Here is a 107770-nt window from a genome sequence, read left to right as displayed (position 1 = left end):
TCAGATTAGCGGGTGCGCGGGGCGCGTTTTGACCAAACGCTTTCGGATCGGATCTGGCAACCTGAATCTTCGTGCATCTCTACATTCCAGCTCAAGGCGTGTGCGTCGCCTTTACAGTACTTGACTCTATGGAGGTAAATGTGGCGGACAATTCAAAAGTACTTTGAGCGTTGGCATAGCATGACAGCGAATTACTGATCTCACATTTTTATATTTCCAGTGTTTTTCATAGTTGAATGTTTTAGCTATGTTCCTGTTTCCCCAGCGCCTGATTCAATCCAGAAATAGCATAAGCTAATGTTGGAGTCACGTTTTCTCAATTGTGCATATGTGCCTTTAGACTAAGTTCTGGCAATTATGGAGAAAAAAAAATATAAGAGAATTGTGCCACAAAATGGTATTTTCTGCTTTCATGTTTCCTCTTTTTTTTTTTGTAATGGGCGTCATGGGCCTCAGTCCAGTGCAGTGGTAGGACTAACAAAGTCAGATATTACACAACAGACCAAGACTGAGTGATGCCTTTTTCATCTGGACATCCCATCGAAGGTTACATTTCAGTTTTTTTCAAAATAAATATACAGCCCAAATATATATTACTCAATTACAGCATCATAGTCTGAGTTCAGGTTTCATCACGGTCTATTAAAATGTACAAACAAAGAAACAAATGCTGAATGCATGCTCTTGTTCAGTAAATCTCCATTTGGAGCAAAGAGGACATAAAGTAAGCGCATTTAAAAAAAAGTGTCTTTTAACAAAACATGAATCTCACTTGCAACACAACATATAAAAGCAGACTATAAAATGAAGCATTGTTCCGCTGTGGTGAAGCTCAGATGCTGGGAGTCTGCGTGGATTCTCCTTGTAAAGCCGTCTCTTGCCTGGGGAGCTCTGGGCCCGAGGCCCAGGCAGCTTCCGGTCACCCGCCCGACTCTCAGTGCGTTGTAATAGTCCCATGGCTGTGGAGCAGTGTTGTCCTCCCAGGTAACTTCCGCCGGCTGCTGCTGTCCCGATCTCCTGCGGAAGCATCTCTCGAGCTCCGTTGACTGAGGTCCCTGTCTCTCAACGAGAAGGGACGGAGTAGTTAAGCAGAGCGTTCTGTTCTTTAGGCAGCGTTCAGGAGTTTGGCGAGAGCGTAGGCCAAGGGCTATGGACCGTTCAGGGTGGGCGTGAAGTAGCCCTCTTTGCTGTAGCTCCTGCGGGGTTTGCAGGAGCTCTTTCTGGGGTCGGACAAGCCTTTCTGGAGTGGAGATCTGGCACAGCAGGTCTGGGAAGAGGCTGGATAGCTGGCTCAGGACCGATCTTTATAGGGCGTGTGCCGTCCGGCGGTCCACCGGACTTGGCCCTTCGGCGATCTGAAGTGTTGCGTTTCGGGTGGAGGAGGCGATCAAAGGGCCGCTGCGCCTGGGGCCCATCTACGGAGGGCTTTGCGACCTGCTTCGTATCCTGGTGAACTTTCCTCCCAAATCCACCTCTTTCCTCAGGGTTTTGAAGAGCTTGGCAATGCAGCTCTCCAGACTCAGACTTCTTGACCTTGCGGTGGGGTTGTTTTTGCTGCTGTCAGGGGGCGGCGAGGGCCGGGCGGTTGTTCAGGAGGGCTGGAGTGCGGGCGCTGGAATACAGTCTGTGCTGCATTCCCTCGCCGGATCTCGGTTGGTGCTGCTTGGGCTGGGATGGGGTGTGATGCTCTGATGTAGCTGGACTTGGGCGGATGATGAGGGCATGGCCAGCAAGGCCCTCACTTCGAATTATTTTGTGGCCGGGTGAGGAGGGTAGCTGTCATTTGGGCGTCTGAAATAGATGAAGGCATTATGTCAGGCCACTAAAAAAATCGGATCTTAACAGTTAACGTCATGCAATACTTAAACAGGCAGCACTTGATATGATCAAGCATAAAGACAAACATTTCATACAACAACATCTATACAAGCAGTCAAGGTATGCACACACCTACCATGTTTTATTCAATCATTTAAATGAATAAACTGCCTACAAGTGAAAACTGACCACAAAGTGCAGGAGTGCAAGTGCTAAGTTCCTGTAATGTATGTCCCTACCAGCCTTTTGCCTAAATTAAAGCTGTGGTTAAAGACCTGAAACCAGGCAGCTGTGGTCACCACTTGCAGGAATGACAGAAATCTGTACTGTAAGCGTGCCATTTTACATCATATCATTTATGAAGCATCAATGATGGATAAGTAGCTCAAAAAGCCTTGCTTCACCAGCAACACAGATACTTTGTGTTTATTATATGTAATATGGGGTAACTTTTCCAAAATACAAGGGTAACCTAGGAGTGGACTAAAGCACCACTAAGAAAGACACTGCTGTACACTGGCTCATTCCCAGATGGAGAGAAATCTATTCAAATCACATACTTTATAGTGCAAATATATATCCAGAATTCTGTGAGCCTCTGGAGAGAAACCACAATAATCAACAACGGTTGACAAAAGCAGATTCTTCTCTATAGAGCCTAGTCTACATCCGTTGAGAGTTAGTCTCCATATCTCACTGAGATGATATCTCACAGTGCTTTGATGCAACCTGTGTTGTTAGCGCTATATAAATAATAATGATTGATTGATTGATTGATTGATGATGGGCATTTTGTCAATTCCTTTTTGATGTACTTTTGGCTGACCAAGGCAGTAAAGAGAGAAGCTCATAATCAAGTTAAAATGCATGGAAGCCACCTCGAGCACATATAGTGTATCATAGGTCTAGAACACAGATCAGAGGAGTCTTTATTCAGTTACAAGTTTTTTTTTCACCTGTGAGAATTATTAGGCAACAACAAATCATTGTACATCTGTGCATACTTTACTCCTAAACCTAATGATAAGCCAATAGGATGCAGTCATGCAAGAACCTTGTCTTTTAGTGGTTTGGGGACCAAGTTTATGATGATGGCTATGTCTAACTATTTAGACATTCACAATATATCCTTTTTAACAAAGCTTTTAGAACTGATTTCTAACGGTTCTATTTCTTCCAAATATAGAGAAAATACAGAAATACAGAATGACAGAAAGTGTCCTGTCACAGTGAAGAACACTGGGCAGCAGACAGAAGAGCTGCAACCTCACCGACTTCGCCTCCAGACTCTCTCAGAAGTGCAAAGACTGTCAGGACTTCATGAACTCCTGCCCGGTCATCAAGTTAAGAGGACACAGCTGTACTGTGTTGAGACTGATAGACTTAAACTGGTCGTATCCTATGAGGATGTGCAGTGCTTTGAGAAACACTGCTTTAGAGAGTACTATGCCAAGAAAGATATGTCAAGACAAATGGACAATGGAGCAAAATTAGGGAAAGAATAAGATGGGTGGTAAAATGAAATGAGCCTACTAAAATTGAAATGCCTGCAGGGTGCCAAACAAAAACAGTGTGGGCAAATGGCAAACTCCAGTAGATGTGACTCTTGATTACTCCTAAACTGCTGTTCCATGAGCAGAGTATGCAACTACAGTAATTGTTCTCATCCACTTTATGGTTCATGGTATTTACCTGAATAAACAGTACAGGAACTATCAGTTGACTTCTAATGTCAAATCTAAAGTGAATTCAATAAAACTTTAGCATAAGGACCACCTCTCACTATTAACTGTTTGCTTATATAGCCTGTCTATTATATTAACATACTGGCTATTTGTTAGTGCTTATGAAGCACAAATTCTGCATGACAATTTCCACATCCCTAATCTTATTAAAAACCTAAAATGAACAACTACCTTTCTAATTATTAATTAGGAGACAACTTTTGGAGTTTTCTTTGAGATAATAGTTGTAGTTCATCGCTTTGCTAACAGTGAGAACTGGACCTCAAATAAAGTGTGACCAAGAACTTCTCTCCTCCACTTTATTTAAAGCTGCAGTCTGTAACTTTTTGTGTGTTTTTATATAACAAGTGTCACTGTCACTGTCAATCCATTTTCCAATCCTTTGTTGGCTTGTCCTGAATCACTAGAGTATATAGTATATTCAGACTATTTAGACTAGTTCTGCTAGGTACCGCTGCGGAGGAGTCCAGTACCTGTGTGATTCATCATAGACATCAACAGACAGAAGTAGATGCACAAGACACACAGCTCTGTTTATTAACAACTAAGAGCGACAAAAGTTACACACTGCAGCTTTATAGGTTTTATTTTTTTAAATATACACCACAGATTTTTATGGCCTTTTTCCTTATATTCATCAGGGCTAATATTTGTAGAGGCACTGTTTGTCGTTACTACAACATTTTTTCAAGTTTTGTTTTTTGTGACAATACAAAATGACATTACTTGCTTATGGGTGAATCTAACAAAACTTGTCAAATGGGTAAATAACCAAAGATACTTTTTTTGCCATCTATTGTGTGTGTGTGTGACCGAGTCAAGTTCTTGTAACATTCACCCATCTGTGCTATCGGGTGAGATGAGAGCATTGCAGTGACCACATCAGCAGCACAAACCCACTGAGCATGCGCGTCAGAGAGGCAGCGGGCAGGGATTGACCGGGTGAGATGAGAGCGGTGTGAGCGTGTGCGCGTAAGCAGGGCTTATAACGCGTGACTGGGTGACGGGTGAAGGGTTGGCACACAGAACGCCCTTTACAAACCGTGGCTTGGTTTTGACCCATTAGGTAGAAGCAGGGCTCGCCCAGCTTATCATTCCTCAGACAGGCAGCGAGATGGGGGCCCATCATAGCTGAGGAGCCCGCCAGAGAACGAGAGATCGGGAAGAGAAAGAAACAGAGATAAATAAAGAGAAAGGAAACATGCAGCACTCAGACAGTCACAACAGTTTTACTGGCTGAAGACTGTTCAGAAGAACTGAAGATCTCTCTCTCTCTCTAGATGAGCTAATCACCGGGAAGAAACAAGTTTATGGTAGAGAACAAGAAGAAAAGACAGTTTAAGGATAGACAACACGAGACATAAAGCAAACGTGTGTTACCCACCATACTCTGGGACGGATCCATCTCTCTCTTCAGCACCAGTCGAGCCTCGCCTGCCTCCGGTCTTGATCAGCTCGATGGCGCGAATGCTTCATATTTTTGTACTTTCACCATTGATCTCCAGTATTTCATCACCAACCTGTAAACGAGGCAGGAGGGTTTCTGAAGACCGCTACAACAAACACTAGTCAGATTTTTTGAATGTCGAGCAGAGAGCTCGTCGCTACCGACGAAAGAGAGAACCAATCAGCTGTGTCAAGCCAGACTCGTGATCGTGAGCGCCATCTAGAGTTTGAACATGTCTGTACCTGTATTTGGTAAAAGTGGAAAACCAAAAACGCTTAACATTACACTTATGTTACTGGTTTACGAATCAAAAATCAACCTGGCAGGAAAACACTGGCTTTTTGGAGGAGAACATTATCTGAACTTCTGAGAAAAGCTCAATGAAACGCAACGAGAACAGAACGAGCAGCTGATGTGCAAGGTTCTCCGAACTTTAAGGCTCAAGCTGAATAAATGAATAATAGAAGCAAGTAAATACTTCACTTAAACCTGTAGTATTTCTACAATGATTCTTTTTCAAAAGTCGCTCTCAGTAAGTATTCTTTAATTTCTAGCCAACTGCGGACAGAGAGGAAGACATAGAGAGTATAAAGAGGACTACACGCGGACATCGCCCTTACAGAAAAGACGGACGGATGGTGACCCGATCATATCTGAGATTATTTTCTCATGCTGATGAAACGCTCTTTTTTTTTTTTTTTTTTTTTTTTTTTTTTTTTTTTTTTTTTTTCTTACCTCATCTTGCCGTTTTTGGGACAGCGGCTCCATCCTCGGCGTAATCTCAGCACGTACAGATCCATGTTGTACTTTCTTTTTGCCTCCTGAGACTGAATTCAAACCTTTACTTCTCCTCTCCCAGATCAACAGAGTAATACTCTGCCTCCTAAACACACAAACACAGCAAAATCACTAAACAAACCTGGCAACAGACTACTGGGTAACACGAGCTAGCCACACGGTCAGGTTCAGTACCTACTCATTATCTATTAAGAAACACATGTGTACAGACTGAACACACGTGTTGAGAGAGTGTAAAAAAAAATTATACATTTTTAATTATATATCTGTGTGATGTCTCTCTTAGACATTGTTCGCCTGATATTTGACTCCAAATGATGTGCTCTCAATAATGTTAAATTATTGATATTACAATCTAGACGCTTCAGCTTATCTTGGAGAAGTAAAATTATGATATTTGTGATATTAGTGATATTATGATATTAGTGGACAAATTCTCACATTTACACATTTACATAAAAAGAGAACATTGTTATACTTTTAAACACTTAAAATAGGAAATAAAAGAAAGATTAGACATGTTTTTCAGTGTGTAAGGTTTGGATTAAAGTTACACATCTGTTATTTCAGTGTACTTTTCTTAATAAATCAGCAAATCTGTTTTGAGGGTATTATGAGTGAAGACTGGATGTGATGAAAGAAATATTTCCAGCCATTTTAGAATTTACATTGATTCATGCGTGCACGTCATGGATTACATTTTTTTAAATAAAAAAAAATTGAAATCTACAAATCATTGAAAGTTACACAAGAGAGTGCTCATTCTGTTTTTCATTTGAAGTATATTACAGTTTTTATTTATGCACCGCAGCGCAGTAATGTCACACCTTTTTGATTTGTTGGCATTTTAACACAAGGCTCTGGCCTTAATAACAGATACAGATAGTACAAACAGAAGTGAAAAGAATTATAATAATAAACAGTTAAAGTCTAAGAAAGACTTCCTCCAGGTACTGTGTAAGGATCATCTCACCTGACTGTAGACTGTTAGTTGGGTCAGAGCTTGCTTGGGTTTGTTGTTCCTGCTGGATGAACAGAAAGAAGACTCATGTGTAATAATAGCTTTTGTATTCTTCTTCTCCCAATTATTAGAGATGTGTCACGCTCCACCTGGGCTCTGTGCTGCTCTGAGGTGTGTGTGTGTGGTGGTGATAGTGGCTGCATCTTCTCATGCGTTGGTCAGCAGCGAAGCGCTTGACGCCTCTGTTCGGGCAGAGAACACCATGGGGTCAGGAGACTACAGAAGATCAAATCTGGCGGGTCTTCAAGGTTTTGAAGATACACATTGACTATTCTAATTAGCTGTGTCTGGACCAGTGTTTCTCAACCCAGAGAGAGCGTGTCCGATCCGGGCTAGATGATTCAGATTCTACGCCACAAGCCATCTGAAATACGAGCACTTAATTCATCACAGCACCACCTTGTGGCTGGTTCTCATTGTTCAATGAGATGGTAGCAAGAATAACATCTACATATCTGCATGTGCATACCGCCGCCTAAACTCTGACCTCCCTACCATCTCTATCTCCATTTGCTCCATGAACTGCACGTGTTCATGTGTGAGAGTGTCCTCCAAACAGCATTCACACAAACACTCAGTACGATGATCCTACTTCTCTGACCATCACAGCGCATACATTCAATTTTACTAAACTATAAAACTATAGTTTAACATCACTGCTGAGTCTGTCAGAACAAACATTACAGGTTCAAGAGCGGAACAAAATCATATGATTATAAACTAATTACATAAATGGGGGCTAGAATAAAGAATAATTGCAATCTTTTTTTAAACAATCATGTCATTTGCACATAAAATACTATAAAGGGGCATAAAATTTGAATTTACAGTATTATATTATACAAACTTTACAGTTGCTTTCAATTTCTGAACATTCTGGCATTTTGAACTGTCAAAAAAACCAATGAATCTCTAAAATAGGACAATTATTTTTGAGACATTTCTTTAGTTCCTTGCAGAGCTCCACGTCAGACGATGATGAGTCCAGCTCAGTCCACTGCAGCACTAATGAGAGGAACTCACCGTCTCCGGGTATGATGCGCCAGCGAGACGAGCGTTGCCGGCCTCTTTGATGAGGTTGACGATGTCCGAGTGTGATTTGTTGGTGATGGAGCAGCCGTTGACCGCTAGGGGATCCGGTCACCCACCTTCAGCTTTCCGCGGCGGTCAGCCGGACTGCACTCGATGATCCGACCTATTTTATGAGGCATGGCCGTGTTCCCTGCTGCTGTGTGTGTGTGTGTGTGTGTGTGTCACGGTTCAGAGGCAGGAGGAAAAGAAGAGGAAAAAAATAAGTGACTTCAAACTGACACCAAAAACTCAACTCCATTGAATGATCGCATCCATTGTTCTCTCAGACTCGTTGCTCTGGGTAGGGATGAGCATATCGGTCCTGAAGTATCCATATATCAATTCTGATACGATTCTGATACTATATAAAATATGGATACTAAGGTGCGTTTTATTTACCAGTCATTTTGCTTGTTTAACAAAAGAAAGGCATGCATTATGAATTAATGAGCTATGTCAGAAATAATTGTGCAGGACAGAACTATTTTCCTGCTCATCTGAACGCATGAGAATCAATCGATCACAGAGATGCGTTCGGTCACTCTCCTAAAGCTATCCTGAAGCATTACTGATTCTGAGAACGGTAGCCCAGGGCAAATGTTTTTTGCAACAAACAAATATAAATTGTAGCCTGGACTTTATTATTAAAATGGAGCATTTAAAGTTCTTTTTGATCATGTTCTATTCTGTAATGTTAATATAAACCATACACTGTCAGAACAAAGAAGTTGCATTTTATGAATTCAAGCCTATCAGCCTGCAGTTTTATTAAAGTGACCACAGCTGCAGATTTTTAGATTTACGATGTGTAAATGAAAATATAGCTTAAGTTGCAATTAAGGCCTACGGAATGCAGAAATGTTTTTCAAATATAACGTAAAGTGTGTATTATTACCCATTTTACTAAACGGAATCAGTTAATAGTTCAGTTTAGTGGTATTGGTATCAGTATGGGTATGAACCCAGAGTGCGTGTACGAAGCTGGAGCTGGCGTCAGGCCTGACACGGACGACACACAATGACGGCCCGCCCTGCGTTCTCAGCGCCGCTGGATCTCCACGTCAAATCACGGCTGCAGGGCGGCAGGCGTCATGTTGACCACGGTGCTGCCCGAGCCTCCTCCGCCGCCGCTGCCGATACCGCTGGTGCTGCCGAGCCCGAGCTGACCGTGTTCAGAGAGTTCTGACTGCCCTGAGGAGTCGCGCTCCTCCGTCAGAGATGGAGCCTGTGTGCTGCTGTGATGAGAGGAGGCCGGGACGGAGGAACATCCGGCTCGCCAGCCTTATATGCTGCACACACACACACACACACACGCCAGACATCTGCATGATCTGTGATCCTACACACACTCTAATGCACTGTGCTCTGTCTCTCACGAGGGCAACATTAAAGGGGTCATATGATGTGATTTCAAGATTTCTTTCTCTTTGGAGTAATAAAGCTGTTAGCGCACAGATAAGACCCTAAAGTGGCAAAGACTAAAGTCTCAAAACCAAAGAGATATTGTTTATAAAAGTTATGACTTGTTCACACCCCTCTAAAACGGCTCGTTTAAACACGCCCCATCAGAGAGTGGGTTAATTTTCATAGCTCCGCCAAAATGTTTACTGAAAAGGAAAGAAGGCGGAGCTATTATTGTGTCTGTAGTGTTGCAAGCAGGCGCCATGTTCTGGAGAAGCTGAGTTTTCTTGTAAAAGTGAAACTACTTTCTTTGTTCTTCATAAAGAGGACACGAGAGGACACTAAAAATCAGTGTTAAGTTTACAACACTGTTCCAGAAGTTCAACACAAATATTGAACTATATTTATAGATTTAGTTTAAACGTAAATATAGAAAAATGCCAAAATGTTTATAAAAATCTTCTGAAGTATTATTTTGTGTTAACTATTGTCAATACAGAGACTATAATTTCATATAATATCTTTGCATGATGTGAGCTTCTTTCCCAGCATCTCAGTAATAAAAGTATTCATATTTAAAATACATAACAATTACAGTGCAGTGCTTGGCAGTGGAAGAACATTTTAGAACTCCTGTAAAGATCTCTTTGATCTCTCTGAACTCTATAGAGATTACTGACACAACCTTGTTTTTTCAATTTTAATGTTAATTTACATTACAAGGTTTACAAATACTATTGCATACTTGCATCATATTTCATATTTCGACACAGATAGTAATACTCTCATGCATTTTGTGAAAGCTATCATATGGTTTTGCTTTTTTGCTTTTTGAGCAAATGGGAAAGTTTTGTATTTTCAGCGTGTTACGCTGTAGTGTTCTGTAGTGTTACAAGTGATGAAAAACGAGCTACAGTGAGAATCAAACTAGATACCTCCGTAAGCGGTTTTGCGCCGGACGGTGAGGTTGACGTGGCCCTGTTTAGCCGCCTCTGCTGCATGAGCTGCACCACCAGCTGGTGAGACTTGCTCACCACGGCCGTGCCGTCCACACAGATCAGCTCGCCCTCGAGCGCAGGCGGCCGTCCTCGTCCGCAGAGCCGCGACTTCACTATGTGCCCTATGTAGATCTGGGCACAAGAACGACACTGGTAAGCAAGACAGCTCTAACAGGAAGCCGATTCAGGTAAATCAGTGCCTCGCTGTGTTCCTCCGGTGCTGTTCTTCACCCTTAACGCACTGGAGGTGAAGCTAGCACACAGTTCAAGCAGTGTAAGAAAGCAGCAGCGATTGGGACAGACTACGCAACGCTTTTCTGACTCACCGGTTCTCGGGTTCATTTCCCCCAGGATCCGGGAAGCCAAAGCCTGTGTCTTTCCTCCAGAGGAAAATGTCCTGTTCTTGAGAGTCTGGCACTGAAAAAAAAAAAAAATCAATAAATCTGTTTATTTGCTAGCATGTCTCTACATTACAAAGGAGATACACCGATTGCAGTGCAAATATATTACAGACGCTCTAAAAGTCTAAGACTTGTGTTGTCAAAGAGCACAAAAACTTTTAGAGAAAGCTCCGATTTGCAAATGACAAATTCTTAATACAAAACGAACACCTGTTTTATAGATAGCACTAGGTTTTCGCTGCTATTGTTAGTACTTTATTTGCATATAAGACTGCAGATGGGTGAGGTGTCTAACGCTGTTCCCACGCTGACTGTCTGACGGGCCTCGCCAAACAGAACGCTCACCTCGCCACATAGGGAACAACATAATGTTAACCACAGACGCTTAGCATGGAGCATTTAATTGGCCCTTTCACACAGTTCGCTTCCAGAGGTCTGGATCTGCCAAGCTCGCCCGTGTGGAGCATTTAACAGGCCTGACTGGGAATTGGCACTACAGTATGAGCGGGGAGCCATCAGAGTCGCCCAACGACCTGGCACCAAACCGCCTTGAGCACATGGACATCTACTCAGGTACATCCTGAAATCATACTGCCACAACCTTCAGCACTAAAGGCATACGCATTCGATGCGAAAAATGCATTGGTATGTGTTACAGCCATAACGGGTTATTTGACATTTTATCTTTGTTGTTGTTATTTCATTCAAAGGGCTGTTTTGTTCTCAATCAAATTATAATCTCTGTGTGTCCCTTTGTCAGAACTGAGCTCGTAAAACCTCTTAAATTACACTGCAATTTCAATAATACATTGTATGGGTAAAAATTATACATTTTTTCAAAAATCATTAGGATATTAAACAAAGATCACGTTCCATGTAGATTTTGTGAATTTCCTACCGTCGATTTTCTCAAAATGTATATTCACTTTTCTTCTGCATCAACCACCTGTCTACTAAACATGCCTCTGCTAAGCTTACTCTGGATAAAAGCATCTACTAAACAAATACATATTCAAATAGGAATGCACTGAGACGACTCTATGTTCTGTGTGAGATTTCTTTTTTGATCCTAAGATAAATGGAACTGAACTGAAGTGTGTAGCTGTAACACATTGACGCGAGAGAAGAGTGTGCTAATCTGCCGCTTCACATTAGCTGAGGCTGGTTACTCACCACGGCTCTCATACATGCTCCTGGACTGCGCCCAGATCTTGAAGGGATCCGTTTCTTCTGGAGCGTCCCATTGGCTGCAGAGGTGTCAAAGGCGGCAGGACGGGCAGCGGCTGGGTGGGGCGCGGCGGCACTGGCGGAGGGGCCCCAGGGCGTCGGGGCCATGACGGCTCCGGGCGGCCGGGCGAGTCGGTGTGTGTGCTGCGGTGACTGCATATGCTGTGCTGAGAGCTGCCCTGACTGTCCTTTCTTTCCAACTGCTGAGAGACACACACATTCACAGGTTTCCACTGAACGTTGGAAAATAAATACGATCTCACAATCATGTTTGATTCTGGAATTTCTATCCGTCACAAAGAAATTCTGTCGGGTTTTTTACATTTGTAGCAAGCACGTTGAGAGGTGCTTTTAATTCAGAGCCACTGTACAAACATACGCCCCAATCCAGAAGAGCGAATATCAATTTCAAGTTCAGAAATGAATACGTGGCTCTAGTATGGCCAGCAGAGCTTCAGTCTGAGACACGGTGGAATATACAGAGCACCGCACCACCAGGACAAGCATACAACGCTTTAACTTGAATCATGTCCCACAGCCTTTTGTTTTAAAGCTGTAGGTAATTCACTCATACATTTGCTATTCTGTTGACAAACATGTATATAGCACATTCTCTTCGACATGTTTATTGCTGGCGAAGCAAAAATAGACAGCGCAGCCTTCACGAGCAATTTGTGTGCAATGTATCTGGTTTCCATGGCAACCTCACGGGCTTGCTGCTGCTCTGTGCAATCATATCCAAACTATTGTACATTTACTACAGAATCTGTGCATTTACATTTAAAGTTGCATTTAAAGTTTCAATGACCAGATCAAGATTCATGGGGACTCAAGAACGTTCACTATCCTTTGACAAAGTGATTGATGGCAGACACGCTCTATATTAATGAGGCACCTGACGACAAATCTCTGCCTGATCGATATATCGCTCTGATTGTGGATGAGTGATTGAGAGATAATGGATTTGACCTGGAAAGAAAAGAGAAAGACAAGGAAAGAAAACGGAATTTGGTGCAAGTGAGGGGATGGAATGAGAAACGAACAAAAAAAGAGGCCAGGTCTAAAAATAGACGGTTCATGGAGAGAGATAGAGATAGAATGGATAGAGAGTCGATACATGGAGTGTGTAACATTGATCACTGATCGCCTTGCTTATTAGATACTTAGAATCTCATTCAGCTGACACGATGACGGTTATTAACTGCTAATAACGGCTAGATTATTAGACTGTCAGATAAACTGTGGAGTGTAGTGGGCTGTGTGTGGTGTAGGTGAGATGTATACAGGGAGTAATTACAGGCAAAGTGAAGAGCTGAGCAAGCAGAAACAACTACCCAAGCATGGCCATTATTTGACGTGCTATATGTAGCATCCTAAGGTTCCAGACAGGATCAGTTAAATATCACAGCCAATCAGAAGCGCCTGGGGGGGCGGAGCTTCTCTGGAATAAACCGCAAGTTCGTCTGATTCTAGAACCTTTTCAACAGAACTAAAAGAACTGAGTGACTGATGACATCTTAATGAATTCACTTGTTGGTTTACAGCTTTAAAGGAATAGTTGTCACGTGTCCTCTGAAGTAGATCGATGGGTTTTTGTGACAAAAATATCTCTAGTTTTTAAATGATTTTGACGCACGTTATTTTCCACGAGAACGGCAAGTTCCAGCTTTTTGGCTGAGCTCTGACTCGATGTATGACGCAACTTACTTCCCACATTGTGCGATGAGTCAGAAGTCAGCCCTCAGTCAGTCAGTTATTCGGGATTTAATTTAGAAATATTTTTGTTACAAAAACCCATGGAGTTCAGAGGTCCTTCAGAGGTCCTCAGCGGTGCCCTGGGCATGGACTGATGAAAGGCCCCCCTCAGTTGAAATTGAGACCAATCAAAAAAAAATTAATAAATAATAATACATTTTACTTGGGCAGTAGGGTTATGTAATCGACGTGTGACAATACCGGTAATACCTGTGGAGGGGCTCGTTTGAGTTCCCCTCGCTTTCCTTCAGATTTAAATAGCCTGTAAGCTTCGTGTGTGTTTTAGCTACTTTTGCTTTTAAATTTGAGGCAATTCTGCAACAAGCAGTTGTTCGCTTTTAGTTTGTTTGGGTTTTTGTCCTTTTAAATAGCCTAGTTTTAAAAAAGAACTGTGAACACTTTCAGTTTTAAAGCAATTCATCATCAATTCCTTAAAATTCAATCCAATCAACAACAAAATACAAAGCAGAGCATAGAAAAAACGAATAAAAATTGGGCAGATGTGGGTGTCGTGTCAAAACACCTTTAAGGTACTAATTAGAACGCTTTTATTGTAGAAAGAGGAGCAAAACAGAAAGAGAGCAAAATAGCATTCGCATTATCAAAGAATAATATAATTGTCTTTAGTCTAGCACTCTCAAAAAATCCCTGAAGTTGCTTGTGTAGTGGAGTTAATATCTTAGATCGCACGCACACTTTGAAGAAGAGAAAGTGTAATGGCCGCTATCCAGCAGCATTATTGCGCTCGAAAGAGCCAGGATACATTTTTAAAAACTCAGGTCGTGTTCTTCTGAAAGTAGAAAGTCATATACAGCTTCGGGGGTTTGTACAAAATTGAGTCGTTTTCATTTTTGTGTGAACTACTCCTTTAATGTACATGTTTGCTTTATTTTCAAGATCTAAGGCAAACTACTATTCTTCCAGTATGGCTACAAAGGTCACGTAAAATTATATTTAAACTCGCAGTAGCCACTTTTAAACTACGTCTAGAACGTAATCAATACCTGAGATTATTACCGTCATGCTTCGTATGTTGTAGTTCCAGCTGCGACATCACAGAAGTACAGTAGAAACTGTTTCTAGAAACTGTGCGTGTTCCTTGTTCGTCGTCGTTACGAGAGACAGCTTGAACTGAACTCAGACGGGTCTTCTTTCATACTGACGTTACCAGCACCCACCAATACCACAACCTACATCTCTGCATTGCTTGAAAGGACTGCGTTCTACATTTGCAAGGTTTGCTACTTCAAGTGCACAGACCTAGAATGTCCATTTACACGTATCAGCTCAAGAGACGGGCTCAGGCGAGACACAAAGACGAAAATCAAAGCGCAACAGTGTGATTCTAGCAGACTTTGTCTAAATCGATGCGCTGAGGTGAGAAATGAAAGGGAAGCTGTCTTACCAGCACTTTGGGGCTTCTCTTGGGCTGCAGGACTCCTGTGAGACAGCGGCAGAGAGAAACAGAAATCATCACCCTCATATCACACACTCACACACACGCGGCTCCTCGGAGCAGAGCAGAGTGTGTGTGTTCATGCATCAGCTGCTGCTGAGGAACCTGCTCCACCCACCCAGAGTGAGTGTGTGTGTGTGTGTGTGTGTGTGTGTGTCTGATTCACACATCATTATCACAAACCTACAATATCCATTTACACTGATAATCCAGTGAGACTCACGTCACGCACATCTTCCACATGCTGTGAATGAATACAAATGGAGTAAAATCATGTAATATTTACACATAAGAAGCACTGTCTCCGTTTAATCAGCATCCATGAAATTGAATGAAATGTATTTGAATTAGCGGTGCTTTTCTACCCAGAGAGTTTAAAGCAAGCATGTCACAGAATTTGTGTTTCGTCTCACAGCATTCCTTTCGTGTGACTCACGATTACTGTCATTTGATCACAGTCGACCGAGATCCTCTATAATATGGGCAGGTGTATGATTTCAGCAGAATGTTTTGTGTCGTGACACTGTTATTACTTCAGTATTTGATTTGAGGTAATGAAGTCTGAGGGTCTGCAGCAGTATAAATCTCACAATCACTGTTTAAAGACCTCCACCTGAAACCGGCTGATCTGAATGATTCTTCTTCTACATGAGGCTGAAACGACAGACACTGACTGACGTGTCGAGAGAATCATAAACCCTTGCTTCATAAGCTTGAAGCTCATGGATCCGTCGGATTCTTGGATCCATTGTAATTATTATTATTGTTGATAAGAAGAGATTTTGTATATTCAATTGTGAGCCAAAACAAGCTCTCACTAATGGACTTCTACTTCATGTCAAGAACGCACGGATGCATGAATTATGACGGATCGCTCATAATCATAACCAAAGCATAGAAACTCCAGCTGATTTCTGATACTCTCTATAGCAGCTTTCTGCTTGTTTTCCATCTCACTGGAAATAATCTGAGTATCGTCATGGAAACAAACGAAGACAAGATACTGATATTCATGTGTGTGTGTGTGTGTGTGTGTGTAATGGCTTTTCTGCTGCTCAATGAATAAATGTAAGAGTGTTTGGTCTCAGACTAATAAGACTGAGTGTTTTTTTATTTCAATACTCTGTTATATTATAATTTATTTTTCCATCATATCTGTATATTCAAAATGTTATTTTTAAAACATTCATCATACTGATGCAGTCGTAATTTCTACCAATTCAGATGATTGTTTATTAGTTAGTCAGTTTATTTGATTGCTAACAGCTCTGTATGGTGCTTTATTAAATAAATTGTATTTATTAAGACATAAAATTATTATTTAAAAAAATTGGGCACTTTTGGGTAATTTTGGTTTGATCGTGGTCTTGTCTTTATCTTTTTACATCCTCAAATCACTTCTGTTTGAATTCAGAAAGTTTAATCTGAATATGGACAGAAAGATAACAAAAGGCATACTACACTGTTTATAAACTCTGATAAACATAATCAAGTGTGTGCTATCAGTGAAATCAATCATTTAGTGCTGAAGAGTTATTTGTGCCTGACCTTATTGAATATGCATTTGTAGGCATTTCCCTTTTAGACACAAAATAATGAATAATTAAAATGAATACTTCAGCAACTGCTCGTCAAGTGGCTGATATTTGTGCCTTTATTTAACAGTCAAACAAAGTGGCTGCAGTTGTTGCTGCTTGGAGGCAGAAAGTGTGCGGAAGACGGGAAACTTCCAGAAGAACACATTATCTGAATCTGAACATATAGTTACGCTAATTTGGGCTAAACCTGATACACTGCGATGGTAATTGTGTAAAGAAGATTTCTAGCTCTCAGATGAAGTATAAAGCAGGTTCTCACCTCTCTGCACCAGCAGGGTCACTTCGCTCCCTCGCGGACACTTGCTGAGGAGGTCCACGATCTGGTTGTGGCTCATGCCCTGCACGCTCCTCTTGTTGACCTCCAGCAGGATGTCGCCCTCCTTCAGCCCTCGGCAGCGTGGGTAATCCACCACCTGCTTCACCCTCTGTCCGCCGCCGGCCAGACTGTCCGCGATGGTGAAGCCCAGGCCCTTGTCGCCCTTCTCGATGTGGACCGTGATCAGCTCGGGCTGCGTGGCGATGGACGAGGCCAGCGTGACCACGTCACTGCTGTAAGCCGGTCCCATCAGAGCGCTGTCCACGGCGGGGCCGAACGACACGGGCTCAGGGGCCCCGGGGCCGCCGCCACCGCCGCCGCCGGGGCCCAGGACGGGCATGGCCTCGAAGCCCTCCTGACTGTTCACTATGATGGGCTCCTTGTCCAAGATGGCCACTGAGGTCACCAGGCTGGTGTTGGGGTCGTCGGGGTCAAAGGGCAGAGGGTAGCCGCGACACAGCTCCAGCTGGACCATCGAGCCGATGGGGATGGACTGGAATATCTTCACCACCTGAGCGTGAGTGTATCCCAACACGATCGTGTCGTTTACGCTGACGATGACGTCACCTGAGACACACACACACACGTTAAATACAACGCTATCGTCAAGATTTATTTTATTTCACAAAATATATATATAGACAACCAAACTTTGTGTGAATTTTGTAGTTTGATATTCAGTGGTTTTGGATGTATACTATGCCAGAGGGGCAGGGCTAAAGGAGCGTGTGTCGTGTCCGATTAGGAACATGGAATCGAAAGAGAAGCTCCGGACCTGTTTCCATCTTCCCGTCCACCGCGGCCGGTCCGTCCAGCACCAGACTCTTGATCTGCAGGAACTCATCCGGTTCATCTCCTCCGACCACAGTGAAGCCGAAGCCCCGCCGGCTCTTCAGCAGCTTCGTGCTTATGAAGGAGCCTTTGAGTTCGGCTGGATTACGAGTAAAGAACGGCTTTCCCCCTGCTCACACACACACACACACACACACACGAGTTATTCACTATTCAGTTGTGTCTCTATAGATGCTCATTGAGTGAGAGTGAGTGAAGTCTCACGCCTGGGGCCCGGGGCCTGAGGGGCCGAGGGAATGCTCTGAGGGTCTCTGTATGTCTCCAGATGACTGGGCACGTAAGAGCCGATCGCTGCGCCGGCGGACGAGTGCTCCTCGATCCATTCTGACACAAACAACACGTATGACATATATTGGCATTTCTCAAATAATGTGATGGCCATTTTTTGGGGCTAAATTGACATTTTCATTCAGTGAGGACATTGTACAAATTGTAATATTTCAGAATAATGTAACAACAAATTAAATGTGACTCAGCGAGCATAAGAACCATAATTCAAAAGAATAAAAAAACAGATATTGCCTTTAATCAGTCATTACAGTGTTAGTGTCTGTCTGCTTCGTATCTGCTCACACTAGCACTATCCTCACAGTCTTATGAGACTTATTGGACATGTAGACATGCAAACATCTAGATGCAACTTTTATTGGAAAAAACCTGGAATCTGAGGGTCTGAGGATCTGAGAAAATATCTTTTAAAGTTGTCCAAATTAAATTTGTCCAAATCAGAAATGATATATTTACCTTAGGACATTTACAAAATATCTCAGTGGAACATTATCTTTATTTAATATCCTAATGATTTTTGGCATAAAAGCTGATCATTTTGCACGGTACGGTGTATTGTTGTCTATTGCTACAAATGCTGCAGAAGACAACGCTCACAGTGCTATGACATTAAATACTACAGTGGTGTTTCACAGCCAGTTCAGGTGTGTTCTAGTGGACTTAGTAGTGATGCACACCTCTGATGTAGCGTCCGTCCTCCGGAGACTGCTGAGCGTCCAGCTGCTTCTGCCTCCGGGCCTCCAGAACCGGGTTCTCGTACTGCGTCTTACGGTTGATGTGACTGAGACAGAGACAGAGCGGTCAGCATCTTCACGTCATCCTCTACACTAAACCACAGACACAGGGATCTTACACTTACTCAACATAATAGACTCCGTACACCGGGTCGTCGATCTTCTCCCAGCCAGGAGGAAGTTCTGACACAAACACAGACAAATCAAGAGCCGCTGAGCAAACAGAGGTCAGTGAGCGTCCAGAAACATCATTCAGCACTTACATTCACAGTATCTCGGTCCTACAGACATGATCAGTGATGTACGTCTCACGCGCACACACACACACACACACACACACACACACACAGACAGACAGACACACACACACACACACACACACACACACACACACACAAAGATACAGACACACACTCCCACTCACACAGACTCTCATACACACACACATACACACTCTCACTCGCTCACTTACACACACACAATTTGTGTTTTATGGGGACTCTTCATAGGTGTAGTGTTTCTATACTGTACAGACTGTGTGTGTTATTGTTCTACACCTAAACCTACTCCTTACAGGAAATTACACACAGTTTTAGATTCTCAAAAAATTCAACCCTGTATGATTTATAAGTTTGTTTCCTGATGGGGACCTAAAAAATGTCCCACAATGTCATGTATTTACTGGTATTCCTATCCTTGTGGGATAGGATCTTTGTTGGTCCCCATAACGTGATAAATACCAGGTGCGCGCGCACACACACACACACACACACACACACACACACACAATGTTTTAATAATCAAACCTGGCCCAGGCGAGAGGAGAGACGTACCGAGATCATTGTCCAGCTCTTCTGTATGTACACCCTCTTCTCCAGGACAAGAACACAGACAAGAACAAACAGACAAGAGTGAATATGTGATGATCGATCACAGGATTATCACACACCGCTTGATAATGAGATAATGAACACATATTTGGATCAATTCATTACCTTCAGAATCATAATATCTTTAAATGTATGCCCGTGTACTGATGCTCAAACACAGTGCAGACCTCACACTCCTCACATCAGATGATCCTCACTAAACTCCTCAAATACATTCAGTCTATTTTTACACACTTCTTACATAAGATCTATATTGTAGAGTGCACTGCTGATGAAGGACGCCCTCTGCTGGTCAGGTGTGACCCGACGCTCATCGCCCAATCTCAGCTCTAATCGTAATGTTTCAAATCCAACCAGTGAAATCATTCATTTTCTACTCAGAAACCTCACTGTTAAAATTCCCTCAAACTTCGAGGTTTTACAAGACTTCTCCAGGGGTTAACAAAACAGGGAAAACGTAGACTTCTAAGCTTGTATTAATGGCCAGGTGGTGTGGTGAACATGGACACTGGAGCAGAGCGCTGTGTGTCTTACCATCGTCCTCACAGTCCTCCAGAGGTTTGGGCTGCTTGTCCTGACAGCGAGGGTCCATCCACGAGGTGGTCTTTGTGTTGTGGCTGAGAACAGCAGCGTGACTGGTGTTAGTATGACCGTAACGTGAGCCGAGCCGTGTGATCTCTTCACGCCAGTTGCGTCTGGATCAAACTACTGTGTGTGAACGACTGTCTATATCAGCACATATCAACATCATCAGTTATGAAAATATGCTAAACTACACGTCTGATCAGAGTTCCCTGAGGAGAGCCGAGAGGGAAACACGCCAAACTAACTACACGCATGAAAAACACAACAGTAATTTAAAAGTAAATAGCAGTGCTTTTGAACTATGTATTATACTGTATATATTACAGTATTTACAATGCTTTGTTAATGAATGTGTATCAGTGTGTGTGTGTGTGTAGCGCGGTCTCTCACTCGATGAAGTAGATCTCTCCGCTCTCTGTGTAGGCCATCTCCCAGTTGTCGGGCAGCGCTCCGAGGGGGTCGTGGTCTGGAGGAAGGCCTGGCGGAGAGGCCATGTTGTTCAGCACGTAGCTGGGGGCATTGTCTCGCACCTCCGGCCGGCTGGAGTCTCCTGTACACAGCAGGGGAGAGGGGAAGAGACTACGAGCTAAGAACTCTGGGTAAAACACAGAAGGAGCGGGAGGAGACACAAGAGAAGAGTCAAAGGCATGCACATGTCTCCTCAAACACAGAAGCGGCTGAGAACGACCACGATTCAGTGTTTGATTCCTGCATTCACATGTTAACGTGATTTTAGACGATGTAAAGCAGGAGGGAAAGAAGCGTGGGTTCCCAGCCCGGGTCTGCTCTCACTCTTTCACATTTTTCCCACTAAAACACATCAGTATTTCATCATAAACACAGCTGTCTTTGTCAAACAGAGAGCAGTCTAATAAATGTGCTGCGTGTCATTGACGCTAATCAAAAAACAAGAAAATCATTCATTCATTTTGACTGAACATATATCCTAACTTTAATGAGGTTCGATCTATCTTTTATTTATGAAAAGATTTTTATTCCATTTTCTGTACCTAAAATTTGTTCATATTTGTTCAAATATTTATGCTCCAAAAGAGCGCTTCGTAAAAAGAATAAATAAATTTGACTGAGAATTGATCATTTTAATTCAGTTCTGGTTATGTGTTAGCGTGTTGCTAAGCTAACGTCATGAGCTACTCTCATCAAGACAAAACACACTGGGACGCATGCATTTTTAGGAAAAACTGTTATTAATTTTTTTATTTTATTCAGTTTCTGTAGTCACTGAAATGCAAATTGATTCCTGTTTTAGGTCATATGAACAGCTTCTACTGATCCCTTTGGTACTGAATTAAATGTAAACTGATTCTTTCATCAGACTGAACTAACTGCCTGTTCAGTGCTGAATGGACTACAGTAAGCTCTTAATCATCTGATCTTCATGTGTTTTGTTGGTTGTGTTTATCCCGGCTCATACTGCTCTGTTGTCCAGGACTGCAGCTGAGACGAGCGCGGAGCAGAATGCTAATCACAGCTAGCAGTCGCTACAGACGAGACCAAATAAAGCCTTCAGTCTGTAGAGCTTCAGCAGTCTTACTGGATCTCTTCCTGTCAGACAAGATTCAGGCCCTTCTGTTTATCTGCAGCTACAAAAACTCTAACTCTAGCAGTAATGCTCACACACACACACACACACACACACACACACACACACACACACACACACTCAGAAATAAGCCCGCCTGATCTTTGCACGTGATCTGATCATTCACACACACACACACACACACACACACACACACCTCAGCACTCAGTCAGTCTCTCTCTCTCTCTCTCACACTCTTTCTCTCTCTCTCTCTCTCTCTCTCACACACACACACACACACTCACCTGTAAACGTGTTGTTCATGTCTGCATCCTCCTGCAGAGCTGTCTGCTCTACTCCTGCATGCTTCACGCGATCGCAGCACTTCTGGGAACCAGTGCAACTGTGTCGCAAAGCATCATGGGTAATCACTGTCCTACTGAGAGGCTGGATGGGTGGCTTGGGTGTCCCATAATAGTTACCTAGGCAACCAGGAACCCATTAACATGCTTGAAAAGAAAGAGGGACAGAAAGCATGGCAGAGAAAGAGAGATTTGTGAAGCGCGCACACACACACACACACACACACACACGCACACTCGACTCAGTCCTGCAGAACACAGTAGAGCGTCTGTGGATTTCCTCTAAACCTGACTCTACAGAGGGTCACAGTGTTTTTCAGAAGCTCACAGACATCTCTAAATGTTTGGTCAGAGACTAGCACTAAAGCTAACGTCTATAAACTACAGACCACATGCCCTCCAGGAATGGGCTTCATCTAACACATCGCCTTAAAATTAGTTTAAAGGTCCCGTATTGTACACCTTTTTGGATTTTTATTATACGTGATGTTGTCCTAAAGAATATATATTTGTGGTGTAAGTAACAAAACCATCTCAATAAGTCTCTGTCAAACTCTGTCAAAAACAGGTCAGTTTTGGCCTGTCTAATTACTATTCATGAGCCTCTCTTCTGATTGGCTTATTTTTTCTCAGCGATGCATGACCAGGCCAATCAAATATAACAACATCACAATTATGTCACAGCGCTAGCTTGAAGCAAAACAAAAGGGAAGACTGAGACGGCTCTTTCAAAACAACACAGATTTGGGTACATTACGTAACACAGCCTCAAATTAGAAATATGATCATATACCCCATGTTACCGCCTGACAAAAAACAGATGACAGGTGTGGTTAAACCCTATAAAGCAAGCGGATTGGACAGAAACAATCGTCACAAATGCTTCAGTTTGCACACTTCTTATCAGAAAAGGGTTCAATAAAGTATTGTGTTTTGTTGTTATAAGCGTGTCATTTGTGAAATAATGTCTGTGTGCATGTGTTTAAAGCAACAAAATGATGTATACATAATCATGTGTTATAGTATATGCACTGTTGTGGTTAGCTGGACTAGCTGTAGCTGGAATAACAACGCAGTTGTAGTTGTCTGCATACATGTTTATCATGACTAGATAGACATGTGATTCACCTCATAATAACAATCCTGTCTATCCCTGGAGTGAGCTACAGGTTGGTCGATGTAGTTTCATCTGTTAAAGTTAACCTATTCAGCATGCTTCAGTGATGTCGTGGACGGTGGGCGGTTTTCGGGTGATGACATTTTTAAGGCCGTCACGACGGCTCGTGAAAATTCACATCTACTTTATGCAGGTTGAGTGCAGTTCACTGTGGATGGACTGTTTAGAAACTTGTATGGTAGTTACATAACCCCTACACCTCACCGCATTCCTAATAATGTTTTACATTACAGTGGCTTTTCCTCTTTTGTTGCTTGATTGCAAATGTGGACACATGCAGTGAATGAGTTAAAGACGCGGTCGTACACACTGTCGTTCACGCTTGTTAGAAGAGTTCAGTTCAGTCATGCACAGACGGCGAGTGACTTCTGGATATCATGAACCTCAGCAGTACAGTCAAGTATTTCTCTGTGCTAGACTGATAAGTGGAAGTTTGTCGAATGTTTCTGTAAATATTGCATCAAGTGTTTGAGATGCTCATACTAGCATGCTAATGCTATCTTTGGGCATGTGCAAGGGTTTTAATGATGATGATGATGATGATGATGATGATGGACTGTGGGTTTGTGACTGACCGTCATACGTTCCTATCTCTAGCAGTCCTCCGCTCCGCTCCAGCTCCAGGAAGTCCTCCACAGACAGGAAGTAGTAGTCCACACCATGGAGCTCGCCGTGGCGAGGAGGACGCGTCGTACCTGTGTGAGAAACACGAGGGTCAGTCAGCTCTGACAGCTTTTCACAGGAACTGGATTTCATTTTTTATGTTTCTTAAAGACCGGAAGGTTATTTAGCGGTGTTGGAAATAATCAAGGCATCCCGATTCTCTCTTCAGTGATTCTACGATCAGTTCTTAGACTGTCCTGAAGCTCAGATGAGGTTAAACACACTCACATCTCTAAATACTTCTATGATAGGAAATTGATCTGATATGTGTAAAGTGTAATAGTGTGAACACGGCCTATTGAAGTTGCCACTGTCTATAATCTCATCAGTAATAATCTTGCAGTAAAAACCCAGAACTATGGTCGTCTGTAAACTGTCAGATACATAAGCAGTCTAGATCCCTTGACCTTCAGGATCTAATGAAACGATGGCTCTCTGAGATGAGCTCGGGCCAGAAATCCCAGCCTGCGATCAGCTAAAAATCACTCTGAATTTACTCTGAATAAACACCAGTAAAACAGTACTGTTGCTGAGTTGTAGGAAACACCAATTATTAATAAAAATAGCATGTGGTGAAACATACAGGTCAAAACAGTTACTACTGGTGAATGTCAAACAACAGATCTCAGGAGTCAACTGTACTAAAATCTAAAAGCAGTGTCCGGACACATACTCTACTATCAGCGCAGTTCAACACACTTGTGTTAGTCTGACTGTAATGAGCTGAGATTTACATTACAGTGACCCTGGCAGTGTTTGTGTGAACAAGACAAGGAGCATTCACTGCCATTCACAGCATTTACAGCCTTACAGACTGACTCAACTATCAGCAGAGGCCGGCTTGATGAAGTATGACAGTCATAAACTCAGACGTGTCTGCTGATTAATCACAGCACGTAGGACCTATGCTGATTGGCTCATGGTGAGACCAGAGTCAGAACTACACAGACACATGAGCCAGAATGACTGAGCTCATATAAACACTCGTGCTGTGAAAAAAAGTTCAAGGGAGTAAAGCTTTTCTATTACGAAGCAGTTTTGGAATATAGCAATGACATTTTCTCTCATAAATGGAACAGTAAAAGGATTTTTCCTTTGGAAATGAAGTCTACTACTCAATTAGCAGTGATTCCATGGTCATGAAAAATTCACAGACTTATAAAATCTGGACAAACACGTTACTCATTAAATTACTGTTCTGAAGATATGAAATATAACCGGCGGGACCTGAACCCATAGCACTCCTGTACTGCAGGACAATCAAGCCTTTACTGGAGTCACAACTCTGAAGGATCCCATCAAGACTGAAGATTTACAGAAAACAATCAAGTATTAATCCAACGAAAACTACATTAAACTCACTTCTATCACTCTTCTATCCTGTGAAGGCAGAGATGAGACAAACAGAAAAGCTCAAAGGTGCTTTAGTACTATGTACTACATTATGTAATCATGTTATAGGCAATGTCATATACACACCAGATTGAAATAAAATTGAATAACGTTGTTGCACCCTGCTTTGGTTGGTTGTTATTGAGTTTCAAGTGTGAACATAATATCTGTGGCTGAGAGGAGATGAAGCCAACTCTCAAACATACAAAACTACACACTTTTTTACCAAAATGTGTTAACAGCTCGAATTCCAGAAATGTTTAAACTGAGAAATTTGACAATTTTATGCACAAAATGAGCTTGAGCAACTACGAAGCCATGCTGTGTAATAGCTGCAGTATGTGGTTTAGTGCTGTCCTGCTGAAATCACAAGACCTTTCCTCAAATACACCTTTCCTTTCATGTCATCTGGAGGGAAGCATATGTTTAAAACCTTTATACATCTTTCAGCACTCATAGCACTGAACAGTATCAAATAGAAGAATAGCGTGCCAGTAACGTATAACGACAAGATTAAACACTCAGTTTACAGTTAAAGTCATTTCATTATTGAATGTAGGATTCATTGTCCGGCTCAGTTCAGTTTAAATAGTATCTGTGCAATCAAATTGACGATAATAGCTGGAAATGAAGTGTCCTCAACCGAGCAAGCCAGTGATCTCCATCAGAGATGCTGGCTTTTGAACTGAATGCTAATAAAACTAACGCCGGAAGGTCTGTCCTCTTTAGCCCGGAGGACATAGCATCTGTGATTTCCATAAATGTTGAGATTTTCAACAATGTCAAATTTGGACTCGTCTGACAATAGAACACTTGTCCACTTTGAAACAGTCTATTTTAAATGAGTCTTGGCCTACAGAACACGACACGCTTCTGGACCATGTTCACATATGGCTTCCTTTTATCATGCTAGAGCTTTAGTTGTCACCTTCAGATGGCTTTGAGGATTGTGTTTACCGACAGAGGTTTCTGGAAGTATTCCTTTCACAGATTGGAGAGCTTTCTTTACTTCTGAGAGACTCTGCCTCCCTAAGACAACCCTTTAATAGCTAATCGTGACCTGATGTCAATTAACTAACTAATTAATTGCTAGATCCTAATCCTTTTAATATGCTGTGAAAAACGCTATACAAATAAACGTGAAGATAAATTAGAGCCAGTGAAATATACTGAGACTTCACCTTTAAATCCTTAAATCCTAAAGACAGATGTGTGATCTTTCTCAAGACATCTCCTCTGATCTGTCTCAGTTCTTCAGTCCTCGTCTGGAGTTTATAAACCTGAATGTAAAGACCTGATGTTCTCCAATTATTGTCTCACAAGGTTTGACTCCCATTCTGTTGATCTCTTAAAATCCTTAATGCGTTTATGTGGGTTAATGTTTTCTCTCATTTTTTAGCTGAACCTGAATGTTCAGTTGAGTGTTTGTTACTGTCCATCAATAGTGTGGGTTTGTTTTAAACTGAGGTTTTAAGTCATTCACTGGTCAAAATGATTGAGAACCCTGAACTACACTAAAAAAAAAAAAATTGAAGGTCAGGTGATGCAGAAACTTCACCAGCACACACAGATTCCACTCATAACACCCTCTGTGAACACAACACAGTCTGTGGAATATCTCTAGCTGACATCAACACTAGAACACAACTAACCCAGGCTGGCTGAAGGGTGGTCACTAACCACAAGGCTATGGGCGCCGATAGACCTATGGGTTTAACACAAATACCACAGCATAAACAAATAGACTCAAATATTACAACCTTAAAGACAAGCAAATAGTAATAAAATAGGAGAAAAAAATCAATCAGCAACTGCATAAATAAATACAACTGAACAAATGTCAGGTATAGAAACGAAATGTTGTTTTACACTTTCAAAGCTTCTGCTTTTGCTGGCCTCTCCAAAAACAGCCGTCATGAGCTTATGTCACTTAAAATCACCTCATCATTCCAATCATGCAGGAATCGAACACTGAATTCTTCCTCATTTGGAAGCGGTTCTTAACACTCGACCCTGAGCGTGACACTTTTTCTTTACATTGGCACAGGCATGTATCTCAGCCGTTCACAGTCCATACGTTAAAATGACATCATATGGTGAAGCGTAACCAAAGTTTTATACACTGTTCCCTTTGTGCGCATGATTTTTATTTGATTTGATTTTTTCAGTACACATCCTAGGACAATCACGACATTCACACCCAACTTTGTCGATTAAACATATCAAAGATGCTAAATTGCTAACAGTTTTTGGATTTCTGGAAAGAAATGGTGGGTATGATCAATTCTGTTCTATTAATTCCATGTGAATTTTTACATTTCAAGTCTCACGACTAACTCGTATGTATTTTAGGAGGTGGCCGATTCGATTTTGTATGATGTTTCTAAACCTCAGTGATGGGACGGGACACAAAATCCTATAACTTGGCGGCTCCTAAAATACATTTCTATTCTTCTGACATTTCCTATGGAGAAAGAATAATGTGCGAGGCCTGGGCCTGTCATCGCTGCTTGCAGCTATATGTTATCAATTCTTTAGTTTTTGGGGGTTTTTTTTACAAATGAGGTCATTTTGGCTTTAGTTCACTTTAGTGGAGCAGCTAGCCTAGATGTATGTTTTCAGTTTGAACAGAAATCTTAAGCGGTGAGGTTAAGGTTAAGCAGGGTTGCTTTAACAGCTGTGTCGCTCTGAAAATGAGCGTCTAACTTACTCACACAGCGCATGTGTACACACCTGTGGACCTCTCAGTCTAGTCTAAACTCTCACTAGCGTTTTACAATATATGAATGTAAATGTGCTTTGACTGTACATGTAGTGCTATATAACTGTAATGAATTATTATTATTATTATCATATGTGAAGACACCTGACCCTATACTGTAGTCAAAACAAGTACTCACATGGAGTGAGCAGTGATATTCTCAGCTGTAGTTTTTTTATCCAGATGCAAGCAGCCTCCTTGAAGAGCTCAAGATCCCTGCGCTCATGCTAGGACACTTAACCTGAGATCTAGGGTCAGTGATCAGTTTAATTATCACTAAAACACACACACATCTGATTAATCTCCACGTGAAAGAACTACATTGTGAGGAACAGCATATTTTTCTAGGCTATAAAACCAGGGCATAAACTAAAGGAACTAAAGAGTGAGAGTTGAGAAGATATAGTGAGAAGAAAGAGTGAATAAACAGAGCTGATATCTGAACCCTGCGTCTGCCTGCTGTCACTGCAGAGCATTGTGTGTCCAAACACAGCCCGACATCTGCCGCTCTTAACCCCGCGCGTGTGTGTGTGTGTGTGTGTGTGTGTGTGTGTGTGTGTGTGTGTCTGTTCACCACACACACTCCCAGTGTCAGTTCACGTTCGCATTTTACATCTTTAATACAATAGACGCTGGCTCGGTGACAATGAAGCTCATATTCTGTCCTAAATACTGATTTATTCAAAAGATAAATTGAATGCACCTCATTTTTAAAGCTTTATCAGTACATGAGTCGCAGATTCATTACAACGTGAATACTGTATCGCATTGTTGTTAAATAAAATATGCTATTATCATCATCATCAAATATTAAAAACTACAAAACATAATATGATTTTTGAGTAGGCTATAGTAGACTAGCTCAGGTCTCCTTCAGATGGTAGCATGCTGATTAAATGAGGTTTAAGCTGAACACGAGCGGTTTGGTTAACGGCGGAGCTGCTCGCGGTCTGCTTCCACAGCTTCTTGAGACAGCCTGATATAACTCTAGCATTATCTCATGAACAATAAACGTATTTCTGTGCAACGAAAATTATTGGCTTTAATGAACTTAAATATTAGGTTCAAATATTAAATACGCTGACAAGAGGACAGATCTCTGTCACCAGGTCAAATTATAGGATCATCTGTGGCCAAAAGTGTTCAAATGACGGAAAAAGTTTACAAAATGTGTTTACTGATTACAAAACCCTTAACACAGATCACTGACTGGAGCTTCTACAGTGAGACAAACAGCCCTGTCCCCAAAACAAGAGAACTAAAGACTCTTACACCCATACACACTCACACACACACACACACACACACACACACACACACACACACTCACACTCACACTCACACACTCACACACACACACACACTCTCTCACACTCACACTCACACACACCGATACCAATTATTAAAGACCAACTAGACCGATAATCTATATTTTAAACTGATTCAGTTCATCATTTCATGCACATCGATTGATTAACTTAAAAAAGCACAGTGTATATAATGCTACTGAAAAAGGAGTTTTAAAAACATATTGAGATATATATTCCTAAGGACATCAACACCTAAAATAAAACAGTGTATGACATGGGACCTTTATGAAGACTGCATCTATTTTAATGAAACTATCACACTGATAGCCGGTTGTAGGCACACTTGGTTCAATCTCATATAGAAATTTTTTATCATCCTAATTTTGGCCTATATGACAGTATCTTAATCTCAATAATTTCCGTTAGTTTTAATTTACAGTGCAGTGCAAATGAAGGCATAAAACATTCATTTAATTCATTTAATATGACTGGATTCCACGTTTCAGCCTGTGTTTTCCTCATCGCGGATGCCACAAATAGATAATATCGAGGTGTTTTACAACTTTTTCGTGGATTGTGATTTTAGCGGCGTCTGCGCGTGATCACTGAAGCACCTTTAGTTACAGAGCTTCTGTGTGAGCTAAACAAAACGTAGTTATTTTAATAGGCAAATAGTTTTTTTTAAAATGACCGATACCTGTTAATCATAAAAATGCTTAATATCGGCACCGATAATCGGCCAGAAGGATAATCGGTCGACCCCTTACTCACACTCACACACACACACACACACACACACACACACACACACACACACACACACACACACAACAATGAAAACTAATAACAGAGCCAACAGCTGAGAAGACAGCAGAATGCAGTCTGTTCATTATTTACAGTATTCTGACAGAAAGAGATGGAATTAGAGAGCAGAAGAAAACACGTGAACGCACACATCACCACAATACTGCTCCTTGTACGGCCACAAACATCTCATATGACAGAGCTTTGTAGTAATGTCTGTATTCATTTATTATTTATTTGAAGTATTTCTGCTGGTGCGCCATAAACACGGCCATGCTGCCCTTTACACAAAGACAATTCAGTTGTCTTTCAATCCCTTCTTTTCAGTGATAACACAAACGCTTTCTAAAGTGCTCTCTGATTATACCACGGTGTGTCTGAATCCAGCGTAAGATCAACAGCCGCTCAATAAAGAGCATATCCAGTACGGGCCGGGACAAAGACTCGCAGAAAATAAACATCAAACACTTCAACATCTGATCCCCAGTCAGTGACTCAAGTGCTCTTGTTACAGTCATCATCATGTCGCTCAAATAAATAGACATTTATTAGGCCTGAAGTGAAGAACACTGATATTTTATACCTGACTGAAATCTGCCTTCAGTATTGTTGTGACGTATGCTGACCACTGGATGCTTTTTAGCACGCTGCCGTTGATTTGAAGACAACAGACATGACAGCAGGAATACGGACGCTGAAAACATCATGACGCTCTCTACTGAAGTCCTTCGGGTAAACGCATCATCCGAGGGCCTTACATTACAGACACAGAGCTGTCGTGATCTTACACACACACACACACACACAGCTGAGACAAAACATCCTTTAAAATGAGTCACATCATCACACACTAAACCCCCACCTCTCAAAAAAAGTCCAATGAAATGAGGCACGGCTATTTTTAGACAGAAGCGTGATTCGTCCCTCTTTTCAGGTATTAATGAGATCAGTTCAGAGTGACCTCCGGCCCTGACGATGACCTCTGAACTACATGCATCTACAGATCACATGACATACAGTCTTCACTGATCCAGCATCTGAACAATGAAAGTTTAATACTGCTTTAGGGCAGTATTTATGTAACCACTGTGTTCTTACATTTGCTACAATGCACTTATTGTGTACAGAAATATTTTATGCATTGTACTTATATCTCTAAAAACACCTATATGTAATTGAATCTGTAATTAATTAAAAATATATTCACTGTGTTGACCCATCCATTACACCTTAACCCACCCTTAAATGACATCAGAAGACTTCATCAAATCAAAGCCCAGCCCCTAAAAACAATTAACCCTCATATAAAATCTTTCCCACTATCCCATGACCTCGTAAGGTTTTGTAAGCGCTGTGGTTAGGAACAGATGCACGTTGATTTTATTAGACGATTATAAATGTTAAGGTTAACATGTATTAAAGTGTTGAGTTGAAATGTTTTCAGCTTTGGGCTGGTTTCATGGGTCATAGTGTTAATCATTTTAAATATATTATGATCAGTATTACATCAAAATGTGAGGTCTCTTAGACCCGTACACACTCAAACCAACAACAATAACTGTATATTGAGCTTTTGTCTTCATCGCAGGCACTAACTGGAACTAACGGTTATACGGGTATAAAAACAAACGACACCGCATTTCAACTGCTTTGTTTTCTGCACTGTGACGCCAGGGAACTCTGAACACACACACACACACACGCGCACACACACACGCGCTGACTGACACAGCCTTCACAACATGAATGAAAAGAAATGCAAACAAAGCTAAAGAACCGGCCCCTGCATGTCACTGTAGTTTATTTTCTTTCCTAAATTAATTGGTTGAGTGAATAATTCAACAGCTACTGACATAATGATATAACCTGCAGAAAGCAGAGATGAAAAGAAGCCTATGAGCAAGTTACGTAAAGTGAGTTAAACTGAGTTCTCAAGAACAACATACACGTGTGCATGCAGAAAACACATCAGAGATGAGACGGGTAAAAAGAGCGAGTATGAGTCCTCAAGACCTCACACACACACACACACACACACACACACACACAAACAATGGCGAAGGCCACGCTTCCCAGCGTCGCTTCCTGAGAAACACTCTTTTGTTTAGAGAGCATCTGGCCCTGACCTCCAGCGCTTGTGCCTCGGCTGAAGCCCCGCCCTCTTTACAAGCCCCGCCCCGCTCCACCGACTCCTGGCCCTCTTCCTCTTATTGCCCTGTTTGTCTCTCGTGCCATAAGATTGGCGGATCTCTCAGTGTGCTGCAGCTGCCCGCTCTCAAAAGAGTCTCTGTGCAGCACCGGGCCGTCCACAATGCCCAGATGAATTGGATAAGCTCTTGTGTGTGTGTGTGTGTGTGTGTGTGTGTTTGAGAGAGAGAGAGAGAAAAAGAGAGAGAGAGAGAGAGAGATTGAAAGCAGAGAATGAAGAGCCATCTGTCCTATATGAGCTGAAAAAGGAAGATATTGGACTCAAGTTTCTCCTCATCGCTGCCTGGATAAAGCCATGTCAAAATATTGAACCTGAGGTTCGCCGTCTTCATCTGAGATATCACTTTCCACCAGATTCATCTCTCATGTGTCACGAGCACTGAGACGCTCCTATCGATTGATACTTGAATATGTTGAAAACACTAAGCAATATCTCCAATACACACGCACAAAAATGCTGTCTGAACACAAATAAACCTATTCCGTCCACAGTTTAGCAACAAAACACCAATAATAATAATGATAATACTGCCAGACAGAAACATCAATAACCGTAAATAAGATTTATAATGTATGAACTCTCACGACTTCACCGGCCTGGTGTTAGTCACAGTAAATGTGAAATAATATGAAGATGAAGAATACGCATAAACAATACTTTGCATCCTACTAAGCGAAATATGGCAACATTTAAAATAAGAATAAAGAAATATATGTACACATGCTCACTCACACCACCTTATTCTAATTATGAGATAGTATTTTTTATTAGCTTTTCAATGCAACAGTCAACTCTTTAACTGTTAAAATGTTAAAGATCTGATTAAATCTGATTAAAACAGAACGGTATTCCAATCTTGCTACTATGAAATGAAACTCCTGTTCATCATGTCATTCTGTTTTTTTTTTTTTGCGTTATCTTGTTAGAATGTTCAGCCGTGACTATATTTATAATAGAGCACAGCACAGGCCGTTTCCATCTCTGATAACTTTCATGCAGATATGCTTTGACGCACATACTGAAATCTGTTTATTACCATCTCAACACAATCTCCCCACAGCAGTTTCTGAAACTAATTTAAGGTTAGGGTTATTTTCGCCACATCATGAACTACCTCCACACTAAGCCAAAACACAATTCCGTGATGGAGTGTGGTATAATCATAATAAGGCACTCCAAATTTATCACATTTATTATTCTAAAGTAACTTACAACTCGCCACTCAACTGAGCAATCCAAAAAGGTTTTCCTATCATGATAGTAGCATGCGCTAGTAGCTAGCAGAGAGGCGCGAGCACTAGCGGACGCGTCAGAGACCAGCTCCCTCTGCTGGTCACTTGAGGCTGGGCCAATGACCTGTAGGCTTCACCCGTTGGGTTTTCACTGTACATCAGCTTTATTTCACTCCGTGGCTTTACAACACAGTACTGAAGGGGCCGTTCAGATACACGAGGACAACGAAACACCTCCCTGATGTTATCAGATCGTATCTGCAGACTGTACCTCTGACATTTAACACGTAACCCTGATTCGATCAAACATGCCTACGATGCTTAGAGATAGATACACACTGAACCTAGTGGCTAGCAGAGCCTTTGCTAAACTGAAACGCCAGATTCTGTGTCCATACAGTCAGAAGGACAACAGCAATAGCTGGATGCACCCAAACATCTTCACCGACGGCCGACCAATAGGCTTTTTTGATGACCGGCTTGACAGCTGCATTTTGGACGTGTCATGTCAAAATATAATAACCCTCAATCACATGCATTTCATCAAGTCGATAGGTTTTGCAGATAAAAGCTGAATTTGAGCCACTAGCATCACCGTTACCTTAAATCAGTGCAGGTACCGTCAACAACAACAACAAGCCAGCAGCGTCAGTCTGATCCATCAAAATGGCTTTTACCAGCCAGATCACATCTGCTCTGTAAATCAGCACGGCGCTGTCCCCTTCAAAGCAGATCCACCGCTAGCACCGCTCTAGATCAAGCAGCACAGCCATTTCTAAACATCCACACCGTGATCTCAAACTAGCACAGCCATTAGCGCTCCATTAACAGACTCTAAGCCGATCCCGGGATGCGCTCTCGGAGCAGCTTCTGATCAGAGCTAGCTAAGCCATCCGCCACCAATCTGTGCCATTCACAACGGCGCACACGTCCGTGCATGGCCAAAAATAAACCCACACTTGCCTGGATGTCAAGCGAGAACACGGCCCCTTCCACCGATGCTCCCTCCCGTGCGTTCGAGAGCTAATCCTTCCTTTGTGTCTGCGGCTGAAGAGAAGGGTCTGATAACGCAGGAGAAGCGAGCGTGAGGCCGACAGAGACACAGCGGATCCGGAGAGCTGAGTACGGCACGGGATCTGGAGAATGAGGAGCGCAGGAGCAGATGGGGGAGGAGAGAGAGAGAGAGAGAGAGAACGGGGGGAGGGCAGAGAGAGAGGGATCAGGGATAAAACTCCTTTAGCAGGAAACAGCAGCTGGGAGAGCAAGCGAGCGAGAGAGAGAGAGAGAGAGAGAGAGAGAGAGAGCAGGAGATTCTGGGTTACGCGGCGGCAGCATTTACTGCACACCATAACAATAGCCATCTGTGGAGGGGGACCTCTGGAGGAAGCAGCACCTGTTAGCTGCTCCGTGAGAGCGACTCGGCCCGCAGGAGTGCAGGGGGCGGGGAACGCAACAAAGGAGCACAAAGCCTGGCTCGTGTGAAGAGTCGTCGAGCAGAGACTCAGTTCTGCAGCGCTGCGCTGGAGGAGCCAAACAAAGCTCTGAACTCGCTCTAGAAAAAGCCTAGAAAAACCTCACATCCATGCTGCTCTTTCCAGCAGCAGTTTCTGAGAATATAAGCATGTTCTCGGACAGTCCCTGCCTCAACATGTAATATTCGGCTGAAAGATGCCCTAAAGATGCAGTCAGTTTGGTGTTTTGGGACACTGTCTGTGCTCCAAGCGCATCCTCCCCCACCGATCAGCCTATTGTGCTTTATTCTTTACATATGCAAAACCACTGGACTCCACAGCCCCGTCCATCCACACAGCAGCTCCATTACACATGTGTGTGTGTGTGCCTCCATCTTGTCCTCCATCCTGCTGCACGAGCGGGAAACGCATCCAGATCACAAACCACCGGCTCTTAAAGGGCCAGTTTGTACACGGATGAAAGTTGCTCACTCTTGCCTTTTCAACAGCAGGCGACTTTCCTCAAGCTTTAGCATCATGAACATACACATCACGAGGGTGAAGTGTTCTGCAGAGTGTTCTGAAGAAAACATAGCACCCATAAGCGTCAGAAATGACCAGTTAGGACTTATTGTGAGCCGTCAGGTCCTCTGTCAAGCCCGCACCTGGCACCTGGACTTCAGTTAACTCCGTTTGAGGGCTTTAGTGTGCAGTGATTCACAAAATAAACAGGAGCAAACACTGGTGACACGTTCTAATAGATTTCAGCTGCAAGGCATTGATAAGTAATTAGCTAATGATGAACTAATAATTTACAAAATTAGCAATTTACAAGCAATATGATGATTTGTTAATTAATTGTAATTGTAATAAAAGTGAAATGTCAATTTTTTTGTAGATGAAGTTATCGATAATTTACAAGTGATTAGATGATGATTAACTAAGCATTTAAAAAACACGACTATATGTTCATAAATGTTTATTAAGTAATATGCTAACGATTTAGAAATACTTGTAAGTTATCTTAAATAGCATCATGAAATAATCCTTAGTAAAAGGATATATATTTTTTCAATGTAAGAGGTTGCAAACAATATATTTTAGTTACGTTTAAATAAAAAAATGTTAGTTAACTAAATATGTTTCCTGTATAGTTACTAGTTAAAATATTATTAATCACTTATAAATCGTTGTACCATTATCTACTAACACTTACGTTTTGTAAGTCATTGGTTCATCATTAACTGATCACTTCTAAATGCCTTACAACTGGACATGATTATAAAGTGATAACCTGAAGACTACGTTTATGTGATTTTTTAGTAGTTTTTTGTAGTCTTGTAGTATGGGTCTGACTAGCTTCAGCTTCATGCATGCATTCAATCAGATGTGTGTCAGATTTGTTTTACTGGTGTTAAGTTACGAGAATGACTGCGTGCATTTTCCATTTGCATGATTTTATAAGGCTGGATGACAGCAAAACGAGGCAAACCACGAATGCAAATACATCTGTCTATTCAGACAGGAAAAACAATGCTCAACATCGCTTTTTCAGATTGTCCAGTGACATTTGAGCACCAACAGCACAATTAGTTCTAGTGTTCACATATAATCATAGACACTTTAGACACGCTTTTTGTACATTACATGATCACTGATCATATCCTAGATGTGCTCTTTTTGAACCACTCCTAGTCAAAATCATACTCTTAATGGTGTTGAAATTCTGCAGCAAAGTGATGATATCTCAGATCATTATCTAGTCTTGTGTGAACTCATTTTAGCATAAACTGTAAATTATATTCCTTGTTACAAGTATGGTAGAATGATCACTTCTACCACGAAAGACTGCTTTGTAAGTAAACTTCAACAGCACATCAGCTGGTCACTGGGGTTCCTCAGGGTTCCTTCTCCATATACACTACATCACTGGGTCCCATCATACAAGCAGATGGCTTCTCCTACCACTGCTAAGCTGATGACACACAACTCTATCTCTTTAACCAGATGATCCAACTCTAGCTGCACAGATCTCAGGCTTCCTGGAGGACATCTCACGATGGATGAAAGAACATCACCACAGCTCGACCTGGGAAAGAGTGATCTTATCTTCCCTGCTACCCTACACAGGTCTACAGAATTATTTTACAGTTCAGTTAGGTCCATCAACAATTGCCCCCTCAACTTTGGTCAGAAATCTTGGTATAATCTTTGATGACCAGCTGAACTTCAAAGAGCACATTGCTCTTTTGTTTTTGTTGGTGTTAATTGCAGGTGTTAATTATCTGACCTAAAAGCCCACATGTAATAATCTAGAACACTGTCTAAGGCTTGAGGGCTGCTCTGTTAATTCTTCAGCATCGCTTAGAAATTTCAAACTCCATGTCAAAACTGTATCTAAATAACCTTTGGAATATTAGAACTAGTAAGTATGACCCTATTAGCCAGTTATATCAATACTGTACTGGCTCCCTATCAAACATCGGATAGATTTTATATTCTTGCTAATTACATAAAAGGTCCTGAATGGTTTATCTCCTCAATACTTGAGCGAGCTCTTATCACATTATGATCCTGTGTTCTGAAAATTGTACTGAAAATTGAGTGTTTACTATCTTTCTTTTGCATTATTGACATATCACTTCCTATTTAATACTGTAAAGCTGATTTGACGCGATCTGTATTGTCAAATTCATTATTTATATAAAGCTGATTTGACTATTCTTGACATAATATATGCATTTTAACTGAATGGACACCAGCTCCCAACTATCAACACTAGTTTGGATTTAACGCTTAACAAGGCAAGGTGAACGAAAACGAGCATAATACTTGATGAAGACTAACTAAAGCAGAAGCACACGTGCAGTGGAGCAATGAAAGAGTCCGTGTAAAAATCGATTGGTTTTTTGTTGCCAGCATGTTTTGGCACACGTACTCTCACCGGGCTAAAATAAAGAATACTCATTTAAATACAAACAAAGACAGATTCAAACTCACAGTCAGCCAATCAGAGAGAGAGAACAAACCAGATGGAATGGCATCCTCCAATCACTGCACACGCACAGAAAGAGGCCACCAATCAGCTTTGAACACAGGTTTAAACTGCCTTTGTGTGAACTGTTGTATTTTCTTCAGTCGGGCAGAAAGTGAAGGAAATGTAAATAATATTTACTGTTGCCTTATTTACAGTTTAGATTATTTTAGTAGTATTTGAACATTTCTTCATATTATATAAAATATCTATGTACGTCTTAATGTATATACATAATGATATACACTTTCAAGGTCGCTCAGAAATGAGAAGATTAATATGAATTCCCAGTGTATCACTGAAATATGTCTAAAATCACACTCTCTACCAGAGATCTGACAAATTAATGGACAGGTTTAGAGACTCAAAGTCATCTGACATTTTGTTTCAATAGTTCATTAATAAAGTAAATCATTGTTTCACATCTTTCCCTTAGCCTCTGTCTCATCTACAGCACATTGCGTCCTTTGCTTATTCCTTATGAAACGTAAAAAAAAAAAAAAAAAAATCTAAATGGTAATGTAAACTCTTTTTTAGTTTGTCAAAAACCGCTCGGTTCACAGAGATCCGTTTCAGTGCATGACTTTTTAAATGATAATGAGCTACTGCTCATCTCACAAGTTGTGGAAAGTCATAATTAATACATTTTTCTTTAAAGAAATGCCTAGAAATCCCCCCAAAGTGTCTGTGTACTTTCTTCTCAGAGCTGCTCGTGGCAGTCAGAAGGACAGCTGGCAGTTATATTCACCTCACAGAAGAAGACACATGGATTTTATTTCACGCCACATTTTGTTAGGCACTGAATGATACAAAGCCTTGAAGATGAAGATGAAGAAAAGCTGAAGAACCAGAATCTAAAATCATATTAATCTTCCTCAGTTTGCAAACTTGAAGAAAGAATAATCCTAAAGGGAGAAATGAGATACACTTCTAGTTTCAACATTCCTCTTCAAAACAAATAAGCGTCACTTATTGACCGCTTAAAATGTTAACAATATAACAGTTAATAACAAGATAATAATTGAGCTATTCGGCGGGATTCAGAGATATTCCTATTTTTTACATTCTCCATAATTATGTCTAGGTTTAGGTTTGGAGTGAGGTTAAGAGACCTAAAATCCATGCATACAACGGTCAAATGTTCCTCTATGAACAGGCTGTGCAGTAGAAGACTCTCGTGTTTATTAGATGTGCAGTGTCTCTTCTTGTGAACACAGCCGAGTCCCTTTCCAATATATCACATTCAGAGAATCATTATAATCCTCAAACCCGGAGGATTGAAGCAGTTTACCGGATTTAGCGTCACATGGCAGCAGACTCACAGCAGAACGTGCAATCAAACAGGACAAGCTTTTTAATCTGCGCACGGCCTGCTCCGAATCGCAGCGCTCCTGGAACGACAGTCAGCTTTCACACACTTTTCTCACCGGTCACCTCTGTGCTGCTCTATACTGCTGTTTACAGCCGTGAAATGCTGAAGAGATGACGAAGACTCGCCGGCTGCTTGCACAAACAACTTACTGAGAACTGCATGCAGTTTCTAAGACAGCGATTAGATCAATTAAAAATCATGTGAAGGATTCTCAGGGAGGTGTGCTGAGGCCCCCTGGTGGACGACCTCACTGAACTACCGCGTGTCAGTCGGTCATAACGCTGGCTGTGGTGTGTGTTCGGTGTTGTGCTGGACTCACAGGGAGCACTGTAGCGGTGCAGGTTGTTTCTGATGCTCTCCTGCAGCCGCTGATCTGCTGAGCCCTTCTGAAAGCGCTGACTCAAGAAATAACTCAAGTCCTTCTTCAGTCTGCCACCTGAAAACACACACACACACTAATCAGTGCAAAATAGACAGTTACTGTTTTATGGAATATTATAAGGCTTATTATTTATCCATGCAAAAGAAAAAAATTCCTTTCATGCGACATATATATATATATCTGCCAGCAGGTGGCGCTGGTGGAGCAGCAGAGATGCAGCGTTTCCTTGGTTACCGCGAAATGAAATGAAACTGCTGTCTGTGTGCTGATGTACAATGTAATCAATGTACTGAAATGATCCAAGCGGACACGGTGCTAGATCATATGAGGTTAGATCCGTGCCTCATCTCAAACACAGAACAGGACCTCTCTTCTCTCCGTACTGTATAACCTGCTAATCACTCACGAGAAATCCTCTTTTGTTGTCTTTTTAGTTTAAAACAGACCATTTCGCGAAAGAACGCGTTTACAAAACTGATGGACATATGGACAAATAGAACCATACCTGAAACAGAGAACTAATGAAGACAGTAATATATTGTAATAAAATTATTTATGATGCTCCCTCAGCTCGACGAGCGCTTCTCTGATGAGGAGAGGGGCGTGGCCTCGAAATTAAAGGGGAACGACTCAATAAAACATTTTTGATGATAAGTTTGCAATAAATCATAAAATAGAATTCAGAAAAGATAAAATAGAAAACAGATTGTAGGGGAAAATAAAAAAGATTTCTGTGAATGAAAAGCTAGATTACAGTGTGGTCTTCAAAGGCCAGGTCCCTGTGTACACCGCAGTACACACTCAGTGCCCTCAGGAGATCCGTCTGCCGGCCCTGCCAGGTTCCTGTCTCCAGCGAAGTAGACCAGCCATCTTAGACACTGTGGGAACACCAGAGGCCAGTCTTGAGAGACTGCTGCCCTTAGCAGTATTGGCTACTGTCAAATGTGTCTCAGTGGGTCCTGCACATTGCCCCACTCTGATGAGCCCTGAGTAGGCTCTGGTGATGGAACAGGAAGTAGATACTCCTTTAAGGGAGGAGGCCATCGAGGTGGTTCCTCTTCATCTAAGAGAATCCAAATTCTACATCCAAGGAAGGATGGAGGCCTGAGGTCGCATTTTGAATCAATCCAAGGACTGGTTTGTCACGATAGATCTAAAAAACCTGTATGTCCACATCTCCATCCTTCCCTCTCACAGGAAGTTCATGAGGCTTACCAGTATTGGAGGCTTTTCCATTCGGCCTTGCACTCTCACCCCATGAAGTTAAGACTGAACGCCAAGAAAAGTGTGCTTTCTCCAGTACAGAGAACCACTTATCTTGACGTGGGATTCGACCAGGCACGAATGTCTCCTGCTCGAGTCGAGTCGATTCTCAATTCAGTCGTGAGAGTGTGAGAAGGCCGTTCACTCACTGTCAAGCAGTCTCGGAGATGGCTGGGTCTGATGGCAGTTCCGTCCCAGCGTGAAACCCCTTGGCCAGCTCTACATGAGAACCCTACAGTGATGGCTCAGGACCAGGGTTTCACATGATCAAAGGGTCACGCCGAGACGTACATGCCTTGGACATGTGGAGGAAACCTTGGTTCCTGTTTTAGAGGAACATCTCCAGGTTACGTATGTAACCATGTCTCCTCGCTGAGTTCCGGCATCTATGCCAGCACTTGCTTAGAAGTTGATGCCATTAGCACTCCATGTGCTTTAAAGCTTTTTGGCCGATGATGTCACCTGCCTATGACATAGTAGTATTCAAATATAGACATGCACTAGAGGTCCATCTTAAACCCCTGTGCCAGGCATTTTTTTCAGTAGCTAACAAGAATGGTTCAGTACTGAAACCACATTTTCAAAACTGGATTACCGACATGAATTTTGACCAAATGGTTCAAAACACAGCAAACCTGATTCAAAATTGAGCGATTTGGTCAAAATCTAGTTTTCAATCCAACAGAAACATATACTCAATCATAGCGCATAGACTGATATAATTCTAACATGTTTCAGTTCTACCTGCATATTAGTGTCACAAACACACCCACCAGATCACCGTCTCCCACGCCAATCACCCGCTCATCATCCCCAGAATTCTAGCCACCTGTTCACCACACCTGTTAGTAATTAACTCACCTCCTTATATACTCCGGAAACCCAGTCTTTCCTCGGCTGGGATTGAAGTTACGCTCCCATACTTCTGTCTGCGTTCCCGAACTCGTTCTCCCTGTGATCACCCCTGCTGATACGGACTATCCGCATTTGAGTATTTGTTTTTGTTTCTTCCTGGTTTTGAGCTGATGTATGCTCGGCGTAAAGCCCATCTTAAGTTTCATTAAAACGTTGCCAGTGTTTTCCTGCCTGCCTGCCTCATCTCTCCTCAGACCGTGACAGAATCCCAGCCCTGATATAAGACGAGATGGAAGAAGACGCCAACACGGAACCCACCAGCTCGCCGAATCCACTATCCGAGATCGCCGCGGCTATCCACGCGGCTTTGTCCCGACCCACTCCAGCTCCGGCATGTCCCCTCGCTCGACCGTCACCGTACTCCGGTGAGAGAGAAACGTGCAACGGTTTTGTGCTACAATGTTCCCTGTATCTGGAGTCACAGGCGCACCAATTCACCTCCGAAGCTGCCAAAGTAACTTTTATCATCGCACTGTTACCAGGACGAGCGCTGCAGTGGGCGGAAGCCCTCCACTCAGCCCGGAACCCTGTCGTGAATTCAGCCACCACCTTCCTGACTCATTTGAAAGAGGTATTTGGACCCATTACCTCCCTACTTTCTGTACATGATGAACTGTTTAATCTCCGACAGGCAGACGCAGGGATTCACGATTACGCCATTCGCTTCCGAACTCTGGCGGTGGCTAGTGGCTGGAATGAGCCGGCGCTACTCTCCGTGTTCCGCCGGGGATTACAGCCGGCGCTTCGCCAGCAAATGGCGATATATGAGGATACCGTGGGACTAGAAGCGTTTATTAACAAAGCGATCCATATTTCCCAAAACCTTAATGCCTGTGTGGATCCCCGTCAGCCACCAGCGCCACCTACCTCACCGCCTCCGATTTCAGCCGACGAGCCCATGATTACGGACACCTACCATCTCACTCCCGCCGAACGCACCCGCCGACTTGCTGCCAACCTATGTCTCTACTGTGGACACCCGAATCACCGCCTCAACACCTGTCCTGTCCGGCCCCCGCGCCCAGCGGTGAGTACGATTCGTTTCACTCCTCAAGTTACCAATCTACCACATATCGCTGGTACATTGATCCATGCCAACCACCTCTTCCCAGTTTATATCCTTGTGGACTCCGGTGCCGCCGGAAACTTCATCTCCTCGAGGACCCTCCACAGACACCAGATTCCCTCTCACCCAAATGACACTACCTACAGCATCAGCACCATCCAGGGAACCCCGCTGGGCCGGGGCCGCGTCCACCGCACCACACCACCTCTCACCCTGCAAATCGGTCAGCTTCATCTGGAGGAACTTCAGCTCCTCGTCCTAGAGGACGCCGTGGTGGATGTCGTGCTCGGGAGACCCTGGTTGGAGCAACACCAGCCTGACATCCTCTGGAGGACCGGTGAAATCCAAAAATGGAGTGTTTTCTGTTTCCAAAACTGCTTGAAGAATCTGCCCCTGCCTGTTTATAATTATCCTTCCATACCCGTAGGATCCACTTCAGTGGAGAGTCCGGAGCCCGAGCACGACACGCCCATTCCCGAACCGTACCAGGATTTCCAGGATGTGTTCAGCAAGTCGGCGGCTACTCACCTTCCTCCACACCGGCCATGGGATTGCGCCATTGACCTACTGCCAGGTGCCAAACTTCCCAAAGGTCATGTCTACCCCTTATCAGTCCCGGAGAGGGCGGCGATGGAGGAGTACGTGGAGGAGGCCCTCCAACAAGGTTTCATTCGTCCCTCTACCTCGCCAGCCGCATCCAGCTTCTTCTTCGTGGCCAAGAAAGACGGTGGCCTCCGACCTTGCATCGACTACCGAGCCCTCAACTCCCAGACCGTCAAATTTGCCTATCCACTTCCTCTCATTCCTGCCGCTTTGGAGAACCTTCGTGGAGCCACCGTCTTCACAAAACTCGACCTCCGAAGCGCCTACAATCTTATTCGTATCCGCAGGGGTGACGAATGGAAAACAGCGTTCATCACTCCCACCGGACACTACGAATATCTTGTCATGCCGTATGGCCTCGCCAACAGTCCCTCAGTGTTCCAGGACTTCATGAATGAGATCTTCCGAGACATGCTAAACCGCTTCCTCATCATTTATATTGACGACATTCTCATCTACTCCCCGGATCTTCCAACTCATCGCCTACACGTACGTCAAGTCCTAACCCGCCTGAGATACCACCACCTCTACCTCAAACTGGAGAAATGCCGCTTCCACCAATCCTCTGTTCACTTTCTGGGCTATATCGTCACCCCTGCGGGCCTCCAGATGGATCACCAGAAGACCCGGGCAGTGCAGGAGTGGCCGAAACCCAATTCTATAAAGGAAGTACAACGTTTTCTCGGATTTGCTAACTTCTATCGTCGATTCATTCCCGCCTACAGTAACCTGTCTGCTCCCTTAACCTCTCTCACCCGTTCCTCCAACAGACCTTTCACCTGGACCCTGAGGCACAACATGCATTCCAAACCCTGAAGGCCTTTTGCACTGCACCCATCCTCCATCATCCGGACCCCAACAAGCGCTTTGTGGTCGAGGTGGATGCGGCTACCCTGGGAGTCGGTGGCGTCCTCTCCCAGTGGCATGGCGAACCTCCCGTACTCCGTCCATGTGCGTATTTCTCCCGCAAACTGTCCCCGGCGGAGCAGAACTACGACGTGAGGCAACCGGGAACTCCTCGCCATCAAGCTCGCACTAGAGGAGTGGCGGCACTGGCTGGAAGGATCCCAGTTCCCTTCTCGGGTTATCACAGATCACAAAAACCTCCAATACCTCAGAAACGCTCAACGCCGGAACCCCCGACAAGCCCGTTGGTCCTTATTCTTCACACGCTTTAATTTCACCATCTCCTACAGACCTGGCTCCAAGAACGGCAAAGCCGACGCGCTCTCCCGTATTCATCAACCTGATCAGGTACCCGACTCACCCGAACCTATTCTTCCTCCTCATATCTTTGCCGCTCCTATAGTGTGGGAACTGGAGGACCAGATCCGTGCCGCCAGCCGCGAGGAACCCGCTCCGCCGGGAGGTCCGGAGGGCCGCCTATATGTACCATCTCGCCTGCGCCGCCTCCTGGACTCCGCACACACCTCTCTGGGAACCGGGCATCCTGGCAGGTACCGAACCCTCTCTATTCTCTCCCAAAGGTTCTGGTGGCCGCGGATGACACAAGACGTTGCTAGGTATGTCCGCTCCTGCCCAGTCTGTGCTGTAACCTCCACACCTCGTCGGCTCCCGGCAGGCAAGCTCCAACCTCTCCCCATACCCGAGCGGCCCTGGTCCCACATCGGAATTGATTTTGCCACCGATCTACCTCCCTCTGACGGCCACACAGCTGTATTAATAATAGTAGACCGGTTCTCTAAAATGTAAAATTTGTCCCTTTACCTGGTATTCCCACAGCTTTGGACACCGCTCTGGCTCTCTTCGACAACGTCTTCCGAAACTTCGGACTACCCGAAGACATGGTATCGGACCGGGGCCCGCAATTCACATCACGGGTCTGGCGAGAGTTCTTCCGTCTACTGGGGGTGACAGTCAGCCTCACCTCCGGGTACCATCCCCAGGCAAATGGCCAGACGGAACGTAAGGTCCAGGAGCTTGCCCGATACCTGCGCGCTTACTGCCACCAGAACCAGAATAGCTGGAACCAGTACCTGCCCTGGGCCGAGTATGCCCAGAACTCACTCCGCCAGATCACCACCGGGCTCACCCCATTCCAATGCGTGCTGGGCTACCAACCTCCTCTGTTCCCCTGGTCGGGTGAGCCCTCTTCGGTTCCGGCGGTAGACTACTGGTTCCGGGAGAGCGAGAGGGTGTGGGACTCAGCCCATGTCCAGCTTCAACAGGCAGTGCGACGCCATCAACACCAGACGGATGTCCGTCGGTCACCTAACCCCATCTACCAGCCGGGAGAATTGGTTTGGCTCTCCACCCGAGACATCCGTCTTCGCCTGCCCTGTAAAAAGCTGAGTCCCCGGTACATTGGTCCTTTTCCCGTGGCCCGGCAGATCACCCCTGTCACCTACCGGCTCCAACTACCACGTCAATATCGTATCTCACCCTCCTTCCACGTTTCACTCCTGAAAAAATTCACTAATCCTGTTCTTCCTCCCTCCACAGACGCGGAACTACCCCCCCCACCTCCCGAGATCGAACCCACCGAGAACGTCTACCGGGTCCAGGAAATCCTTGGCTCTCGGCAACGGGGCAACCGCCTCCAGTACCTAGTGGACTGGGAGGGATTCGGCCCTGAGGAGCGGTCGTGGGTAAACCGCGATGACATCTTGGACCCGACACTCCTCCAAGACTTCCACCAGGCCCATCCAGAATGCCCAGCTCCACGTCCCCGTGGCCGTCCCCGTCGCCGTTCGCGGGCGCCAGGAGGCACCCGTAGAGGGGGGGGTAGTGTCACAAACACACCCACCAGATCACCGTCTCCCACGCCAATCACCCGCTCATCATCCCCAGAATTCTAGCCACCTGTTCACCACACCTGTTAGTAATTAACTCACCTCCTTATATACTCCGGAAACCCAGTCTTTCCTCGGCTGGGATTGAAGTTACGCTCCCATACTTCTGTCTGCGTTCCCGAACTCGTTCTCCCTGTGATCACCCCTGCTGATACGGACTATCCGCATTTGAGTATTTGTTTTTGTTTCTTCCTGGTTTTGAGCTGATGTATGCTCGGCGTAAAGCCCATCTTAAGTTTCATTAAAACGTTGCCAGTGTTTTCCTGCCTGCCTGCCTCATCTCTCCTCAGACCGTGACAATAACAGACTATATGTATGTTTTGTAATCTTCATTTTACCTTCAACTGAAACCCATTTTACGGTGCTGAATGTGTTTACTCTTGGCAAGACATGACAGCATCTAAAACTGAAGGAGTCATTACAATAGAAAAACTGGGCTTGTTTCCACCACATAAAAAAAAAAGAAAAACCCTAATTGTTCACGGTTCAGATATCTGTTATTGTAACTGTGAGTTTATGTCTTACAGTTACTTACTTTATCAGAGTTTTGAAATACTGTAAATTCACAATTGCAAGAAAAACAGTCATAATTCTAAGATAAAGTCAGTTACCTTTCACTCTTTATATTCCATGAAATACATAACTTTCATATTTCTCTCTCTCTCTCTCTCTCTAATTCAGTGTTGTTCATCCACAAAACCAATTCAAAATTGTATTTTTTATTCTATGTTGGTAAAAAAAGACTATTCCATCAAGTGAGGAGGAATAAACTATTTTTTAAATATTTCAGTGATCTGTTACTCAGCTGTTACAGTATTTTATTTTATAAAGAGATATTTCTCAATTCTTTTGAGCTGCAGGACTAGACGCTTTATACTATATTTTAGGTCTGGAACAGTAGGCCTTCATTTCTGACCTGCTGTGTTTAAACATTTGTAAAAAATGATAAGAACGATCCATGATCTTTTTTGGGGGGGGTAAACACTTGTTTGTGTAAAAAGAAAATGTAAGCATTTTAGAAACGTGTTAATTGACTGAATATCTGAAACTCTGACTAGAGACTGGACAAAGAGACTTAGCAATAGAAAAAAACTAAATATTTTCTCAGATTTTCTGTTTGAATATAATTCCTGCAGAAATGGATAGTTTGTGATCATTGTGATTTGAATGTGTTTTCAGGTTGTGAGTATGAATGACAAAAGTGTTTGTGAATTTAGAAAAATGTGGTCATTGCATACATTTCGTCTGAAAGCAATGAGAAATGATTCACAGTTTGGTCACATAGACTTCTGTGTCTCTGAGTGTGTGAAGAGTTTTGAAAACGTGGCTTCGGTATTGAACAATGCTTGTTACCAACTGAAACGCCTTTCTTAAGATGAATGGAAACGTTTGATTTGATGTTATGATGGTACACATAACCTCTCAAAATAACACTTCAGACCTGCTTCAGGTTTCTGAGCGCATGTGTGTGGAGACTGGAACCTAGCAACCGTCCCTGAGGCCCTCCATCCGGGCCCCTGAGGAGCTGTGCTGCATCACCTCTTCAGTCTCGCACTTCCAGACTCAAAACACAAGATCTCCTGCAGCCAGACCTTCATGTGCCAAGCAGAGGCAGGGGTCAAGCAGTGACGAACTCATCTCAGTCCCACACAGACTGTGAAACTGTGAGAAATGTTTTGAGACGTAAAAGTGCCTGCAGTTGTGTTTGAAGGGAGGTGAAGGGTTAAAGAAGCGTGTGTGTGTGTGTGTGTGTGTGTGTGTGAAAACCACCCCAAACCTGTAAGATCTTTGTTCATCTTCAGAACGCAAATTAAGCTATTTTTGATGAAACTTGAGAGATAGATAGACAAATAAATAGAACAATAGAGCAATATAACGACGGGCATACAGATCGACAGATAGATAGATAGATAGATAGATAGATAGATAGATAGATAGATAGATAGATAGATAGATAGATAGAGACGCGCCTCTGTTCCCAGAGATCTGAGAGAGAGAGAGAGAGAGAGGTGTGGAATAATGAGGCAGTGTTCTCTGTTACATAACCTGCTCAATGATTGTCCACAGATGAACACAGTCCTGCCACAGCTCCTGTGTGTGTGTGTGTGTGTGTGTGTGTGTGTGTGTTCACGAGGGTGTGTGATATGATGTAAGGCTGACTAATAATGTCATGAAGGCTCGTCCTGGTGAGTTTAAACTCATGAAAGCTGTTGTTTTAATCACACTGAAGCTGATGTTCTCGTCTGCTAAACACAGTGCTTTAACTGTCCTAGAGACCTTCAGGAGACCCCCAAAATAAACATTTCTTCTTCATGTTGCTCCAAACTGACTTCCATATGAAGAAAAAATAATAACAATGGCAGCAGCTGTCTGGAATAAACATGAAGATGAGTAAATGATTGACAGAGCTAAAAACACTGCAATTAATGTGTTGTAATCTTACAGTAATGTTAATAACACATCAGAACAATCATATTTTAAAGCGTGACAAAAATAATTCAAACTTATTGAAATGTCTTTCAAGTAAGGTATATATCTGCAAACACAGTTTATAATTAAACTTTGAACATGTCTAGAACCAACGCTTTTTCCTCCCTGAACTCGACTTGATTCAGTCACACTTCCATTTCCAGAAGGAGATCAAATACAGCACATCATAAATCAGTTAGGTCAACTTTCGATAAAAAGTGACACGATGACAAGAAAGTCTCTCGTATTGTTGTGTACGGATGTAAAGCGGTGGGAGTCACCTGCTCGCGCGGTCTTGATCCGGACGGGATCCTCGCAGAGCTCCAGCAGACCGAGCAGGTCACCGAGGGTCAGTCCGGACACACTCACACCCTCCACCTCCAGCAGTACGTCCCAGCGAGCGCCGGACCTCGGCGGCCGGACCCAGGCGAAGCGGCCGCTCTGTGCTCCGCCGCTCAGCTGCAGCGGGAGCCGGCCCGAGGAGCCCCGCCACACCGCGCTCTCCCGCGGCTCCATCCCTGCAGACACACCGCCGAACAACTCGCTAGTTGTCGTTAGTCACGCCTATAACCGGCTCTCGGTCCAAAGCGCACTCGCTTTATCGTTATATAGCTGTGGAAGATTAATAACTCAGCAGTGAAGGTGTTCGTTAATATCAGGTTGAGCACCAATTAGACAGACCGCAGTCAGATTTATTCAATCATTTTGTTTTATATTTATTATTTTTGAAAGTTCAGAGTGAACAGAATACTCTTTTATGTCTACAGCAGCCTTTAAAGACAGAACAGAGCATACTTTTTTAGGATATGCTCAAATAAAACCAGTCCATTTACACCACTGAATAAGAATAAAAAAAAAATTATCCCACAATTGTAATTTAGCCCATATACGGGAAATTCTTGACTTGTTTTCTTTCAATTGCAGTTTATATCACACATCTCCGACTTCATTTATAACTGAGTGTGTGTGACTGTGAGTGTATGAGAGTGTGTGTGTGTGTGTGTGTGTGTGTGTGTGTGTGTGTGTGTGTGTGTGTGTGTGTGTGTGTGTGTGTGTGACTGTGAGTGTGTGTGTGACTGTGTGTGTGTGTGTGTGAGAGAGAGAGAGTGAGTGTGTGTGTGTGTGTGTGTGTGTGTGTGTGTGTGTGTGTGTGTGTGTGTTATGCTTTCAACCTCTAATGCAGAAAAATTAATTTGTGTTATATTAGTTTATGACCTCAAGGTTAGATTATTGTAATGCTTTATTGGGTGGTTGTTCTACACGCTTGATAAACAAACTTCAGCTAGTCCAAAACGCAGCAGCTAGAGTCCTTACTAGAACTAGGAAGTATGATCATATTAGCCCGGTTCTGTCAACACTGCACTGGCTCCCTATCAAATTACCTATAAAGCGCTGAATGGTTTAGCTCCTCAATACTTGAGCGAGCTCTTATCACATTATAGTCCTGCCCGTCCGCTGCATTCTCAAAACTCTGGCCATCTGATAATATCTAGAATATCAAAATCAACTGCGGGCGGCAGATCATTTTCCTATCTAGCACCTAAACTCTGGAACAATCTCCCTAACTCTGTTCAGGAGGCAGACACACTCTGCCAGTTTAAATCTAGATTAAAGACACATCTTTTTAACCTAACCTACACATAACACCCCAACATACTTTTTATTATTCAAATCTGTTAAAAGATTTTTAGGCTGCATTAATTAGATAAGCTTGAACTGGGAACACTACTCCTACAATACGATGTACTTGTGACATCGTAAAAAGAATGGCATCTACGCTAATATTAGTCTTGTTTCTTTCTTAATCTGTTTCACAGTTTGTATCCAGACTAGATGGTGGATCAGCACCCAGAGATTATGTTCATCAGAGACCAGAACACCTAGATGAGCTCTGTGGACCAATCACCAGATCCTGATGCACACACACACACACACACACACACACACACACATACACACAATTGTATTCTTCTGCGTCATACTGTTCAGTGCTTTGATGCAACCTGTGTTATTAAAAGCACTATATAAATAAAAATGATTGATTGATTGTGTGTGTGTGTGTGTATGTGTGTGTGTGTGTGTGTGTGAGTGTGTGTGTGAGTGCGTGTGTGTGTGTGCGAGTGTGTGTGTGCAAGTGTGTGTGTCTGTGTGAGTATGTGTGTGTGTGTGTGTGTGCAAGTGTGCTTCTTAAAAATAGATTTAAAAGTAAAAGTATTATAAATTAGAAATAAAAACTAATATAGTTGACATATTTAGTTGTTGATGAAAGTTTAATGTGCTCTGATGTCACTGAACATTTCCATAGAAACCACCTAAACAATCTTTCACACACACTTTTAAAGAGACAGTGCAGTGCTGTGGAGGAAATGACATCAGTGCTGTGTCGCAGATATATTTAGTACAAAGAGTAGTAATGATAGTTGTCTCGCATTAAATACTATGATGTTTTTTTTTACTTTTATTAGCGCTCAGTTCAGGCCCATTAAAAGTTAGCAGATAACATTTTTGATAGTTTGACAAAGAAAGAGGAATTTGTGTGAAAATGATTTGTGTTTTTAAAAATATGACCAAAGAACATAAACGTGTCCGTAGTGTAAGAATCACCTTGTTACACAACACAGTTTGAACTGCTTTTCTTTACTTTAAAGATCTGTGGTCAGTTAATCATTGTTGCTTTCATGAACTTCCCACACAATGAAGTATGACCTCAAACTACATCATGTTAATATGATGAACAATAGAAAGCATTCCAAAGCAGAAGTCCCGGTCACTCCCTGAGATCCCAAACTCTTTTTCCAGAAATAGACCTTTTAAGTAAAACTTTGACTCCAGTCCTAAATTCATGACACGTGGTTGGAGGACTTTTGTTCCTGTTGAATGGATCTGTCGAGTGAACGATTCAACAACTCACAATAACCTAGCATTTATTTAATAACTAACTAAAAGACTAGTCCTACATTTCTCCACGTTCAGCTCAGCTGTCATCTGTGTGTTACCTGTTCCTTATTGTCTTCAGTGTCACATCATCCTTCAAAAATCATCCCGATATGCTGCTTTGCTGATCAATAAACCTTCAGGATTATTTAAAACTGCATTTTTCAGTAGAAAAAAAATGATTAGGAAGATCTAATCTGGTAACTAAATACACTACCATTCAAAAGCTTGGAGTCAGTATAACTTTTCACTTATTTATTTATAGAAATGAATTCTTTTATCTGCTGCTTTGATGATGGATGCTTTGCATTGATCAAACGTGATGATAAATGCCTGTATAATGTGAAAAGAGATTTCGCATTCAATGCTGTTCTGCTGTACTTTCTACTCTTCAAAGAAACCTAAAAAAATGGAGCTGATATTTTCTGTTCACATTGAAGAAACACTGCACTTTGAACTTGAACCTGATCGGTCTTTCTCGTAGTAAAGAGCTTTATTACAGGTGCCTCGTGAAGGAAAGCTGTTTCTGAAGCAGACAGACGTGGTTCTCCATCCTTAGCAGAGGCTACAGCTGCTGCTTCAGCAGTGTTTAGTGAAAGACATCTGTCTGAATGAGTGTGTCCTAGCGACATCGAACAGAAAATGTGCCTGGGTTTCCTGTCCTTGTGTAGTATGATAATAAAATGATTGCAGCATGCAATGACTGGGGTATAAGAAGAAGAAAGAGAAGCAGGTAAATGTCTTGAGACTTTGACCGTGTCCGTTTACTGGTTAACTCCTTATCACCGGAGCACCTCTCTTTCCGGCATGATTTCACATGTTGAAACACCGAAGAGCACAGCGCAGCGCTCTTCTTTAGCTCCGCCAGCTTCATGATGACGAACCCGGTGAGGTGACTAGACTTCTGAAATGTGCTTTGAAACGCTGTCTGGCCGTGTCATCAAGCTCGCGTTCACTTTCAGACGTTCACAGACAGGTTCACTTACTCAGTGTGACTCCACATATCTGAGATCGGAAAATAAGTCCTATTTTAATAAATAAATAATGTTTGAGTATTTAACGCACATAGTTAGCAAACATTGCATAGTTGCATCATTCTTACAAAGACCCCATTCAATCAAATGTGAGGTTTTGTGGCTTGTAAAGCACGTTAATAATAATCTGTTAGCTATCTGTGCTCCTCAACGATTCCATTTTCACGTGGAAGATATCATTAAACATCTACCGCCAGAAGTGCTTCCTGTCCAGCCGGCTCTCGGTGACTCTCACGAACACAAAAGAACTAGCGACACTTTTGGGTGATTTAGCTCTCTCTTAACCTTGTGAAAACCCACTTTTATTTGTATCGCCTATGTATGTAACACTAATAGTCAACAATAGCTGAACAATAGGATTTGTAATGTTTTTCAAGGAAGTCATTTATTTGAAGCAGTAATATTGTGAAATATTTTACTATTTAAAATAGCATTAACAACAGCAGTAATGTTAATATATCAAAACCAAACAATATCAAGCCAATCTCGGGACTTTAATCGTGGGGTCTGTTTCATAAAAGACACTAAGAAGGTTTTAAGGTTTTAAAGTCTAAATCTTGAACTAATGACCAAATCATTCGGGGCTAAGGAGGTTTTTATAATCGACAGTTTAACTAAGTTGGAGCCATGTCGAATGCACTAAATAAAATAACCCTGGTTTCTTTGATCAACTCGTGCTATGAAAGCGGCCCGAGGAGTAACGCGGGAGGACTTTTATTTTGACAGCGCCTCCGCTGGTCTCCATGTTGTGTTTCCTCTGCGGTCTGCGGCTCTCTCAGAGATTACCTGTTGAATTCATGCGCTTCTCAGAAAACACCCTGATTTCTCACAATGAGGGCAGTTCCCACATGGATAGATAAAGTACACGACCGGGATAAGGTCGAGCAGTGGTAAGGCGCTTCGATTTTCTTTACATTAACTCCAGAGCGGTATAGATGTGCTTAGCAACCGTTGCTATGTAAACAATATAAGCGTCGGTGACCCATCTCGAGATGTACGAGTGATTTCTGCAGTTTTCTTTCGCTGTTATCATCACAACGCATCACTTTGAGTCAGACATGTGTGTGTGTGTGTGTGTGTGTGTGTGTGTGTGTGTGTGTCACGGTCGTGTCTCATTCTCTCTGCAGCATCTATGACCTGGCCTTCAGACCCGACGGCTCTCAGCTCATAGTGGCGGCGGGAAACCGAGTTCTGGTAAAACACTTCCCCTCATGTATGAATGATCAGCCCTTACCAGGACGAATTGATTATAGGAGCTATGTTTCATTTTTATAACCCCAAGTCAGCTTTACTACAAATACCATGGTTAAGACAAGGTTAGTGTAGCAAGTGTTACCATGGTTTAACTACAGCAACCATAGTTTTTTGTTGTAAAAATAGGGTTAATTTTCCCAAGGGATATACCAAATGATAGAGCAGTATATTAGAAATGATACAGATCTATTTACTGTGTAGGTCAGTTCTACAATATATAGAAGAATGGCCTCTTTCATGTATTGAACTTATACATTACATGATTTATAAACGGCATACTTGACTGTGAGCTTACCCATGTGGCAAAAATATATTTTCAGGTATATTATAAAATATTTCTCAATATTTAGCATATTTTTGAAAACTTATTTTATGCTTTACTCCAAGCATAAAAAGAATAGATTATAGTCCCTTTTTCAGTCCAAGAAAAATAAGTTAACTAAAGCAAAAAAAGATATTTGAACAATAATTATTTTATTTAGTTTAATGTGAAGTACAAAAACAACTAAAACTTTAATTAACACATTTCTAATTAATAAAATGACAGATGTTTAAAAACAATAAAAACTAATAGCAATTACTACAAAATTACTATAAAAAGTATGTATGTGTGTGTGTGTGTATATATATATATATATATATATATATATATATATATATATATATATATATATATATATGGCTCACCCATTGCCTTTTTTTACCTTAAAAATCTGTGTGTGTGTGTGTGTGTGTGTGTGTGTGCTCGCAGGTGTACGACACAGCTGATGGCACACTGATCCAGCCTCTGAAAGGACATAAAGACACAGTGTATTGTGTGGCTTACGCTAAAGATGGTAATGATATCATACTGTGTCTGACTGACTGCGAGTGCATCAGATGTGTGTGTGTGTGTGTGTGTGTGTGTGTGTGTGTGTGTGTGTGTGACTTTCATCATCTCTGTCCTGCAGGGAAACGCTTTGCGTCCGGTTCAGCAGATAAAAGCATCATCATCTGGACCTCCAAACTGGAAGGCATCCTCAAATACACGTGAGCTTCTGTGCTTACAATAATCATATAATCATCGTCTCGGTGCTTCACGAAGTCACAGGTCCCATCATGCCGTGCTGTGTTTGTGTGTGTTTTGTCTCTTAGTCACAATGATTCGATCCAGTGCGTGGCTTACAACCCCGTCACACACCAGCTGGCCTCGTGCTCCTCAGGAGACTTCGGTGAGTGCGTGTGTGTGTGTGTGTGTGTGTCAGCGTTCACAAACACATTCACTACTGAAACTAGAGACTGACAGGTGCTTAATCAGTTCAGCCTTTCACGATACAACTGTTGCAAAGCGGCTTCGTGGAAAGTTAAAGTTCATCAGTTGATGCGTAGATGTTTCTAGTGAACCTATAGCAAAGTTTGGTAGTTTTGTACGTTGCCCGAGGGTCAGCATCACCTCTTCTCAGATGTTCGGTCATCTCGGATCTTCATAAGGGTTGGATCCAGACTGAAACTCGTGAAATTCCTGAAAGAAGTGTTAGTGGATCACAATGTCCTCTTCTCTGACACGTCTGCTTTGGGCTGCAGGTCTGTGGTCTCCGGAGCAGAAGTCCGTCTCCAAACACAAAGTCAGCAGTAAGATCACGTGCTGTGGGTGAGTTGTGACAGGTTTATCACCGCGTGCTGCGGCGGGAGTGTGTGCGCTGTGTGACCAGTCTGCCGGTGATCTCAGGTGGACTAATGACGGACAGTACTTGGCTCTGGGAATGATGAACGGAGTGGTGAGCGTCAGAAACAAGAACGGAGAGGAGAAGGTGAAGATCGAGCGCCCGGGCGGCTCTTCATCGCCCATCTGGTCCATTGCCTGGAACCCGTCCAAGTAAGTGCCTGACCTAAAATGACAGGCTCAGTTAATCTATTACTATTTATCAGCAGGAGCGTTTGTGGAGCGTTATTTTAGCATCACATGCTCTCTATATATTCTGTTTTCATTTCAATTTTTGTTGTGTGTTTCAGTGAAATGAAGTATAATTAAACGTATTTAAATGATTGACCGTTTCTGACCTTGATTTAGTTTTAAGACGGTTTGTGATCTGAGAGAGACAGCAGAGGGCTCTGTTGCTCTAGTTCAGTCTCACTGTTAAACTCAGGGTTAAACTCCGTCTAAAACCCCTCAATAAAATAACGAATAATCCGCGAGGAACTCGTAGCTCAGCAGTGAACCATCAGAAAAAACGCTCAAGTGTCTTGCAACTAGGGATGTCAGTGATTTTTGATTTATGTATTGCAGGTACATTAATCACGTCCAAAATAAGTTTTTCTTTACATAATAAATGTGTGTTAAATGTGCTGTGTATGTGTATTATGTCTATATAAATGCACACATATGTATGTATATATTTATGAAAAATATGTTTATAGATTTATGTCATACAAATCAAATAGATATGAATTTATGCATGCCAATATTTTCTGAATATATACTGTATGTGTATTTATATATACATAGTAAATATGCACAAATAGTATGTAAAGAAAAAGTTTTATTTTGCATGTGATTAATCAGCACTATTATTTCTTTTTTTATTCGTTTGTTTAAAGGGCTACTGTTTTTCGTGCAGCGTGTCACACAGCTCTCTCTGAAAGAAAACATCCTGCGAAATCTGAAAATGCACTGTCTCTCAAAAGAAGTCATTTTTAAAGTGAATCTCAAGCCCACTTGTTGATGTGGTTTAAAACTGCTTTAAAAGAAACCGACCAATCACTGGAGGAGTTTTAAAAAAAATGATTAAAGTCAAAATAAATGCATATTATAAGAAAACCAAAACCTTTTTTGACCTTGCATGTGCTCAACCTGTTGTGTGGGACTCCCAAAACCAATATATGAACCTTTCGTGACCCCAAATAGAGGTAAAATAAATGACATTTTTTCTGAAAACAATAGGCGTGTACCTATTAATTACTTTAATGGTGTGGTTCACCCAAAAATGAAAATTCTGCCGTAATTTAACCCTGTTGATCTAAACCTGAATAAAGTTTACTTTATGCTTTGACTAATGTGGGTAACTAAACAGCTTCCACAGGGCACTGTAAAAACTATCAGAGTCGATCCTGAGCTCAGATGAGTTTAATTATAAATGCTATTAGCATCATAAACAGGCCTAAATATTTATTTGCTGGTTGAACTTTATGTTGACGTTTGTAAAATATGAGACAAATTGCGTGATGTATTGATCTGATGCAGACGCATTGTTTTCTCTTTAAACAGCAGACGAGCGGTGAAGTGCTCCTCTGTGAACGTCAAAACAATTCATACGTTATCATTTAATTACACATGCCTTACTACTTCAGTACCGTACAGTACTAAAATGTGCTATAATCATCATTTGAGATAAGTTCTAAAGAAAGAGCTGATAATGTGTTGGCATACTTAAGTATATACATGCTTTTCTTCCCATTCTCAGTCAGCGTGAAGTCACACCTGCTGTCATTTGATCAAAAGTAGAGCTGAATTACAGCTGCAGCGATGCGTAAAGCTGCCACTTCCTATCTCCATATGAAATAATTAGCACTTTCACAGACATGCAGTGGTTTACATCAATGTGTGCATGTTTATATTAGTGTGTCTTATGTTGCATAGAGAGAAGTGAGAGAAGCTGAGGACAGATGTGTGTGTGTGTGTGTGTTTCAGGGATGAACACAACGATATCTTGGCCGTGGCTGACTGGGGGCAGAGGCTGTCGTTCTATCAGCTCAGTGGGAAACAGGTTGGTGTGTGGGATATGTTTTTATTATGCTGCAGAGAACGCTTGACACTCACAGCTCTCTGTTTGTCTATAAATTTATCTAAGTCACATGTTCCTGAAGCTGCACTTCATAAAAAACCTTGTCCTGAATCACTAGGGTGTATAGTATATTCCGACTATTTAGACTAGACTCTTTTCAGCTGTTACTTATTTTGACCTGACAAAGTGGTTATATCTCAGTGTGTGAGTTATTACCTTGCTTTTATAGATCAGTCTACCCATCAACGATATAATATTGTAAATGTAGACTGATTCACCAATGCGTGTGAACACAAGAAGCAGGATTTATCGCATAAATCAATCGCAGGCGATCATAACCGGACATATTACTTCTCAGGTACCCCCCACTAAACCCAGCACACATTAAGAGGTCTCTCACACACACACACACACACACACACACACGTGTGCTGCCTCAGGTGAGCATGGGAAGTGTAGTAATTAAGGGAAAGTATGCAGCGCTCGTTATGTCTCTGTAATGTAGTGGCCTCCGGTGCTGTCTGAACACACATGCTGCCTTCATTACTCTGCTCTCGTAAAGTGTCCTGAACGCTGCAGCTCTGTACAGAGAACGGCCCTGATGAGAGGAGTTTTACTAAAACAATCCAAGGGTTCGGCTGAGACGGGACAGACCAGACCCGAGACTTGTGTTCAGTGTCTTCTTAGCTTTCTCTCTTCCTCTCTCAGCTCAGAAAGGCATGTACAACGTGAGATACTGTTCCTGTGTTACTTCTGCAGTCTGATGTGTTTCAGGAGGAGGATTAATGGAAGCTAGGGAATTGAGTGAATGATGTCACACGCTACAGTGGAGCCAAGTGGTTAAAAAGTACATGAGCGCTTCTTCTGTTAGCAGACGCAGCGAGGAGTGAGGGTGAAGGGGGCCGATGGTGAACACCAGTCTCCTGTTTGTGTTTATCAGACGAACAGCAGCAGCGTTTCTGAGCTTCACACACAGCCATAGGCTTTAAGCTGCTTAGAAAATGGCTTTGTGCTCAGAGAACATTTCAGAAGTGAAAATACACAGCAGCCTCTTAAAACTGTATTGCTTAACTTTGCAATAACTGGAAATAACAACTTATTCAAAACAGATGAAGCTGGCTGTTTTTCAGCTTGTGTAGTATTTTCTCCCTGACTTGTGGATAACTGGGGGAGCTTCATCATGATTATATCTGATCAATCAATCATTTTTATTTCTATAGCGTTTTTAACAACACAGGTTGCATCAAAGCACTGAACAGTATGAAGCAGAAGAATACAATGATAGGGATGTATAATGAAGAGATTGAACAATTTGTTATTAAATGCAGAGACGGTCTCTGGAATCAATTCAACGATAATCACTAGAAGTTAAGTGTCCCCAACAAAGCAAGCCAGAGGAACCAAAACCCCATCCATACAGAATGGAGAAAAAAAAACCTTGGGAGAAACCAGACTCAGTTGAGTCCAGTTCTCCTCTGACCGGACGCCCAGCACTTAACCTCTAGTGTGTGTGTGTGTGTGTTCTGGTCTCTGATGAACATAATCTCTGGGTGCTGATCCACCATCTAGTCTGGATACAAACTGTGAAAACAGATTGAGAAAGAGACAGGACTAATATTAGCGTAGATGCCATTCTTTTTACGATGTCACAAGTGCATCGTGTTTTAGGAGTAGTGTTCCCGGTTCCAGCAAATCTAAGTAATGCAGCCTAAAAATCCTTTAACGGATTTGAATAATAAAAGTGTGATAGTGTGTTATGTGTAGACTAAGTTAAAAAGATTTTTCTTTAATCTAGATTTAAACTGACAGAGTGTGTCTGCTTCCCGAACAGAGTTAGGGAGATTGTTCTAGATTGTTAGGTGCTAGATAGGAAACTCGCTCTGATATAACCAAACACTGAAAACATCTCTGAGCTATTTATTAACAAAGGATATGATCAGTTATGAATATTTGACTCATTTGAATTCTAGTAAGCACAGAAGGTTAGCGCAGCACTAGAGAGTTGTTGTGAACATTGCAGCATGTTCCTGTTCTTCTGCAGATCGGCAAGGACCGGTCGCTGAACTTTGACCCCTGCTGCGTCAGCTTCTTCTCTAAGGGCGAGTACATCGTGATGGGCGGCTCTGACAAACAGGCCTCTCTCTACACTAAAGACGGGGTCCGCCTCGGCACCATCGGAGAGCAGAGCTCCTGGGTTTGGACCTGCCGAGTCAAGCCAGACTCCAACTATGTGGTCAGACATTCTCATGGATTCTTCATTCATGTACTAGGAGTTAGACAACGCTTCATTTGAACAATTTTACACCCCTATACGCCCCATGCAAAGCATGACGGGAAGTGTACAACTTATTTTGAGCTACATTCTTTCAAAAAGGAAACATCAAGTTAAAGCAAAAAGTACTCCTTTGAAGTCGTTTCAAAACATGATAACAATTAACTGTATAAATAGAGAAAAGCCTGTGAATATGTTAAGCTCACCTTTTATCTCAACGTTTCTTATTTGATTGAGGGGTGAAATATGTTTGTGGGATTGAATGTTGTCATCACTCGCCTCTATTTAAAGCTATTGTTTATTAATAGAAGGAGAGATTAAAGGTGTAATCTCTTACAGTGCATATCTAATCAGAGCGGAGATGTGTGACTGAGTTAATTAGTTATGTGAAAATCACCTCACATACTGGGTTATAAATCACAGCTCAATCTGTGTTTTATAAAGCAGTCTCAGACGTCATTATAAAAAGGAGAGCGATGAAATGCGTTTTGATTGGCCTTCTTTAATGAGTGTGGTTAGGATGGTAGATGTGTATTTGTGGTGTGCTGCAGGTTTTAGGCTGTCAGGACGGCACCATCGCCTTCTTCCAGCTAATCTTCAGCACCGTCCACGGCTTGTATAAAGACCGCTACGCCTACAGAGACAGCATGACCGGGACGCCATCGTGACAGCACCTCATCACTGAGCAGAAAGGTGACCGCCAAACACTTTCTATTCACACACGCTGCTATCAGACTCACCTCGCTCTTACTGCAGCACTCTATGCCCTTTAGGTTCAGTCTCCGTGCGTAAATGAAGTAGTAGACAGCATTTTTAAAATACAATAAGAAAAGTAAGATAACAAAAAATAGTAAAAAAGTATTACAACAGCTCTATTAATAAATGTGTTATAACGCTCACACAGGGTTCAAATTGGGATCAGTAATACATTTTTTAAAAATATTTTATTTATATTTTTATTTATATAAAAATATTTTTTTACATGTTTTCAAAAAATTCTCCTCTGCTCAGCAAGCCTGCATTTATTTGTACAGAAATAAAAATGCATGCCTGGTTCATTTTTTCCTAACTTATTTATTTTAACTTAACTTTATTTATTTTAAATATATAGCCTTAAGTAAATATTTTTACATTGTTTTGTAATTGTTTATTTTTCTTTGAAAAACTAGATAAAACATTTCGCTAATTTATTCAGTGGTTAAAAAAACAGAAAAAATATATGACAAAAAAATGAGGTATTCAGCCTTTGTAACTGGCCATGAAAAGGTCTTAATTATCGGTTTTCGGTTAAAGTTTGTCATATAGTGCATCTGTAATATGTATGCTAATGGTGATTGTGGCTTGGAAAATACTAATTGTCTTTGATCGTATGCATTTCAACATTGTTTGGAGCAAGAGACAAAAATGTCTTTTTGGTTTTTTACTTTTTGTCTTTTAAACTGTTAAACAATTTTCTTCACCTTTAGAAAGCATAATGAAGTAATATTTTTGACTTATATTTTTGACTATATAAATAAAAATGATTGATTGATTGATTGATTGACTTTGACTTCCGTGCATTATTTTTATTATTATTATTTTGTGAGGCCTCGCTCTCTGGACCTGAACAGGTAAAGCTCTGATTCTGTATGAAATCGCAGGCCCAGAATTCCTAGCACAAGCCTTCAGTGTGTCTTTGTCTGAATGTTCTTGATATTTACCCAGCTCTCTCTCGTAGTGCGGATCAAATGCCGTGAGTTGGTGAAGAAGATCGCCATCTTCCGCAGCCGACTGGCCATCCAGCTTCCCGAGAAGATCCTGATCTACGAGCTGCTCTCCGACGACTCCTCCGACATGCATTACCGTCAAAGAGAAGATCTGCAAGCGCTTGAGAGTGTAACCTGCTCGTGGTCTGCTCACAGCACATCATTCTGTGTCAGGTAAACGTGTTCATGCTCCAGTCTAGTCTGGATTCCTAAAAGATGCAGTGTAATATTTGGCTCGTGGATCAAAGCAGAGCAAATTCACAAGCCAGTCTGTCAAAGTGGCAAAGAATAATTTTGTATTTTGTTTTTTTCTCTCAGCATTGTAAACTGTGGGCAGTTTTTGAAAGCGTCTTCAAGACTCTTTGTTTGGAGGTTTCTATGCAGTTCGGTTTTGTAATGTGGTATTTGTGCTGTCACTTGGCATCACAAAAACCAATGGAGAGTGTGTCTCGAGACGCTTCAAGAAAGAGACCTGCAAAGCTCCAGCATCTACGTCTTTGTGCTCTTGAGCAGAGTTTCTCAGGAGCTTTGCAGGTCTCTTTCTTGAAGTGTCTCGGAGACACAATTCTCCATTGGTTTTGTGAGACACAGTTCTTCTGGGTTAAGTCTCTGTCAGTTTGTTCTGTTTCTTCATGTAAGAAGTCTCACTGGATTATTAGTTAGTGGCCAAATGAATATTTGTAAATGTGAACTGATATTTCTATCAGAAACTACAACAGAAGATAGAAATAACTGAGCATTTTAGCTGCTGATAACACTAATTTCCTGATCATTTTGGCCAGAACTGTATCATTGTTTTTACCACATTACAGTGATGACCACAGGCTCTTTTGCTTTACAGTTATGTGACCAAATGAAAGTGTCTCAATGGAAAACATCTCAGCGGTCCCAAGAATGGGCTTTATTCAGACGCATACTGTGTGTGCATGATCTCATATGAAAGACGTGTGGTCACGCAGTGTTATCTGATCAAACATGGAGCTGTAGGATGACTGAAAGGCTGTGTTTTGTGGTCAGGTCAGATGTTGACCCGTCTCTTGTGATATGAAGCAGCTCATTCAAACTCCACACTCCGAAAATACACACAGAAAGTGTTTTGTCTAGACGGGCTGGTAAGAGTGCCTTCCGTCCATCAGTCAGTGTGATCTAGTATGATTTGTTTCATGTATTTAGTCTTTTATTACCCTTGATGCTTTTATCCAAAATGCTCTTTTGAAGAAACATTCATTTCCTCACGTCCTCTTCCTTCAGTCAGTCTTCTTCCACAAACGCACACAGAATGTTTGTGCATCAGAAGTATAAAGTGATCAAAAATGACTACATTGACCATCTTAAAAGTTTCTTAAGTCTGGCCTGATCGAGGGAGAGCAAAGCCCAGGGAAACCTTCGACATGTAACTAAAGCACATGCTAGACTACAGCTGCTCTCTTTTGACACTCAGCAGAGCCTCCGTGTCTAAACATCTCGTCCAGCAGGCCTTGATCTCTATCAGCTCTTCAGCCACTTTACCACTTCCAAATGGCCCTTTTAGTAAGGAGGAGGAAAACAAACGTCTTCGTTCATGGTCAGATAACCACCAGTAGAGAAGCTGAGCCCCAGTTTAATGCACCATTTCCTGCGTCCCAGCAGACTTTCAGCTGATGTATCGTGTTCAGTGACAGGAGTGAGTCAAGACTGCATCTGTTGCTTGGTGATGAGAAACCAAACCTATTTTACAAAGGAGAATCAAACTCATTTGTGATCCGAGCGCGTCTTAGTAAACTTTTGAACTGTCTACAGTGTCTAGCTGAGAAACGCCAGAGTTTGTGTGGTGATTAACTGAACAGTGCAGATTACATGTGATCAGATGCAAAATTATACAGCAGATCATTTCCATAATGACCAGCGGCGTCTACTGAGAGTATTGCAAATTTCTCTCTTCAAGAGAAACTCCTACAATTACATATTCCATAAGGTCAGATGCAAAAGTAATTGTCCACATCTAATTCTTCAGTAAATCCTGAGAGTACTATAACGGCAATTTTGTTTCAGTGTTGTGTTTTATTATGAAATGCACTGCTATTCATCATTTTGTAAGTGTGGATTAGCTGAGTGCTTAGAAACAAAGTGAGAAATGCTTTACATGTAACCTGTGTGTGTAGGAAAAGAGGCTGCAGTGTTTGTCGTTCACGGCTGTCAAAGAAAAAGAGTGGCTGATGGAGTCTCTCATTCGCTACATCAAAGTGATCGGGAGCCTCCGGGACGAGAGGGCTTCTAGTGGGCCTGAAAATGGAGCTGTACGTGATCTTGAAAGACATAGCTATTTCTAATGTTTGTTTTTGGCTGGTGCTACGTCTTGTCTTCCGTCTCAGCGGTGTACAGATGCTCTCTTTTGTGTGTGTAGATCCTGAAGATCTTCGTGGACAACCCGTTTGCCATCACGCTGCTGAAGCAGAACACCTCAGTGCGCTGTCTGGACATGAGCACGTCCCGCAGCAAGCTGGCTGTGGTGGACGAACACAACACCTGCCTCGTCTACGACATCCACACCAAAGAGCTGCTCTTCCAGGTCCAGCCTCCACAGATACACACTCCTCAGATCGGGGCTCTTACAAGGGGAACTGCAGACTGGTCATAACTTTTTTTCATTCAGTTATGAAATGGTAGACTGGTCTTATTTGTATTGAAAAGCCAGTTGATAACACTAGTAAGTTTTGTATAGTATTTACTTTACTCTTTACTTCAAAAGCAATGTCTAAAAAGGGTAATATTGAGATATGGGAACAGTAAAGAGAGAGTTGGGAAAATATTATAATTTATGTCAGCCAGTATTGTCTAAAATAGCCTGCATAGCACCTCATATTTTATTACATAGGATTTTTACCAACATTTTTCAGTTTTAAATTACAGTTTGGACATATAAGTATATATACCATATAAACCTATGTAAAGTAATTATAAATGAGCATGTAAAAGAAATTCTGCGTGGTCCTGATTCGTACAATGATCTCACCTTTCCCCCCTCACCTGTTTGCATCTCTGTGCCTCATGACTGATTGAGTCCGTACATGACCTCTGACCTCAGGATGTGCCAGCAGCACAGTTAGTCCCTGTGTTTTCCTGAATCTAGGAGCCCAATGCCAACAGCGTGGCGTGGAACACACAGTGTGAGGACATGCTGTGTTTCTCTGGCAGTGGATATCTGAACATCAAGGCCAGTAACTTCCCAGTGCACCAGCAGAAACTGCAGGGCTTTGTTGTGGGCTACAACGGATCCAAGATCTTCTGCCTTCACGTCTACTCTATGGCCGCCGTGGAGGTGCCTCAGGTGCGAGTTTCAGCCTCTCATTGATTAGGAAATAATGGAGAATGATTTTGGTAATGTGTGGGTGAATAAAATCCACATGTTCATTCCTAATCATATCAACCAAAGCATCTCAGCAGGAGAAGCACTGTGCCATGTTCAGAAGAGCGCCTGACTCAGAGATTATCAGAATGTACTCTTATATTCACGGGTGTTTCATGAATGAGCCCATTGACAGTAGGCCTGTTAACAGCGCTGAGAAACTACATTCACATTTTTCTTTTAAATATTTCCAGTGTTGAAAATCTAATACGGTTGTAAAGACCCCCTGATGTTATGGAGAATCTTATTGTTAAAACTGAACTGTAAATTATGCCTTTTACAGTCATTTGACAGTTTAATATAACATTTTACATTGCCTCACCCCACCTGGAATGAATTTTATTGATGCAAGTTTTAAAAAGGTCTTAGATTTGAGCTCAAAAACCCTTTCTGCCAGCAGTCAGCGGTCACACAAGCCTTTTCCCTCCACTTTACGAACCTCTGGAGCAGGAAAGGCTTCATCTGTTACGTCTGGTTAGTTCCACTGCTCAGGCCACTCAGCTTTGGAGCAGCAGGTCCTCTGTTCATCAGGTTTTACAGTCTGGATGTGGCCTTACCTCAGGAACCCAGGTCCTTTCTTCCTCAGCAAGTGTCTGTGCCAGTGCTACACAGCCTTGTCTTGTCTTGTTGGTATTGAACTTCTCAGAGCATTAACACAACATCGGGTTCCATTTCAAAGGGAGCGTCTCAGGTTGTGTAACCCTTTTCCTGAGAAGAAACGTCTTTCTTCACACACGTAGAACTTGAAGATGTGTAATACAGATGCCAGTTATGGTGTCAGTGCTGAAGTGATGTGTAATCTGTAAATAAGAAAAGTTACACAGTTGGGGGCCAACTTTTCCTGTCCTTGTGGAGCACGTTAGACTTCTGCTGTAGCTGACCGTGCTTGTGTCTGATCTCTGCAGTCTGCTCCGATGTATCAGTATTTGGAGCGGCGCATGTTTCAGGAGGCCTATCAGATCGCCTGTCTGGGGGTGACTGATAACGACTGGAGGGACCTGGCCACCGAGGCTCTGGAGGGACTCGACTTTCACACCGCCAAGAAAGTGAGGCACGCACCCACTGCTGTCCTCTGCCGCCTGTTTCTAAAACCTTTAGCTTATGTTTGTGTTTGTGTCACTCCCTTCAGGCGTTCATCAGGGTTCGAGATCTGCGCTATCTGGAGCTCATCAACAGCATTGAAGTAAGTCGTTATTCTCCAGCTCATGTTACACTCTTCGTCTCATCAGATTCTTAAATTAGTGGGCATTTCTGGCCCATGGTGATTTGTAAAGACATTCAGAGATGTGATTTTTCTCCGCTTTTCATTTTACTACTAAAACTGCTTAATGTTTTCATGCATTCAGATTACCATAAATGACTGTCATGTATTCTTTTGAAAGTAATTGGCACATTTCTGAGACAATCCTCAGTGATGTCTGTAAATGAGCTTGTACACGTATTTTCTTAGTTAGTTAAATGAGTACTTATATATTTGTTTATATTGTGTTCAAGTGTCAAAAGTGTTCCTTAGTGAATTTTGTTTGTTTTCTCTTATTTCACTGGGATAGGTATATATGAGAGAGAAAAAGAGAGAGAGAGAGAAAGAGTGTGTGTGAGAGAGTGTATATGCGTGTGTGTGTGTGTGTGTGTGTGTGTGTGTGTGTGTGTGTGAAAGAGAGAGAGACTGTGTGTGTGTCTGTGTGTGTGCGTGTGTGTGAGAGAGACCTCTCTCTTATGATGAAATCATCATTGCCTCTCCCTGTGGAGTTCAGATGTGCAACACTAAATGACTGCTTACACACACACACACACACACACACACACACAGAGTCTTATCCACCTGTAGGCATCAGAAATTCAATAGCTCATTCTTTCCATTGAGGACTTCAGACATCAAAAGCATTTCTGAACAACACAAACTTTCCTTCCCAGAAAACAAGCCACCCTTATCACACACACACACACACACACACATACACATGCTTCATATTCTCATTTAAAGGAACAGAAACATTCTGTAGTCCATGCAATTTACTCGCAATGTTCTACTGAAATAATAAAATGCATAGACACAAAATGAACTTATTTTCATCTTCTTTGTCCAAGCTCTGAAATCACTGTCCACACACACATCCAAACTGACCAGGTCGTGGTCATCCACTGCTCATACACTGATTTATGAGACTCCATTTTACAGTAACACAACTATTTGGATGTGTTTATGTGTAAGAACTCTCTTTTGTGTTTATACTATAACTTGATAGTAAAACCTGAAAAGCATTAGGAAAATGGTTTATAAATCCTACTAGATGAGGGTTAGGGGAGATAATATGGAGTTTTTACGGATGAATATGGCCGCATATTTCATTAGTATTACTAGCGTGTAGTTTGTGTGCTGGTGTGTGTGCTAATGGTGGTGAAACACTTATGTATGTGTGTTTTGTGCAGGAGAGGAAGAAGCGGGGTGAGAGTAATAACCAGCTCTTCCTGGCTGATGTCTATGCGTATCAGGGCAAGTTTCACGAGGCTGCCAAACTCTACAGGAAGACCGGCCATGACAGCCGAGCGCTCAGCATGTACACAGACCTACGCATGTTTGAGTACGCTAAGGTGTGTGTGTGTGTGTCCTCACTGCTCATTAACCCACACACAGAGGAAGAGAGCAGCTTTTTTATACTTTATAAATACGTACAGTCAGACATATAGTGCATATGACTGCACAGAACAGAAAAGAGTTTCCTTACAAAACTGTAGTCCATTACTAAATTGATGAAAATTGTAGTTAGTAATGTAGTCTATAAACACTTGGCTCTTTTTAGATTACCATTTATCACATTGAGGGTCTGCATGCATAGTTTGGTGTACAAAAGTTTACCAAGCAGAAATAAGTAAAGTAAAATAATATATTTAAATGTTTGTTTATTTTGCTTTTTTTTTTCATGCATGTATACAATAAGTTCATTGTACCAAATGATTCATTTAAATGTAAGTACATGATGTTTTGATATGAAGAGGTATATTTAAGTCGCTGTATGCATGCTCTGTGGTTTAATATATATTTAGAATACATTAAAAATGCAAGTCCACACATACTGATGTAACCCAACCAAAGCTGTGGGAGTACACAGACCTCACTGTGAACGTGATCAGTGTGCTGTGATGTGTTTGTGTTGAAGGACTTCCTGGGCTCAGCAGACCCTAAGGACACTAAGCTTCTGATGAAGAAGCAAGCAGACTGGGCCAAGAACAGTAAGGAGCCTCGAGCTGCTGCGGACATGTACCTGACTGCAGGAGAACACATGAAAGCCATCGAGATCATCGGAGAACACGGCTGGATGGACATGTGAGCAAACACACACACACGCTACAGAGAGTCATGTGATGGACACAATCAGGGCTTGAGTGCTGGTTTGTTCCAGGGGAGTCGTGGTCATACATGGAAGGCCTGCATCATGTCCTGATCTCCTGTTCCCTAGTGATGAATGAAAAACGAAAAGCTGCTTTACAAGACGCTGATATGCACATATGCATGCACAGAGCGCACAATGGCTGAGGTAAATCATCATCCTCTCTCTGTCTGTGTAGGCTGATAGATTTGGCCCGTAAGCTGGATAAAGCAGAGCGGGAGCCGTTGTCCAGATGTGCCGTGTTCTTCAAGAAGTTCAATCATCACGTTATGCTGCTGAGGTTTATAATAAAATGGGTGATCTGAAGGCACTGGTACTGCTTCATGTGGACACTAGACACTGGGATGAGGTATGATTGTGTGTGTGTGGGTGTACCGTTACTGTTATGAGGACCAAATATCCCTAGGATGAAAGAGACTTAACATACACATCATGAAGTGTAGAGAAAGTTTACTCAGTATTAGGACGATGTAGACAAACATCCTCTTCAAGGCAGTTTCCTAACACTTTATGTTGATTGGAAATTCTTAATTATTGCCCTGATTGTGGAAATTTTTCATGAGCTGAACTCAAAGATTTCTATGTACACAAAAGGCCTATTTCTCTCAAATATTGTTCACAAATCTGTCTAAATCTGTGTTAGCGAGGACCTCTCTTTATCCTAGATAATCCATCCACCTCACAGTTGTGGCATATCAAGATGCTGATAAAGATCAAAGTCTTTCAGTTCATCTTTTGAGTTTAAAAAAAAAACATTGGCAGCACAGTTATATAAAGGACATGATGCAATTGACTGCTGCTTGTTTCAGGCATTCTCTTTGGTGGAGAAACACTCTCAGTTCAGAGATGAGGTCTATGTGCCGTATGCCCAGTGGCTGGCCGAGCATGACCGCTTTGAGGAGGCCCAGAGAGGTCAGTCACACACAATGTGTGTCTGTGTGTGTGTGTGTGTGAGAGAGAGAGAGAGAGAGGAAGAGTGTTTATGTGTGCTTAACTAGAAGGTAAGTTTGTTGTGCATACCATTATTGTCTGCTTTATAACACGTGTCATGTATTAAGCTGACATACAAGATGTGATATGCAATAATTACGTTTTGCTTTAGACAGCCTACAAAATGCTTTATTTTTGTCACAAGTCTCATCTCAGTTTATCTGTACAAAAGTGGTTTACTGATTGTTGAATGAGATGGCAGGGTTGACAAAGACAAAGTATTTTAACTGGCTTGAGGCTTTGAGGAAGCAGATATGTGTTATCTATATAATCGGTTGTTGACGTGGCTCTTGCGTGTCAGACACCAAACTCATTCACACACTTCTAGTTGTTTTATGTTTTCTTCTCATAACCGCTTTGCTTTTGGTCATTACATGGCACTCTGTTGATATTGTTGATATTGTTCAGCCTTCCACAAAGCCGGGCGTCAGGCGGAGGCTGTGCGAGTGCTGGAGCAGCTTACCCATAATGCCGTGGTGGAGAGCAGGTTTAACGACGCCTCGTACTACTACTGGATGCTGTCCATGCAGTGCCTCGACATCGCCAGAGGTCTCTGCGTGCTTGTGCTCAATTCCTAGCTTTACTTTGATGAAATGAAGAGGTCCGAGATGCTTGATGAAGCCACTGAGATATGTCTGAATAAATGCGGATGCTTATCTTCTCTAGATAACTCCGAGAAGAAGGAGGAGATGCTGAAGAAGTTTCACAGCTTCCAGCACTTGGCTGAGCTCTATCACGTCTATCATTCTGTCCATCGCTACATGGTAAGTGTGAGACGTTAGCGGGTGTTAATGAGCGACATCAGATGCTTTCAGGTGCTCATAAGGCTGCCAGCATCACTCAACTGCTAAACATGACATGAGAGTATGACCTGCAGTCTTGATCACTGATAATAAGGCAAGCTGCAGTTAATGGTAATGAATAAAATACAGGCAGTGTATTGGATTAATGCATTTTATGAAAACAATATGCACAATGTTTAATAACCTCCTCGTCAATAAAAAACTTTTTCTATTCTCTATTCTCTCTTATTATCCTGTATCTCTTCCTGTCCTAGATTGTAGTATTTTGAATGATGACTGAAACAGTCATTTAACAGTGTTTATTGCCATCATATGGTAAATCACTCGTGTATTATGTTCTAGACAAAAATAATAAAACATTGGTTACTTTGGTTAGAGTATGTATCAAGAGCTGAGCTGCTGAGAAGTGTGTGTGTGTGACCCAGTCCTGCAGCACAGTGTGTGAATATATCAGAGACCTCTGGTTAATCTCAGCTGTGTTCTTCAAAATTTGTGTTTTTTCAGTCAGAGCCCTTCAGTTCCAACATGCCAGAGATTCTCTTCAACATCTCCCGCTTTCTCTTCCACAACCTGACCAAAGACGTTCCTATGGGCATCTCCAAAGTGTATCCTTCGCTCGCTGCGTTTGAGCGTTTGAAGGGGGGCTGTGAGATGCTCTTCTGTGTCATTTATTAGAGTGGAGCTGGGTTGAAGTGTTGGTGTGTGTGTGTGTGTGTGTGTGAATACCTAAACACTAAAAGTATGATGTAGTATGTATACTCAAACACATGTCTACTTTTATAATCGTGATTACATCTTACTGTTATATTTGACCAGCACAATTTTTAATGCTCTTCTGTTTGTTTTGCCACGGAGATAAGAATGTTCAATGTGTTTGGATCGTTTAAGTGCGAGTAAGTGATGATAGTAAGTGAAGACTCGTACTAAAGCAGATATGAGTTCCAAGAAAACATGACACTTGTAAGATTTCCTTGTCATCCCTCCTGACATCGTTTGTGTCACTGATGGCTGGGTTCCTGAAGATTGTGCCGCAGAATTAGATGTTGGGTGTCGTTTAGTCCTTGACGTGTGGATCAGAGACACGCTGTGCGCCTGGCGAAGCAGAGTAAGCTCCTGGGAGCATATAAAGTGGCCCGGCACGCCTTCGAGAAGCTGCAGGGCCTGAAGATCCCGAGCCGCTATCAGGACAGCATGGAGCTCAGCTGCCTGACGGTGCGCTCCAAACCCTACCGAGACAGCGAGGACTTGATCCCCATGTGTTACCGCTGCTCCACCAACAACCCGCTGCTCAACAACCAGGGCAACTCCTGCATCAACTGCAGACAGCCCTTCATCTACTCGGCCTCCTCGTATGGTGAGAGTCTGGAGTAGTGGCTTTTGTTCTTTTGAACCATGATAGACAAAGGCTTGCTGTGTTTCAACAACAGCTGCTTTCTTTTAGATTCATTGTACAATTTTTTCAGATCATCTTCAGCCCATGCAGCTTTTTGAGTCAAATTTCAAAAATCTGTGTTACAAAGCAGCTGTTCCACGTGTCTCCTGCTCTGTATCTCTCTCATTCACATCATCAGTGAACTGTGCTCCAATTATACACTTAGTGTGTATAGATATTTATTGCATAACTATGAGAATCATTAAACATGGACACGCATGTGCTTGCTATGATGGCAAACTTTTCTTATCTGTGTGTTGTGTGTTCAGAGGTTCTGCCGCTGGTGGAGTTTTATCTGGAGGAGGATATCTCAGACGAGGAGGCCGTGTCTCTCATTGACCTGGAGGTGCCTCGCGTGGAGAGAAACAGCAGCTGGCAGGAGATGAGCAGCGGCGGTAACATCTCCTTCACACTCCCTTCACACACTTCTATCTACAGAACTGACAAATGATAAAGAAAAGCAGGTCTTGTCAAAGGCCACCATACAAAGCACACATTCACATTTCAATACATTTTAGTCATTTAATGTGAATCTGTTCTAAGTTCAAAAACATCACAGAAAACCTTTTCTGGAAAACCATGTTGTCACATTCAAAAATGTGTTTGAACTAAGTGTTTTTAATTTATTGTAGTGTATGTTTGCTTGGAGACCTAGAGTCTAAACTGAGAAGTAAACTAATGTGTGTGTGTGTGTGTGTGTGTCAGAATCCCAGTGTCTGAGGCTGGATGATGGCACTGAAGACCCAGAGGACGACCCGTTCACGGCCAAACTCAGCTTTGAGGTGAGAGTGTTCCTGCTCACTATAGTGAGACGCCTGAAGTGTGTGTGTGTGTGAGACGAGTGTGTTCTGGTGTTCACAGCAGGGTCGAGTGTTCGTGCCGGTGCTGGTGAATCGTGCTGTGCTCCGCTCCATGTCCAGGCGAGATGTTCTGATCAAGCGTTGGCCCAGGCCGCTCAGCTGGCAGTACTACCGCTCTCTGCTGCCGGACGTCAGCATCACCATGTGCCCCTCCTGCTTCCAGGTAGTACACCCGCTCGGGTCAGCGCCCGCCGCTCTCTTCTGACCTCCTCTGACCGCACTGTGCTGTCTGTCTCACAGATGTTTCACAGCGAGGACTACGAGCTGCTGGTCCTTCAGCACAACTGCTGTCCTTACTGCCGGAGACCCATCGACGAGCCCAGCTAGCACAGCTAGCGCCTGGATTAGCCTCTGGACCACCACTTCACCCGTGTGTCTTTGATCAGCTAGAATGCGCCAGTAAATGCCAGCTCAGCGCAGCGCTCTGATAGGATCAGCCGGATCAGCTGCTAAAGCTGATTACTGCGTTTGTACATGTGAGGACATACATACTCCTTATCACTCTCACACACACAAACAAAAAACACACGCCAGCGTAAACACGGTTTGATCCACTTCAACGCGTTTGCTTGGATCCAGATAGAAATAAAGAGTAATGTTTACGTCCCTAGCATGTTTTGTTGTAATGTTTTCAGTAGAGCTGAAGGGTTTGTGTTGATTACTTCATGTAGGTGTGAGTGGTAAAGCTCGGGTGTTCGAGGTCATCGAGAACTTGAAAAACTGATGCTAACTGTAAGCACTAGAAAGACCACAGAAATCCAGTCTGGATAACTAATTCTGGGCACATGTTTACACCAAAAATGAACTAAACCTGACAAAACCTTAATTGTCCACAATTATGAAACATATAATATGTGACCATCACCTCAGTTTCGTCATAAAAGTGAGAAAGAAACAGAACATTTTCATATTCCTGTCATCCATCCAGTCTTCTGTAAGGAGGTCTGGACGAATGGCTAGTCTAGATTTATTTGCATGAGGAAAAAAAGCATTCCAAACCCATTGTTAACATTAAATTACCGACACAGATACACACAAATAATAACCATTTCTCTGTATTGTGGGGAAACTGCTCTGACACTGTGCCCATGATGATGATTGTCTTTATATATTATTTGAAAAGATGGAAATCATATTATATGAGTATATTTTGTGTAATTTCACTACCTCTGAGTATTTTTGGCATGTCCCTATTAAATATTTAATAAGAAATGTAGTTTCTAGTGTTTTCTTTGGATTATTGTCTGATTACAGAACCACTTTATTGGTTTTGGTGTTTTTTCTGTCCTTAATGTCATTTTCCATCATGTTAGTTTTTAATGATGTCAATTTAAGTAACAAAAGCCAGTTTCTTCCTGCTGTAGGAAGTGACCTCATCAGTAGGAACCAGTAGCATTAACCTGAGCAGGTAACGGTGATGTTTTGTCTGTTCTGGCTCCGAAATGCCACTGTTTGATGGGGAATAAATGAATTGCAGCTCTATTTTCATCCAGTGTTATTTCAGCAATACTCGTTGTTTAGTAAAGATGAAGTTGAAGTGTTTATAAAGTTGAAATGTGTGAGGCTGGTCTTCAGTACGGCTCAACAAACGTGCCTTAGGAGAAACCAAACCCTGATCCCCACAGCTCAATGTCTGCGCTTGTGGTTTGTGAATTGGCCGTTACAGAGAGAGTCATATCCATTAAGTTATGGGTTGATTGCCGTTGCTGTTGTCCTACGGCTGTTAAACCTTGTGGATTATCAGGCCTCTCTGACCCCAATCTGTCTCTAACTCCATTCCTCCAAATTGCAGCACCTTTCTGTAATCTGTCATCTGCTCTTAATCTGAGCCTGTGGGGGGCATATAAGAGAGGCGCAGTGCCCCGCGGAGCAGATCCCGCTCTCGCTCGCTGTCTGCTGAGGAGAAGCTTCACTCACATCCGTTCGGACCCTCCAGCAGTGAAGCAAACATGAATGGAACGGAAGGTCCGAACTTCTACGTGCCCATGTCCAACAAGACGGGTTTGGTGCGGAGCCCGTTTGAGGAGCCGCAGTATTACCTGGCAGAACCCTGGAAGTACTCTCTGCTGGCGGCGTACATGCTGTTCCTCATCATCACGTCCTTCCCCGTCAACTCCCTCACGCTCTACGTCACCGTGCAGCACAAGAAGCTGCGCACGCCGCTCAACTACATCCTGCTGAACCTGGCCGTGGCCGACCTGTTCATGGTGGTAGGTGGCTTCACCGTCACCCTCTACACCGCACTGCACGGATACTTCGTCCTGGGGGTCACCGGCTGCAACATCGAGGGCTTCTTCGCCACCATGGGCGGTGAGTCTGAGCAGAAACACACCGCTGTACTCATAATTTTTTTAATTATCACTGTTCTCATAGCTACAATAGGTGTTTAGGTATTAAATATATAGTAATACAAATATTATTTTAGATATTATCAAGATCATAATCCACATCAAGACTTACTACAATGCAAAAACTGTAGGTGCAAATTGCTGTCTTTTGAGTTAGGGCTAGAATCAGTGTTTTACAGTGTTTTTACAGTAAAAGAAAAACATCCAAATGGATGAGAGATTTTTACGACTGTTATGATACTAATTTTCCTAACATCTTCCAGTCAAATCCTGGATTAATCTAGTCTCACAGTTTAATCAGGGTAGTGTTATTTATACTGTGCAGTCAGAGGAGGATGCAGTGCATGTCTTTATTTGAAGGAGTCATAAATTGACAGGCTCTTCCCTTTCAAACTGAACTGCATCTGAGAAGATGTCTGTGGAGAACACTAGACTTGGGGATATCTGGTTCAAACCCAAGCTCGAGGCAACTTCCCAAGACTTTCACAGAATGCCTAACAACTGAAGAAATAAAGAACTGTTATCCCATCGGAGCAGAAGCGAGATAACACAACTACCTTCCACATGTAGGGAAGCTTCCAAGGAGGTTCAGAGAGCCTAACCCAGATGGAGTAGGACAACACTCAGCCAGTAGCTGACAAACTGGCACTACTGCCTGAGTGAGGTTTAAGGATGAAGGCCTCTGCATAATCATTTTAACAGAATAACCCATCTAATTGCTTCTCAAAACTAGCCCAATTACTTTTCAGTGGGATTCCTGGTAAAAATAATGTGCCGGGGTATAATACAATTTTTTGGTGAGGTTTATCAGGTTCCCTGATAAAAATCTCCAGGGGCTAAATATCACTTTATTGGCCCCTTCAATGAAGAACATTTCACAGGAAGAGTGCTAAAGTAGCCCAGTTCTACTGGAAAACTATTGAGTTGGAGGCCTAGCATAACTACTGTCTCCAGCGAGAAGCAGCCTAGCTACATCCTACAACTGTTAAGGACCTACAGTAGGTGGAGCTCAACAGGATGACTTGCTGTAGTAAAACAAGACTAAACAAATGACTCTAAAGTGCTACATTTGATGGCCTGGACAGCTTTCCAAGGACGCTTACAGAGAGCCATGCAAAACTTAAAAGTGCCATCTAGGCAGAGGTCTAGAGAGTGCTGGCCTCAGCATGTTGTCCGTCTAGAGCAAGAGGCGATCAATCCTCAGCTGTAAAGACGGCTAATCAAGGAGCCTAACGGAGCTACTCACACTCAGTGTCACTGTCTAGACGTACACCACTCGCCTAATAGATCCCAACATCTGTGGGAGGAAGCTCAACCTCTTTGACACTATCTCAGCTGGTGACATCCTCAAATTATGCACGACTTGGAATGTTCTTGCCCGTTAGATGTAAAATGCAAGACATGAATGCATTTACCTGCAATTACAAATGCATAAATAATCTTTTAATATATTAAAGATAAAACATTAAAAATGAAAACAAATCATTGATTTCAAAATGCCAATATCACTGCATAACTTGAATTACTGACCTCACAACTAACCAGCACAAACACACTGACACAAAGGGGTATGTACACTATAACTAATCTCCCCTGTAAAGACCAAGTTTGAGCTGAAGTGATGGAGAGCTTCTCTGTTTGTCAGGAGAGATCGCGCTGTGGTCTCTGGTGGTTTTGGCTATCGAGCGTTATATTGTGGTGTGTAAGCCAATGACAACGTTTCGTTTCGGAGAGAAGCACGCCATCGTGGGAGTGGGCTTCACCTGGGTCATGGCCCTCACCTGCTGCGTGCCGCCCCTGCTGGGCTGGTCCAGGTACTCCATCACTGTCTTCCCTTCCCCACGACACGCTGAGCGGTCAGTGAACTCATACTGGTGTCCTGTTGGTCATGTGACTGTGCAGATATATTCCAGAGGGAATGCAGTGCTCCTGTGGAATAGATTACTACACTCCCAAACCTGAGATCAACAACGCCTCGTTTGTCATCTACATGTTCATCCTGCACTTCTCCATCCCACTGCTCATCATCTTCTTCTGCTACAGTCGGCTCCTCTGCACTGTCCGTGCGGTAAGACACACACACACGCTTTCTGTTTTCTGTAGACACAGATATTGGGAAGAATGTTGGTGACCTCTATCAGTGCTGCGCAGGGATGAGCAGCTGGTTATCCTCATCACAGCTGGACTACTGAACCAATCAGCACCCAGAACCACGTTTTCTGTCCTGTGTTTCCTGTCGTCAGGCCGCTGCTCAGCAGCAGGAATCAGAGACGACGCAGAGGGCCGAACGGGAAGTGACGCGCATGGTGGTTGTCATGGTGGTCGCATTCTTAGTGTGCTGGGTGCCATATGCCAGTGTGGCCTGGTACATCTTTGTTAATCAGGGGGCGGAGTTTGGTCCTGTAGTCATGACGATACCTGCTTTCTTTGCAAAGAGTGCTGCGCTTTACAACCCTGTCATCTACATCATACTCAACAGACAGGTGAGACCGCAAACCATGTACTGTGTAACACACAGAAGCATACTTTCATTACTGAATGAATCAGTGTTTTTGAATAACAGGGTTAAGTGAATAATTCACTCATACATTATGAACAACGCTGTAAGAGGCCTGTAGATTGTCATTTAGTGGATGGCTGTCTGCTCTCATTCTCTTCAGTTTCGGTATACTTAGACTAACTGGCTGAACTGATACGAGTTGTTATTAAAACTCAAGGCCGTGTCTGTCATAAGTTCTAGGGTGGATCTCAACATTTTTATTGCATGTTCTTACCAAATGATCAAACATCAGAAGACATCTAATGAGCTTCATAGCCGTATTACCTCCCATTTCAGCTACAACAGGCAGGTCTCTATATAATCCTGAATGTCTTTACATTGGTCCAGTTCAGGAACTGCATGCTCACTACAGTCTGCTGTGGAAAGAACCCGTTTGGTGAGGAGGAGACCAGCGTGACGGCCTCCAGCAAGACTCAGTCCTCGGTGGTCTCGACCAGTCAGGTGGCTCCTGCCTGACCGACCCAGCAGCCTCCTACAGGCCAAATATATCTACTCGGCTTCCGCTCGTCCAGCCGACTACTACACTCACTTCTTACATGTGTCAACCAGATCTCTAGTACTTCAATGTGATTGTGTATTTACAGGGAAATACTTGATGTGTTTTAGTAATTTGTGGATTTATCTCAACAGCTGCTCCATTGGTTCCGCCTGATACTCCAGCTGTTAGATGAAGTTTTTTTTAGCTATGGTCAGTTAAAATGTAAAGTTCTGATTTAACCTTTTGTAGGTTTATGATTTGTTTCTTTATAAAGTTTGATGTGGACAAGGCTGAAGCCAGAAGAGACCTCAGGAGATCACAACACACCCAGCCGAACAATTCTCTGAATGTTTAGATGTAAATGTGAATTATGACTGAATATGTTGTGGAAAGATGGGAATTTGCCTGCAGATTACTAAAATGTAGAGGCAAAGCAAAAATAAAGGCTCGTGTAAAACTAAAATGTTTAGTAATGTGTGCATGGGTGTAACAAAGAGAACTGGGAACGCGTTACGATTTAGTAAAGTTTGTCTTTATTGATAAAATTTCCCTTTCTCCAAAAAAATTAAACATTTGCTGCAGAATATCTACAAAAATGATGCACACGCTTTGGTTTGGACACATTCAAGAAAGACCCAAACCCTTCAAAATAATAATAATTAATACAAATGCAACAGTCTCATTCAAGCCTATTATATGTTTAAGTAACTTAGTTCAAGGCATCGTGGAATTAAAATGTATAGCCGTTGAACAGCACAGGCACAAATATCCCATCAGAAACGTTATTCACATAACACTATAAAATAATCATCATACAGCTATAAATATTGCTATGGAGAAGGTCTTGTATAATCCAGTGCATAATTGGCTCTCCCCGAGTGTGGGGTCAGTGCGTCACATGACCACAGGGCCTCAGGACCCTGGAGTCCACAATTCATTAAACAAACTCCTAGTTCAAAGTCAAGAGCTGAATACTGTAGCGATTGAACTCGGTCAGACGTTTCCCTCTCGCATCTTCTCTTGATAATCCACACAGATTCAGGGCTGTCCTCAGGCCTCACTGCTGCACTCATAGATGTTGTCCTCCACCAGAGCAATGACCTGCTCGAACTTGTGCTGCAGCTGAGTGCGTCGAGCCGTCGGGTTCGAGTCCAGAGCGCTCACCACCTGAGACACACATCAACACAAACGTTATCTGAAGCTCTTCTCACGTCCTTTAGAGTATGATTCAAACGCTGCTTCACTCAACACATTGATGCATCCCAGCGCTGACACCGAAAACCTACAAGATGGCCCTTTTACGAAGTAAACCATTAAAGCTGCAGTCCGTAAAAAGGATTCAAAATCAATATTAAAGCAAGTATTCCAGCCAGTGTTCAAATCTATCACCTTCTTTTAGTCAGTTTAGAATCTATGATCACTCAGTACAGGATTCACACTGACACACATTCACCTCATTACTCATCCGCGCCGGAGCACTCATGGCACATAATTCCGCAAGAAACTGCAATGCCAGATTTTCAAACATAGATGGCAACAAAGAGACTGGCAACGAATTTACGGACTGCAGCTTTAAATGTCACCAAAGATGCACTAAACAAAGTCACAAAGTAATGCGTAGCCATTTATTTGCTTTAAAATACAGCAGCTAAAGCATTGAGAACTGCATATTTCCTTTGACAGGTAGAGACGGGCTCATTCAAGCTCAGGCCAAATGAAATGCTCCCCAAAACATGGTTATGGACTTGAGCCAAGTACTAAAACTTGCTGTAATCCAGTGCACTGTATATCTACCTCATTCCAAATTATACCGAGACAGAAAATGTGGTCAAACACTGCTTTCAAAATGGAGGAATTTGATGCAATGTTTGGGATTCAATCAAGCTATTCTAGACAGGCAATCTAAACTCATATCTGCTCTTTACTGTCAAACCCCAGATAAAAATAATAAGATACTGTCAGAATAAGTGGAAACATAATGGTATGATGAGTGAAAGGGGCATTTGCAAAGGCTGCTGTATATTTGTAGTTCTGCTAGATGACTTCAGGCAGGAACTGCATACTTCACCTTTCTATCCAAAATGAGTCTGTTATCTGTTCAGATCACAAAACTAAATGCATTTAATTTGGAAATGCTGGAAAAACACAATCCCGCTCCTTCACGCTCATGCAGTGCTTTGCACGTTCGCAGTAATCAGCATTGTTTTCAAACCCCCATGTGATTACACTTTCATGTCAAATGAGCCCTATTCAGACCACAGCTGTCAGCAGAAACCAGCTCCATCACGGCTCAAGAACATACCTTCATATCTGTCCAGAGCATCTACACCCTGCTGCTGGCATGAGCACACTCTCACACACACTCATACACACTCGCACACACTCATACACTCACACACACTCTCACACACACTCACACACACACTCATATACACTCACACACGCTCACACACACATGCTCAGGGCGGTTGCAGCACGAGACAGGCGGCAGCAGGAAGGACTCACCTGATTGCGATATCTCTTGGCATACTTGTAGACTTCCATCACAGCCAGGTTAGTGTTGAACTCATTCCTGTATCTCTGCAGCGTAAAGCAGTTTTTTTTGTAAGTATACAAATACATACTGTATCTCATATACAGTATTGGGAATAAAAGTAAGTCAAATAAAAAGAAAGTAAATAAAAGAAAGTAAAAGCAGTAGAAACAGTAATACTGTAAGGAATTACTTTAAAATAACTTACATAACACTGTTCAAATGTACCTGATATTTTTGCATTCTCGCATATTTAAAATATACAATGCAAAGATGAGAATGAATGAACATGTACAGCCACTATAAGCTTTTCCGATCTAGGGGCAGTTATGGCCTTATGGTTAGAGAGTCTTGCAGCTGAGGTGAGACTGCCCACTGCTCCAGAGTGTGTGTGTGTGTGTGTGTGTGTGTGTGTGTGTGTGTGTGTGTGTGTGTGTGTGTGTGTGTGTGTGTGCGTGTGTGTGGGCACTTAGACACAGAGCACACATTCTGAGTATGGGTTACCATCCCTGGCAAGCTGGCTGGCCTGACCTTATCTTACATACAAAGCTGATTGTTCCTATGATCTGGTAATCAGAAGAGTTTGGCTCACCCTCGACTCCTCGGCCAGGTGAGCGTTCATTTCCTGCTCGCTCAGCGGTGCCATCTCTTGAATCTGCTTGTAGTAACACTGCACTCTCTTCTTATACTCCGGGATCTCTTTGGCATACAGCAGCTTATTGGTGGGAGAATCCTGGGATAAAGAACACAATCCTTCATGTATGATTTGCTCCGCTGATCTCCAGTGTCCCGTTTGTGATGATTATAATGCGTCAATAATGATCAAGAATCTTCAAATCAAACCTGCTGTAATCTTTCTCTTTTTTGGTTCACTTTATTAATTCCTGAAAAATACCCTACTTCCTGCTTGGTTACATCCTTGAGATGTGCTCAGTAGAAATGAGAGGTCAGCATGAGGCTGAAAAACTTCCCCATGTGGGTTTCAGTCATTTTCAGTTTGGTCACATGAATCTGAAAGTGACTTTTGTACACTTGACAGTACACAAAAAGGAGCTCACAAAGGTGACTACATCTTCAGACATGAATGACAGAGACCACAAAGGTGATTCCCTCAGTCTCTCACGCTGCTTTATATTCGTTTAGCCATACAGAAGGATGAGAAGTGCTTGTGTGTGTGTGTGTTCTTACTTTGCCCAGCTGCAGGTCAGAGAGTGAGCAGGCGTCTATGAAAGCCTGGGCAATGACAGACAGACACGCGTCCATGTGATCCGTCTTATCGATATCAAACACAAACTGAGGGTCTTCAGGATGTTGACCCAGAAGCGCAGAGGCAAACTGCAGAGACACAGAGAAGCTTCGAGGTCAGTATCTAGAGCTTGTTTCATTCTCACTGTAGATCACTGGAGTCCGCAGCAAACCTCTGCCATGTGCTGCAGGGACTTGTCTGCTCCACAGGGATCTGGTAAAAAAGTGCTTCTGCCAGACAAGTGTTTGGTTGCGAGGACTTGAGCAGTAAGTGACCTCAGCGATCAGCACTTAATTGACAGTGGCGGAGCAAGTAATTACATTTCCATGAAACATGAAGCGAACGACTGTGGAGAATGTCAGCAGAAGTTTGAAACAGATTGTGGTTCAGTGAGTTCATACCTGTTGGTCTTCCAGATGTGTAACGTGTCGGGGTCGGTTATGCAGCGCTTGTCCGCCTGCTCTTCTAGAAAGTCGAAGAAGTATTTGACAGCTAGCGGTGGTTTCTCTGGAGGAATGCTGAGGATGGCCTGAAACAGATCGTCCAGGAACTTCTGCAGGGTTCCCTGAGCAAGACAAACACATTCACATGACCTTCTCACACAGCGTGCGGTGTGTTGAGGAGCTCATGTTAGTGGTGTCATGATCATGTGACTGGATTGAGCAAAAGCTGGGTCCGCTGGCTGATGAAGCACAGATTACATTATATCCAGCTTCATCTGGACAGACAGAGACTTGCACAAGAGTCTATCTGTAGACATGGGTCAGCTTCTGCACTGAATTAACCCTGTGCTCCTGCTTCAGACTACTGGCTTCAGTTTACCAGGAAGTGACGATTCTGTCCGATATTCCAGTGTAATTTGAATGTTTGGATAGAAACATATCTTGTGTCTGAGTAGATGTTAGCTTACCTTCGTGGAGAGCAGGCGTGTCAGGTAGATCTCAGGTAACACCTTCTTCCTGTGACTGTGTCTGTGGGACTTCCTGCTCTCTGTCAGCTCGTCGTGAGGCAGCACCTGCAGGCACACCACAGCATTACTTATGAATCAGCAGTGAAACCGCTCTCCTGCTCATGCTTCTGGGAAGTGCTTTTGCTGTAATTCCTCGCATGCTATTTTCTAATTCAATCTGTGCTTTAGGCCAGTTATTAATCGTTTCCCATGAACGCTGTTTGAGAGACCCAACTGATATCACCTTTCAGATCATTCTCTGTTGCATTGCCAAAAAATGTTTTATCGTGGCGGTTACGTAACTTATTTTTCCCCTCAGCTGTGAAGTTAGGGCCAAACCCCCCCCAATGCAAGTACATCGAGATGTGATTGGTCAGATCGTCTGTTATTTGGCTTTGAAGGGTATGACTATCAGTCTTTGCCTAGAGAGAGTTTATGACAGATGCTAGTTTATGAGAGGACTAACTCCCATAACCGTATAAGTGGTATAGTCGTGACCATGTTAAGATCCCTGATCAAATATGATCATGATTATCAATATGTCACAGATGATGACCGAGCACAAGTGTGAGAGAGAGGTCAGCGCACTCACCAGATGAACATATTTCTCCGTGTCCAGATCTTTCACTGTGAATCAACAGAAAACAGGTTGACTGAAAAGACTGAAGGACAAAGTGTGTATGTGAGGTCGGTGTGATCCTCACCTCGTCCCAGTGTGTTGTCTCTCTTGTCCTTCATGCTCATGGCCAGGGACGCTCCATCAGGGATCTGCAAGAGACAGGTCAGAGGTCATTAGGGTGATGAGCACAACCAGCAATTCATGGCTGAGTCCATATCGACTCGCCAGTTTCTTGAACTAATTCCACTGAATTCAGTGTAATAGACTTAAATATGATCATAACGCGTTACAGTTGTCTTGAGTTGTCTTAAAGGCATTATCAGATTCAACAAAATATTAATTAAACAAACAGAAAAGAAGTACAACTGAGAAGTAGGGTATTAAATCCCTTTTCCGAGAGTTTGCAACCACACACACACACTCACCTGATAGTGGAAGACGGTGTTGAGTTTTTTCCTGCCGTCCTCCATGACAGACGTGTCGTCCAGATCCTGCAGGATTCTGCTGCTGCGGCCCTCTGGGAACCACTCTGCCCGGGACAGATCAATCACAGTGAGCCAAATAAGACTTTTTACCAGATATTGTTATCTATAGTTATCTTATATGTCTCCCACTTTTGTTCTGACCACCTCAGGGAAACAAAGGCTTTTAAATAAATTGTACTTATAGTGAATAAATCCAATGATTGCTTAGCTTATATCACATCAAACATCAATTATTGTTATGCTATCTGCCATCAAAATGGCAAGTTTAATATTTCCAGCTGCTGTGAGAAACGTAGCATCCTCATGTACAATATAGCCTACTAGCCGAGACAACTTTATGTTTTACCACCAGTTTCCACTTAAATTACAGGCTTACTAGAGATAGTTTTAAAATTATTTTGGATAATTTTTAACCGAAAAAGGTTATGTGCTGCAGCTTCAAAATGAAAAAAAAAATGGCCTATTTAATTTTTTCAGTTAAGCTAGTTATAAAATGGTGTATATGTATAAAGACCAATTGTGAAGTTTTATTTACACATTTACTGATGGATGGAAGGACTATATTCGATTGGTCGATTGATCTTCTGTGTCAAATTCCATCAAATTTTTCACTCAACACAGAAAAGCATGAGCTGTACAAACGATTCATCCTCGTAGCTTGTTCCTTCATTTTGTAATATCCTGTTCTGATTCTTCTGCTGTAATGCTTAATAAGTCGGTCTGCTCTAAAACGACTCGTTTTCTCCATGCTCAGAGATTCTTTACCCAGATCAACATCCTCTTCACGAGGCCACTGTGAAAAGGGCAGGTTCTTGTAAAAGGCTTCTAGGATTTTCTCCTTCACTTGGCAGATGGTGTCCGTGTTCATCACCCGCACGCTCACCGAGTCCATCCCAAAGCCCTGGAAGGAGACGTTGATGTTCTGGAAGGCAGCCGGAGGAGATGAGAGGTCAGGTCAGTGTTGTCACGGCTGGAAAGCAAGCTCATTGGTGAGCGCTGAAGCTCACCTGGGGTTTGGCTTCGATGTTTTCTCGGCGAGCCACTCCTCGTTGAGCGTGTAGCGCCTTGCCCGTGATGGCGCTGATCGAGCCCTTGTTGATCTGCTGCTTGATGGCACACAGCAGCAGGAAGAACGGCTCGCGCCACCGCCTCCCGCGTGAGGAACGAAGACCTGTCTGGTTAACACCGCGATGAACTGAAGCCAGACAGCAGAGTCAGCAGATCAACTCTTCACTAACCTTGAGGTAGCTGTACATGCAGATGGACATCCAGTTGGTCAGCATCTTCTCCACCACTGACTCTGTTCGGCGCAGCATCAGTTTGGGGTTTTGGAGGCTGAAGCGCCGATCAGATCCACGAGCAGCTCCTTCATGATGCTTGTGTAGTACTCCAGTTTACCGTGGAGGGCAATAGTTAGCAGAGAGGCGAGATTGCACCTAAATGCCAATGAAAGCATGCAGACACATCATGAGGCACATCAGTAAATGAGAACGTTCACAGAGACGGTGGTGTGGATGAATAACTCCCTCACTGGACACCAACACTAGAAAAGTTCTGGTGCAACATTTTAGATAGGACCAAATCATCAGTGCCTCGTTCACCAACAGCAAATGATCACTTTCTAGCTGTTCAGAGCATTATTTGTGACCCTATCTGGATCACCAGTGTGCAAACCAGTGTAATACAAAAGATTTTGTACATTTCCTACTGTAAAAATATCAAAACCTCATTTCTGATTAGTAATATGCATTGCTAAGAACTTCAATAGGACAACCTTAAAGATGAATCTCTTAATATTTAGATTCCGGATATGTTCTGTATCTCAAACCATACATCAATGAAAAGCTTGCTTTTGCATTCAGATTATCTCAATAATTATCTCAAAATGATTCTTATGACTGGTTTTGTGGATCAGGTCTGTTTGTCACTACTCTCACAAATCCAGGTCAGGTCAAGTCCTGCTTCAGTTATGATGGAACAGATCCCTGAATCACCACGACTCTCTTGATGTTGCAGTATAAGTTCTCTCATTGTTTCGTTTGTGCTCGTCTGCACTCACCTGTCTCTTACAGCGAAGTCTTTCTGCTGCTCCAGCGCATGAACAAAGGTGACCAGGAAGTGTTTGTTGTTGAGAAGAGTGGAGAACAGCGTGATTCCTCGTCCAGGTTGGGCCGCACACTGTTCTGACGACTTATACAGAGAGAAGAAACACTGATTTCCAAACCGTATGCAGTGGGTCATGTTAACACACTAACACACGTTCTTTCAAGAATAATGTTTGGCCTGAGTTCATGCAATTCAGCACAGTTGATTTTAGACAGTCCAATTTTATCTTACACAACACCCTGTTGCACAATACAGCAGTTTCACAAGTGCACAGGGAATCACAGCAATAACTTTCCAAGTGTGCTACAGTTCTTCAAACATTACTCATAGCGACCCACTGAAATAATCTCAGCAAGTCTCTGCTAAAATCGAAAAAATAAAAGAAAGCTGCTGACAGGAAACAACTGGTGTATTGTGCAATAACAGAGCTATAGTTGAGATGACTCTGCTGAACGTGTACTTCACTGCAAACACACACGCTCAGAGATGCTAGAGTGTCTCACCTGCCAGTCCTGGAGCAGAGGATGGGTCTCAGACAGAGCTCTCGGGCCCAGGGGATCGTTCTCATACATGGGCTGAACCAGACGCCTCTCGTAGTCAGAGCACATCTGCACAAACACACACACACATTCGTTCACATCTTCATGTTCCTAAATGCTTTAAAAGAGCTGCGTTCTGTGGTGTGTTTGAGGTCACAGTAAAAGTCTATTAGCAGCAAACACACACAGAATTCCCCTAAACACAGTCTATTGTGTCAGTGCGCTGGAGGGAGTATTCAGGAGTTTCTTGTCTCTGTGCCCAGTATTGTGCAGACACTGAGACTGGAAAATTGCAACATTTGTGGTTTTCACCGGAGAACAAGAACAGCGGACGAGGAGAGTCCTGTATCTGCCCTGGCTGAAGAATCATTTGTACAACTAGGTGCTGATGGACAAAATGTCTACTTCTGGACAGTTAAAGCAAGTCTGAGAAACATCAGTTTATAAAATGTTGTGCAGAACCCATCCTACATTCGATCATTTCTCATCGCGATTTAAAAAATGAACGCATGAACCTTTAAATCGCAAATGATTGTTTCAGCGGATGCTTTCTAAATGACTCCTAATAAATATGATTAACATATAAAACATCCCCAGTCATCATAATTTAGAACAGATTACATTTTGACAAGCCTACACTCCGACAATGAAAAGGGTGTACATCTGCTCACACCCTGACACTGAGCACTTTTCCACTTCAGAGACTGTTTTTATAAAATACGAGCATGGATTTATACATATAAACACACTCTAAAATCTAATCTGTGCATACGCATGCTTTATAAATGATGTTTTGCTTGAAAATTTGTGTTTGTGCAAACACCATTTGGTTTGATATATGATGCACAATATTGAATGTGACTTATGTGTCCAAATACTTTTAGGGCCAAAGTGTGTTACTAAGTACAGCTCACACAGTCTCTTGAGATCAGACATCACTGAGCATATATCTGAGCTCGTCTCACACGTGAGCAAGTTCAGTGTTTCCCGAGAATCCCTTGTTTTCCATCATTTCGCTTTAATTCACGTCTCGAGCTGCTGTGTGTGTATCAGCCCAGGTGTGTGTGTGTGTGTGCTGAGCAGACCTTAGGGAAGAAGGTGCGAGTGACGAACTGCTTGTACTCCAGGAAGGGGATTCCCTGTGTCCGGCTCAGCTCCTTGGTCAGATCCGTCATATCAGTCTGCAGCTCCGCGAAACCTGACACACACACACACACACGCACACACACACGGCTGTCAGCACACAGCACACCAAATCACTAACATCAACCCCAACACAAAAACATTTCCTTTGCATTCTGAATGAGGATATGGGCCTCCTCACACTGTTCAAGAGTTTCAGCTCCAACTCTTATTCACTGTGACAATAATACCACGATTTATAGTGTTAATATGAAGCAGCTGCTTTTTAAATGGTTTTGGACAAACGTGCACACACACACACACACACACACACACACACACACAAACTGCATTTTCTGTCGTCTTACTGTAACCCTACACCTAGTCTTCTCCCCACGCTAAACTACAGGAATGTGTTGAATTTCAAACAACAGTGTTTGTTTTGTTTTTTTTTCTGCTTTTTGGTTTACGTGGACACAGGAAGTGTAAACCTCATAAACCATGTTTATGTTGTAATAACCATGTCATTATACACATTTGTATAATTGCATACTCATGAACCACGTAAACCATATACACTAGAACACACACACACTACAGTCTATGTGAAGCAGTGGTTAGTGTTGAAAAGGCCCAGACTGATTCTGGAACTAGTGCTGTGTCTGTGTGTGTGTGTGTGTGTGTGTGTGACTCAGGTTTCCACTGATCTGAGAGCAGCGCTGCTCGTTGATCTCCAGTCTTCAGGACCCGAGCGGAGCTGATGTCAGATCAGGGCTGAGGGGACAGTCCTGCTGGGATAACAGGAAGTGAGACATCCTCTTATTGTTTCAACACAGGATGTTTGTGTATATTCAGGGATTTGATTACCAAGGAAACCAAGAATAAAACAAGAGGAAAAGAGACGCAGCGAGAGAGAGAGAGAGATGGTGATGAGCTTGTGAGATGTTGCAATCCAGAAAGCTGAGCTCCTGTGAGTCACATTCACCAGCAGACACCCCCGACTACAAGAACAATCACACACTTCAGCTGCTTTAACTGATCACGCTTCACTACCGTACAGATGTTCTGATTAAAAGTCTTCACAGGGCAGAATATCATATCAAGAAATGAACAAACTGTCTATATAAAAGTGCAAACTTTCCTCTGAACATAAACATAAAGGTCAAACTCCATAAAGGACAAAAACCTGATCATAAAGTTCTTAAATGTGCCATAGAATGCACTGATACAATATTTTACACTGTTCTCTGATAATGATCTGCTATTGGCTTATTTCAAGGGTCATGAATAATAATGTTGAGCTCTGCTCTGATTGGCTGTTATACAGTGGGCTTATTTCAGTAGCTGGAATAATAACACAAGGAGGAAAATATATATCCCAATGCTTTCTCTCACAGTTATATCGTCTGCTAATTATACTGTAAATAAAATGCATGGCCCTCAGGGAGCTATTAATATGCTGGGCACTGAAACTGCTTTCAAACGTTCACTTTCACTTGAGATTCACAATCACACACACACTGTTTGTACCATGGAGTGCACTTCCCACACATTTTACAATCTACTGTAATGTACTGTAATTTAACAGGCTACTGCTAATAAGCTAACACTGTCCATTAGTAGCTCGCATTATTTTATTAGAACAGTTTTTTTGGCCTTTCTGAATACAGACACCAACCTGTGTGGAACACGACCTTGTTTCCACGATCTACCATTTGCTTGTTCCTTCACAATACCTGCAGAACTTCTGATGATTCGGCTGGCCTAGAACATGGGCGGTACACGTTATGCTCATGTTGGGGCCGTGATGTCACAGTCTGTTTTATTGGTTTGATTTACCTGTTATTCCATTTTTACGGCACCTTTAAAGGGGTCATATAATGCCAATTTTCCACAAGCTGATTTGATTCTCTAGGGTCTTAATGAAAAGTTTGTGGTATAGTTTGTTTAAAATTTCTCAATGGTAGTGTAAAAATGATATACCCGTAAAAACACTTTTTCCTAAACACTTCCCCTTTAAATCTTTACTGAGCTCTGCTGACCCCGCCCCTCCTTTTTGAGGCGCTCTCATAGGATGTTTATTTAATCCGTAGTCCTAGATGTTACATTCATAGTGAAACTTGCTAATTGGCACATTATAAGGAAAGGCGATTTGCAAAGATTCATTAAAAGACATTATACTGACTGCTTCTGCAGGTGAGGCTGGATCATGAATAGTTTGTGTGAATATAAACACATTTAGGTAAATCAAGGGCGCATTTTCTTCAGAAACGTAATGATAATCCTCCGCTTCTTCAGCCGCTCAGATTCAACGACAAAACCCGTCAATCGCTTAGGAGTCATGGACTGATGACGGCTGGCTCGGAGCGGGTCTGAGGTAAGACACCCGTCTAGTCTGTGTGAAACGCTGCTGTCAATCAACAGTCGTGGGAGGGGCCTCTGATCATGTGACATCACACAGCTCCATTCGAGAAAGTGGAAAACATTTAAGGAGATTCAAAAAAAACACTGGCTGGATTTTTATCATTATAGGGTAGATGTGTACACACATTTCAGTTCAGACAACTTGTAAAAGTGCATCTAGTATTACATGACCCCTTTAAGTATTTTCTTGTCACTTTAAGTGATTGTGCCGGCTCTGAATATTAGTGTGTGTGAATGAGGCACTGTGGAGGACAGGTCAGTTATTTTTGTGTTATTGTGTACCACTGGTTTCATTCCCAGATACTAAAAAATGTTTAGCTGAAATGCAAAGATATTATATATACAGATATATTGATTATTATGTTAACTAGAAGAAAGAGAGCCATATGGAGCAACATGTGAAGGTGTGCAGACAGAGACTGATCAACTATCTATCCAGATCTTGTCTACACAACTCAAAACAAAACAGGGTGGCTAGGACAGATGAGTGTAATAACAGTGATTTATGACACACTCTGAGTGTGTGATCATTTCCTGCTGTCAGACTCACACAGGAACATAAACACACACATATCACATGATCTTTAAGAGTGTGTGAGAGACATTTGCCGCTCCGCTGGGGTTACAGCTAATAAAACTGACAGTCCATCACTGTAGAGGGTGTGTGTTTGCGTGAGTTATACCTTTGCGTATCTCCTCGCGGATCTGTGACTCCATCTCCTCCATCTGTAATAGAGTCTTCTGCCAATACCTCTCTGCCCTGCGGCTCTTAGTGCAGTACACCACCAGTGCTGAACACACACACACACACACACACACACAGATCTTACTCATGCTGGAAGCACACACACAACAGCTTCCAAACAGTCAGAGAGATCAGTAGATCAGTAGATCACCAGCGTCTGAGTTAGTAGTGATCTGAAACTCTCTCTGTCAGATGATGTGTGAGAGATGCACCCACGGTGCAGAGCAGCAGCAGCACACAGCACACCACGATGGAGACCACGATGGCCAGCTCGCTGCCTCCACCCATCTGCACCATCGCTTATCACCTTCTGGAAATGACCCACACACCTGCAACACACAACATCTCACACATCTCAACGAGCTCCTCAAACACACACACATGATGTCAGACACACATTCTCTTCTATTCTCTATCTTGAATTCCACAAATGTTGCAATGAAATGAAAAATAAAACACTTTCAAATCACATGAGCCAAGTTTGTTGCCTGCTACTGGTCTAAATTTGGCACAGAACAACAAAGGGCTGGAAAGGCACAACATTTTGAAAGGATTCAGCTGAGAGAACATCTAGCATCTGCAAGGCTGAACATCTTTGTGAGATGCTCATGGTCTTCAGGTCCTCAGATGACGCTCATCATGCATCATGAAACCGCTGTGGCTAAAAACAATCCTCCAAGGCGTCTGCAGATGACAACTAAAATCAGTCAGTTTTAGCTCCTGAACACCTTTGGTCTCCATTGGTCTGAGGAGGTGTTCTGAAACTCCACCTTCTTTGAAGCAGAATTTTTTCTTCCCAGTTTGTTACTCATTCAGCTGAGGTCAGGGAAGAGAGCAACATCATTAAGTCACTATGTTGCCCTCAAACGAAGAACGAAAAAGAAGTTTGTTGTGTTTTAGAAGTCACCACGAATGCTGAAAGATATATAAACATATGCTCCCCTCCAGATGACATGTATTTAAGAAAAGGTCTTGCCGTGAAGAAAACTGGTTTTGAAATAAAAGCAGGATCATTTGAAAAGACAGTCTTTTGTGACTTGTGATGATCTGATTTATTCAGAAGTGGATGGAAAAGATTTGCATGTTCACTTCCTGATTCTGCAAAGTGCAGTCACTGACCATTAGCCTTGTTAATCAAACTGGTAGTCCACGGGTTTATAGTAACACAGCACACACACAGCCATGCCCCTGTTCCCATGAAGCAGCGCTCTGAATGCTTGACTGGGCCTCAAGACTCAGATGTTTGTTGACGTAGGTTTCTTCTGCAGACGTTCAGTGCTCTCTGCTCCATTAGCTGCGTCACGGCAGTGTGTTAAATATAGAGTCAGACCAAACAAGAGCGGGATTTCACTGCTGATACGAGGGCTTGATTAACGCTTGTTTTGTGTCTGGTCCAGCACATTCCCAGAGCGTGGCAGCGTGATTAGTGATACGGGTGATGAGGTGTGAGGCACAAACACACAGACATTCAGAGCTCATGGCTTCTGTGGAAGGAGACTCACAATCCCTGCAGCATCAGTAACGTGAACACTCACGCCATAAACAAATGCTGCCTATATTTAATATTGAAATTTGACCGTATTAAAGTGATAATTCACCAAAGCGGTTGTTCTAGAGCACAAAAGTAGATATCTTGCTTTACGATAAATGGACAAAAACAAATCTGTTGTTCTGCAGTACTTATACATATGGAGTTATCATGAGTGTAAATATTTCACTGGAGTTCATTTAAACATTTTTCATAAAGCACAAGCCAGAAATGTCATTCATATTTCTCTGTATGATTATAAGTTTTTGTCATTTATAATGTTTCGTATAGTACTGTGCAGATTCAATGGTTAAAATGTATAAAAATTCTCAAACTGATTTGACTTTTCGCACAGAATGTGCATGTGTGTGCATTGCAAAAAATAGAGTGTGTGTGTGTGTGTAACAGAGTGTGTGTGTGTATCAGAGTGTGCGAGTGTGTGTGTGTGTGTGTGTGTGTGTGTACATAGTGTGTGTGTGATTAGAGTGTGTGTGTGTGCCAGAGTAAAGTGTGGAGTGTGTGTGTGTGTGTGTGTGTCAGGAGTGTGTGTGTGTGTGTGTATCAGGAGCAAAGCGTGTATCAGTGTGTATGTGTGTCAGGAGTGTGTGTGTATCAGTGTGTATCAGTGTGTGTGTGTGTGTGTGCACTATAGTGTGTGTGTGTATCAGTGTGTGCTGGGAGTGTGTGTGTGTGTGTATCAGTGTGTGCTGAGTGTGTGTGTGTGTGTGTGTAACATGTGTGTCAGAGTGTGTGTGTGTGTGTGTGTATCAGAGTGCGTAAAAAGGTGTGTACTGTGTGTGTGTGTGTGTGTGTGTGTGTGTGTCAGAGTGTGTGTGTGTGTACTGTGTGTGTGTGTGTGTGTGTGTGTGTGTGTGTGTGTGTGAGGACTCACGGTGATCGGCAGTCATGCTGGCGCTCAGGACCTGTTGGATGGTGCAGTGGAACAACTGCTCGTTGTGGAAGGTGATGTCACAGAGATCTGAACCAATCGGGTCACAGAGTATCTCAGCCAAGCCAGATCCAGCCTGCCGTCTTTCTGGGACAGAGTAGCTACACATGATTTAGTATGTTACGCTTCATGATGTTAAATATACAGATAGTGTGTGACGGAGGACAGTATTTCACAGTGAGAACAACCATGTGACAGAACGTCCTGTTGTTCACGGCTGTTTAGGACACAGCGCATAACATGTTTTAACATGAACTAAAACGTCCCGTGATACACTAGCCACATACAACACAGAGACACTGTTCACGTCTTCATCCTTCCTTCCTTCCTTCCACCCTTTAGGAGAGAATGAAACAAACTCCTCACTCTTCTGCGCCTGTTAGGACTTCCTGTCTGACTTCTCAGAAACTCAAAACATCCTGCCACACAGATCTGGACTTCCCAACACTTACACATCTGTGTGTGTGTGTGTGTGTGTGTGTGTGTTTCTGAAGAAATGAACCACTCATTATAACATGATAAAATGTGGACTGTTGCTATTCCTGTATATTTATAATCAACATTCATCATCCGCCCAGATCATTCACTAAAACTTTAGTTGGGAACCAATGCTACTAAGAAATACCATTACTGGTTCACAGACAAAGTTTAGTGAACAAGGACGATAAACTACCTTCTGGAACACAGCGGTGAATAAATCCAGTTTTAAAAATAGTTAAAATAAACATCTATGAAATAGATGCAGGCCATCTGGAGGTTGGGGGTGAGTTTGTTTCTTCATCAAATCTAGAGAGTGTTTCTATATCACTGTCTCAGCAATGGATGCTCTGCAGTGAATGGGTGCCATTCAGAACGAGTGTCCAAAAACCATGAGTGACCAGCTTCATCAGTTAACATCTGAGAAGACATAAGATCGAACTGATCCAGCATTAAGATGTTTTTAAGTCCATAGTCCATAATTTTCTTCAGCAGTGCTGCACAATTACATATATGTTTGAGCTGTTCTGATCTGCAGATTCTTCTTGATTCAGACTAAAACCCTCTTTTTTCACTGGAGGAAGAAGATTATGGATTATAAATTTTAAAAACATCTTAGCCTAGTTTTATTTTTAGTCTCTCCAGATGTTAACTGATGGACTGGAGTTGTGGATTATTTCCTGATGTTTTTAGCAGCTGTTTGACACTCTAATCTGACGGCACCCATTCACATCCATTACTGAGACACTGATGGGATTTCTCCAAATCTGTTCCAATAAATAAACTAGCTGGAGGTGAAGGAGTGTGTATTTCCATTTTTGCTCTGAATTATTCCTTTGAGATGCCGCATACACACACACACACACATGCCGTACAGACACACACCTGCCACACAGACACACACACACACACAAACACACACACATCATTATTGGATGATGAGGATGAGGTTTCAGGATGATATGCTTGATGAGTTTTTTGCGTGTCGAACCGCATTCACGGCTCAGTGAAAGGCAGTCGATGCGGTGTTTCGCCGCTCGCCTCGTTGGAAAGACGCGCCTTCCTGTACAGCACTCACAGTAGTGATGTGGTCGCTGGGATATGAGATCACAGAGATCGCAGATCTGACACAGCAGCTTCGTGGAATGACACTGGTAGCGAAAGAACATCATTATTGTCAGCGCTGATTCCTCTATACAAACAAAGAGGCCAGTTTGATCGCTCTTCAGACGCACCAGGACGGCGCCGCATTTCCGGCCGACGGACAGCTGGTCGCTGCAACATCATCACAGCACACCAGATCGTTTCCGGTTTTCTGTGCAGGGTGGTGATCAGCAGCGGGTCGCATGTTAATGTATCTTATAATCAGACAAACGAGCTTTGGCTACAAATACTGAGTGTCAGCTAGCCCATCTCGACACGCGAGTATCGCGCTTGAGATTGATCGGGCATAGCTTGGCACGTCCTCGCAGCCATGGCACTCACCGACCTGTTTCTAAGCTCATAGTACAGTCATTGACCTCGGAAGGTTAAAACTGAAAGTCATTGGCAGTACAGTTTATTAGTTTATCAGCTCTTCTATTCAGATTAGAGGCATTTAATTAATAATGACATATACACATTTATTTGAATTACTTAACATCTTCATTTTTTATATTAATATCATCGTCACAGAGATGACAGCAGTGAAGTCAGCAAATCATTGATTTACTGTGCACAAATCCCGCCGATAAACAGCGCCACTGCAGTATTCAGACAGATCATGGTATAAATGTTTAGAAACAGCAGTTGTTCGACTGTGCGCCGTCCGTGTAAATTATCTCGGCAAGAAAAACAAAGGTTGGTCAGAGCAGCAGCACGGAGTCAGCCAGCAGGAGCTGCGGAAGCTGTGACCAATCTCAACCAGCCGTCAAGCTTCAAAGGAGCAGCGGTTGCAGTCGTTGTTGATATGTTGAGTACTGAGAAAGCAGTTGCGAGATGTAAGCGATACGCTTGCAGGCTGGGGAAAGAGGCACGCATCGTCGTTGCCACCACGTCACGAAGACGCGCCAAAACACAGAGCTGCTCAGTGTATCACATCAGCTGATGACTACTGCAGCTCGCGGTTAATACGTTAGACGTGATGGTTCTCAGATGTGTGTGACACATCGGTAAACATGAACACACAGATGGCTTGAGCGTGGTTGCTGAGGTTGACCGTGATCAGCGCCCGAATCGCCGTGATGCGCCTGGTTCTCGCGAGCTCGTGAACCCAGAAGACGTCGCGAGAGAAATCTTCACCCCGCATCCTTTCTTGTTAAAAGAATGACACACACTAATGATGCATCATGCGCAGGCATAAACAAAAATGAACATCATTTCAAACGAACTTGAATGAAGCATTGCAAAGAACATTATTGACGCCACCAGATAATGTTATTGGTTTGACACGGATGACCGTGAATATGAGCCAGAAGGCAAGCTTCTGATGATTGCAGACACAAATCATTCGTCAGTTTCACTCGTTTCTAAGCATGTCGAAATATGGTTTATTTTATTCTTGAAGAAGAAAGTTAGCAGCAGCAAGAGACTATTCGTGTTAAATATAATGACTTGATCACCCGTCATTATGTTGTGCAATTCCCTGTTTCAAAGTGTTGAAAACAAATTACGGTGCCAGTTCAGCATTCGACAGCAAGTCACAGTGTTGAAGACCAGCAATAAATCAGTTGAGCTATTTCCTTCAAAACAGCAAAGCTGTGCCAGACAGGCCGAAGATCTGCCAGCCGCAGTTAAAACCAGCACAGACCGCTAAAACTCGCTCACGCCCAGCCGAGCTGAGCGCTCTTCTTTCGTAGTTGCTTACCACGGTCCCGCAGCTGCGCATAGCAGAGCCGTGTTGAGCGTCGGAGCACAAGTTTGATCACGCCAGTCAAGAATTACAATGAATGGAAGGTTAGTTTAAATTGAATATGTCATTGTAATGTACATGAGTGAACACTACAGCACACGCACATGAATATCAGTGGAGAGTCAGAGGAAAGTTGGTTAAAAGAGCAAGTGTGCTAGCTGAGCCAGACAGCCTTCTCGAACCAGTGATGAAAGCGAGTAAAGGTTTGAGAGGAGTTTTCTTGCCCTTCTCTTCATGTTACGATCTCGTTTTTCAGATCCATAGGTTTTAAGCGCACAGAGTTTAGTGGTGAGCAAGACCATGACACTACTATAGTCTCTTGAAATCAATTATTCTGTTTCACACTAAAGCAAAGCCTTCTGGAGAGAGTCTGAGTTGAGTCAGTTGCTGAAAGTACTACTGCAAAAAAGAAGCCAGCCAGCATTCTGAGTGAATGCAATGCCTTATGATTTCAAACGTACGCTGTCATCAATGCCAAACATAGCTCCATTATTAGAAATATAAAATTTTCTCGACAGCGCACCCATACTACTAATAAAGTAAAGGAATATGAAGTCAGAACTGTCTTGTTGGCCGAACAGTTACTTACTAACTATTGACCAAAGCCCGAAAATCAGCGCCATTTCAGCCTTTCTCACTATTTAGAAACAACACACGCGTTGGTCAGTATTCAACGACGCAAAAGAAGAGAGAGACAGTCTTCTTCGTTAAAATAAAGATCAGCAAACAGACGTGCCATTACAACAATTGTTGCTTCGTGCAAGTCTGGATCGCAGCAATTCAAACACACATGAGAGGTGGTGATGTAGGTGGTAGCAGAGCTAACATGAGGGCGTGAGATGGTCAACTGAACAAGCTAGTATGAAGACAGCGAAGAAGATAGTCTTGAGTTCCATTGGCTGGCAAAAAGCCTGCCGACGCGACCATCGCCGCTTCATTAATACTGCCGTTCGTTTAAACGCTCGGGACAACACGATCGCTAGTCACAGCATCATTCGTGGCCAGCCTGATGGACGCCGCTAGTAGCCCGCGAACACGCAACACAATCTGTACGACACAAACAGGTTACTCCGCTATTGCGATAAACAGCGGTTTTCGCTCGATATTACAGTCTGTCGTTAATGAATCGCTTATGCTTTTGCAGTTAAACAAAACCAGTGTGCGATAACAGTGCTGCCGGACAATCCAGCGTATGCCGGACTGTCGAAGGCGCTGTTCTTCACTTTTACACTGGACACTGTTTATTTCGCTGGTGCCACATAAAAATGATCACAGCATTGGACTGTAATGTAGGCAGAAACCATGTTTATCTTTGCCTAAGGTGAGCTATATTTAGTGTCATCTGACTAGTTGTAATTCGTATTCATGGGTTTTGCGTAAGCCGCACAGCGCTAATTATCCAGGCTTCTCCAAACCACACAGATGAGCCCGTGGCTCGCGATCCAGCAGATTGTGTGTGTGTCTACAGGTTGGTTTAGAATGGCGCGTGGTGGGAACAGATTTAGCGACAGGTGACAGTGAGCTGCAAGCCGGAACGCTGTGGGCGCTTCAAAGGATATCTTCCTCGTGGTACGCGGTAAAGCCTTTTTGTTCTCAGTTGATTTATCCTACACCCTCAGAGTGATTATCCTCTCTGCATTCACTCTGTTTTCTCCTGATTTATTTTCCCATCTCACCCTCCTCATGAGGGATATTAGAGACGTTATTGACAGATCTCCAGACTTGCACGAGCGCTGGCATGATGGCCGCCTGACTGCTGCTCGAGGAAGGTCTGGCTTTATTTTGTCTGAAGGAGTTTGTCTTCTTTACACGCCATTGAGAGATGACGGTGGCACGTGTGGTTTGTTTTCAAATAGATGAAGGAACATGAAACGCTGAGTTTTCAGACTGATTGTCGTTAGTGGTGCTTTGTTCAGCCAATAGAGACTAGTTCTAGACTTCATATTTCAGCTTCACTTTATTTAAGTTAGTATGTAGGTAAAGCATTGTCGAGAGAACGCACTCCATATTTCCTAATAATAGATTTATGTTTGGCATTGTTACATGGTTACGTTTCCCAGGAAATCATAGAGATTGCATTGCAGTTCCTCCAGTCTATGAGTCAGGGTTATGTCTTGGCCAGAGAAACTGGCAAAAAAGAGCGGCACTCAACGTGACTCATCGCTGATTACCATATCCAGAGGCACACTAAACAGTGTAGGAACAGTGACAGGAATGTGGATTGGTTTTGGAAGGACTGTGTGCGTCGCCTTGATGAAGAGAAATCCTGCCACCACCCTGCCTTCCAACACGCTACAAAGACATGGATCTGGAAACAGGATCATGTATAGAGAGAGGCAGAAGAGCTCCTCTCAAACCTTTCCGCTTCAGTCGCTGAGTTCAGGAACATCTGGCTCAACAACACACTTATGCTTAATATACCTCTTGACCTCTCTGCTAGCCTCCACCCCCACAGGATGTGATGTCATGTGCGTAAAGGTAGATGTTTCACTATGCCACATTACTTCTCAATGACATAGTTTAAACTAACCCTCCAGAACCGTTTATGGTTCTGACGTGACTGTGCCGCGTTTCGACTTTATCAACATAGCCTGAAGGCTTAAAACATACAGGATTCAGTAGTAAAGCTCCTCTGAAGGAAAATCCAGCCTAAGCCGGCTGGACGTGGAACGAGAGTGGGTTTCAGCCGGTCTGTGCTGGTTTAGCTGCTTGGCTGCAGATCTTCAGCCTGGGTCACAACAGCCGTATTTTTGCAATAGTAGCTGACGGTTGGCCTTCCAGCTCTTCCAGAATGACGCTCAGTCAGATCTCAGACCGGACTGAACTGTAGTTTGTTTTCAACACTTTAAAGTAGGGGTACAATATTATTGGAATTGATCAGAATCATTTAGGCCTTTAGCTTAATCTTAATTCCAAGTGCGTCCAGCACGGATGGATTCTTTACTGCTGCTGCAAAAAACTCTTCATATTTTAAGAATAAAATAAACCATCATTATCTTAGAAACGGGTTAAATTTCTGGTGATATTTGCCATCACTGCCATCATCAGAGCACCTTCTGGCTCATATTCACGATCATCCAGCACAAAGGCCACTGGCATTTATATTTAATCGCGTTGGTAGTAATTTCTGTGGCAGTTTATTCAAACCAGTTCAGCTTTTTAAGCGATGGATGTCTTTCATTTGTTTTATGCCCGCGAATTATACATGATACATCAATAGTGTGTGTCAGACAGCCACCTGAGGAAAAAGGTTTTCATGTGGCGGGTTAAAGAGATTTTTCTGTCCTCCATACTCCAGGAGCCCAGTCTTCTGAGTTCACCCCGCAGCAGGGTCCCCTCGCCGGAGGAACTAGACTCACCATCCGCGGCCAAATTCCTGAACGCTGATCCACAGTCAAACGTCAAGATCAACCACACTCAGAGCGAATTCATCTTCACGTGAGCGCGGTTCGTGTTTTACCGATGTATCGCACATCTGGGCTCATCACGCCTGTTGTAGTGCCGCAGGCCGTCCAGCGAGGTCACCGCGTGTGATGCCTCCAGCTGAACTGAGCTCTGTGGCTGAGAACGCGTCGGGCAGGCAGGTGTGGCGACGACCGGCTGCCTCAACGCCCCCCAGCTTCACCTTCACCTACCAGAAGAACCTCGGCTATCAGCCACATCTCACCCAACAAAGCTTCCTCAGTACTCAACATACTCAACCAGCTGAAAACACAGACAAAGTGCTCAGGGTGTGTTTTGAAGCTTGACAGCTGGTTTGAGTTGGTCCTAAGCCAATAGCCCTGCTAAGAACCGGCCCAAACATGCTTCAAAACACTCCTAACCAACATATGCTGTTTTCTTTAACGGGATCATAACAAGAACACACACACAGACGGCAGGTTTAGTTGCTTGCTTTCTAAACATTTATACCATGGTCTGTCTGAATACTGGATCTCTGATTACCAGCAGGCATGCGGGTAAAAGGTTTAATGCACAGGTAGATCCAAGTGAGTTTACTTTGATAGTTACTTCACACACACACAAACAATCACACTCCTCTCTTGAGCGTAATGATAATTAATATAAAAAATGAAATGTTGGGAAATTAATTCAAATAAAAATGTATATGTATCATTATTAGTTCATCTCTGAGTCTAATTAAAGAGAGGCTGATAGAGCTAATGAGCCAAAATTGCAGAAAATAACTTCCAGTTTTTAACTCTTCAGGTCAAATATTGTACTATGAACTTAGAAACAGGTCAATCAGTGCTGGGAATGACTATATAAGCGGATACTCATCAATAGCTGTGCGATCAATCAAACGATCAGAATGTGCTTCACGCCCGTGGTGGTTCTTGGCCTCCACGCCTTGTATTAAAAATCGCTTAATGCACAGTTATCGCTTCATTAACCTTACGTGATTGCTAGTCTGCACTTGCACAGAGGCCAGGTGATGGCCTGTGCTGTGATGGTGTTGCAGCGTGGCTATAGTATCTCCGCTGAAGCGGCAATGCTTCATCTGCGCAGTCCGTCAGGATGGAGGTGTCTGAGTCGACAGACGGTCGTAGTTACCGGCTTTGTTTATTGCATAGAGATCAAGCGCTGCGTGTGATGTTCTTTCATACCAGCGCATTTCACAGAGCTGCTCTTGTGTGTCGCCTACTCTGATCATCTGCCAGTCTCTCGTCGCCAATCAATCCCAGCAGGCCACAGCCACTTCTACCCCACCGGCGCTGTACAGAGTGAGAGGACGGCTTCCAGCAGGACAAGGCCGGACGAGACGAGGAGCTCACGCCGATGCTCACTTGAATACGTGGAGGATCCACAGTCTTTATACGCCAACAAAAGAAAAACTCATCAAACATCATCCTGAGAGCCTCATCTCATCAATGTGAGTGTGTGTTTGTGGTGTGCAGGTGTGTCTGTGTGAGTGGTGTGTCTGTGTGTGTGTGTGTGTGTGTGTGTGCGGCATCTCAAAGGAATAATTCAAACAAAATGGAAATACACACCCTTCACACTCCCAGCTGGTTTGTTTATTGGAACAGATTTGGAGAAATCCCATCAGTGTCTCAGTAATGGATGTGGAATGGGTGCCACAGATCGAGTGTCCAAACAGCTGCTAAAACATCAGAATAATCCACAGCGCTCCAGTCCATCAGTTAACATCTGAGAAGACTAAAAATAAAACTGACCCAGATGTTTTTAAGGCATAATCCATACAATTCTTCCCTCCAGTGAAAAAAGGGTTTTGGTCTGAATCAAGAAAGGAATCTACCCAGATCAGAACAGCTCTTAAACATATATGGTGTGCACTTTTTCACTGAAGAAAGAATTATGGACTATGGACTTAAAAATATCTTAATGCTGGATCAGTTCGATCTTTATGTCTTCCAGATGTTAACTGATGGATCAATACCATGGTTTGAGACTGTTCTGACGGCACCCATTCACCGTAGAGCATCCATTGCTGAGACAGTGATGCAGAAACACATTTCTAGATTTGATGAAGAAACAACCACCCTAACTCAGATGGCTCAGCACTATTTCCAGCAAATGTTTATTTTAACTATTTTAAGGCACAGTTTATTCACCGCTGTGTTCCAGAAGGTAGTTTATCGTCCTTGTTCAGCCAAACTTTTGTCTGTGAACCAGTAATAGACTCTTGTAGTATTGTTGTTCCCAACTAAAGTTTAGTGAACAAATCCACGCTAGCGGATGATGAATGTTGATTATAAATATACTATGAGAATAATAGCAACAGTCCACATTTATCCCATGGCCACAAGTGACCAGAGAGTAGTTGGCCATTTCTAAAAACACACACACACACACACACACACACACACAGATGCGGGTATACAGAAGCCCAGATCTGTGTGGCGGATGTTTTGAGTTTCGAGGGTCAGACAGAAGTCCCTAACAGGCGCAGAAGAGCTGGGGAGTTTTATTTTCATTCTCTCTCAAAGAATTAGAAGGAAGGAAGAAGGATGAAGACGTGAAGACAGTGTTCTGTGTTGTATGTATTAATTATCACAGGACGTTTAGTTCATGTTAAAAACATATTTATACGCTGTGTCCTAAACAGCCGAGAGCAACAGGACGTTCTGTCACATGGCTGTTATTTCCACTGTGAAATACTGTCCTCCGTCACACACACTATCTGTATATTTTTAACATCATGAAGCGTAACATGCTAAGCACGTATCCATCAAACACCCAATTTGTTTGATCCACGTCATCATTTCCAGACGACTGGTTCAGATCTCGTGATATCACCTTCACAACGAGCAGTTGTCTCACCGCACCATCAACAGATCCTGAGCGCCCAGCACCGGGAGAGCTGCCCACACCGTGAGGTCCCCACACACACACACACACACACACACACACACACACACACTGATACACACACACACCTGACACACACACACACACACACACACACTGATACACACGCGCACACACACACTCTGATATTAATACACACACACACACACTCTGACACACACACTGGATACACACACACACACACACACACACTCTGACACACACACTGATACACACACACACACACACACTTGACACACACACTGATACACAATAGACACGATACACACACACACACACACACACTGATACACACTGACACACACACACTCTGACATACACACTGATACACACTTACACACACACTCTCCAGCAGATACACACACACACACACACTCTGACACACACACACACACACACACACACTACACACACTTGACACACACACACACATACACTCTGGATACACACACACACACACACTATGTGACACACAGACACACATTACACACACACACACACACACACTCATACACACACAATTTGGATACACACACACACAATTTGTTACACACACACACACACACACACACTCTGTTACATTACTGAGCACACTGGTACACACACATGCACAATAATTCTTGTGCTAAAAAGTCAAAATCAAGTTTTAGAGAATTTTATACATTTTAAATGTGCTCAAGATCTGCACAGTACTATACTTGAAGCATTGCAATGACAAAAACATAATCATACAGAGAAATATGAACATTATTTCATAGCTTGTGCTTTATGAAAAATGTTTAAATGAATCAGTGATATTTATACACTCATGATAACTCATATGTATAGAGTACTGGCAGAACAACAGATTGTTTTGTCCATCATCAAAGCAAGATATCTACTTGTGTTTAGAATAAACTGCTTTTCTTGGTGAATTATCACTTTAATACGGCCAAATTTCAATATTAAATATAGGCAGCATTTGTTTATGAGCGTGAGTACCACGCCATTGATGCTGCAGGGATTGTGAGTCTCCTCCACAGTAGCTTCATGAGCTCTGAATGTCTGTGTTTGGTGCTTCACATCCTCATCACCCGTATCATCAATCACGCTGCCACGCTCTGAATGTGCTGACCAGACACAAAACAAGCGTTAATCAAGCCCCCGTATCAGCAGAAATCCCGCCTTTGTTTGGTCTGACTCTATATTTAACATTACTGCCGTGACGCAGCATGGAGCAGAGAGAGCACTGAATGGTCTGAAGAAACCCCTACGTCAACAACATCTGAGTCTTGAGGCCCAGTCATACCCCAGAGCGCATTATCATGCGGGAACGGGCATATGTGTACAGCTTTATAAACCCGGCGGACTCACCAGTTTGATTAACAAGGTTAATATCAGTGACTGCACCGCAGGATCATAAAGGAATATGCAAATCTTCCATCCACTTCTGAATAAATCAGATCATCAAGTCACAAAAGACTGTCTTTTTCAAATGATCCTGGTTTTTATTTCAAAACAGTTCTTCACGCAAGGACTTTTCTTTAAATAAGGCTGTCATCTGGAGGGGAGCATATGTTTATATATCTTTTCAGCATTCGTGGTGACTTCTAAACACAACAAACTCTCTTTTTCACTTCTTCGCTTGAGGGCAAACATAGTGACTTAATGAGTTAAGCTCTCTTCCCCTGACCTCAGCTGAATGGAGTAAATAAACTGGGAAGAAAATTTGCTTCAAAGAAGGTGGAGTTTGTGAACACCCTCCTCAGACCAATGGAGACCAAAGGTGTTCAGAGCTAAAACTGATCGACTTTATTAGTCATCTGCAGATCGCCTTGAGGATTGTTTAGCCACAGCTGTCAATAAGGATGCATGATGAGCTGCCATCTGAGGACTCAAGACCATGAGCATCTCACAAAGATGTTCAAATTGCAGATGCTAGATGTTCTTCAGCTGAATCCTTTCAAAATGTTGTGCCTTTCCAGCCCTTTGTTGTTCTGTGCCAAATTTAGACCAGCAGGCAACAAACTTGGCTCATGTGATTTGAAAGTGTTTTATTTTTCATTTCCACAACATTTGTGGAATTCAAGATAGAGAATAGAAGAGAATGTGTGTCTGACATCATGTGTGTGTGTTTGAGGAGCCCTTGAGATGTGATGTTGTAGTTGCAGGTGCTGTGGGTCATTTCCAGTTGGGTGATAGCGATGGTGCAGATGGGTGGAGGCAGCGAGCTGGCCATCGTGGTTCCAGCATCGTGTGTGCTGTGTGCGCTGTGTTGCCTGGCAATCGTGGTATCACCTCACACATCATCTGACAGAGAGAGAGTTTCAGATCACTACTAACTCTCGGACGCCAGATCTACTGATCTACTGATCTCTCTGACTGTGCCTGGAAGCTGTTGTGTGTGTGCTTCCAGCATGAGTAGATCTGTGTGTGTGTGTGTGTGTGTGTTCAGCACTTGCAGTGTATTGCACTAAGAGCTGCAGGGCAGAGAGGTATTGGCAGAAGACTTCTATTACAGATGGAGGAGATGGAGTCACAGATCCGGTGAGGAGATACAAAGGTGCATAACTTTACGCAAACACACACCCTCTACAGTGATGTGGACTGTCAGTTTTATTAGCTGCAAATCTCAGCGTGAGCGTGGCAATGCCTCTCACACACAATTTTAAAGATCATGATATGTGTAAAGCTTATGTTCCTGTGTGAGTCTGACAGCAGGAAATGATCACACACTCAGAGTGTCATAAATCACCAATGTTATTACACTCATCTGTCCTAGCCACCTCTGTTTTGTTTTGGAGTTGTGTGGTGACAAGATCTGGATAGATAGCTGATCGTCTCTTGTCTGCACACCTTCACGTGCTGCTGCTCCATATGGCCCTCTTCTAGTTAATATACAATCAATATATCTGTATATAATATCTGCATTTCAGCCAAACATTTTTTTAGTATCTTGGGAATCGAAACCAGTGGTACAATAATAACACAAAAAATAACTGACCTATGTCCCAGTGCCTCATTCACACACACTACAATATTCACAGCCGCACAATCACTTCAGCGACAAGAAAATACTTGAAGCGGGCTGCGTAAGGCCAGATGCACTTTTGCGTTGTTCGAACTGAAATGTGTGTGTGTACATCTACCCTATAATGATAAAAATCCAGCCAGTGTTTTTTTGAATCTCCTGAATGTTTTCCACTTTTCTCAATGGTTGTGTGGATGTCACCTGACCAGATATCCCTCCCACGACTGTTGATTGACAGCAGCCGCTTTCACACAGACTAGACGGGTGTCTTACCAGACCCGGGCCTGAGCTGTAGCCGCCATCAGTCCATGACCCAAGGTTTATTGACGGCTTTGTCGTTGAATCTGAGCGCTGAAGATTGAGGATTACTCACATGCTTTCTGGAAGAAAATGCGCCCCTTTGATTTACCTAAATGTTTATATTCACACAAACTATTTGCGATCCAGCCTCACCTGGTAGAAGCAGTCAGTATAATGTCTTTTGAATGAATCTTTGCAACTGCTTTCCTTATAATGTGCCAATTAGCAAGTTTCACTATGAATGTAACATCTAGGACTACGGATTAAATAAACATCCTATGAGAGCGCTCAAAAGGAGGGGCGTCGCAGCTCGTGAAAAGATTAAAGGAAGTGTTTCGAAAAAGTGTTTTTACCGGGCATATCATTTACACTACCATTGAGAAATTTTAAACAAAACTATACCACAAACTTTTCATTAAGACCCTAGAGAATCAAATCAGCTTGTGAAAATTGGCATTATATGACCCCTTTAAAGGTACGAAATGGAACAGGTAAATCAAACCAATAAAACAGACTGTGACATCACGGCCCCAACATGAGCATAACGCACCACCATGCTCCCAGCCAAATAATCATCAGAAGTTCTGCAGGTATTGTGAAGGAACAAGCAAATGGTAGATCGTGGAAACAAAGGTCGGGTTCCACAGGCTGGTGTCTGTATTCAGAAAGGCCAAAAAACTGTTCTATTAAAATAACAATGCGGCTACTAATGGACAGTGTTAGCTATTAGCAGTAGCCTGTTAAATTTACAGTACATTACAGTAGATTGTAAAATGTGAAGTGCACTCCATGGTACAAATATGTGTGTGTGGACAGAATCTCGAAGAAAGTGAACTGAAAGCAGTTTCTTGAGTGTCTAGCATATTAATATATTCTCTTTGAGGGCCGCATTTTGGCCTACAGCATAATTAGGCAGATGATATAACTGTGAGAGTAAAGCATTGGGATATATATCTTTCCTCCTTGTGTTATTCCAGCTACTGAAATAAGCCCACTGTATAACAGCCAATCAGAGCAGAGCTCAACATTATTATTCCTATGACCCTTCGAA

General features: G+C 42.7%; 3 protein-coding genes and 2 pseudogenes across 3 annotated transcripts; 2 read left to right on the top strand and 3 right to left on the bottom strand.

The window, feature by feature from the left end:
• Positions 1–4972: 4972 nt before the first annotated feature.
• LOC122335425 lies at positions 4973–49757 on the bottom strand (annotated as a pseudogene).
• A 5806-nt stretch (positions 49758–55563) lies between these two features.
• On the top strand, positions 55564–73606 carry LOC122335439 (annotated as a pseudogene).
• A 14-nt stretch (positions 73607–73620) lies between these two features.
• LOC122335438 (rhodopsin-like) lies at positions 73621–78906 on the top strand. Its single transcript, XM_043233307.1, has 5 exons — positions 73621–75391; positions 77075–77243; positions 77332–77497; positions 77673–77912; positions 78317–78906. The coding sequence occupies exons 1-5, from the start codon at positions 75031–75033 to the stop codon at positions 78443–78445; spliced, it is 1065 nt and encodes a 354-aa protein (XP_043089242.1). The 5' UTR covers positions 73621–75030; the 3' UTR covers positions 78446–78906.
• A 77-nt stretch (positions 78907–78983) lies between these two features.
• LOC122335413 (plexin-D1-like) lies at positions 78984–85327 on the bottom strand. The gene is given in 12 exon segments (XM_043233261.1): positions 78984–79634; positions 80973–81047; positions 81593–81733; positions 82189–82301; positions 82304–82335; positions 82648–82811; positions 83157–83261; positions 83788–83822; positions 83900–83963; positions 84240–84343; positions 85065–85221; positions 85307–85327. Coding segments are annotated over 11 exon segments (1077 nt in total). The 5' UTR covers positions 85192–85221; positions 85307–85327; the 3' UTR covers positions 78984–79517.
• A 1524-nt stretch (positions 85328–86851) lies between these two features.
• Positions 86852–91543, bottom strand: LOC122335424 (plexin-D1-like). Its single transcript, XM_043233288.1, has 4 exons — positions 91448–91543; positions 91174–91281; positions 88030–88142; positions 86852–87013 (listed from the first exon to the last, which is right to left on the bottom strand). Exons 1-4 carry the CDS (start codon positions 91530–91532, stop codon positions 86867–86869), a joined length of 453 nt encoding a protein of 150 aa, XP_043089223.1. The 5' UTR covers positions 91533–91543; the 3' UTR covers positions 86852–86866.
• Between the last annotated feature and the right edge of the window lie 16227 nt (positions 91544–107770).

Source organism: Puntigrus tetrazona, unplaced genomic scaffold, assembly GCF_018831695.1.
Source record: "Puntigrus tetrazona isolate hp1 unplaced genomic scaffold, ASM1883169v1 S000000776, whole genome shotgun sequence".
Taxonomy (NCBI): Eukaryota; Metazoa; Chordata; class Actinopteri; order Cypriniformes; family Cyprinidae; genus Puntigrus; species Puntigrus tetrazona.
This window is presented reverse-complemented; position numbering and strand designations above follow the sequence as displayed.

What these genes read in the sequence shown, in the direction of transcription:
- LOC122335424 (XM_043233288.1), bottom strand. Translation starts at nt 91,532, where the DNA reads ATGGTGCAGATGGGTGGAGGCAGCGAGCTGGCCATCGTGGTCTCCATC. An exon ending in GCTGCTGCTCTGCACCGTGG is followed by an intron (nt 91,282 to 91,447) that starts GTGCATCTCTCA and finishes GTGTGTGTTCAG; the next exon opens with CACTGGTGGTGTACTGCACT. An exon ending in CTCGCACCTTCTTCCCTAAG is followed by an intron (nt 87,014 to 88,029) that starts GTCTGCTCAGCA and finishes GTGTTTGTGCAG; the next exon opens with ATGTGCTCTGACTACGAGAG.
- LOC122335438 (XM_043233307.1), top strand. Translation starts at nt 75,031, where the DNA reads ATGAATGGAACGGAAGGTCCGAACTTCTACGTGCCCATGTCCAACAAG. An exon ending in CTTCTTCGCCACCATGGGCG is followed by an intron (nt 75,392 to 77,074) that starts GTGAGTCTGAGC and finishes TCTGTTTGTCAG; the next exon opens with GAGAGATCGCGCTGTGGTCT. An exon ending in ACATCATACTCAACAGACAG is followed by an intron (nt 77,913 to 78,316) that starts GTGAGACCGCAA and finishes ACATTGGTCCAG; the next exon opens with TTCAGGAACTGCATGCTCAC.